This window comes from Bubalus bubalis, chromosome 9 (genome assembly GCF_019923935.1).
Source record: "Bubalus bubalis isolate 160015118507 breed Murrah chromosome 9, NDDB_SH_1, whole genome shotgun sequence".
Classification (NCBI taxonomy): domain Eukaryota; kingdom Metazoa; phylum Chordata; class Mammalia; order Artiodactyla; family Bovidae; genus Bubalus; species Bubalus bubalis.
Window position 1 is genome coordinate 33,713,119 of NC_059165.1, and position 144,179 is coordinate 33,857,297.

Genomic DNA, 144,179 nt, shown 5'->3' on the forward strand with positions numbered 1-144,179 from the left:
ATTATGAAAAATAACAATTACAAAGTGAGGGTTAGATTAAAAAAAAAAAGATATGTTCTGGTCAAATAGGTTTAGTATATGTTGTTTACCATTTTTCTGCTTGAGAGATTCACAGTACACATTTGCATGTTAAATGTTCTGAGAATTACACACAAAAAAAACAAAACCTAGTTTTCTTTATTACATATTAGCAAAACTGATTTGGATATGTATTTTATCTCTACATGTGTTTATTTTTTAGATAGCCACATTTATATACATGGAACATCATTTTGTGTTATGCTACTTTGGAAAAGATTATTCTACAAAAATTATCTGAATAAACAAAATCAGAAGCAGTTTACATCAATGTTATCATTTTTTATTACTATAATTATTACTATTATCATCCTTTAGATCTGGGACTTTTACTTAAATTGAAGGAGAAACCAGAATTGCGGAATCACTTTTTAAAAATCTCTCTCTCTAGGCCCATCCAATAAGTGTTGAGTCATATCTGAATGAGAAAAACCCAGGGAGATAAATCCTTTGGAAAAGCTCTACAGATGATTTGAATACTGATATAGTAACACTTCCTCCTCCAGTTTTGTCCTTCCCTTCAACCATTGATCTATGTAATTGTTCCAGTGCTCCGCTTCACTTTGGCTTCCCTGGTGCTTCAGACAGTAAAGTGTCTGCATGCAATTCAGGAGACCCGGGTTTGATCCCTGGGTTGGGAAGATCCCCTGGAGAAGGAAATGGCAACCCACTCCAGTACTCTTGCCTGGAAAATTCCATGGATGGAGGAGCCTGGTAGGCTATAGTCCATGGGGTCGCAAAGAGTCGGACACGACTAAGCACCTTCACTTCACTTTGCTTCACTTCACTTCATTTTGTAAAAGAACATATTAATTTTTCAAAACCAAATCTTACAAACATAAACTTTGAAATTATTCTTTAGCTTGAATTGTTCAGCACAGGAATTGTTCTTATTTCCAATTTTAGTATCATCATCTAAACTGCACAATTTTAGATAGCTATATTTATATATAAGTATTAATATATATGTTATCTAAGTTTACAGAAACATTGGTGCATTTGTTTTCAAGAGTTCTCAATGTTTCTTGAACCTCAAATATCTACTACACAGATTTTTCCCCTTCAAAAATATAAACAGTCATTTCCCATAAAGAACACAAATCCCACCAAGGGAGTGCATCAGATATTTCACTTCTGGGCAGACATTTCCCTTATATCTATACTGGGCCCATAGATTGTGCTGCAAACTTTTTTATAGCTAATTAAAAATTATTCAGACCTGTAGTATCCTGGTGGGCTACTATCCAGAAGGTCTGAAAACAGACTCTTAGATTTAATGACTAAGCAGTTAGCCTTAGCGACTAAACAGCAAACCACAACAAAAGTATTTCAGCTAGGTATTACAGCTTAACAAGACCCATGTGAATGTTTCCACTGGGAAAATATAAATAATCACCACATTTACACAATTATAGTTCTATTACTTACAGTAATATTCAAATATGCTGAAGCAGTAGATAGAATTCAGGTAGAATTAGATTTACCAGTGAGATATTTTTCACATTATTGAGTGGTATGATTCACTTACAGCTAAATGGATCTGGCATTGATCATCTTGGATTGATTGTCTGTTTTGACCACATTGGCCAAGCTGCTTGTCAGACATTTAACTTCAAGCTCCAGTTGGCTTCTACTATAAATACGTGCATGCGAGTTTCATTCATCTGGCTTTAGCAACAGTCCCACTTAATTTGCAAAGGATGTGTCCACTTTGTAAATTGATGTTTATTCATTTTATTTGACTTCAAATTGGCAAGATATTTCTAGCACCATTACATGGAATCCAAACTTACAAGGCTGATCAAATTTCAGATGCAGGTCACAATAAACCATAACCTTCCATTTATCCCTCAAAAATTCACTGAGGACAGAGTTCTTTTCTTGTACTCTGCCCAGTAGGCAGAAGCACAGAGGGGAAGACATTTCATAAGTGTTATGAAGACATGGCTACTCCCCTCAGAAGATTTAGTCTAGTGAATCTTCCCTTTACATTCAATTTGTGTGGCATTCAGTTCTGTTTATGAATTATAAATCAACATTATTTTATAGCCATTTTACTTTAAAAAGCCAACTATCACTAAATTTATAAGCAAAAGAAGCACAAAGATTCTGGTAAATTAGACTGTTGAGTAAACATGAAAACATTTTTATGAAAGAGAAGAATTGGTACAATGCTAAAATAAAACTATTTCTTTGTGGCTGGGGTGTGCATATGTAAAGAAGCCATATGCCTACTTTTTATACAGATTCATAAAACATCACCTTGTTTATAATTCCATTACTGACTTATACAACTAATGCTTGGAAGTATATCTCTGCTAGTACAATATACAATTAAAATAGTATCTATTGATTAGAAATATTTTGACACAGTAAATATGTTTTCAACACATTAGAAGGTAAAAAAAACCAAACAAACAAACAAAAAAAAAACTAAGAAGTCTACCATAACACCTATGGACCTAGATTTGAATATTAGCTTTCAATCTCTACCCAGGAAACCTTGATGTGAGCACCAGTGTTTAAAAACTGCCATGTGAGCAGATAGTTCTCTAAAGCAAACTGATCTTTCAGGAAATCCAAACTGGGTTTGTTTCTATTTCCACTGAGCATTTTTCTTTCCAGAGAGAAGAGTCATATCTGCGAGTAGATTGCTGAGAAGATCTGCATGCAGTCAGCATCACGTATCTCCAAAGTCAGTAGCTTGCTTGGGGCAGAGGTGAATTATCTGGTTTATGGGGGCTCAGATAGAGGTCACTGCTTGGATTGCAGTTCTGACTTGTCTGAGGCTTGTTTTGTGTAAATGTGGAAGTAGCAGCTTCTGAATTCCTGTAGTGAAGCAAACCTTATCTTCTGTTTGAAGCTGGATTTACTCCGAGTTTCCATGATGAGATCTTATAAACAGAACTCTCCTCTTAGCAGATATAAATATGAAGAGATGTATCTTTTGACCTTCTCTGTGGAATCCTTATAGGTTCCAAAATGTGACTATTAACATGTCAAAGAATATTTGGGGTAGAGAGTGGACATGCTCATTTCTAAAATGTATAAACTGAGGCTCAAATCAGTTATTTTTCATGGAAAAAAAAATAAAGCACTCAACAGCAGACAGCTTTTCTAAATAATTCAGAATTTCATTATTTGAGAAGAGGATTTACTCTTCTATATTTCTAAAACAACTAGGAAATGATTTTAGCAATGTTATTAAGGCAATAGCAAAATTGGGACTAAGGAAACATTGTATCATTTTATTGAGAATAAAATGTTGTGCCAACTTGATTGTTCATGGGCAGTGATGGGGGAAAAAAACAAAACACTTTAGTGTCCTTGCCAATTTCAAAATGCCTAGCCTTAGTAAAGAACTAGCCACATTTCAAATACCCCTGGAAAGGTCAACATCTTGAGGCAGGATAAGCACATACAACTGACTGTTTTTATGTCACTAAAGAGCATGTTTTAGAACATAATCCTCCAGGTTTCAAAGTTGGAAATTCATGAATGTAGAGTATATTGCCAAAAATACTCTTTCTAACAGAAGGTGCTTAATGAAACCATTGTGTTTCTAAGATACTGCTGCTGCTGCTGCTGCTGCTAAGTCGCTTCAGTCGTGTCCGACTCTGTGCGACCCCAGAGACGGCAGCCCACCAGGCTCCCCCATCTCTGGGATTCTCCAGGCAAGAACACTGGAGTGGGTTGCCATTTCCTTCTCCAGTGCATGAAAGTAAAAAGTGAAAGTGAAGTCACTCAGTTATGTCCAACTCTTAGTGACCCCATGGACTGCAGCCTACCAGGCTCCTCCGTCCATGGGATTTTCCAGGCAAGAGTACTGGAGTGGGGTTCCATTGCCTTCTCCTCTCAGATACTAAGAGGGTGATAAAAATATATTTTTTTTTTCATTAAGTTCAGTTCAGTTCAGTCTCTCAGTCGTGTCCTGACTCTCTGCGACCCCATGAATAGCAGCACGCCAGGCCTCCCTGTCCATCAGCATCTCCCAGAGTTCACTCAAACTCAGGTCCATCGAGTCAGTGATGCCATCCAGCCATCTCATCCTCTGTCGTCCCCTTTTCCTCCTGCCCCCAATCCCTCCCAGCATCAGAGTCTTTACCTAAAAGCAATTCCAAATATAGCAAATAGATCATTTACTGGCCTCAGGAGGGAGGCAGGGGAACTTAATTGTTTTACGTCTTAAATGGGGACACTGAGTCACTGATTATTTAATTTTCTCTTTAGAACCACCATTGTTACCCTGTTGGTATTAAGTGGATTTCCCTGGTGGCTCAGACGGTAAATCATCTGCCTACAACGTGGGAGACCTGGGTTCAATGCCCCAGTCGGGAAGATCCCCTGGCGAAGGAAATAGCAACCCACTCCAGTACTCTTGGGAGAAGGCAGTGGCACCCCTCACCCCACTCCAGTACTCTTGCCTGGAAAATCCCATGGACGGAGGAGCCTGGTAGGCTGCAGTCCATGGAATCCCAGGGACGGGGGAGCCTGGTGGGCTGCTGTCTATGGGGTCAGCAGAGTCGGACACGACTGAAGCGACTTAGCAGCAGCAGGAGTACTCTTGCCTGGAAAATCCCATGGACGGAGGAGCCTGGTAGGCTACAGTCCATGGGGTCGCAAAGAGTTGGACACGACTGATCAACTTCACTTTCACTTTCATTACGTGAGCTGTTTGCAATAATGGAAAATCCATTTATTACTGGAGAAGGTATTTAAAGACAATACAATTATTGTCAAACTGGTGTTGGCTTTACAGAACATGATTTCAACATGTCCTTTGTTGAGATTCTCTTTCTATGTAACTACTATGAAAATGATGGTAATAGACATAATAAGCTAATCATCATCAGATTTTTAGTCAGCAAGTGTGAACTCTTGGTAGATTTTAAGTAAGGAAAACTGGATTATATCACACAAATCTGAACATCAGGATATTTTAGCCATTAACCACATGTAAATATATGTTTTTAAGTTAGGGTGATTTTATCTCGATAACAAGGAGCTTTCACATAAACTTACTTTAGCTCTAGGTAAAGAATTTAGAATGTCCTTTCCTCTTTGGCCCTCTTAAAACATAGTTTATCTTTTTCCTACATTACCTGTCATTCGGAGAGGACAAAAAGTAAACATTGCTGGGAAGAATTCAAAGGTATGAGCTCTAGACTCCAGCTTTCTTGAGGGGCACTTAGGATAGCAGATAGGCTTGACCCACTTATTTATTAATTTTTTCATCAAATGATTATAGGCTGTCTACCGTGTTCCCGGGATTATTCTGAATGTTAATGATATTCTAGTGAATCAGACAGACAGGTTCCCTGCTCTAGTGGTACTTATATTCTTAAGGAGAAACAGCAAATATGCAATCAAACTCATAATTTTAGGCAGTACAAAAAGATAAAATAAGGTAGAGGATAGAGAATTAGACGAGTATGGTAAAGGAGATGGATATTTCAGATATAGCTTATACTGGTTCAAGAAAGTTTATTGTGAAACATTCAGGACTTTTGCAAGTAGGTTTTTAAGTCATCTGTAGCTTGAAATCAAGGAAATTGGCAATGGCTGTAATCAGAACTTCCACCCCTTCTCCGAGAGTCAATTTACCAGCATACTTTTGGAAATGATAGGCAAAGAAAGTGCTTTTCTAGAGATGACTTTTTAGCAGAGACTTGAATGTATTGAAGAAGTAAGTTATGAAAAGATGATGGGGAAGAACATTCCAGGTAGGCTGGAACTCTAAGTACAGAAGCCCTGAGATAGAAATAAATAGCTTAAAATATGGACATAGTGTGAAAAGCAAGGTAAAATGTATCCAGAGATCTAGGAGAAGTTATATAATGTAGGCCATGATAAGGAATCTATCTTTTAACTACAATAGAGATAGGTTTTGAGTAGGGAAGGAATATAATTTGCTTTCATTATTGTAAGGATCATTCTAGCTGTTCCATGGGGATAAAAAGATGTTAAGAGTTGAGATTGAAAATAGGAAGCTGAGTTTGGGTGTTATTGTGATTCTGCCTTGCAAGAGATAATGGTGGGCTCAACTAGCATCACTGCGGTTGTGGTGAGAATTAGTAATACTTAGCATATATTTTAAAGTAGAATTCGTAGAGCATAATGACAGTGTGAGGGTGAGAGAAATCAAAGATAATCTTTATTTTTGCCCAAAGCAAAAAGGCAAGTACTGATATCATTTTCTAAAATGAAAAGGTTGGGAGACAGGTTTGATAAGTTGGGGTCTAAGAATTAACATTCTATTTTGTATACAAAATTAGAATGTTAGGTTTATTAGGTTTAAAATAATATGAGTCTATGTACACCCCTCTAATAGAATTGTCCTATTGTTTATCATGATAGTGATCTGATGAATTGATTCAATTTATGGGAAAGCTTCCTGTCAATTGTATGGTTCTGTCTGTGGTCAACTTATACCCTGAAGCAAATATTGAAAATATTTGAAAATATTGAATTCTATAGTAATGGACGGAGAAGGCAATGGCACCCCACTCCAGTACTCTTGGCTGGAAAATCCCAGGGATGGGGGAGCCTGGTGGGCTGCCGTCTCTGGGGTCGCACAGAGTCAGACACGACTGAAGCAACTTAGCAGCAGCAGCAGCATAGTACTGGAAGTAATTTCTTCTTACAATTAACATACAATGGTCCAGTATCATTCCTTTTGATTTCCCAGTTTTAGAACTTCATAAATTATGTGGTATATTCTATATCAAATATTAATTTGGAAGTTCCATTGAATTGTAGGAAAAGATCACAAAATCAATTTTTTTAAATAATTAAGATATTTAAAGAGATTCATTTAGAAACTTATCTGATATAGATACATTTGTTTACAATTACTGAATATTTAAAAGTTAAAGTTTTATCTGTGTTCACAGGCAAAGATGAACTGTATGAAAAGTAACATAAAGACAGAAGTCTTTAGGACCAGATTACAGATAAAATCTATAAATCTCAAAAAGGCGAGATTTTCATATAAAATGTGTAAACTTGTTTAAATAGATATATAGTTTCTGTTTCCAACTTTTATCCTTCATAAATACTGCATTCATCCAATATTATCATAAAAAATTAAATGCCTGAAAATGAAGTCAGTAGTACTTACAACACTCAACTCTTATGAAGCTTAATTTCCATTTGTTATTATAGCCTTCATTATTCTCAATCATTAATTCTTTAAATGCATATCACATGCTATGTAGTATTAAAATACATTTCAACTCAGTTTTAGTATAATTGAATTAGTTGTTCTAAAATCTGCATTCTATGTATAGAATATGTATTTAATTTTCCTGTATTGATAACTTACTTTGTCAGCAAACATATTTTGTCAGTATTTTATACTTATTTTTGTTTCTGATTAAGAAATTGAAATGTTCCTACTAATCATTTTCAAAAAAAAGAAGTGAAAAGGAAATAACAGGTTGTCTTCTTTTGCTGGGTGGCAGATTTAAGAAAAGTGAATATAGATAGAAATGGTTATCTTCACTAAATATGGATCACCTTGGGAACAGAAGGGTCTGCTTCCTTCCATGTGAAGTTTGTCTCTGTCACTGGTTATCTACAGCTAATACTGATAAATAAATAAACTTCTCGAAACGCAAAATCACATATTTCCTTAAAGAAGCACTCTGATTGAAGAAGGAAGGTTAAAGTATGTGATGAAAATTCACTGTACAATGATGCAAAAGGAAAACTTCAAACCTCTTCCCAAGATTAAAAAAAAAAAAATCAAGTTCTAACAAGTAATTGAAAAAGATCCCAGTAAACAGAAGGCATCTTTCATTTTTATCTTCTTTGACTGTTATTGGCAGAAAGCTGATATGTGAGACTTTTATTGATTTAATATACACATCGAACATCTAACCTGTCTTCTATTTCACACCTCTTATATGAATATAATGTGGAAACTACAGTTTGAGCTACCAGGGGAATAAGAACACTGGAAAAGATCCTGTGTGGCCAGCACAGCTGTTGCAGTGGGATGAAGTTATACCTGCCATTATAGGAGACATATCAGGTAAATTAATTTCCATGGAATTGAAGCTCCCTTTCATGAACATTATCCTCAAAATTATGCTGGACTAGGGGTAGAAATTTACCTGTACTTATAATAACATGACTATAGGGCAAAATATGAGACCATGTTTAACCATGATTACAAGGCAATATTTGAAACAAAACATCTTACCATCAGTCACTCATTCTTTATCTGTAAAATGAGGGTAAGAGTACACACCTTATAGAATTTTCATGAAGATTAAAAAAGAAATTACATATAGAGTTCTAAATAATAATTTGCTATTTCTTGAAATAATAGGTCAAATTGTTGGGGGCCGGCGTGAGGCACTCCACCCATGGCAAAGGTCATGAGGAAGGAGGCTCAACATACGCAAAGGTGGGATCAAGCCTCAGGAGTCCCCCTGGAAATCCTCGAGCATCTACCCCCATAACCAGAGCCTGCCTACTTTACTACTTTGGGCTCTCATCTACACCTCTGACTTTATGGGGGGCTGTCCCCCACCACCTCTTTCAGAGAAGGAGTTAACTTAGAGCTCCAGTTAATAATAATTCCTGGGCGTGATAGGAGTGTTTCAACCTACAAACTCCTCTGAAGGTTCTCTAGCCTGCCTGACAGGCTTGTACGGCCACATGTGATTGCTCACAGCCTCCCAACTGTGAGAGGCACGAGATGCTTTAAACCTTCTAAAAACAGGTTCCTTAGAAAAGTTAGAAAACCATTAGTATAAGCATAGTGGGCTGATTAGAAATTGTATTGATGAAGGGTTTTTCCTTTGTTGAGCCAATGTTTGCTGCTAAGTCTCCATATCCCCTGCCCTTACACACATTAATGAATATATAGAAGAAATAAGTATTAACCTTTGGTATAAATCACATTAGACCTTAGGCTAAGTAAATTATTTCCTTAACTAAAACCCACCCTATAGGAATGTAACTTTATTTGGGTGGCGTCTGTTTTAAGAATAATCACCCTTGGAGAAATAAGTGTCCTGGTTGACTGACCGCTGTCACAAGGAGAGGGTCATAAATTGTCAGCAGGCCCCCTGGCCAGAAGATGATGTAACACCCCTAAGACCTCTGTATACATTTGTATGAAGCACCTGACTTTGATAAAAGTCAGGACTGCTGACCCCGCATGACTTTTGCATAACATCTCAGTGTATAAAAGTAGACCATGGAAAATAAAGAATTGGGATCAGTTCCTCAAAAGACTGGTCTCCCCATGTCGCGCTCTCTCTCACTCTGGCTGAGTCTCCATCTGGAGTGCGGAACCCGCCATGCTTACTAATTATGCCTGGGCTTCTAAGATCCGACCGGGGAGGCCTCAGTGTCTCCTCTCCTTCAGGAGAATGGAAGGACACCTGCGGCCTACGTAAGTGGTGCAAGCTTCTTGTCTTGAAGTTTTATTGGTCCCCCGCGTAAACCAAGCTACTCAGCCTCTTTTCTCACTGAATTTTCCTACTGAGCTATCCTCATTCTATTACTCTTTATATCTTTGATGAATAAATAATTAAATAGGTCGCCGACACCATCCCCGCTTCGAATACCCTGGATCAGCCGGGGCTGGACCCCGGCATCAAATGATGATTTTTCTACTTTGAGTATCAAGAGACAGGTGTATATCATGGGAGGAAAGATTATTTTGTTTGTTGAAGGAAAATATACTATAAAGGTAAGTATATTTATTTCATGTAATAGTTGAAAGTGAAAGTGGAAGTTGCTCACTTGTGTCCAACTCTTTGTTACCCCATGGACTACACAGTCCATGGAATTCTCCAGGCCAGAATACTGGAGTGGGTAACCTTTCCTTTTTCCAGGGTATCTTCCCAACCCAGGGATCGAATGTACCAGTTGCCGCTTTAAATGTTTTACAAATAACTCATAACAAACCTATGCATAAAGAAGTTTTTTTTTTTTTTTTTTTTTTTTTTAACATTGTATAGGACATAAAACTAAGGCACAGGGAATAACCTCTGTAAGAAGCAGAGCCAGCAGGCAAACCCAAGGTAGCTGGTGCCCAGAACACACTGAAACCACATACTCTGCTACTCGGTCTCTTTTAAGTGTTATAAAACTTCCACTTTAACCTGACAGACTTTGTCATTTGAGTATCATATGTCATGTATATATGTATGTATGCCTTTCTATAAAAGTATTGCATCATTCAAATTCTTTGAATAAGCCCACATTCAAAGCAAATGACTATAAAAGCATGATGATACTCGGTTCCTTTTGAGGAGAAAACAGATATCATCAGTTATGTCATTGTTCATAATTAGGCATATTTTTCCCTACTGCTGCTAAGTCACTTCAGTTGTGTCGGACTCTGTGTGTCCTCATAGACATCAGCCCACCAGGATCTCTTGCCCCTGGGATTCTCCAGGCAAGAACACTGGAGTGGGTTGCCATTTCCTTCTCCAATGCATGAAAGTGAAAAAGTGAAAGTGAAGTCACTCAGTCATGTCCGACTCTTAGCGACCCCATGGACTACACCCTACCAGGCTCCTCCATCCATGGGATTTTCCAGGCAAGAGTACTGGAGTGGGGTGCCATTGCCTTCTCCGATATTTTTCCCTAAGCAGAATTAAATTTGCATTTTAAAGACTCACCTTACCAAAAGTATATTTAAAATTAATCACTTCAAGCTAAACTTGGTTGGTAGTTTACTGTTCTAGGTGCTGTTTTGGTGATTATTTTTTAAATAACTTGTTTTATTTTAAATACATAAATAGAACCAACTTTTTTTGGTGATCAATATTAAACTTCCTGAATAGATTTAGGTTGATCCAGTATCTGAATTATTTTCTCTTACTCTGGTTTAACCTAGACTTTCTCTCTTTAAGTTTTTGGATTTAATGAGAATTTTAAAAAATTAAAAAAGAATATTTATGTCTCATTAAAAATCAGAAGAGGAAAAAATTTCAGCTTCTCTTTATCTTCCTATTTCCCTTCAGTCAGTCAGTTCAGTCGCTCAGTCGTGTCCAACTCTTTGCAACCTCATGGACTGCAGCATACCAGGCCTCCCTGTCCATCACCAACTCCTGGAGCTTACTCAAACTCAAGTTTATTGAGTTGGTGATGCCATCCAACCATCTCATCCTCTATCATCCTCTTCTCCTCCTGCCTTCAATCTTGCCCAGCATCAGGGACTTTACCAATGAGTCACTTCTTTGCATCAGGTGGCCAAAGTATTGGAGCTTCAGCTTCAGCATCAGTCCTTCCAGTGAATATTCAGGACTGATTTCCTTTAGGATGGACTGGTTGGATCTCCTTGTAGTCCAAGGGACTCTCAAGAGTCTCCTCCAACACCACAGTTCAAAAGTATCAGTTCTTTGGCGCTCAGCTTTCTTTTGAAAAAGGAAATGGCAACCCACTCCAGTATTCTTGCCTTGAGAATCCTGTGGACAGTGGAGCCTGGTGGGCTGTTGTCCATAGGGTCGCGCAGAGTCGGACACATATGAAGCAATTTGGTAGCAGCAGCAGCAGCAGCAGCTTTCTTTATAGTCCAACTCTCACATCCATACATGACTACTGGAAAAACCATAGCTTTGATTGGACGGAACTTTGTTGGCAAAATAATGTGTCTGCTTTTTAATATGCTGTCTAGGTTGGTCATAACTTTTCTTCTAAGGAGCAAGAGCTTTTTAATTTCGTGGCTGCAGTCACCATCTGCAGTGATTTTGGAGCTGCCCCCTCCCAAATAAAGTCTGTCACTGTTTCCATTGTTTCCTTGTCTATTTGCCCTGAGCTGATGGGAGAAGATGCTATGATCTCAGTTTTTGGAATGCTGAGTTTTAGGTAAACTTTTTCACTCTCCTCTGGCACTTTCATCAAGAGGCTCTTTAGTTCTCCTTCGCTTTCGGCCATAAGCATGGTGTCATCTGCATATCTTGAGGTTACTGATATTTCTCCCTGTAATCTTGATTCCATCTTATGCTTCAAGCAGCCCAGTGTTTCTCATGCTGTACTCTGCATTTAAGTTAAATAAGCAGGGCGACAATATATAGCCTTGGTATATTCCTTTCCCAATTTGGAACCAGTCTGTTGCTCCTTGTCCAGTTCTAACTGTTACTTCCTGACCTACATATAAATTTCTCAGGAGGCAGGTCAGGTGGTCTTGTATTCCCATCTCTAAGAATTTTCTAAAGTTTGTTGTGACCCACTGTTTAGTTCTGTCTACTTCCCTTCAGTTCAGCTCAGTTCAGTCGTTCAGTCGCGTCTGACTTTTTGCGACCCCATGAATCGCAGCCAGGCCTCCCTGTCCATCACCAACTCCTGGAGTTCACTCAGACTCACATCCATCGAGTCAGTGATGCCATCCAGCCATCTCATCCTCTGTTGTCCCCTTCTCCTCCTGCCCCCAATCCCTCCCAACATCAGAGTCTTTTCCAATGAGTCAACTCTTCGCATGAGGTGGCCAAAGTACTGGAGTTTCAGCTTTAGCATCATTCCTTCCAAAGAAATCACTTAAAAGATCTACTCCAATCATTTTACAAATTTAGAATTAAAATATTTGTAAGACAGAAGCAAAATATTAGCTGTCTGTTTTAAGTGCTTCCTTGGTACCAGATCCATAATCACATTTAAACCTTACACTGTTCTCTGTGCTTAGTATTATTGTTGTTGTTATTCAGTCACTCAGTCGTATCTCACTCTTTGTGACCCCATGGAGTGCAGGATGCTGGGCGTCCTAGTCCTTTACCATCTCCCAGAGTTTGCTCAAACTCAGTATCATTAGCCCTATTTTACTTTTTAGAAATCAGCACAACTAAGCCTCAGAAATACCTGTTAGCTTGCTCAAGTGCATACAGTTCCAGAGAAAGGATATAGATATATCTGTGTCTGTAAAACCTGATTGCTTGAAAAATCCAACCTACTGCCTGCCAAAGAGTTGGTTGACACCAACCTCCTACATTGTACTTATGAAGAGAAGTCCTCTTGAGATGTAAGCAAGGCTTCTGCTCTTTTAACTCTTGTTCCCTCATGAGTAAAAAGCCAAGATAGACTTGTGGGTATCTCTAAAACATTCAGGCTAAGAGAGTGCTATAGTCTCTTTAAGTTTGCCAATTATGATGAAAAATAGAAAGAAAAAAATAAGGAAAAATTTCAATTGTCAATCTCTCTCAGTTGCTCAGTTGTGTCCAACTCTTTGTGACCCCATGGACTGCAGCATGCCATGCTTCCCTTTCCATCACCAACTCCTGGAGATTGCTCAAACTCATGTCCATCAAGTCCGTGATGTCATTTGTCAATAAGTTGACTCAATAAAAGATGCACTCCTAAATCTAGTGCCTAATTTTATGTAAACCTATTTTCTTAATTTTATATTGTTTAGAGGTTTTACATATATATATATGTATGTATTATTTTAATGGTTTTGAGGTCATATATAGCAGTTAATTATTGCTTAAAACTAGTTTTATAAAGTTATCCACAGGAAAGCATGCATTCGTAAGCTCTCAATTGCATCATTTGAACTAAAATTTTTTTTCTTCTTATTAATATTAAAGTAGAAAAATGAAATGTCCCATTTGCCATATATTGTACTCAATATGGTTTGCAGAAAATAATTTTCCACACTCTGCCAAAGAAATCTACATCTGCACAAAGATCACAAACTTAGTCATAATTAACCTATGGAAAAGAAATTAAATAGACAAGTGATAGTGGTACTGAGGAGATTAAAAGAAACATCCTCTATTGTATTTCTCAGAGAATATTAGATTAAAATTCAAATTCTTTCTAGTGACAGATTGTTATAAGAATAAGAAATGGCACAAACAATCCATTTCAGGACAAAGATTTAACAAAAATAGGAAGGTTAATTATAATTGAATATTCCCTATGAATATCTCAGAAGATATGCCTCAGTCTATTTCTTATTGACAGGTGGTACTGTAAATTAAATGTGGTATTATGCATTCAAATTGGATTTCAACTACTCATCATCCATAGTGTAACATTAGAATTAGCCCTGATGATGACAGCCTAAAGATCATAATGAGAACAGGTGCCCTTTTCCATTCATATTGTGGTAGAGAAGGTCGGAGTTAGAGATTGGATTTATAATTTTGTTATAATCTTTGCTGCCTGAAAAATTAATTCTATGTATCAACTATCAAGAATATTAATACTGTGCTGAATAGTCTCTGAATTAATGACAAAGACCACTTGTCTTCTACAAGTATTGTGCCAAATCAAAAAAAAAAAATGGCATTCAAAATCCTGTCATTAATCACTGTTTATATAAACACGAGGATGTTTTTGTGTTCTTCAGAGCCTCCTGAAGAAAAAAAAAAAAAAAAAAAAACCAAAAACAGCAACACGGAGGCACTGTTAAACAAGATAATCCTTAAAAAAAAAAAAAAAAAAAAGAGTGGAAAGAGAGGAGGAGGAGGGAGAAGAAATGGATGAAGGGTTTGTGTCTCTGATAATAGTTATGAGTAACTTCAATCGTGTGGATCAGTGCTTCTCATTCAGAGATAATCTGCAGAAATCTGCTGTGGAATTCTATGAAGGTGTTTATATACGTGGACATGCAAATGCTCAAATCATTCCCTGTGTAATTCTGATGCATTGCTTGCCTCATGATCTTATGTATTATTTCTCAGAGCAAGAGTTGTGCATTACCTGCATTAGAAAAGGCACTGGGAGCAGTAAAAGGGGATGCTTGTTGAAAATTATGGTTCCTACTAATTCAGATTCTCTGGAAGTGAGGCCTGTGAGGTTTTATTTTTTAACACCATCTGCAGGTGAGCCTGATGATCCTCAATCATCTGTGGCATCTTGGCCACACACTCTGTGATGAGCTGCTCCCTGGCCTGATGCTTCTGCTCTTCGGCCAACTGCTATCCTTATGGAGTATAAGAATCTCTGGAGTGAGATTGGAGTATTAGTACTTGGCAGCTCAGTCATTATGGCAATCTCAAAACGCAAGTAAGAGAGATTAAAGTAGGGATGTCACATGATGAGTTACTCTGGTTGTTTTGTTTGTGAAATTAATATATTATTCCATTTGTTAAAGAATATCTTTATATGACAGGACCATAGCATTTTCAAGCCACAGTCTCATCAGATATTTCATATGTCTCTGGTTAGTCATTAAGACTAACAACCAAGATTGATTTCGTTTAAAATTATTGCTAGTTACCATGTATGAAGATTGAAGAAAAACAGTTGGCACATAATGCTAGATATCTGAACACAAATATAACACATAACAAGTGGTTTCAATAAAACAAATGTCCATTTTGTTTTAACTTGTCTCCAAACAATTGCCTAAAATTTAAACTGCAAGAAACAGTGATTATAATAGCATCTGGTAGATTTTCTATCTCAACAGAGTATTTTTTTAAATAACTGCATGTAATTATTCATGACATTTGGGATTATTGAACACAAATACAAGAAAGGGAATGAAATGTTAAGCCTTCCTGGGGATAAAAAATATTGTATATCTTTATTATAACTCCTAATTTAATTTAATATATTCTTAATGCCATCTGGTGAGATTATCTTAAAAGTTAACAAAAGAGATCAATCTGACACTTAACAAATAAATCTGAAAGAGTATAATACAGGGACATTGATATTATGCAGTCAACATAACTAGAATAATGCAAAAAATAATAAAAGAAGGAAACCATCTTAGCTCTAGTGCACATTCATTATCATTTGGGGATGAAGAAGAGTAATTCATTATTCTCTCACTCATGACATTAGGTATAATAATAATAATCATGTGTGTGTGTGTGTTAGTCACTCAGTTGTGTCTGATTCTTTGTGACCCCATGGACTGTAGCCCACCAGGCTCCTCTGACCATGGAATTCTCCAGTCAAGAACACTGGAGTGGGTAGCTATTTCCTTCTTCAGTGGATCTTCCCAATCAGAGATTGAACCCCATTCTCTTGTATTGCAGGCAGTTTCTTTACCTTCTGAGCCACCAGGGAAACCCCCAAAAATAATCATATATTGAAATAAAAATGATAAGTGTACCTGTTCCAAATGGTAGAAGGTAGGAATGTGTAGTCAGAAACACTACAAACCTGGAATCAAATACTCAAGATCTCCATCTCTTTATCAGTTGCAGAAGTGCGTAAGTTGTTTAACGTCTCTGGACTTTGGAGTCCTCGTTTGAAAGATCCATATAATGCATTTAGAAAAGTACTGGGCATATAGCACTGTCTATATCTTTATATACCATGTATAATGTCTTTAAGCATACAAACAACATGACTTAAAATTAGAAAATGCCTTCAGATTCCTTTTCTGTCATGGAGGTAAATCACTTAACTTTTCAGAAATGTGGTGCTTTTATTTGAAATATAAGGTATTATTTTACAAGTTTATTATTACCATTAATAATAATATTAATTATTATTAATTGATAAATAATTAAAAAGTTCCATAGACAGAGGAGCCTTGCAGGCTACAGTCCATCAAGTCACAAAGAGTCGGACATGACTGAGCGTGGACACAAAACTACCTTTGCTAAAGTCGCCAGCAAGTTCCTGATGACTATTAGGTGTCTGAGGAGTTTCTTCTTTGTCTCAATTTGCTATAGAATTCTAGCCATGACCAGAGGGCAAAGAATATAGATTTCAAAATCTGTAGGTAACTCTGAATTTGTTTTCATAATGAGTACAACTTGGTATGGGAAATAAAAAAGCCTCTTTTCTTAGCTCTGTAATCTGACATCTGAGATCAGCGTAGGAATTTAACCCATTTGTTTAGCTAATTCAGTCTATTTCTTTGAGTTTGTTTCAAAGGCCAGCCTAGTCTTTAAAAACTATAAGGTGCACATATTTGAATATGTCAAAAGAACTGATGTATTCTAGGATTCTGAGCAAAGAATCCTATCTGGAAAATAAGTTAGGCTGTTCTTCTGTTCTTGTGCACCTGAAGCTGTGAAGTGTTAGGAGATGTTAAAGTACACACTTAGCAACCTCAATTATTTATATTTTATACCATTCTAAACACTATTAATTTTTTAAATATTATGGAAAGTTCCACAAAATGCTGTTGAAGAAAAGTGTTTTCCTCATTCGATTGATACTATATCATGAATATATATTTTTTCAACATAAAGGTAACGCATGTGCATGCTAAATCTCTTTAGTCGTGTCTGACTCTTTTAGAGCCTATGTACTGGAGCTGCGAGGCTCCTCTGTCCAAGGGATTATCCAGGCAAAATTACTCAAGTGGGTTGCTGTGCCCTCCTCCAAATGATCTTCCTGACACAAGGGTCAAACTCAAATCTCTTTACATCTACTACAATGGAGGTGTGTTCTTTACCACTAGCACCACAATATAACATCAGGCAAATGAATTCAGACAATATGGTATTCTATGATTAAGAACAAGATGTCAGCATACAAATTCATCATTTAGGAAGCTTTATAAAGTAATAAATTCAGTTAAGAACAGAATAAATAAGATATAAACTTGTAAAACTGTGAAAGAAAATCAAGCCAGGTGAAAAGTATCTTTTAATTTTTTTCAAGAAAAATAAGGTTTTTGTTGAAATATTTCAAATTCATTGTTGTACATTGAATTGATTACATTCAAGAATTGTATTGACAGCCTATAACTTTTTCTTCAACATTAACTTATTTTCCATGCCTTATAACATGCAAATGCATGTATCAATTTGCAGAGAAAGAGTAAATGTAAGTTATTTTTGCTGTTTATTCATATGTTAGATTAACTTTATCAACCCATATATTAAAATGTAATCATTTCATTGTCAGGAGCCTAAAGCTAATGTTAATTACAGTTTGAAACTTCGATTATTAATGCATCTTTACCTACTGAAGTGTGAAATAAGCAATAGTAGTTGGAATTCACCAATTAAATTAGCTTCTGAGACAAGAATTCATAAGTAGGCATTTGTTCATAATGAACAAATGCTGCAGAATTTCATGTTCTAAGCTACGCTCATGAAATATTAGACCCAAGGAGTGAGAACAATTGTTCAAAACAAAACAAAAAAAACTGCAGTATATAAAATAAATACAATAGATGTGATAAGCATCCTATATTCTTTATCTTCACATTTCATATGTCACCAGAAAAAAGAATGCATAGGCTCAGTCCACAGAAGAATATAAAAGTTTTTTGTTTTATTTTAAATTAATAGGGAAAAGAGAGAGATCTATTTTGTTCACATAGTAATGCCTTAGTCCATTCAGGATATTATAACAATACCATAGACTAGATGGCTTATTAACAACAGAAACATCTTGCTCACAGTTCTGGAGCCTGGGAAATCCAAGATGAAGGAGCCAGGAGATTCAATATCTAGTAAGCCTCTCCTTTGGAGAGGGCAATGGCACCCCACTCCGGTACTCTTGCCTGGAAAATCCCATGGATGGAGGAGCCTGGTAGGCTGCAGTCCATGGGGTCTCGAAGAGTCGGAGATGACTGAGCGACTTCACTTTCACTTTTCACTTTCATGCATTGGAGAAGGAAATGGCAACCTTAGTGGTAGAGAATCCTCCTGCCAATGCATGAGAGGTGGATTCAATCCCTGGGTCTGGGATATGCCTGGAGAAGAAAATGGAAACCCACTCCACCACAATATTCTTGCCTGGGGAATCCCATGGACAGAGGAACCTTGAAGGCTACAGTCCATGGGGTCACAAAAGAGTCAGACATGACTTAGCAGACTAAACAACAACAACAGAGACCCAGAGGACTCCACTGACCCTTCTACTATGGAAAAACATAGTGAGAAATGGCCCTGTGAACCAGGAAGGAGAGGCTTGTGGTGGTTGTTGTTTAGACTGCTAAGTCATGTCTGACTCTTGCAACCCCAGGGACTGGAGACCACTAGGCTCTTCTCTCCATGGGATTTCCCAAACAAGAATACTGGAGTGGGTTGCCATTTCCTTCTCTGGGTGATCTTCCTGACCCAGGAATCGACCAGAGTCTCCTACATGGCAGGTGGATTCTTTACCACTGGGCAACCTGGGAAGTCTGGGTCTCTATTATAAGGTCACTGATCAGATGAGATGGTTGGATGGCATCACCGACTCAATGGACATGGGCTTGGGTGGACTCCGGGTGTTGGTGATGGACAGGGAGGCCTAGCAAACTGCGGTCCATAGGGTCGCGAAGAGTTGGACATGACTGAGCGACTGAACTGAACTGAACTGATCTCATTCATTAATCCCATTTCTGCACTTGCAGGAGTCACTGCCTCCTAGAAGAGCCAGAGCCTGAGCAGGCAGCACTGAGGCCTGCGGGACCCAGGGACGGGTAGGGGAGGGGGAAGCTGGCAAGCCACTGCTGAGGCTGCTGCGGCTGCAGGCCTCCCCTCCCCACCGCAGGCAAGCACCATGCAGGGTGGGGCTGGGGGCGGGCGAGGCCTAGCGACGTCAGCACTGGGGTCACCTCTTCAAGGGGCTGGATAGTAACAGGGGATGGTCACTTGGACATCTGTGAGTTGCGCCTGTGCTCGGCCGGCTGGGTGGGGGCGACCCGGACTGCAGAGCCCAACAGGGCATCTCCCCTGAGGGTGATAATGACCCAGATGGCGACCTTGACCTGGAGGAGTTTATCCTCTACTTGCAGGAACAGGAACGGCACCTTCTACTTCTGTTCTACAGTCTGGACCACAATCAGGATGGTCAGATCGACGTCTCTGAGATCCAGCAGAGTTTCCGAGCCCTGGGCATTTCCATCTAGCTGGAGCAGGCAGAGAAAATCCTGCATAGCATAGATGCATGATAGTACCATGACCACTGACTGGCAGGAGTGGTGTGACTGCATCTTGTTGCATTCGCTGGAGAACATGGAAGACTTGCTGTATTTCTGGAAGCATTTCATGGTACTGGGTATTGGCAAGTGCCTGACCATCCCAAATGAGTTCTCAGAGCTGGAGAAGCTGACTGGCATGTGGTGGAAGCAGCTGGTGGCAGGGGCGGTGGCGGTGGTGAGTGCCATGTTCAGGAGAGGTACAGCCCCTCTAGACTGCCTCAAGGTCTTCATGAAGATCCATGCCTCCAAGACCAAATGGCTGAACATCCTGGGGGGCCTCCAGAGGGAGCATGATCCAAGAGTGGGGCGTGTGTGCCCTGTGGCATAGCGATGGGATTAACGTGCTCAAGACTGCACCTGAGTCATTCATGGCCTATGAGCAGATCAAGCAGACCATTCAGGAGCAACAGAAGACACTTTACGTGCAGGAGCACTTTGTGGCTGGCTCTCTGGCCGGTGCCACATCCCAAACCATCATCTACCCTCATGGAAATGCTGAAGACTTGGCTGACCCTTCACTGGATGGGCCATTATAAGAGGCTGCTGGACTGTGTACAGCAGATCCTGGAGCCAGAAGGGCCCGGTGCCTTCCACTATGGCTACCTGCCCATTATTCTGGGCATCATCCCCTATGTGGGCATCGACCTGGCCATCTACGAGGAGGCCAGCCTTCGATACCTGGATCAGGAAGATCCCTTGGAGAAGAAAATGGCAACCTGTCGAGGTCCAGCCCCGGCTGATCAAGGGAGTTTGAAGGGGAGACGGTGTCAGCGATTAATTTAAATATTTATCAGAGATATAAAGAGTAATAGAATGAGGATAGCTCAGTAGGAAAATTCAGCAGAGAAAAGAGGCTGAGTAGCTTGGTTTACATGGAAAATCAATATAACCTGTGACATCAGGTTAGCTCTGACCACAGAGGCCGCAGGTGCCCTCTCAAATAGCAGAAGGTGCCTCACCTTAGGCACCTTCTCGAGTGGGTCTTAGAAGCCCAGGCGAATAAATGGTCGCAGAGGACCTCTGCACTCCAGATGGAGACTCAGCCAAAAATTGAGAAAAAGAATGACAGGGGAGACAAAGCTTCGGTGAGCAAGGCCCGTAGCTTTATTTTCAACAGGGGCTTTTATACCATAAGTTGTACATAGAGGATAATAGGGGGTGTGAAATCATGCAAAGTCAGCAGTCTTTGATCTTTATCGAAACCAGGGTTTCTTTCCTGCAAATGTATCATATACAAATGGTTTAGGTGATTTATATCATCTTCTGGCCAGAAGGCCTATTAACATTTTATGACTCTGACAAAGGTTTGTCAACCGTAAGACTTATTTTCTCTAAGAGTAATTATTTTAAGGTTTGGCGCCATCCTCCAAAGGTGTTAGATAAAGTTGCATTTCTATAGAGCAGAGGTGTAGTGGGTTTACAACAAAGGAAAGAATTTATTACCCTAAGGGTCTAAAGTTGCTAACACCAAGGCCACTACTTATTTTTTATGCATATCAACTATATTAATTAATACACATTTAAGGATACAAAACAGGGGATGTGGAAACTTGGCAGCAAGCATTGGCTCATCAATGAAATCTTTAACTAGTTTTACTCTGACAGTTTTTAACTCTCTGAGAGGCTCTAAGCTATTTGAATATCTTAAGCTTCTCCTGCCTCTCAAGGCTGGGAGACTGTAAACAATCGTATGCATAGCTGTAAGAGTCCAGGTAAACTTGTCAGGCGAGTTAGAGAGCTATCTGAGGGGTTTACATTTAAACACTCTTAATGCCCAAAAACTTATTAACTGGAGCTGTAAGTTAACTCTTTATCAGAGAGAGTGAGATGGTAGTGGGGGACAGCCCCCAGTAAAGTCAGAGGTGAGAACACAAAGCAGTAAAGTAGGCAGACTCTGGTTTTGGGGGGTAGATGTTCAAAAATATCTAGGGGGACTCCTGAGGCTCGATCCCACCTTTGTGTATGTTGAGCCTCCTTCCTCATAACCTTTGCCATGGGAGGAGCTCCTCACGCTGGCTCCCGACAGCAACCCACTCCAGTATTCTCGCCTGGAGAATTCCATGGACAGAGGAGCCTGTCAAGCTACAGTCCATGGGGTTGCAAAGAGTTGGCACACTACTGAGCGACTGACACACGCACACTATTCTTTCATGAGGACTCTGTCCTCCTGATCTAATAACTTCCCAAAGCTTCCACTTGTATTACCTTCATATTAAGGATTAGGATTTAAAATACAAATTTTGGCCAGAAAGATTCAGCTTATAGTATACAATATACTCAGTATCATCTTATACTTTGGTAATAACTTATTGTCTCAATTTTTTAAAAATTTAAATATATATTAATGTAAGAATTGCATCATTCATCTGACTCTTTATATAATTTTTCAGATAAAGCCTTGCTTCCTACTTGCTCAGTCAGTTCAGTTGCTCAGTCTTGTCTGACTCTTTGCCATCCCACGGACTGCAGCATGTCAGGCTTCCCTGTCTGTCACCAACTCCCTGAGCTTTCTCAAACTCGTGTCCATTCAGTTGGTGATGCCATCCAACCATCTCATCCTCTGTCATCCCCTTCTCTTCTTGCCTTCAATCTTTCCCAGCATCAGGGTCTTTTCCAATGAGTCCGTCCTTTGCATCAGGTGGACAAAGTATTGGAGTTTCAGCTTCAGCATCAGTCCTTCCAATGAATATTCAGGACTATTTTCTTTAGGATTGACTGGTTTGATCTCCTTGCAGTCCAAGGGACTGTCAAGAGTCTTCTCCAACACCACAGTTAAAAAGCATCAATTCTTCGGTGCTCAGCTTTTTTATGGTCCATCTCTCACATCCATACATGACTACTGGAAAAACCATAGCTTTGACTAGATGGACCTGTGTTGGCAAAGTAATATCTCTGCTTTTTAATATGCTGTCTAGGTTGGTCATAGCTTTTCTTCCAAGCTAATTGGTTATTTATGCTTCTCTGGTGCCACATGCATAACAAATAGTTTAATTCTTATGAAGGATGATTCTAATATTTATTACAAGTTTATTACTATACATTATAGCACAATAATCCTTAGAGTGCTCTTTTTACATATGTATAGTTTGTATAATTATTTTATAGGTAAGGAACCAGGACCACAGAAAGATTAAGTAACTGATCAAAGATGCCATGATTTGGAAGGACCACTCCAAACTCTATAAAATGTTTTCTAAGATTTTGTTCCTAACGAAATTTTAAACACAGAACATTATAGAGATTGATGGACTCCTATGTACAACTACCAAGATTTCACACTTTCATAATTTTCTAATGCTTTTTAATGAATGAGAGTATTACAAATGAAGTTAAAGTCCTCTTTGAACTACTCCATAATCGTATTACCCTAGGATTAACTTCTATGAATATTTTGTTGTTTATAATCCTGATGCCATAATTTTATAATTTATCAAGGAATGCTTATATATTTTTCCATTTTAAAACTTGATGTAAATATTATCATGCTCTACTACAGTAGCATTGGAAAACTTTCTTTGTCATTTCATTTTTTTTCTGTATTTAGATATATTTAATACATATTTTTAGCTTATTTTCTCTGCATTCTCAGTTAATATATCATGGACTATAGTTGAGCAGCTCTTACTAGAAAGCTTATATGTATGTACTTATGCATATTTTTTACTTGATTTCTGAAGTTATATTTTATCAGAGATTCTTGTCCCTCAGTTCTGGAAAATTCTCTGCTCTAAGATTTATGTTTATGTATGTATGCATTTTATCTACATATATCTATTCCAATTACTTTGAGTTTCTTTGAAATACCTTACAGTTCATAGTTTGGACTTTTTATACCTTTGCACCTTTCTTCTATTCTGTTTGCAATTTAAGAATAAAAAATATGCCAAAGAGTAAAATCTGTAATTTTACCATATATATCTCTTAACTTCTACTTCTGTCTTGGCCCAAAACAGATGCTGAGAGGGTCAGGATACTCTCGCTGTATTTTTAGTATTTTGGTGAGTTACTAGAAATTCATTTAAAGAAGAAATAAATGTTGAAAAACCTTTCCAAATCAATCATGTATTCTGACATAATTTCAGATATAGTCATACACACACATTGATACATATATATGTGTGTGTGTGTAAATATATGTATATATATATGTCATTTCTGTATGTTTAGACTATTGAGGTATATTAAAATTATACAAAAATTATGAGATATGCATGTAAGAATATATAAACATATATTTATATATTTGGAGAGAAAGAGAAAATGGTATATAGCTACACATCATACATATATATGACAGTGGAAATAAAAATTAACTACTTGATTTCTACAGAATTTTTCTCAATAACAGAAGTACCATTGTTCAAGAATACATCTTTAATAAGTATACTTATTATAAGGATATGGCATTATGGATATATTAGTCTGAATAGCTATAAAAGACAAACAGACTAATAAACTATTTTTTGTGAAAATGAAACTTTGGGACTTGACAGTGAAGTATATTCTGTTAAAAATATTGATAAGTATATATCAGTAGATAGCAAGTAATAGAAAAAAATGGCTGACAATAATTTCAGTGATAAAAGGACTAATACCATTATGTTGTATCTATATGTTCCTTATTACTGGCATTTTTTTTTCCAGTCTCATTTTATCCAATTGAGGTGGGGCATGTAAGATGAGTAGATGTCAATCTAGATTGCACAAATTATTTCAAGGTTTCCAATCTTTAAATATACACTGGTGATTTTAAAAAATCAGTTCAGTTAATTTGCTCAGTTGTGTTTGACTCTTTGCAACCCCATGGACTGCAGCACACCAGGCTTCCTGGTATATCACCAACTTGCTCATACTCATGTCCATCGAGTTGGTTATACCATCCAATCATCTCATCCTCTGTTGTCTCCTTCTCCTCCTGCCTTCAGTCTTTCCCAGCATCAGGGTCTTTTCTAATGACTCAGTTCTTTACATGGGGTGGCCAAAGTATTGTAGTTTCAGCTTCAACATTAGTCCTTCCAATGAAAATTCAGAACTGATTTCCTTTGTTGGTTTGAACTCCTTGCAGTTCAAGGGACTCTCAAGATTCTTCTCCAACACCACAGTTCAAAAGCATCAATTATTTGGTACTCAGCTTTCTTTATGGTCCAACTCTCACATACGTACTGACTACTGGAAAAACTGTAGCTTTGACTAGATGGACCTTTGTTGCCAAAGGAATGTCTCCGCTTTTTTTTTTTTTTTAATTGGAGGCTAATTACTTTAAAAATTGTGGTGGTTTTTGCCATACATTCACATGAATCAGCCATGTGTGTATATGTGTTCCCCGTCCTTAACACCACTTTCACCTCTCTCCCCATCCCATCCCTCAGGGTCATCCCAGTGCACCGGCCCTGAGCACCCTGTCTCATGCATGGAACCTGGACTGGAGATCTATTTCACATATGATAATATACATGTTTCAATGCTATTCTTTCAAATCATCCCACCCTCACCTTCTCCCACAGAGTCCAAAGTATGTTCTTTACATCTGTGTTTCTTTTGCTGTTCCACATATAGGGTCATTGTTACCATCTTTCTAAATTCCATATATATGTGTTAATATACTGTATTGGTGTTTTCCTTTCTGACTTACTTCACTCTGTATAATAGGCTCCAGTATCATCCACCTCATTAGAACTGATTCAAATGCATTCTTAATATGCTGTCTAGGTTGGTCATAGCTTTCCTTCCAAGGAGCAAGCATCTTTTAATTTCACAACTGCAGTCACCATCTACAGTGATTTTAGACCCCAAGAAAATAAAGTCTTTCACTGTTTCCATTGTTTCCCCATCTATTTGCCATGAAGTAATGGAACTGGACGCCATGATCTTCGTTGTTTGAATGATGAGCTTTAAGTCAGCTTTTTCACTCTCCTATTTTACTCTCATCAAGAGGCTTTTTAGTTCCTCTTCACTTTCTGCCAGAAGAGTGGTGTCATCTGCGTATCTGAAGTTATTGACATTTCTCCCAGCAATCTTGATTCCAGCTTGTGCTTCATCCAGCCTGGAATTTTGCAAATGTACAGTGCATATAAGTTCAATAAGCAGGGTGACAACATACAGCCTTGACATACTCTTTTCTCAATTTGGAACCAGTCCATTATTCCATGTCCAGATCAGTTGCTTCTTGACCTGCATACAGATTTCACAGGAGGCAGATAAGGTGGTCTCTTATTCCCATCTCTTTCAGAGTTTTCCATAGTTTGTTGTGATTCACACAGTCAAAGAATAATTAAATCAATTTGAAAAGGCATGCATTAAAAAGAACCAAATCCTGTCTATATAATGGTATATTATTTGGCAATAAAAAGAAATGAAGTATTGAAACATGTTATACAATTGAATAATCTTAAAACTTTATCCTACAAGAAAAAAGCCAGTCACAAAAAACCATAGCTTGTATTATTTCATTATGTGAAGTTTCCAGACTAGTATCATCTATAGAGACAGATAGTAGAAGAGCTGTGGCCTAGGACTTGGGCTGCTGGAGGCAAATGGAACATGAATTAATGGGTATTAGGGGATTAGTTTTGAGGGTGATAAAAATGTTCTAAATTTTGTTGTGGTTAAAGTTAAACAAGTCTGTGAATGTACTAAAAATAATTTATTTTTACAATTTAAATGGGTGAATTGTATGGTATGTGAATTATATTTCACTAAACTGACACAAAGAACTGACTCATTGGAAAAGACCCTGATGCTGGGGAAGATTGAAGTCCGGAGGAGAAGGGGATGACAGAGAATGAGATGGTTGGATGGCATCACCGACTCTACAGATATGAGTTTCAGCAAGCTCAGGGGGTTGGTGATGGACAGGGAAGCCTGGTGTGCTTCAGTTCATGGGGTCACAAAGAGTCAGACACAACTGAGCAACTGAACTGAACTGAAAGCTGGCCAAGGAAAAAAAAAAAAACTTTTGTGTTTAACATATACAAAATATGAAATATTATAGCATGAAAGAAAAGTGTGCTAAGAACTTAAGGAAGTGATTAAATTAAATCACAGTGTGACTTCCACAAGAGTTTCAAAGTCACTGCATTGAAAGTCACGATAGAAGTTCACCCACTCCACTAAGAGATGGAAATAATGACAATAGGACAATAATTATATAGGGATCCAGGATTCCTCATTTTACTAAAGACAAGTGTATCCTGAAGAACCACATTAAAAGAATGAAAATAGATTGTTTATGGTTTACCTCCTATATACCCTTAGAACTCCTATATGCCCTTAGATTAGATCTGGTACAGAGTGCCTGAAGAACTATGGACTGAGGTTCATAACATTGTACAGGAGGTGGTGACCAAAACCATCCCTAAGAAAAAGAAATGCAAGAAGGCAACGTGGTTGTTTGAGAAGGCCTTGCAAATAGCTGAGGAAAGAAGAAAAGTGAAGGCAAGGGAGAAAAGGAAAGATATACTCAACTGAATGCAGAGTTCCAGAGAAGAGCAAAGAGAGGTAAAAAGACATTCTTAACTAAACAATGCAAAGAAATAGAGGAAGACAATAGAATGGGAAAGATTAAAGATCTTTTCAAGAAAACTGGAAATAACAAGAGGAAATGTTATGCAAGGATAAGTAGGATAACAGACAGAAAGAGTAAAGACCTAAAAGAAGAATAGATTAAGAAGAGGCAGCAAAAAATACACAGAAGAACTATACAAAAAATATCTTAATGACCCAGATAACCACAATGGTGTTGTCATTTATCTTGAGCTGGACATCCTAGAGTATGAAGTCAAGAGAGTCTTAGGAAGCATTACTGTGAACAAAACCAGAGGAGGTGTAGGAATTCTAGCTGAGCCATTTAAAATCCTAAAAGATGATGATGCCAATAAATCAGCAAAATGCAGCAGTGGCCACAGGACTGGAAATGGTCAGTTTTCATTTCAATCCCAAAGGGCAATATCAAAGAATGTTCAAACTACCATACATTTGGACTCATTTCACATGCTAGGAAGATTATGTTCAAAATCCTTCAAGCTAGACCTTCAGTACTACATAAACTGAGAATTTTCAGATGTACAATCTGGCTTTAGAAAAGGCAGAGGAACCAGAGATCAAACTGCCAACATTTGTAAGGTCATGGAGAAAACAAAAGGGAGTTCCAGAAAACATCTACTTCTGCTTCATTGACTACACTAAAGCCTTTGACTGTGTGGATCACAACAAACTGGAAAATTCTTAAATACATGGGACTTCCAGACCACCTTACCTGTCTCCTGAGAAACCTATAGGCAGGTCAAGAAGCAATAGTTAGAACCAGATATGGAACAACAGATGATTCAAAATTGGGAAAGGAGTATGACAAGGTTGTATATTATCACCCTGCTTATTTAAGTAGTATGTAGAGTACATCATAAGAAGTGCCAGGCTGAATCAATCATAAACTGGCATTAAGACTGCTGGCAGAAATATCAAAAATATCAGATATACAGATGACAGGACTCCAATGGCAGAAATTGAAAAGGAACTAAAGATCCTATTGAAGTGTGAAAGAGGAGAGTGAAAAAGCTGGCTTAAAACTCAACATTCAGAAAACTAAGATCATGGCATCTGATTCCATCTCTTCATGGCAAATAGAAGGGGAAATGTGGAAGCAGTGACAGATTTTAGTTTCTTGGACCTCTAAAATCACTGCAGATGGTGACTGCAGCCATGAAAATAAAAGACACTTGCTTCTTGGAAGGAAAGCTATGACAAACCTAGACATCACTTTGCTGACAAATGTCCTTATAGTCATAGCTGTGGTTTGTTCAGTAGTCATATACAGATGTGAGAGTTGGACCATAAAGAAGACTGAGTGCTGAAGAACTGATGCTTTTGAGCTAGAGAAGACTGAAAGTCCCTTGGACAGTAAGGAGATCAAATCAATCAATCATTAAGGAAATCAACACTTAATGTTCACTGGAAGAACCAATGCTGAAGTTGAAGTTTCAATACTTTGGCCACCTGATGCAAAGAGCCAACTCATTTCAAAAGGCTATGATGGTGGGAAAGATTGAAGGCAAAAGGAGAACAGGGCAGCAGAGGATGAGATGGTTAGATACCATCACCAACTCAAAGGACATGAGTTTGAGTAAACTCCAGGAGACAATGGAGGACAGAGGAACCTGGCATGCTGCAGTCCTTGGAGTCACAAGGGGTCAGACATGACTTAGTGACTGAACAACAATGCCCTTAGAAAGTGAGACAAGGGAAAAAGAGAAAGGTGTGAGAATCAATCTTAAAACAGTTCTAATTCTTCATTAAAAATTGATAGGACCAGTAGCCACTTGTTTGATTTGTTTTAAGTGAAACACTTTTGACAGAGCAACAATATCTAATGGCTTCAGTACTGCAATATTTTAAGAACTGCAATATTTACAATAACTCCTATTTGATGTTAATAAAATCTGTTATTGATATGGGAAGAAGAAGAAAAAAATAAATTCTTGACACAGAATAGTGGCCAAGTATGGATTTTATGTTTCTGCAAAACAAGAGTGCTGGAATTTAGTCCAAAGCCCTTGGGCTATCTTGGCAATGAGTTCACCTTCTGGAACAGAGAATTCCTCAGATTGCCTAATAAATGGGGCTCTCACTGACCATGAGATAGTTTACTCTGCCAGAAGCAAAATGTTGCAGAACTACTGCCACCTCTGCATTCCTTAAAAAAAAAAAAAAGAAATGAAAACAAAACAAAACAAAAAATTAGGAATCCTACTTAGCTTAGAGTTAAGCCAGGGTGAGATTTCCACTATGGTCTCATGGTAGACAATCTGAAGACCAAGCAGTTTTGGTAATTGTTTACTATTACCAACAATTTTTTCTAGAAAGCAAACCATGTTTTATTTATCTTTAAGCACCCTATATAGTGACACTTTGTGTCTGCATACCCTCCTTTTTCTTGATGAGAGAATGTTAATTTTCCAAGTATCTGCCCTCAAGTGGTCACCACAGATATAATCACCTTCCATGTCTTGAAATCTAAATTATTTAATTTAACCCATTTCCCTAAGTGTTTGATTTAAGCAAGGACAATAAGCATTTCTTAACTATAACAAATAAAAGGTGTTTGCTGGGACTCTTTTGAAAAACATTTTATCACTTTAAAGTTAAAATTTTATATATGGGAGAAACTATATATATATATAGCATGATTAAATTTGAAAGTCAGATAAATAAAAAAATATAGTGCAACTATATATAAAATATTGCATGAGGCATATATAAATTTTTAAAAAATTGTTTCTCTGAAATTTAAATTGAACAGGATGTCCTATATTATAACTCTCAACCCTAAATGTTTTGTTTTTTTCTTTTATTTCCTATAACGGTGTAACAGTGCCTGGTTTCAGAAAAATTGTATTCACTTTTGTTTAAAGATTAATTTAATTCTTAATTCTGAATCTGAAACTTTCAGACTTGAGTTAGAACAGATAAAATGCAGCAGAGAGTTCTTCATATAGGGGAGCAAAATTTGTCACCCCAAAACGTGTCTTTGGCATGAGTATTATTTCAAGCTGAAAACAATCAAGCCCCAAAATACTTAGGAAGAAACTTCGACTTTCACCATAACTTCCCCAAGAATGTAGATAGAAAATCTATTCTATGAAAGGAGCTATTACCATCAGATCAGATCAGATCAGTTGCTCAGTCATGTCCAACTCTTTGCGACCCCATGAATCGCAGCACGCCAGGCCTCCCTGTCCATCACCAGTTCCCGGAGTTCACTGAGGCTCACTCACGTCCATCGAGTCAGTGATGCCAGCCAGCCATCTCATCCTCTGTTGTCCCCTTCTCCTCTTGCCCCCAATCCCTCCCAGCATCAGAGTCTTTTCCAATGAGTCAACCCTTCACATGAGGTGGCCAAAGTACTGGAGTTTCAGCTTTAGCATCATTCCTTCCAAAGAAATCCCAGGGCTGATCTCCTTCAGAATGGACTGGTTGGATCTCCTTTCAGTCCAAGGGACTCTCAAGAGTCTTCTCCAACACCACAGTTCAAAAGCATCAATTCTTTGGTGCTCAGCCTTCTTCACAGTCCAACTCGCACATCCATACATGACCACAGGAAAAACCATAGCCTTGACTAGACGGACCTTTGTTGGCAAAGTAATGTCTCTGCTTTTGAATATGCTATCTAGATTGGTCATAACCTTCCTTCCAAGGAGTAAGCGTCTTTTAATTTCATGGGTAACTATAATATAAACCAGCATGTAGACTAGACAAGCCTAGCAAAGTCTGTGTTAAAACTTCTTTCTTTGTCTCATTACTTCTGTATGACCCAACAACCATTTATTTATGCCAATTACCTTCCTCCCATTGGAGGTCCCAAACCACTACTCCCAACGTTCTTTTCATCTTTAGCTGAAGATGGCATTTAAGGTGATGGTTTCAGCCATTTTGCTGAGTTATAAGTTTTCCTGTGTGTTTTCCATATATACATATTATTACACTTTTTTTGATTTTTTTCCTGTTAATCTGTCTCATACCAATTTAATTTTTAGACTAGTCAGAAGAAACTAAAAGATTAGAGGAAAAATTCTTCCTCCCTGACACTGGGAAGGGGTAAACTCTTAAAAAGAGGTACATAAATAGTATGCTTATTTCTCTTTGTATCTGTGGCCTTGGGGCAATATAAAATAAAAAATGAAATCTTCAGATTGTTTTGTTGTTGTTACATAAAACCCTACATGCTGTGGAAGTCAAGCAATATTCCAGTTTAATATGGTAGCCAGGTCCATGAGGATCCGAAAATTAGTCAACTTCTTTGTGCTCACTTTCCTCATCTATAAAATGAAACATTGATGATATCAGCATTATAGACTGTTATGAGATTAATTAAGATAAAAATTATAACAGGCTTAAGACAGTTATTGAAACATAAGAAGCTCACAGCTGTTGCATTGATACTCTTTTGTAGCTGTTTTAATTAGTATTATTACTATATTATGTCTGTATCAAGTTTGTTGGTATAATAGCTGTGACTGAGACTAAAATCTAAAAGCTTGGATTTTTTTTTTTTTAACAAAAGTGTTGAGTTCTGTGAAAACAAGAAAAAGTGATTATGCAGATATTTGACTCTACAAAGTTATAGCTCCTTAAAGAGCTTTCTAACAATACAGAAATTTTGAAAAATGTCTAGCCTTTACAAATTTATTGCTAATTCTCCTTTTTGTTAGTCTTCCATGTGAACAAAAATATCACAATTGCAAAAAGTAACTCCAAAAATTTCAGGGTTCCAAAAAATACCAAGGAGAGACAAGAAAGCCTTCCTAAGTAATTAATGCAAAGAAATAGAGGAAAACAATAGAATGGGAAAGATTAGAAATCTCTTCAAGAAAATTAGAGACACCCAAGGGAACATTTCATGCAAAGATGGGCACAATAAGGACAGAAACAGTATGGACTTAACAGAAGCAGAATATATTAGAAAGAAGTGGCAAGAATGCACAGAAGAACTATGCAAAAAAGATCTTAATGATGCAGATAACAATGATGGTGTGATCATTCACCTAGAGCCAGACATCCTGGAGTAAAAATCAGTGGGCCTTAGGAAGCATCACTACTGAACAAAGCCAGTGGAGGTGATGGAATTCCAACTAAGCTATTTGAAATTCTAAAAGATGATGCTGTTAAAGTACTGCACTCAATATGTCAGCTAATTTGGAAAACTCACAGGACTGGAAAAGGTTAGTTTTGATTCCAATCCCAAAGAAAAGCAATGCCAGAATATGCTCAAACTACCACACAAAGGCACGCATCTCACACACTAGCAAAGTAATGCTCAAAATTCTCCAAACTATGCTTTAATGGTACATGAACCGAGAACTTTGAGTTGATATTCAATTCAACTTGTGCAGTTGTTCAAGTTGAATTTAGAAAAGGAAGAGGAGCCAGAGGTCTAATTGCCAACATCTCTTGAGTCATAGAAAAAGCAAGATAATTCCAGAAAAAGATCTACTTCTGCTTCATTGACTACCCTAAAAGTTTTGACTGTGTGCATCACAACAAACTGTGGAAAATACTTAAAGAGATGGGAATACCAGGTCACCTTACCTGCTTCCTGAGAAATCTGTGTGCAGGTCAAGAAGCAACAGTTAGAACTGGACATGGAACAACAAAGGAGTACGTCAAGGCTGCATATTTTCACCCTGCTTATTTAACTTCTTCTAGGCACAGTACATCATGTGAAATGCCAGACTGGAAGAAGTACAAGCTGGAATCAAGATTGCCAGAGAAATATCAGTAATCTCAGATACACAGATGACACCACCCTTATGGCAGAAAGCAGGTAGTAACTAAAGAGCCTCTTGATGAAAGTGAAAGAGAAGAGTGAAAAAGCTGGCTTAAAACTCAACATTCAGAAAACTAAGACCATGGCATCTGATTCCATCACTTCATGGCAAATAGATGGGGAAACAATGGAAACCATGACAGACTTTATTTTCTTGGGCTCCAAAATTACTGCAGATGGTGACTGCGGCCATGAAATTAAAAGACACTGTTCCTTAGAGGAAAACCTACACAGCATATTAAAAAGCAGAGACATTCCTTTGCCAACAAATGTCTGTCTAGTCAAATCTATGGTTTTACCAGTGGTAATGCATGGATGTGAGAGTTGAACCATAAAGAAAGCTGAGAGCCACAGGATTGATGCTTTTGAACCATGGTGTTACAGAAGACTCTTGAGGGTCCCTTGGACTGCAAGGATGTCAAACAAGTAAAGGAAATCAGTTCTGAGTTTTCATTGGAAGAACTGATGCTGAAGGTGAAGCTCCAATACTTTGGCCACCTGATGCAAAGAACTGAGTCATTAGGAAAGACCCCAATGCTGGGAAAACTTGAAGGCAGGAGCAGAAGGGGATGGCAGAGGATGAGATGGTTGGATGTCATCACCGACTTGATGGACATGAGTTTGAGCAAGCTCTGGGACTTGGTGATGGACAGGGTAGCCTGGTGTGCTGCAGTCCATGGGGTGACAGAGTTGGACACAACTGACCAACTGAACTGATCTGAACTGAGTCAATATCGTGCTGCTTTCTGCCATACATCAACATGAATCAGTCATAGGTATATGCATGTTCCCTCTCTCTTTAATCTCCCTCCTACCATCACCCCATCCTAAACCCTTCTAGCTTTCACAGAGCACCAGGTTTGTGCTCCCTGTATCATATTTTTTTAAAGTAGGTTAAGCTGTAATTTGCCAATTCGTAGTAGCTTTAATCTAACACTTTTCCCCTGAATGTTAAAAAACTGTATTTATCAAGCTGTTGCTGTATTTAGTGACAAATTCTATGAAATTCTGTACCTCACAAGCATACATGTACATGCACAGAAAATTACTGCCTTGCCTCATTTTCACACCCACCCAAAATTGGAAGAAATATCTACTAATGATTCTCTCTCTTTTTTTGAATCCATTTGAAACAAACAAACAAAAACTCACAAGGAGAGCACTTTTAAACTATTCTAGTTTCCTGAGGGTCCTAAATTTAATTTTTCATACAACTTATATTTATTAAGCAATCTTAAGAGTCATATTTGAAGTTTTTCATATCTCTTACTGTAAGCAACAGTAAGGTAAAAACAAGTTAACTTCCTGGCATAACAGTAAGGTAAAAACAGTTTAACTTCCCGGCATAACTTACTAGCAATGGAAGAGTTTCTTACAAATTTACTGATAAATCTAAAAAAAGATGGGGTATATTTTAGAAAATGGTTGATGAAAATCACTGAGCGTCTACATAAGTATTTATCTTTCCCTTTCCTTGAATCAGAGACATCCATATAATTTACATGCTTTTTCCTACCTTTGATAACAGATAATAAATGTTAAGTGGGACCTTAGCATATATTAAGCACTTGGATCCTGTTCAGACAGCTTCCTCACTCTTCCTGAGCATCTTTGTAAACTAGGGAAACAGGATACATCACAGATCAATTCAATCAATCAACTTTAATCATAACAGAAGAATTAAGCTGCTTTTCAGGCATGATGCAATAGAGAAAATTGCTTGGAGCTTTTTTTTAAGCCACCAGAGATCCCACAAGGGCTGTCATTTTGCTTCTGCATCTGCTCTCTATTCCAAAAGTCTGCATTTTCTTGAGAAATATACAAGAAAGGCTGAAGCAGTTGGAATCTGGGGGCATAATGAATGCACTTTATGTCATTTTAAACACACACAGGATCACTGACAAGAAATAAAAACAGAAAGTCAAAATCTTTGCTGAAAGAGAGAGAGAGACCCAGAAGGACTTTTCCGTCCATTATTTGTTGCTTTGGGTTATGTCAGTTTATTTTATGGCTGCACTAATTTAAAATGCATTTTCCTCCCCTGTGAGATGCACTCTTTCAACTTTCCTGGAGGCAAGCTTGAGGGTTTGATTGATGGTCAGATGTGTGCACACACACATATATGTGTGTGTGCACACATCTGACCATAAAACATACAGTAATTCAGCATTTACTTTTGGAAGGCATGTTCTCTCTGTTTTGTTCCTTACTCATGGGATCAGACCTTTCTTGCTATATAAAACTACTAAATGATTTTTCTGGAACACACACACACACACGTACACACACACGTTCACACACGGAAGGAACATCCAAACAACCTTCAGCAATAGAGTTTTATTTTTTTTTCTTAAAGGAAATACTTCAAATAATTATTAATGGACCTAAGAAAATAAAAATATTTGCTTTTTTAAACACTTGGATAGGAATGCTGCTGCTGCTGCTGAGTCACTTCAGTCGTGTCTGACTCTGTGTGACCCCACAAACGGCAGCCCACCAGGCTCCCCTGTCCCTGGGATTCTCCAGGCAAGAACACTGGAGTGGGTTGCCATTTCCTTCTTCAATGCATGAAAGTGAAAAGTGAAAGTGAAGTTGCTCAGTCATGTCCGACTCTTAGTGACCCCATGGACTGCAGCCTACCAGGCTCCTCCATCCATGGGATTTTTCCAGGCAAGAGTACTGGAGTGGGGTGCCATTGCCTTCTCCTGGATAGGAATATTTCAAGTCAAAAAACAACTGCAAAATAAACTACCCTTTAAACAAATAAAACAAAATGCTATAAAGTTTTTTCACCTCTTATTAATTCTAATAACCTATTTAACGAACATAAGAGCATTTTCAATTTAAATAATATAAAAGCAAAATAAACTGCTATGTTACCCTCACATTACATAGTCAAAAATATGAAAAAAGCAACTAGAATTTCATTTAAAGCAATAATTTTCCCTCTAATTATAAATTATTTTCAGCTAAAATATCTGACCTGACAATAAAATAGAATAATTCAAAAATACTTTCTACTTTTTAAAAATATAAAATACAAAATATAAAAGTCAGGGTACTAGCTAATATGCTAATGGTAGAGAATTTCTGACAAATCAACTTAGCAAAATGCAAATAATTCACTTAACACCAAGGAATTCAACCAGGAACAAGGATGAATTATGAGTTTAAAAAAAAAAAAAAACAACAACAGAAAAATCAACTTTGCCAATTACTTTTAAGATAAAAATTCATTGTTAAAATTTTTGACAATTCCCACATGTCTTTGTATTTTTCTACTCCAAGGTTAGAGGCAAAAAATACTCCCTCTTGCTGACAGGCGTTGCTGCCTAATCAACATTTACTGTACTTCTAATTACAGCACAATTTTCTAGAGTAAGCGTCTCTTACTTTTCTCTACAGCCCATTGTGGACCAGCAGGAATTGGTGCCACTTCCAGTTTCATAGCCTGACACCACTGATATTTTGGAATGAATGATTCTTTATTTTGAGGTATGGATCTGTTTTGTGTGTTGTAGGATATTTTGCAGCATCTCTGAAATCTATTAACCAGAAATCAGTGGCAACATTTCCCCTATTTTAACAACTAGAATTATCCCTGATGTTATTGTTGTGAAGTCGCTAAGTCCTGTTTGACTTTTTTGCAACCCCATGTTCTGTAGCCCAGCAGGCTCCTCTGTCCATAGCATTCTCCAGGTAAGAATACTGGAGTGGGTTGCTATGCCCTTCTCCAGGGGATCATTCCAAACCAGGGACTGAACCTATGTTTCCTACATTGGCTGGTAGATTCTTTAACACTGAACCACCAGGGAAGCCCTATATATGTCCCTGCTGCTGCTGATGCTAAGTCACTTCAGTCAAGTCCGACTCTGTGTGACCCCATGGACTGCAGCCTACCAGGCTCCTCCATCCATGGGATTTTCCAGGCAAGAATACTGGAGTGGGGTACCATTGCCTTCTCCGATATATGTCCCTGCTAACTGCTGCTGCTAAGTCGCTTCAGTCGTGTTCGACTCTGTGCGACCCCACAGATGGCAGCCCACCAGGCTTCCCTGTCCCTGGGATTCTCCTGGCAAGAACACTGGAGTGGGTTGCCATTTCCTTCTCCAAAGCATGAAAGTGAAAAGTGAAAGTGAAGTCGCTCAGTCATGTCCAACTCCTAGCAACCCCATGGACTGCAGCCTACCAGGCTCCTCTGTCCATGGGATTTTCCAGGCAAGAGTACTGGAGTGGAGTGCCATTGCCTTCTCTGGATATATGTCCCTAGATATTGTCAAAACTATACTTTCCACCACTCCACACTTAGAACCAACTCACAGTGTCATGGTTTTGCATGTGGGCTTATTTGGGACAAATCAGGACTTCCAAGAAAGGGAAGTCTATTTTATCACTTCCTATATCAGGGCTTCCAAGAAAGCAGTGTATTTTAGTCTACCAGATTCAAGCTTTGAGTTGGTTGTTGACAAACTTGAAGGAAGTCTCAGTCCTAGAATGCAACCAAAATGGTCAGCAAAACAAAACAAAGTAAAAAAAAAAAAACAAAAAACAAAAAAACACTGAATAGTGGAAAAGCCTGGATCTCTGAAGACATTTGAAGATCTGGGTATAGCCAGCATTAGCCAATGAACCAAAAACCCTTCTTTTTGTTTTTTTGCTTAGGCCATGTTTGAGGCAGTTTCTGACTTGATTAATGGACCTAGTGTGAAAATAAATTACTTCATTCAGAAAGCTTTTCAATTTTCCAACAATAAATGGAATATACACTTTGAATACCTCAAATGTGTAGTTTTATGTGTATACTATACACAGGAGAAGGGCTTCCCAGATGGCGCTAGTGGTAAAGAATCCACCTGCAAGGCAGGCGATGCAAGAGATGCAGCTTCCATCCCTGAGTTGGGAAGATCCCCTGGAGAAGGAAATGGCAACCCACTCCAGTATCCATGCCTGGGAAATCCCATGGACAGAGAAGCCTGGTGAGGTACAGCCCATGGGATCGCAAAGAATCACATACAACTGAGTACACACACACCATACACATGAAAACATATACCTTATTTTATGATGTTTACATCTGATGACTGAAGTCGAATAATATGAAGTTCTCAACTTTTTCTCTGGCAGTCATTGCAAAGTACGTCTATTTCCAATAAATATGCTGCTATACGTATGCTGGTTACATAAAAGGGTAATGGATATATAATGGTCTGAAGATCATCATGCCCTTATGCATGACATTTTTTTCCTGTGTAGAGTCTGGTCAACTTCAGTCAACATTTCAGAACTTCAAATTGGCCTTTTGAAAAGATATGCAAATAAGATTTTCTGCACAATTACTGAATCAAAATCACAGTTAACCAATATTTCAGTCCTGTCATTAAATAGGTTTACACAATTAAAATAAGAATCAGAGAGGAAGGATGGAAGACAATTCATGTGGGATCCCTGCAATCATTCTTCACCTGTTAATAATTAAATGAAATGGCACAAATCCTGCTGAAGTCTCATAAGTGATAATGAAAATAGAAATTATTTTATAGGATTTGCTCAATTTGATGCTCTTTCATCTTATTCGAGGTAAGAAAGATTCAAGACTTATGACATCTAAATAGAAAATACATGTTTCCATAGAGTATGAATCTACTCTTTCTGACCAATAGTTTTGCCCCCACCCCCATAGCTAGAAGAGTCTTTATAACCTCAAAAAATTACTTGGCAGAAAAGAATTAAAATAATAAATTATGTCAAAATACATGCTTTAGTTATTCAATATTAAATGCAATAAAAGACAAACAAAATTTTTAAGGCAAATTGACAAAGGAAAACAGGTGCCCAGAACACAGAGGAATATTCTCAAATAGTTATTATTTTCCAGTTGATTATTTGAATCACATCAATAATATTATATGTGGCACAGGTGGTCCCTGATTTGTTAATCTGTTGTACCTAATAAAATAATTTAGCGAGAAGACAAAATGTTCTCTATCAATATTGTTTTTGCTATTAAAATCAATGTGTATATATTTCCTGTTAGTTGGAGGACTAGCACACTAAGTGATAGTTTTCTTGTTTCTTAATGTTGAGAATCTAGGTATTTTCTTCTTAAAAACACAAAGAAGAAAAGATTCCATTAATGTTTTTCTATCAGAACTGCTTGTTATCATGCTTTACCTAGCCTACCTTATTTAATGTAGCCATCAATTCCAAAAAAGAAAAGCATAATAATGTGGTTTTCCTCTAGGTTCTTAGAGAATTATTACCTTTAAAGTAAAATGCTTGCTATTAGGTGTGAAGGCTGTTTTAATCACTGGAGCCTTTACATATTATACAAATATGCAAGACCTTTTCACTTTTTCTTCCTCCATATTGCTGAAAAACTTCAAGAGACTGTTACCCTTACAATTTCATGAGGGAGAAAATACCAAGCGAATTTTTTGAGCTCATTTGAAGTCTGAGAAGGCTATTGTACCCATTTTTAAAACCTGATCAAAATTCAGTCTGCTGTTTGTTACTAAATTATGTATCTCTGAAGCATAAATGTGTTGGCTTTAGAAAGTTACAAATTAGTGTATTTCCATATGACTTGGGAAAATGTAATTTTAACCAATTTTGTTTGGGGTGAAAAAATATTGTTTGCATTATTTTATAACACAGGGGAGCTGTCAGCCCACATGGTCATCCAATTTCTGTGGCAGAGAGAGCTCCCTTGCATCTCAAATGGTTAGCAATAAAGCTTACACTTTTCACATTAATGCTACCGATAACCTATAAAAATGCTTGCTTTATACACTTTATTTTGCAAAAGAAAATGTGGCAAGTCTAACAGAAGAATTTGGTATCTCCTTGAGTAGATATTCCATTTCTCACTCCATTATCTTTAATTCAAAAGTGTGAAACAGTATTTGAAATTGTCCTGAAGCTTATTATTTTTAATCCTTTTCAGATATGCTGATTTTATTGTATTCTAGGGGAGTTTAGTTGCACTAGCTTCTCCTTCTGCCATCTCCAGTGTTACTGGACTGTCATTCTTTGTTCTGTTAGTCAGTAGAAGCAGATGTTACTATTTCTAAAAATGTCAATTTGAAGACTAAATCATCAGTCCTACATAATATTGATAAAAATTCATTAAATATAACTTTTCACTATGACTATTAGAAAAGATAAATGAGATGTACTAAGAAAACAAAAAAGAGTAGGAAATGTACTGAAAGGACAAAAAATCCATGGGAAAATTAAAATAGAGGGAAAAATATGCAGGAAGGTAAGGAAACAGGTAAAGAATGAATATAAATAGCAAAAGTAAATACATGCATCATGAATCCTATGACATCAGTTAGTGAGTAGAACTTGAAAGGCATTTTTTAATATATATGTACACACATGTGTGTATATATTTGTATATATGTGTGTACACATGTACATATATACATGTGCATATACATATATACAACTATATATATATATATATGTACACACACACATATATAGTTATTATTTAGTCACTAAATTGTGTCTGACTCTTTGCAACCCCCATGGGCTGTAGCCTGCCAGGCCCCTCTGTCCATGGGATTCTCCAAGCAAGAATACTGGACTGGGTTGTCATTTCCTTCTCCAGGGAATCTTTCCAACCCAAGGATCAAACCCATGTCTCCTGCATTGGCAGGTAGATTCTTTACCACTGAGCCACGTGAAAAGTCTACATACACATTATGTCTTTGTTCAAGTTCAATGAGTTGAAAATTATGAATTCAATTCCAAGTTAAAGACATTAAAGCCTGGTAATATCTGTATGATGACAAAAGATAAAATAATATTTACCTATGGCTTTTGCTTTCAGTAAGGGATACTCTTATCTACCAGGGGACATTTTTGGTTTTCACAACTAAAATGTGTGTGTGTGTGTGTGTGGGTGGAGTGATGCTACTGATTCAGTGGGTAGAGGTCAGGGATGCTACTAATCAGCTACAATGCATAGAACAGTCTGCATGACAAAGAATTATCTGACTCCGTCATCGAGTCAGTAATGCCATCCAGCCATCTCATCCTCTGTCGTCCCCTTCTCCTCCTGCCCCCAATTCCTCCCAGCATCAGAGTCTTTTGCAATGAGTCAGCTCTTCACATGAGGTGGCCAAAGTACTGGAGTTTCAGCTTTAGCATCATTCCTTCCAAAGAAATCCCAGGGCTGATCTCCTTCAGAAAGAACTGGTTGGATCTCCTTGCAGTCCAAGGGACTCTCAAGAGTCTTCTCCAACACCACAGTTCAAAAGCATCAATTCTTTGGCGCTCAGCCTTCTTCACAGTCCAACTCTCACATCCATACATGACCACTGGAAAAACCATCGCCTTGACTAGACGGACCTTTGTTGGCAAAGTAATGTCTCTGCTTTTGAATATGCTATCTAGGTTGGTCATAACTTTCCTCACAAGAAGTAAGCGTCTTTTAATTTCATGGCTGCAGTCACCATCTGCAGTGATTTTGGAGCCCAGAAAAATAAAGTCTGACACTATTTCCACTGTTTCCCCATCTATTTCCCGTGAAGTGATGGGACTGGATGCCATGATCTTCATTTTCTGAATGTTGAGCTTTAAGCCAACTTTTTCACTCTCCACTTTCACTTTCATCAAGAGGCTTTTTAGTTCCTCTTCACTTTCTGCCATAAGGGTGGTGTCATCTGCATATCTGAGGTTATTGATATTTCTCCCGGCAATCTTGATTCCAGCTTGTGCTTCTTCCAGTCCAGCATTTCTCATGATGTACTCTGCATATAAGTTAAATAAGCAGAGTGAAAATATACAGCCTTGACGTACTCCTTTTCCTATTTGGAACCAGTCTGTTGTTCCATGTCCAGTTCTAACTGTTGCTTCCTGACCTGCATACAAATTTCTCAAGAGGCCGATCAGGTGGTCTGGTATTCCCATCTCTTTCAGAATTTTCCACAGTTTATTGTGATCCACACAGTCAAAGGCTTTGGCATAGTCAATAAAGCAGAACTCTGGGAGTTGGTGATGGACAGGAAGGCCTGGTGTGCTGCAATTCATGGGGTCGCCAAGAGTCAGACACGACTGAGTGACTGAATGTCAATAGTGCTGAGGCAGAGAAACTCTGACCTATGAAATCAATACATTCTTTAAGAATGGTAAAGTGAATTAATTTTCTGGTTGATGTTTGATTTCAAAGCACTTTATCTTGCCCAAATGCCCATTTGAATCTCAAGTCAGGGAAAAAACATACAAACAAACCACCCATGGCCTTTGCACTGACTGATGCAAATCACAGTTTAACATGAATTATTGTGAGGGTTCATAGCTCAGTTGGTAAAGAATCTGCCTGCAATGCAGGAGACCCAGTTGGATTCCTGGGTTGGGAAAATCCACTGTAGAAGGGATAGGCTACCCATTCCTTTATTCTTAGGGTTACCTTGTGGCTCAGCTGGTAAAGAATCCGCCTGCAATGTAGGAGACCTGGGTTTGATCCCTGGGTTGGGAAGATCCCCTGGAGAAGGGAAAGGCTACCCATTCCAGTATTCTGGCCTGGAGAATTCCATGGACTGTATAGTCCAAGGGGTCGCAAAGAGTCGGACACAACTGAGCGACTTTCACTTCTACTCAAAAGCAATCACTGATCATTGGTTAGTAGAGACACAATCAGAGTTCTGTGTGCCTCTAACCTCAAATTCAAGTTAATTTGATCAACTGCATCCCAGAGATGATAAAGTATGTATCTTTTTAAGTGTAAAGACTGCAAAGGACAAGTGGCATTTCCAAAGGTCCCTGATCTAGATGTTCCAATATGATCAATAAAATATTTAACATCATTTTAAATGTAACATGAAGATTATAATTTCTATAGAATGTGGAGATTAGAGTTTTTCAGTCAAAATATTATATAATTGTTAAGCATCTTATAACTAGTAATCCAAAATATATATGTATTTTCACAAGGACTTGGAAGAGAAAAAAAATCTAGAAGAAAATAAAAGGGGATGAATCAATAGAGGTACTTTTTGGACACAAGGATATAATTTTCCATGGTTTAAAAATTTTTGAAGATAATACAAAAACTTTTAAAACCTATGTTTGTTCTTTACTTTGTTAAAGGTTTCCATACAATTGCAGCATGTACAAAGAATGGGAGACAGAAATCTTGGTCCATAATGACAGGGCATATTTGGCTATTTTTGTTAGCCCTAACTTAGCCTTCCTAGAAATGAGTTGCTACAATAAAATAATTTAAAGCTGTATTCAAAATCTCTTCTAGACCCACATCTTTTTTAAAAGGCTCAGAAAATATAACTTCAAATTACTATCTTCAAAACATTTAAATTTGTTACCAAATGTATGATATTCAAACATATAATTCTTAGCTTGTCTCTGATTTTGCTGCCGTGTAAGCAAGTCCATGACAGTTTTGACGAATTTAAGCTTTCACCTGGCATTCTGCAAAATAACTTTTAAGGATCACAGGACGTATGCAGGTTTTGTTATGAATAGTGCCAATGCCGTGTTATTTTGTGCTGATGGTCCACACACAGTGGCTGCTTTGAGTCAAGCCTGTAGCTCACTTGGGTATCATCTCCATGGTAACTTGTTTACAAGGGCTGAAATACAAGCTGAAAATTCAAGGTTAGCTTTTTCTTTGTTGCTGTTTTGATGTTTTTGGCAGTCGAAATAATGTGGGTATAAGACTTGATTTAAACAGCTTCATGGCAGGCTGAGTCAAAACAAAACTCCATACAAAACGTGCTTTCTTCATCTCCATTAAAAAGGAGAGAATTTATAATGATTAATCAAAACCATCAGCTCTATCTCCCTTTCATATTCCAAAACATCAGTCCTCCTGACACATTTTGGAATCCCATCTTGGGAAACAGGTTTAAGGCTTCATAGTTTTTGAAGCAATAATTTTGTGTGTGTGCATATGTTCTGTCTTAGATGAAGAATTTAGTTTATTTTAAAACATCAGTATGTTGGGGAAGGGGTGGGGTATGAAGAGTTTTAGAACCTATGCTAAAGCATTTCACCCTCCAAGTGGATCAGCTCTTCAAATTATAAAAATTGACTGCATTTTCAATATTATGAAAAACAGTTACTATGCACAATTACTCTTTCCAAGAAATAATTATAAAATGACTCTAAATGTAACATTAGTTTAATGGAATGCTTATTGTGATTATGGAAAACTTAAATTGCTTAAAAAGAACTGCTATTTTTTGAAGGCAAGTTATAACCCAGAGTGATCTTAAATCTATACAGTATTTGTGGCTTTGAATGAATTTTCACTAAATAGTAGCACAGAAAAATACTGCTATATATCTTATCTTCTCTTTATAATGCTTTATGAATTTCATAAGCATTTAAAGAATTCAATATAAACCCCCTAAAACAAACCAAGATCCCTACTACTTTTCTTTCATTAAAATCTCCATCATGTACAATATAACTGATATGGAAATACAATAATATGCCAATTAGCATAAAGGTGTTGTTTAAGAAAAAAGCAAAGACAACTATAAAACAGTTAAATTTGGAGTTAGCGTTATTTTAGTTTATGAAACTGATAACACTCCTTTGGACCCAGATCCTCCTCTTCCCTGCTCCTATCCATACTCTTGACATATATAGATATAGATGTATAAAGAAACATTATCTACTATAATCATTCATTCAACTCCTTGGTCTCACTAATCATGTCATCACAGTATCTGATATAGGATGACAGACAATACTATTTATTGAATAAATATCTGATTTTGTCATCAGTCAGTCAGTTCAATCGCTCAGTCATGTCTGACTCTTTGTGACCCCATGGACTGTAGCATGCCCGGCTTCCCTGTCAATCACCAAATTCTGGAGCTTGCTCAAACTCATGTCCATTGAGTCAGTGATGCCATTCAACCATCTCATCCTCTGTCATCCCCTTCTCCTCTCGCCTTCAATCTCTCCCAGCATCAAGGTCTTTTCTAATGAGTCAGTTCTTTGCATCAGGTGGTCAAAGTAAAGGAGTTTCAGCTTCAACATCAGTCCTTCCAATGAATATTCAGGACTGATTTTCTTTAGGGTTGACTGGTTTGATCTCCTTGCAGTCCAAGGGACTCTCAAGAGTCTTCTCTAACACCATAGTTCAAAAGCATCAATTCTTTGGCTCTTAGCTTTCTTTATAGTCCAACTCTCACATTCGTACATGACTACTGTAAAAACCATAGCTCTGATGGACCTCTTTACTTTACTCAGCAAAGTAAGGTTTCTGCTTTTTAATATGCTTTCTAGGTCAGTCATAGCTTTTCTTCTAAGGAGCAAGTGTCTTTTGTCATAGTCAGTATGATTTCTAAGGCTTTGTTAGTAATGTTGACTTTTCTACCATAATATCCCCATTGATTTTGTTTTTGTTTTCCCAATGTAGATTTGTATAACATTCGATTTTTCTTTAATATTACATGGGAGAAAGAACAGATAGTTATTTGCCCAGCACACTCTAAAGCATGTTTTAGATTCAGATCTTCCTACACCTAAACACTTCCCTCACATGAGAACACTTTTTATTTTCCACACAAACTGCACTTAAACGTCTCTGTGACTTTTCCCCTAAATAGAGCCAAGGAAATGGGTTTCACTCTAACAGTGATTCCTCTGCATTTCATTTGGATGTAGCTTTGTTCATTGTTTGGGACTGACATCCACACACTGCTATATTTAAAATAGATTATCAACAAGGACTTACTCTGGGCTTCCCTGGTGGCTCAGCTGGTAAAGAATCCACCTACAACGTGGGAGACCTGTGTTTGATTCCTGGGTTGGGAAGATCCCCTGGAGAAGGGAACAGCTACCCACTCCGGTATTCTGGCCTAGAGAATCCATGGACTTACTGTATAGCACAGGGAACTTGGCTCAATAACTATTTCCTAAAAACCTACTGGAAAAAGAATTTGGAAAAGAAGAGATATATGGACATGCTTTTAAAAATGTCTGTAGTAAAGATAGTCAGTAGGAATGCTAGTGAATGTTGATGTCATAGTACCCGGAGGGATTTAGTTTAACTTAAAATATTCAGTTCACTTGATTAAATTTTACCTTGATTAAACTATTTTTTTTTTCAGTTCTGTTCTTAATGATGTTGAGGAAAAAAAATTTTTTTCTACCGCATTCTTTCTTTTGTACAACTTAATATTAGGACAGTTTTCCCATGCACTATCCATTCTTTTTATTTTCTTACAATTCAACCATTAAACATACAAATATTACTATTAGAAAACATTGTAAATAATGTGTTTAGTTACCAAATAACTTATTTAAGGTATCTTTTAAGCAAGACTGAAGTAAGCTAAAGATGTGCATGTCTGTGTGTGTACTCTTTGCAACCCCATGGACCATATAGCCCATCAGGCTCCTCTGTCCATGGAATTCTACAGGTAAGAATACTGGAGTGGGTAACCATTCCCTTCTCCAGGGGATATTGCTGACCCAGGGATTCAACCCAGGTCTCCCACATTGCAGGCAGATTCTTTATCATCTGAGTCACCAGGGAAGTTAAATGAAAAAAGAAAGGGAGGGGTGGTTATACATTCACTTCTCACATGGCTACAACCAGAGACCTATAAATTCCTAAAGAGTAGCATATAGGTGATTTTGACCCATAGATTATGGGTTTAGTTTTGACATAAACAGCAAAGGGAGATATTTTGACTTTTTTTTTCCTTCATCAACTCCTCAGGCAGATGATATTGTAAAATCAGTGAGCATCACTGATGGGAGCATCAGTGTTTAATAATTCTTTATTTAGGGTTTCCTAGCTGCCTATGGCACCCCACTCCAGTACTCTTGCCTGGAAAATCCCATGGATGGAGGAGCCTGGTAGGCTGCAGTCCATGGGGTCGCTAAGAGTCGGATACGACTGAGCGACTTCACTTTCACTTTCCACTTTCATGCATTGGAGAAGGAAATGGCAACCCACTCCAGTGTTCTTGCCTGGAGAATCCCAGGAATGGGAGCCTGGTGGGCTGCTGTCTATGGGGTCGCACAGAACCGGACACGACTGACGCGACTCAGCAGCAGCAGCTGCCTACAAGGTTCTAAGATTTGATAGAATAAACATAAGAATTCTCTTTTCGTTTTGTTAGAATCAATAAATAAATTTTGATAAGAAATGAAGATTCAAATGTAACTTTGTAGCCTCAGAATATAATATTAAGTTGGTTAGACAGATCTCTTATGACACTTAAGTGACAGAAATTACTTTTAAAAAGGCAGTCTCTGAAGAGAAGGATTATGGTAATTCAGTAAATCGAATCCACACTAATGATCAGATCAGATCAGATCAGATCAGTCGCTCAGTCGTGTCCGACTATTTGCGACTCCATGAATCGCAGCACGCCAGGCCTCCCTGTCCATCACCAACTCCCGGAGTTCACTGAGACTCATGTCCATTGAGTCAGTGATGCCATCCAGCCATCTCGTCCTCTGTCGTCCCCTTCTCCTCCTGCCCCCAATCCCTCCCAGCATCAGAGTCTTTTCCAATGAATCATATGCTTTAAGACAGATAACTAGCAACTGATAATTTAAAAAATCCCTTTAGCTGGCCCTCCAAAGTGAGTGGTAAGATATACTACATAATACAACATAGTGATAAAGAATCAATACAAAATAGTATACAAAATATGGACTAAATTGTATGATGTACTAAAAGCACAGCAGGCTTTCAAAGTAGAGAATCATTAATAAAGGGCCAGTCAAAAAATCTTTCCTGGAAAATAGAACTTCTAATTTTAACTTGAATTTTCAAGTTCTGAATGGGTAAAATTTTATATTCATGTAAAGATAAAAATGAGTACAGAGTTCATGGAGATGGAAGAGTAATTTTTTGTGGAAGAGAAAAGAAAATATTCTGATGAGGGCAGAAATGTCTGTTAGGAAGACGTAGCTAAAATAGTTCAGAACTATGTGGGCTCAGATAGTTCTAATCATATAAAACTAGACAGATAATTTTAGACTTAAATCAGAAAGTAATTCATATTTTTGGAAGGATTACATTTGTAGAAATTTTTTAGAAGAAAAGAACATTGAAAGAATATTTGCATGGCATATTGAAATAAATTAGTTAAGTCAAGAAGTATATTTTAAAAGACTACTGAAGGGATACTGTTTTGTGTAGTCTGATATCAATAAAAATAAAACAACCAGAAGTTGTTGTCCTACTAATTACAAAGCTGTGTGTTGTCACCCTGCTTATTTAACTTATACGCAGAGTACATCATGAGAAATGTTGGCCTGGATGAATCACAAGCTGGAAGCAAGATAGCTGGGAGAAATATCAACAACTTCAGATATGCTGATGATATGACCCTAATGGCAGAAAGTGAAGAGGAACTAAAGAGACTCTTGATGAGATGAAAGCAGAGAATGAAAAAACTGACTTGAATCTCAACATTCAAGAAGCTAAGATTACAGCATACAGTCCTACGACTTCATTGCAAACAGAAGGGGAAATGTGGAAGCAGTGACAGATTTTACTTTCTTGGGCTCCAAAATCACTATGGATGGTGACTGCAGCCATGAAATTAAAGGATGTTTGCTCCTTGGAGGAAAGCAATGACAAACCTAGACAAGTGTATTAAAAATCAGAGACATTGCTTTGCTGACAAAGTCCATATAGTCGAAGCTATGTTTTTTCCAGTAGTCACGTATGGATGTGAGAATTGGACCATAAAGAAGACTGAGTGCCAGAGAATTGATGTTTTTGGATTGTGGTGCTGGAGAAGACTCTTTAGCAATCCTTGGACTGCAAGGAGATCAAACCAACCAATCCTAAAGGAAATCAACCCTGAATATTCATTGAAAAGACTGTTGCTGAAGCTCCACTTCTTTGGCCCACCTGATGCGAAGAGCCAACTCATCAAAAAAGACCCTGATTCTGGGAAAGATTGAAGGTAAAGAATGAGGGGGTGGCAGAGGATAAAATGGTTAGTTAACATCACTGACTCAATGGACATGAATTTGAGCAGGCTCCAGGAGATAGTGGAGGACAGGGCAGTCTTACATGTTTCACTCTATAGAGTCACAAAGAGTCTGACAAGACTTAGTAGCTTAACAACAACAACAACTAATTATATGCAGTGAATAAGAGGAATTTGTCAACATTTCAAATTACAAGCTTAACAACAAAGAGAATGTGGGAAATAGAATATTTAATATATGTAAAAGTAGTCTTGAACATCTTGTTACTCCTGTGAGACAATCTGTTTTATATGTTCATTCCCTAGTTTTATAGCAAACTCTTGCTTTTAGATCATGTTTCAAAGACCAATGAAGTACTCTTAATTTCACTTAAGTTACACCAATACTCCTGAATTCCTTTAAAGTCTATCTATTATGTGCTATTTATTGATTTTCTTTGCTCAAGAAATCATACTTTAAATATACAAATATAGTTTCAGGATAAATTAATTTACATAATTATTTTTGTGACATTAGTATAGGTTAAATTCTCAACGCTAGACACAATGGTTTACATGCTGATTTAATAAACTAAAGGAGTGAAGGTATAAGAAAGATATTTATCAACCTAATTTTCTGTCCTACCACTAACATGCTTTAAGAAGAAATGCAAAGTGCTTCAATAAATCACAGATTCTTTACTAGCATTAGGAACATTTCTAACATTTGACTCCCCCCAAATAAGTTGTCTAGTTATTTTAGACTCTCTTTTCATGATGCCAGCTGCCAAGTCGCTTCAGTCATGTCCGACTCTGTGCGACCCCATGGACTGCAGCCTACTAGGCTTCTCTGTCCATGGGATTCTCCAGGCAAGAACACTGGAGTGGGTTGCCATTTCCTTTTCATGATAATACTTAAATAATACACACATTTGAGTTCTAAGAAATGCTGCCCGCACATCAAGGCATGAATTCACAGGGCATTAAAATATTTTACTCTGTAGGCAGATGTTTTGATTAGGAAAACACAGAAGTCTATATAAATTCTCCAGCATATGATTTACATCGTTTTAAAATACTTTAAGAATTTATTAGCTCTACAAAAAATTCAATGAGTTAGAAATGAAAAGAAAAATGCCTCAGCTTTGCAATCCAATGCAGATTCTACAAATCACTGAATGTGCAGTTCATAGAGAATACAATACAGAATATTTCTGCCCTTGAAGACAGGGCAGAACTGCAGGCCAGCACAGACAATAAGGAAATCAAACTAAGTGCTTTGTATGATTGTAACCATCTTTAAATGCACTTGAATAAAGATAAAGTTTAAAATTTTATACTTGCAATACGACAGAGGCTAATTCTCTGCAAATCAGTAATAAGGAAACTGATATAAGGAAATACATATTCTGGCATAAGTTAGTATAGTGCAAGAAGAGAAACTACAAACCAGGCAATGAAAAGAGAAACCCATATTCAATATTTCAAAAATTATTGTTTTAGGAAAATTAGGTAAAGAATCTGCCTGCAATGCAGGAGACCTGGGTTCAATTCCTGGGTTGGGAAGATCCCCTGGAGGAAGAAATGGCAACCCACTCCAGTATTCTTGCCTGGCGAATCCCCACTGACAAAGGAGCATGGCAGGCTACAGTCCATGGGGTCACAAGAGTCGGACACGACTTAGTGACTAAACCACCACCAAACTAGGAAGACTTCCCTAGTGGTCCAGAGGTTAAGAATTCACCTGCCAGTGCAGGTGACATGGGTTCCATCTCTGGTCCAGAAAGATCCCATGTGCCTCAGGGCAACTAAGCCTGTGTTCCAGAGCTCCTAAAGGGGAAGTGAAGTCACTCAGTCACCCATGCTCTGCAACAAAGAAGCCATGGCAGTGAGAAGACTACGCCCCACAACTAAAGAGTAGACCTCAGTCACCAAACTAGAGGAAGTCTGTGCACAGCCATGAAGAGCCAGTGCAGCCAAAAGAAGTTAGTAAATAAATACGTTCTACAAATGAGTAGTCTTATAGGAATCTAAAAGAGGCTCCAGTGAATCCCAGTGGTTATTACTGCTAGGTAACTGTATGTTAGGTTTAAATTAACTCTACTACTAATGACAAAGAGTTCTTTCATAATGTGGATTTCATAGTGTGGATTTGGACACCACTTTTAAAAAACAGCATATATATATATGTGTGTGTGTGTGTGTGTGTTTGTGTGTGTGTGTGTGTGTGTGTGTGTGTATAAAACCTGTGAAAGTGAAAGTGAAGTCGCTCAGTCGTGTCTGACTCTTTGCAACCCCGTGGACTGTAGGCCACCAGGCTCCTGCGTCCATGGGATTTCCCAGGCAAGAATACTGGAGTGGGTTGCCATTTCCTTCTCCAGGTGATCTTCCCAACCCAGGGATCGAAACTGGGTCTCTCTGTACATAGTCAGTATTTCAAATTCTGATTCTGGAATAGCAAACAGGGTAAGCACAACCTGGAATGTTTCTTAATGTTTTATAATACTAGCAGAAAACATTTTCTTTTATTTTTTTTCTTTTTTTCACCATAATGCATTCAAGGAAGATTTCTTGAGACCTTTAATATGGATTTTTCCCCTGAAATTAATTAATAACAGTTATCAAAAATAGGTTCATGCCCTGAGTGAACAGAAACAATTAGCTAGTTTAGGATAATTAATTCCTACAACTTGTATAGTTTTCAGGGACTGCTTATATATGCCAATATTCCTTTGGCTGTCTGCCAAATAATCAGCACTGGTGTGTTTTTTTTTTTTTTTCTTTTTTTTAAGGTTAGCCATATCATCATTGCTAAGAATACTCTAAGCACTGAGTTGTATATTGGATAGTATATGCTCTCCATATTACTTTCAAGTCAAACATTTTAGTTTTGTCCACAATTTTAGAAAATGTTTGCCTGTTAGTTTTCTTTCTGATGAATTACTTTAGGCTGCCTTTTAAAATTCATTATAAATCACCAGTGTTTGGTGGTGAAATTTTAAAAACTCATTACTTAGTCCTATTATAAAATTTCTTTTATATTGCAACACACTTAGCAATATGTACAACTGACAAGTAATGGAAACCTAGAAGAGGCATGCTAAGTGTGCAGTACATATGAAAAAGAGAACACTGAGATTAAAGAAGAGATTAAAGGCTGAAGGAAGAGGGAAGAAATGGAAAAAAAAAAAAAAGAAGTCTAGTATAAAAGAAAACTGCTGTCAATTGGCTGAGTTCTACCAGACCACTTTCTCTAATACATTTGTCACTTTCACTGAACTTCTTTAAGATGCATATCTTACAGATGCCATTTGACCTGTGAGACACAAAATTTTGATAGTTTTCTCTTAACTATTTGAATTGAATTTCTTATATGATTGAAATTGGTTTCATGGGAAGAACGAAAGGCAACAGTGATTCTATGATCAAACAATGTATAATTTTGGTAGAGTAAAATCAGGGTAAAGGCACAAGAGGGGGAAGGTGAGCTGCCAGGAGCCACCATGGGAGATCCCACCCATGACAAGTTCATGTGGAAGAGCCATGACGACCAAGGCGGATCATGGCTCAAGAGATTCCCTGGATCTACTCGAGCGTCTACCCCAAAACCAAAATCTGTCTGTCTTACTATTTTGTGCCTTTCACCAACTCTTTTGACATTAACAGGGGGCTATACCTGACCACCTTTCTCTGGAAAAAATCAACTTAGGGCTTTAGTTAATAAGTCTCATGGCCATGATAGTAGTGTTTTAATTCAAACCCCTCTGATGGCTTTCTAGCTTGCCTGACAAGTTTATCCAGACTCTTGCAATTAACACACATGATTGCTCGTCATGGCTCTTCCACATGACCTTGTCATGGGTGGGATCTCCCATGGTGGCTCCCAGCAGTGAGCATTTTAGCACATTCATATTTCTTTAAATTTCAAGATAAGACCAAATTTTGGTCAATTCAAGTAAGTAAAGTGAAAGTCGCTCAGTCGTGTCTGACTTTTTGTGACCCCATGGACTATATAGTCCATAGAATTCTCTAGGCCAGAATACTGAAGTGGGTAGCCTTTCCCTTCTCCAAGGAATCTTCCCAACCCAGGGATCAAACCCAGGTCTCCCGCATTGCAGGCAGATTCTTTACCAGCTGAGCCACAAGAAGCCTAAGAATACTGGAGTGGGTGGCCTATCCTTTCTGCAGCAGTTCTTTCCAACCCAGGAATCAAACTGCGGTCTCCTGCATTGCAGGTGGATTCTTTACCAACTGACCTATCAGGGAAGCCTGATATTTGTGAATTGAATATAAAATAACTTATTAATATTTTGAATATTTCATAAGTTATGAAAATAACTTATGAAACAAAAAACTTATGAGAGGGCCTCAACAGTAGATTTGACCACAAAGAAGACTCAGTAAGTCTGAAGATGCCTCAACAAAGGTCTTCCAATCTGAAATACAAAAAGGAAAGTACATAAAATGAATAGATCCTCAGAGATCTGTGGGGCACAATCAAACAAAAGGACATGTGTATAATAATAGTAAAAAATGAGAAGGAAAAGAGAAAGGAGAAGAAAAATTGTTCAAAGAAGTAATTGGTAAAAAGTTTCTAAGTTAAGTGAAATCATTACACATCTAAGAACCTTAACAAACTCCAAAAAGATAAGTTAAAGAGATTTCCATCTAGTCACCTCAAAGCCAAGAGATATCAAGGGAACATTTCATGCAAAGATGGGCTCGATAAAGGACAGAAATGGTATGGGCCTAACAGAAGCAGAAGATATTAAGAAGAGATGGCAAGAATACACAGAAGAACTGTACAAAAAAGATCTTCACAACCAAGGTAATCACAATGGTGTGATCACTGACCTAGAGCCAGACATCCTGGAATGTGAAGTCAAGTGGGCTTTAGAAAGCATCACTATGAACAAAGCAAGTGGAGGTGATGGAATTCCAGTTGAGCTATTTCAAATCCTGAAAGATGATGCTGTGAAAGTGCTGCACTCAGTATGCCAGCAAATTTGGAAACTCAGCAGTGGCCACAGGACTGGAAAAGGTCAGTTTTCATTCCAATCCCAAAGAAAGGTAATGCCAAAGAATGCTCAAACTACCACACAATTGCACTCATCTCACATGCTAGTAAAGTAATGCTCAAAATTCTCCAAGCCAGGCTACAGCAATATGTGAACTGTGAACTTCCTGATGTTCAAGCTGGTTTTAGAAAAGGCAGAGGAAAACAGAGATCAAATTGCCAACATCCGCTGGATCATGGAAAAAGCAAGAGAGTTCCAGAAAAACATCTACTTCTGCTTTATTGACTATGCCAAAGTCTTTGACTGTGTGGATCACAATAAACTGGAAAATTCTGAAAGTGATGGGAATACCAGACCACCTGACCTGCCTCTTGAGAAACCTTATGCAGGTCAGGAAGCAACAGTTAGAACTGGACATGAAACAAAACACTGGTTCCAAATAGGAAAGGAATACAACAAGGCTGTATATTGTCACTCTGCTTATTATAACTCATATGCAGAGTACATCATGAGAAAAGCTGGGCTGGAAGAAGCACAAGCTGGAATCAAGATTGCCGGGAGAAATATCAATAATCTCAGATATGCAGATGACACCACCCTTATGGCAGAAAGTGAAGAGGAACTAAAAAGCCTTTTGATGAAAGTGAAAGAAGAGAGTGAAAAAGTTGGCTTAAAGCTCAACATTCAGAAAACGAAGATCATGGCATCTGGTCCCATAACTTCATGGGAAATAGATGGGGAAACAGTGTCAGACTTTATTTTGGTTATTTTGGGGGGCTCCAAAATCACTGCAGATGGTGACTGCAGCCATGAAATTAAAAGACTCTTACTGCTTGGAAGTTATGACCAACTAGATAGCATATTCAAAAGCAGAGACATTACTTTGCGAACAAAGGTCCATCTAGTCAAGGCTATGGTTTTTCCAGTGGTCATGTATGGATGTGAGAGTTGGACCATGAAGAAAGCTAAGCACCGAAGAATTGATGCTTTTGAACTGTGGTGTTGGAGAAGACTCTTGAGAGTCCCTTGGACTGCAAGGAGATCCAACCAGTCCATTCTTAAAGAGATCAGTCTTGGGTGTTCATTGGAAGGACTGATGCTAAATCTGAAACTCCAATACTTTGGCCACCTCATGCGAAGAGTTTTCTTATTGGAAAAGATTCTGATGCTGGGAGGGATTGGGGGCAGGAGGAGAAGGGGACTACAGAGGATGAGATGGCTGGATGGCAAGACCGACTTGATGTAAATGAGTTTGAGTGAACTCCGGGAGTTGGTGATGGACGGGAGGCCTGGCATGATGCAATTAATGGGATTGCAAAGAGTCGGACATGACTGAGTGCCTGAACTGAACTTCAAAGCTGAATAGGTGAAAGATAAAGAAAAAATAAAAATAGGAAAACACCAAGGGAAAATGAGTCATTATGCACAAGAGAAACCCTTTAAGAGTAACAAGAGTAACAAATGATTTCTTATAAACAATAGAAGCCAAGAGGCTGTGGTCAGGATAACATTTGAAATGATGACAGAGAAACAAACCAAAACAAACAAACAAACAAACAAAAATCCGTCAATCAATAATCCTGCTAACTATCTTTCAAAAATGAAGGCAAAGTAATGATACAATCAGATCAAATATGTTGCTGGCATACCTACCTTTAAGAAAGATTCAGTCTAGACAGCAGTGACATCAGATGACAATTGAAATCCACATGATGAAACAAAAAGTACCAGTGAATGTAATTATAAAAGGGATTATAAAATCTATTACAATTATATATTTTGTCCTCCATTTTCTCTTAAGGAGTTTTAACTATAAAAATCTATAAAATTTTATCACTGAAAAAGCTATATTATTAAATTTAATAGATGTAATTTCTATGACATTAATGCCACAAAGAAAGGAGGGAAGAATGGAGTTATATTTGAGCAAGAATATGACACCAAGGAGTAATTCAAATATATAGAAGAAAAATGCCTATTCAAATATTTTGTTCATTTTTTTAAAATGGTCTTCTCCTAATTCATTCACTTACTTGCCCTACTCATATTGGCTAGTCGTTCCTGCACAAGTCAAGCTCAATTTTCCCTTATGACATTTACTTTCTGATCTGTCTCTGCTTGAGGCACTAGATTTTCAGATCTTCAGAGCATTAGGATTTGTCATGTCTAATTTTATTCATGATTCTACAGAAAAGTCACATGATAGAAGTCCCCTTTACCAGTCTAAGACATCATTAAAACTTCTGTCATCATTTCTCTCCCAGTTAGACACATATTGTATAAATGCTCAGACATAGACAAAAAATTAATCACAAACACCCATAAATAATCATAATATCTATCAAGAAAGACATTAAAAACCTGATACAGAGCTATTCTTTCTAATAGTAATCATTTGACTTTATGTTGATTCATTTATTAATAAAAAATTAAAATTCTATCCATAATTTCTTTACTTCAATATTTGCTTATTATTTCTCCTGAACAATATAGGTACCCTATTTTTTAGTCACTACTATGTGCTTATTTTTCTCTTCCCAGTGCAATCTGTACTCAGTGAACAGATGGTATATTTAGTGTGTATCAGGCATTTGAACTGATGATAACTCATTATCTGACAAGTACCAGTCAAAAGGCTTGAGTTTCTTAGGAATTTCCAAAAGATCCATCATAGAACTGAAAAGGCCTACTCCAGTGGATTACATAAAGTCCTGAGCCCCATTTCGAGGTATGCACGGCAGCTTTGTGCTGCTAGATACAATTCTATCTTAAAATCTTTTCAGAACCAAAGGTTTTTGTTTCATTAGTTGTACTAACTCTGAAAGAAGATAACACACAAGTGTATGTGGTCTAGGCTTTAATATCTTTTACAGTCCAGTATGTGAAATTAAAAGATGCTTACTCCTTGGAAGGAAAGTTATGACCAACCTAGATAGCATATTCAAAAGCAGACACATTACTTTGCCAACAAAGGTCCGTCTAGTCAAGGCTATGGTTTTTCCTGTGGTCATGTATAGATGTGAGAGTTGGACTGTGAAGAAGGCTGAGCACCGAAGAATTGATGCTTTTGAACTGTGGTGTTGTAGAAGACTCTTGAGAGTCCCTTGGACTGCAAGGAGATCCAACCAGTCCATTCTGAAGGAGATCAGCCCTGGGATTTCTTTGGAAAGAATGATGCTAAAGCTGAAACTCCAGTACTTTGGCCACCTCATGCAAAGAGTTGACTCATTGGAAAAGACTCTGATGCTGGGAGGGATTGGGGGCAGGAGGAGAAGGGGACGACAGAGGATGAGATGGCTGGATGGCATCACTGACTTGTTGGACATGAGTCTGAGTGAACTCTGGGAGTTGGTGATGGACAGGGAGGCCTGGCATGCTGCGATTCATGGGGTCGCAAAGAGTCAGACAGGTCTGAGTGACTCAATTGACTGAACTGAACTGAATGTGAAATTAAGAAACAAACAACAAATACCAACAACAGTCTAACTTAAGCTTGTATCTTAATGTCATCAGATAATTTGGTCATACTGAATGGCATTTAATAGAACCTCTGCATTAAGCTCTGGTCAAAGAATGTGGAAAGTGATCATTCATACACAATCCCAATGTTTAAAGAAATTGAAAGAACAAAATACACTTAACCTTAAACCATACTTAATTAAACTTAATTTTCTTTTGGCTGTAGAAAAGACTCTTGAGAATTTCACAGGGCTTTGGGCTTATTACAGACATCAATTATCATTGCACTGATAAGTATAAAGGAGCCAGCTAATAGGGAATTATTGGAGAAGGAAATGGCAACCCACTCCAATATTCTTGCCTGGAGAATCCCATGGACAGAGAAGCCTGGTGAACTACAGTCCATGGGGTCACAAAAGGGTTGAACACTACTTGGTGACTAAACAATAGGGAATTATGGTTAATAGGAAGCCCAGAAAGAGTATTTTATTAGATCTTTAATGTTGAACAGTTTTGAAAAAGAAAATTCCAAAAGTTAATTATACAAAGTGTGGAGAAATAGAGGAGGAAAAGAGTGTAAAACTACAGTTACTACCTTGGTTTAAATGCAACAGAAAGATAAAACAAACAAGCAAACAAAAGAAATAAAGCCTGTTTGCCTTTCTATTTGATGAATGCTTTTAAATTGGGAGTTATTTTGCCTCCCAGGGGATCTTTTAAGATGTTTGAAGACACTTTGTTGTGACAAATTGAAGGTGCTATAGGACAGCCTCTCATGGCAAAGAATTATATGGACCAAATGTTAACCCTTATAAAGTTGAGAAAGTTCTGTTAGGAAATTCCATTTTTTTTAAGAATAAATTAATTGTGTATATTATATTTTGTCTCTCTGCAAATTGCAGAAAAGAATTAGAGCAAATGTGGAAAATTCTAGAACTTTGCTGGAAAGATAATCAAGTAGGACTGGCAAACATTCAAAACTTAGATCCAAGTACAACTTTCTGAAGGTTAAATCCCTTTTAACTTCATCCAAATCAAGATGGGATGTGCGTCTTGAGAGATTAGAAATTCTGGTCATCTTTTGACATGTTTCCCTATCTGTTAGAGAGTATATAGCAAATGCTGGTCAGGAATGTATCCCTGTCAATTTTCCCTTTTCTTCTACCTCAGCTCATTTTCTCTAGCTTGATAGAAATAAAGTAGACACAGACAGATTGTGTGTGTAGAAGGGAAAAAGAGCTGGAAAGAAACTGAAAAGCTAATCCACTATGATGCCAGTCTACACCTAAGATAGTATGCCAGAACACTAAGGAGCCATTGGTTAGAAATGCTGACAGTGTTGTCTCCTATCACAGTCTTTGAAACAGTACCTTTCAATAGTTATGCTCTCAAATTATGAAGGCAACTGTGAACTTTATCCCAACATTTTTTTTTTTGAAACTTCTAGCTAAAATAGATTTTTTTTTATGTCAAAATTAGTGTTTTCCAAAATATTTGGAGATTGTCTATCTTTCATTCTAATAGTGTCTGGCATATCAGGATTTTATAATATTCTAAAAAATAAGTATTTGTTCTTGGGAATTTCACAGTTGAAATAACTTAGAGCCAACACCGTGTCATGAAATATTATGCTTTTGAATCACTATATTAACATATTGTCATATCTGAGAATGTAATAACTGTTTTAAAAATAATTTTCATTTAAATTCTGTAGAGTATTATTATCCACATAATGAATAGTATCATTACTCTTTATCTTTAGCATTTTTCTTGTTAAGAGTTATGTGGTATAGAGGAAAGATGATCCCATTTGCTTCAGAAAAAATAAGGCTGCTCTTGACTACCTGGAGCCTCTTCAGCAACTAGAGGACGCTATGGTTCCCCTCCATAATATAGCTTTGTTCCAGGCACAGGTAGAACTAGCTTGGGTGCTCTTGGCCAATAATATTGTGAAATTTCTGGCCATTTCCCCCTGGTCCAGAGAATCCCAGAGGTAATTTGCCCCACCTCTATACTCATGGACAACTCACCTCCACTCAGATTGTCCTCAGAAGAGCCTGACCAAGCATGTTGAGTTGGCTTTCATCACACAAGCAGATGGAGTATGGCCTATATCTGGCCTTGCTATTCTTGTCACTCCTTTCCAATCTCACTATTTATGCTTAGACAATAACCAGGGTTTGATTGCAGAAAACAAAACCAACAATAACAACAAAAATAAATTTAAAAAGTCACTTTCATTCAAATTATTTTGACATACATGAGTGGTTAAACTCTTCTCAGATCCACTTTCTTGGGTTATAAAGTGAAGATAATAACAATAGCTACTCTAACAAGCTCAAAGTTATTCTCAGGTTCAAAAGAGATATCATTTATTATCTTCAAATTCTAGCATCTCCTTCTCCATTCTCACTTTGTCTCACTTGATGACTTATATATTTGTCTACTTTACACCTTCAATTGGATGGTAACAGATATTCCAAACTCAACATGTTCAAAATTGAACTGAACTTTCCTCCAAATTTATTCTACCCACAGCCTTTCCAATCTCACTTGATCACAACAACTCTCATTTTCTCAGGCTAAAATATTGGAGGTATAATTCATTTCATTCTTATTCAATCCCAATTTAATCTCTCAGGAAATGTTGCTTGTTTTACTTTCAAAATATATTTATAATTTACCTCTATAATTGTATGTGTTGAATTGTGTCCCATCAAAAAGATGTGTTGAAGTCTTAACCCCCAGTGCCTCAGAATATGTCCTTATTTGGAAACACAGCCTTTATAAAGGTAATAAGTTTAAAGTGAGGTCAATAGAATGGACCCTAAACAATATGATTGGTGTCTTTACAAAAAGAAACTAGGAGACAGACACATACAGAGAAGATAATCATGTGAAGATGGAAGATTGGACAGACACACACTTACACGCCAAGGAACACTAAGAGTTGAGGGCAATCCACCCAAATCCGGGAAAGGCAAAGGAATGATCTTCCTGTTCAGGTTTCATAGGGACCATTGCCCTACCAACACTTTGATCTCATACTTTGGGACTGCAGAATTGTGAGACAATGTATTTCTTTTGTTATAAGGCTCCTAGTTTGTAATACTTTATTATGGCAGCTTCAGAAACTAATATAATATCTATTATAACCTCTCATTTGGATAATTTCCCTAACCTCCTAAAACATCTCTGCTTTCATTCTGGAACCACTACAGAATGATCTTTTGAAATATATATATAGTATTTTGTTCTATTCAAAACCCTGAAGCAAGCATTGTTATAATGCCCTGAAGGCTAAAATGTTATGTTCTCCCACTACCTTTTGACCTTACAGTTGTGTTCTTTCTCACTCCTCTGCTCCAGTCACACCATCCTCTACACTCCATTTAGTGTAACCAACTGTTCTAGTTTGCCTGGAGCTGAACATACAGGACATTCAATACTAATCAAGATAATGCCAGTAAAACTGGGAAAGTTGCTCACTTTATTGCTATTTACTTAATAGACTAGACACGTTTCTTAGTAAGATCTTTGATCTAGAATTTGCTCTGGGTAGAGCAAGAGTTATTACCTCCCTCAACTACTTAAAGACTGTTCAAATCTTACTTTCTTCATGAAGTCTACAATGTTTAGCCTAATTAAATTGTGACCCTCCCTCCTATCCTTCCAAACCTCCTATCTTGTTCTGTTTTATCAATCATACCAATCAACTTCCAATATATTACATATAATCTATCATATATAAATTACTTATTATTAGTACTAATTTATTATAGATAATAAATCCATACACTAAACTCTGAATTTATAGGGATAAAGTATTTTACAGCAGGGATTGTGTGTTAGTCACTCAGTCGTGACTGACTCTTTGTGACCCCTTGGACTGTAGCCCACCAGGCTCCTCTGTCCATGTGATTCTCCAGACAAGAATACTGGAGTGGATTGCCATACCCTTCTCCAGAGGATCTTCCCTACCCAGCAATCAAATCCTGGTCTCCTGCATTGAAGGCAAATTCTTTACCGTTTGAGCCACAGGGAAGTCCTGCAGGGATTATGTTCTATTTATATTCCTTCCCTTTTCTTTTATATTAAAAAATTATCAATATAGGTGCATTTTTGCTCTTATGAGGGGTATAATACTATATTTTCTTACATTTTTATGCACTCTATATCATAATTCACTCTCTTTGTTTTCCATATAAGATCACACTCACGTTTGCCTAGCATCCTCATATAGCTGTTTAAGATCTCTACATACATCATTCATTCACTGTATCTTTTACTTGGGCTATCCTAGGTTTAGCACTGGGGTTTAAAGGATGAATATGACATAACCCTTGCTCTCATGAGTAGGTGTACTTACAAACAAACAGAAGTTTAATGTTAAAATTTTAAGGACTATTTGAATTTTAAAAAACATAGTTGTAAGAAAAATGTCTCAATCCAAAGAAAGGTATTTCTATTAAAGATCTGTAGATTAGTAAGCTATTTTAGAGATTTCTAAAATGAATAGTATGCCAAATATGCTAATAATACTTAGGATAATAATAATAATACTGAGAATAATACTAAGGATTAATACTTAATAAATATATTATTAGCTAATAATATATTTAGGATATAGTATGGGTTAGGAAACCCATACTCTAGAACCCAAGTTCTAGAGTCAAGACTGCATTTTTTTAAGACATATTTCCTTTATTTAGTAGCTTGTGAATTCAGATGGGCCAAATTCTTTAAGCTCTTGTTTTCTTATCTGTGAAATGTAGCAAACAACTGTATAATACTTTCTGCCTCATAGTACATTGCACAGTGTCAAACACATAGTAATTTGCTCAGTAAATGCCACAATTCATTATATTATATAAATATGCTGATTTTATTTTAATATTTAGGTTAATATTATATTAAATATTTTATAATATTTAAAATTTTATGTTTTAAATTATATGTTTTAGATGTACAGCTTTCAATGTGTACATACACTACAATGTGATCACCACAAGTCTAGTTACCATCCATCACCATGCAAGTTACCTCTTTCACCCATTTCACCCACCCTGCCAATATCCTTACCCTCTGGTAACTTGTAAAATCTTCTGAATGTCTTTGAATGAGAGTTGACCATAATGAAGATTGAGTGCCGAACAATTGATGCTTTTGAACTGTGGTGTTGGAGAAGACTCTTGAGAGTCCCTTGGACTTCAAGGAGATCAAACCAGTCAATCCTAAAGGAAATCAATCCTGAATATTCATTGGAAGCACTGATATTGAAACTGAAGCTCCAATACTTTGGCCACCTGATGTGAAGAGCCAACTCAGAAAACACCCTGATGCTGGGAATGATTGACTGAAGGCAGGGGGAGAAAGGGGTGACAGGGTGAGATGGTTGGATGGCATCACTGACTCAATCGACATGAGTTTGAGCAAGCTCTGTGAGTTGGTGAAAAGCCTGGCGAGCTTCATTCCATGGGGTCACAAAGAGTTGGACACAACTTAGAGACTGAACAACACCAACAATGCCACAAGTGGTTTCTTTAGGAAGCCTTTTGAAGAGGTAAAGTTGTTATAGATCTCTGTTTTGAATATACTAGTTTCTTTTAAATTTCTGGTGAGCATCGCCTGAGTATGTGTCAGAATATGTTCCATGTGTAAAACCTCATACAGGTCTGTTCAACTTGTCCCTCTTCCAAAAGTCATTATATATTCCTACATCTCACAGTTGACACACAGTTCTTAGCATATGAACACATTCATGTAACTCCTGCATAAACTCATTCAGATCTATCATTTATTTGAACATTGTGGGAAATTGCCCATCTTCCTAACAAAGTTTTATGAAATTTAGAGAGCATTTTTTTAACCCATTCAATTTCTATTCCAAAATTATTTCATACTTAATCTAGAGGAAATTCTTTTGAAACAGTTCATTATTATTTCCAGGCTATGTTTTGACTTTTTTGATATTATATGATTTGTATGCTACAAATATAAGGGTAAAATGATAGTTCCAAGTTTTCTTATTTTTTTGGTAATTTTTACTTTCAATTTACTCTGTTTTGATAACTAGAAATTAATAAAAATATTAGTCATTAAAGGAAAGTCCTTAAGTTACATTTAAATATGTGATTGTGTATATCCCAAGACAAAGACATTGATTCAACAATTTTATGCATTGATTTTTCCACTGAGTAAATTCATAATTTATATAAAGCCATCTTCCCTAAAATACAAGTATTATAACATGCTTAAAAGTCTACAGACTTTGAGGACATAGTTTATAGCATAAAATAATAATAAATATATCTCCATCTAAATTTATCCTATATATCTTCAGGAAGATTAAACTGCACCAAGTTGTACCTGTAATGTATCCATCCCAGTGAGTATTTGTGGGGTTAAATACTTCCTGGTAAGAGCAAGCCATGTGAAACAAGGCTACTATCTCTTTTGGCACTGGTTCTGCATACATCTTAGAATTTAAAAGGAGAATTATCTTGTTCATTATGCAGATTTTGATCACAGCATTTTTAAAGCAGATTGAAACAATAATAAATTTAGGAAAATCATTCCCCAATTTCATTCAATCATTCAGTTCATACTTACCTACTAAATTGTTGCCCTTGCAGAGTTTATAATACAGTGAGAGAGGCAGGTAAAATAATGATATCAATCAAATTAAATAGTAGTAAGTACTAAAGGGAAAAAAATTGTCACGGCAGATTATGATAGAAAGTGCCAAAATTATAGGGCTTGAAGTTTTGCTACATATGTAGCTCTTCATGGAATATCATTTTAATATGATGGCAACTGAAATGAATAGGAACACTTAGAGAGTCAGACATGGTAAAACATGTAGAAAGTACTAGTAGAGTACAAATATCAGAAGCAGGGAACATCCTGGGTTTATTTTTTATTTTTTTAACTGATAAAATTTTTTAGTTCACTTTTGAATGTGGGTTTATTTTTTGAAAATGAGAAAACTAGTGGCTAAGGCATAATGTGGAAGTGGAAAGGTATGAGGAGATACTGGAGAATAAGGGATAGATAATAAAAAGACCATGTAGATTTCTTAGCTCCACCGGCAATAACATCGCTTACTGCACCAATGGTATACTGTTCTCGCCTGAGTAGTACAGTGGATCTGAAAAGAATAGGTCAGCACAGACTTAACTTGAGTACAGAGGTTTAGACAATTCTTTGTCCTAGTAAATAATTTATCCAATTGGAATTTTGAAAATAACTACAATCTTCTATAACACATCTTTCGGTTAGGTGAGTGTATTGGAATATTTACTCCGTGGACTCTGAACTTTGTGGACTAGTACTTCCTCCCAAAAAAAGTCTTGTCCCACTAAAACTTCTGAATGTAACCTTATATGAAAATAGAGACTTTATTGAAACAGTTAGTTAAGACGGTGACATATGACTTAGAGTGGACCCTAAATCCTATGTCTGGTGCCCATCTAAGAACAGAGGATATACAGGATCATACACAGTATGATCAGTATGATCAGTCGTGTCCAACTCTGTGCGACCCTATAGACGGCAGCCCACCAGGCTCCCCTATCCCTGGGATTCTCCAGGCAAGAACACTGGAGTCGGCTGCCATTTCCTTCTCCAATGCATGAAAGTGAAAAGTGAAAGTGAAGTCGCTCAGTCATGTCCGACTCTTAGCGACCCCATGGATTGCAGCCTACCAGGCTCCTCCGTCCATGGGATTTTCCAAGCAAGAGTACTGGAGTGGGGTGCCATTGCCTTCTCTGATACACAGGGAAGAATACCATGTAAAGATGATGTCAGAGACTGTAGTGATGCAGCTACTAGCCAAGGAATGGCAAGGTAGCCACAAGAAACTAGGAAGAGGCAAGGGAATAATTTTTCTGTAGATCCTTCAAAGGATGCATCGCTCTGCTGACATCTTCATTTCATACATCTACCTTCTAGAACTACAAGAAAAAAAAAATTCTGCTGTTTTCAGTCACCAAGTTTGTGGCAACTTGTAACAAAAGCCCTAGGAGACTAATAAAGACTATACAACCAAGATTCTAGATACAACAAGTATCACCAGGGTTCTCGCTCTTCCCGTTGGACTCAGACAATGGGAGACACCAGCATGACATCAGAGGATGCACAGTAAGAACTCAGGGTATATTACCCTTGCTTTCTTCTTTCTTCAGCTTTACAGTCTGGCAATAACTTCATCAGTCTACAACCACAGCTCCTATCTGTCTTCCATATTTCAGCCCTCACTGGCGCCTATGACACTGTATCCCCTTTCCTTACCCCTTCATCCTGGGGTGATGACAGCTTCCCTTTGTTGTTTATCACTAGATTCCTAATTATGCCATTTCCTCCTCGTCTTTCTCTTCTGTATTGCTATCTGAAATTTTGTTCATTTTTTATGTGTTCACTTACTGTTTTCCTAATAAGAACATTTTCTATTAGACCTGAATCTCGTCTGTTCATTGCTCTATTTCCAGTAATGGCACAGTACCTGGCTCAGAAAAGGAGCTCAGGGTACTTCTTGAATGAAGAAAGATGACTGAACGGAAAAGAAATCCAAAATGTCACAAACCATCTTCAAAAGTAAATTGATCAAAATTTATCTCCACTTTATTAGATACTATATATATATATATATATATATATATGTATGCATGGATGTGTGTGTGTATATATATATATGCATATGCATATGCATATGCATATATGCATATGTATATACCTATATAATACACATACATGTAATAGTTAGCTTGATGCCTTGATTAATTGACTAAAAAAATTAGGTAATTTTACCACACAGTAAAATTTCCCACACAGTAAAAGCTGTGACATAAAACCTAATCTACCAGATCTGATTCAATATTCTTTCTGGTGACAGCAGCATGTCTAGACTGCATGGGTCAATATCTATGAATGTTCTCAAGTAACTATACTTAGTAAGTGCCCTAATTTATACTCAGATTTACAGATCCTGGGTATATTATTTAGACTGCAATGAATTTCTTATTGGTAGAATCTTGATTACAATGTCCATATAATAAATGTCCCAGTGCAGCTTATTTCATTATTGCTAACAAAACTGCACAATTAAAGCATGGTGAATGTTGAAATTTCCACAACTGTTTCCTTTTAAATAGCACCACAACAAAATAGCTCAGATAATAAAAGAAAATTTATGTAAAGTAATACATGGACCATTTGGTTATATTTGACTTCTTAATATATTCAAAGGCATCTATTGCCTCAGGGAGAGAGTATATTTTTATAGTGAAAAATAATAACCTAGAGAAGAGCAAACAATAGGGGAAATTCCATTTATGGCTGAGGATAATAATAAGATGATATCTCAACTACCTAAAATAGAGATAATTTAAGGAAAGAAAAGAAACATAATTGGTGGAGAATAAATAGCAGTACACATCCAAGGGATAGCAATGTGATACACATATTTGAAAGGAATACTAGTAGATTTAGAACAAGAGATGCAAGGAAGTCATAATAACAGAGATGCTGCTCTTTGAAGGGTGTTATGAGATCAAGGACAACATGAGTCACTTTTTCTTAAAAGGTTTAAACAGAAAAGGAAAAATAATAATTTAAAGTATAAAAGAGACATCTAAAATATGTTAAATATGAAATGAGGTATGCATATTTAAGAAGAGTAACACCATCAGTCCTCAGGTTGATATTCATATTTTTAAGGGTTGCCAGAAAAACCACACATGGAAAAATGAAGATAATATCTATAATGTATATCAAAAGGCATACAGTAGAGGTTTACTTAGATGCTTGGGTTTAAGGAGTATAATGACATGGATAAAAGGAAGGGTATAATAAAATGCATAAATGAAATGGCATAATGAGATGCATTATCGGACAAATGCAACGATATGCAAAGGAGAAAGCTGTAATATTATACACATTTTTAAGGAGTGTAATGAGATGCATAAATAGTAAGGTGTAATGAGATGTGCATGTTTAAGTAATGTAATGAGAAATATAGGTTATAATAACATACATGAAAGTAATTTAGTAACGAGATATACAAGGGAAAGGCTTTAATGAATTCCACAAACGGAGAATATGTAAAGATGCTTAAAGGAGATGTAATGAGATGTACATATTTGAAAGTTATAATGAGACACTTTAATGGAAGTGTGTAATGAAATGTATATGTTTGAAAGGTGTAATGAGACACATTAAAAGGGAAGAATGTAAAGCAATTCTCTCCTCCTATGGAGAATAATACTTCCTGAAATCTTTGAAGAGTCATAGTCCTAAAGAATTTCTGTATTTTAACTTCAGCATAAATTAAGACACCGAGAACAGCTTCAACTATTACCACATCAAATAGTTTTTCCCCTGGGTTCACGTTATTTTTGGCTATATAGTTTAAAACACTGCCCCATGCTTGGGGCCACATTCCAAGGACAATTTAGAAATGATGCCCATTATTAGACAAGCACACAAGAAGAGGGAAAGAATAAGAAATTAATAGCTACTGAGTCTATTTGACACTGGAGTTTTGCTAGGAATATTTGTGTAATTCAGTGTTGCAATAACCTTATAAGGCAGACATTTTTATCACCGTGACAACTTAAAAAAGTGAGCTCAGAGGTTAAGTTGGTTGCTCAAGGTCATATGGGTGATTAGTGTTGGAGCCAGAACTTGAACATAGGTCTACCTGGTTCTAAAGTACTCCATTATTTCTATCTCCATTTGTATTTTGGTATTTTTCTTTATTCTCTCGCTCTCTCTCTGTTTTTTTTTTTCTTTTATTTTTTTGTTTGGTTTTATTCTGCTGGGTAATTATTGCTAATTATGGTGGAAATCTCCAAAAAGGCTTTATTAACACCTCCAGTCATGAATGCCACATGTTTATACAGCTAACAGTTTTGCCAAGAGAGTAAGGGATAACAGAGTAACCACCTTGTTACTCGAGGCATCTGAAAAATTATTAACTTTTTTATTTTCTGAACAGTGTTTTTCCATATTTTGCTTCATATATATGAAAACTATTTGAACCTTGAAGAAAGGAACAGTTTTTTTTGTTGTTGTTGTTTGTCTGTTTTTTTCTTTTAGTATATATTAGACCAATAATTTTGCAAGGTAATTTTGGAACATATTTCAGCTAGACTGTGATTTTCCTAGAGGATGATTATGAAGTAGAGCAGATGAGACCCGGTTCACTGCCATTTAAAAATCCACGTGAACTTACTCAAGTTTCATAGTGTCTCTTGAAATTTAGTTTTATTATCTATAAATTGGGAATAATAGAATTTGTCTTATCAAATTGTATTATAGGGAAATAAAATATATGTTAAATGTCTAGAACATTCATGGGTATAATAAGTGATAAATTAGTGTCAATTCCTTCTTACCAACTTTTAATTAAGTTTCAAAAAGTAATTATACGGAAATAATCCTGAACTTTAGATGTCTTTGCATTTAGTTGGTAGTTTATGTCCACAGACTAACTTATCAGGGGTAGAGGGGGAACCTAAAAAATGCTATACAACAATGCTGTCTATGATGGTTGTGGACAATCATTCATTTTTTGATTAATTGCTTATAGACTGAAAATATATTAATTGGAAGAGAAAATGATTTTTCATAAAATATGAGTATAACAATTATTTCCCCTTTTATTGACATAATTCAAATTAAACTAAGGACATGGTAAATTTGTAACCCTTTACCCTCACAGTAATAACTTTTCATGACCTTAGTCAATCAGCCTAATATAGCAATTATCATCTTGACCACAGTCCCATTGGAGTCCATGATTATTTTAGGATAACTACTTATTGTTCAATTAAGATTCTATGAATGGAGGTCAAACATTGGTCACGTCATTAAAATTTTGAAGTTTTATCAGGAGTATTTTTCTATACAACTGAGGATCACATTTATAATTAATTATGAAAAGACATTCAACATACAATAATAAAAAAGCCTGACTAGCTAGTTCAGATCTAAGGACTAGTTCATATCTAAGTGTATACTTTAGATTGACATACATTCTATTTAAGCACACCAAACAGTAAGAGTTGTTTTAGATGGGCCAGCAAAAAGATGAACAGAATGATTTCAAAAATTTCACATGGGCAGCTTTTACTTAGTTTGAAAAACTGACAAAACTATCCCCTGTTCACCTTCCAGAATTGCACCAAGTGACTCAAAAAGGCAGAAGACAGTTTTTGTTTTAGTTTTTACCAGTGTATGACCATTTGAAGGTTACTTCCTTTCCTCAGAAAAGGAAGAGGACATCAGCGTTTAAGAGGATATGTTCTGAAGTTAAGTTGCTTTGGTTCAAATTTCCTCCATAATATTTTCTAGATGTACAACTCTGGAAAAATTTCTTATTCAATTTGAATCTGTCTTCCTATTGCCTATGGCAACTCACTCCAGTATTCTTGCCTAGAAAATCCCATTGACAGAGTAGACACATTTCTGAGATCCAAGGGCACAGTGTCTGGCTAAATCAGATCAAGGCTAAATCAGAAACACAGAGACTGACCCTAACCCTACAACCAGGCTAATAAAAAATGAATAAGAAGTTAATAGTGAAATGTTGCCGGGAGAGTTGCAAGAACATGGTTAAGTACAAACATAAGACCTAAAACAGAGTGAGGCAGAGATTGAGAAAAGCTTTCTAATAAACTAGCCTCCACCACAGCATCAGTTCAGTTCAGTTCAGTCATGCAGTCGTGTCCAACTCTTTGTGACCCCATGAATTGCAGCATGCCAGGCTTCCCTGTCCATCACCAACTCCCGGAGATCACCCAAACTCAATTCCATCAAGTCGGTAATGCCACCCAGCCATCTCAACCTCTGTTGTCCCCTTCTCCTCCTGCCCCCAATCCCTCCCAGCATCAGGGTCTTTTCCAATGAGTCAGCTCTTCACATGAGGTGGCCAAAGTATTGGAGTTTCAGCTTTAGCATCAGTCCTTCCAATGAACACCCAGGGCTGATCTCCTTCAGAATGGACTGGTTGGATCTCCTTGCAGTCCAAGGGACTCTCAAGAGTCTTCTCCAACACCACAGTTCAAAAGCATCAATTCTTCAGCGCTCAACTTTCTTCACAGTCCAACTCTCACATCCATACATGACCACAGGAAAAACCATAGCCTTGACTAGACGAACCTTTGTTGGCAAAGTAATGTCTCTGCTTTTGAACATGCTATCTAGGTTGATCATAACTTTCCTTCCAAGGAGTAAGCGTCTTTTAATTTCATGGCTGCAGTCACCATCTGCAGTGATTTTGGAGCCCCCAAAAATAAAGTCTGACACTGTTTCCACTGTTTCCCCATCTATTTCTCATGAAGTGATGGGACCAGAGGCCATGATCTTAGTTTTCTGAATGTTGAGCTTTAAGCCAACTTTTTCACTCCCCTCTTTCACTTTGATCAAGAGACTTTTGAGTTCCTCTTCACTTTCTGCCATAAGGATGGTGTCATCTGCATATCTGAGGTTATTGATATTTCTCCCAGCAGTCTTGATTCCGGCTTGTGCTTCCTGCAGTCCAGCGTTTCTCATGATGTACTCTGCATGTAAGTTAAATAAGCAGGGTGACAATATACAGCCTTGACATACTCCTTTTCCTATTTGGAACCAGTCTGTTGTTCCATGTCTAGTTCTAACTGTTGCTTCCTGACCTGTATAGAGGTTTCTCAAGAGTCAGGTCAGGTGGTCTGGTATTCCCATCTTTTTCAGAATTTTCCACAGTTTATTGTGATCCATACAGTCAAAGGCTTTGGCATAGTCAATAAAGCAGAAATAGATGTTTCTCTGGAACTCTCTTGCTTTCTCAATGATCCAGTGGATGTTGGCAATTGGATCTCTGGTTCCTCTGCCTTTTCTAAAACCAGCTTGAACGTCCACCACAGCATAAGATACCACTAAAGGAATTTGAAACCTGTGATATAATGTAAATAATCTTAGTAAAAAAACAACCCATTGTCTAGAGATAGAGTAATTAGCAGAACCTCAGCCAGACATGTTACAAATATTGGAACTATCTCACAGGACACATAAATAACTAAGATTAACAAATTAAGGGCTTCCCTGGTGGTTCAGACGGTAAAGAATCCACCTGCAATGCGGGAGACCTGGGTTTGATTTCTGAGTTGGAAGGATCTCCTGGTGAAGGGAACATCTACCCACTTGAGTATTCTTGCCTGGAGAACCCCATGGACAGAGGAGCCTGGTGAGTTCTAGTCTGCAGGGTCGCAGAGAGTCGGACACAACTAAGCGACTTTCACTTTCACTTTCTTTTTTTTCTTTCAATGGAAAAGATGGACAAGACACAAAATTAAATGAATGACTTCAGCAAAGTAATATCAGCCAATTTCAGTAAATTTAGAAGTTATGAATCAAATGGTAAAGCTAACAACAAAAATCATAGTAACAAAGATAAAGAATACCATACAACTCATTAGTAGACTCAAGATAGTCAAGGAAAAAAACATCAATGAACTTGATGATATGTCAGTGAAAATTACCCAATGAAAACTGAAACATGAGAGTAAAGTATTAAAAGAGGAAGAATTTTTAGAACATCTAAGAGGTGTGAAAAAATAGTAAAGAGTTTAACACATTCTTAACAGGAATCTCAGAAGAAAAGAGAGAGAATGAGGCAGAAAAAATACTTGAAGAAATAATGTCCAATAGTTCTCCAAATAAATGACAAAAATTAAACTACAGAAGAGCTCAAAAAACACCAAAGAGATCATTGGTGGTTTTCATTTGTTTTGTTAGCCTACGAATATCAAATTGTAAATGCTGAAAAAGAAAAAGAAAATTTAGTAGTCAAGTGGGGGAATAGATCTATACATATAAAGAGAATTATAGCAGAGTTCACATCAGAAACTAGGGAAGAAAGAGGAACATGGACAGTTATCTTTAAAATATTTAAAGGGGAAACAAACAAAAAACTCTATCAAGCTAGAATTACATACCCCCCAAATATTCAAAAATGTGGAAGAAAATGGATCAATTATTTGAAAGATACGAACTATAAAAACTAACAAAAAAGGAAGGTGATAATTTGAATATTGCTTTATCCACTATAAAATTTAATGAGTAATTAACAACACTTGCAGAGAAGGCAATGGTACCCCACTCCAGTACTCTTGCCTGTAAAATCCCATGGGCAGAGGAGCCTGGAAGGCTGCAGTCCATGGTGTCGCTGAGGGTCGGACATGACTGAGCGACTTCACTTTCACTTTTCACTTTCATGCATTGGAGAAGGAAATGGCAACCCACTCCAGTGTTCTCGCCTGGAGAATCCCAGGGATGGGGGAGCCTGGTGGGCTGCCGTCTATGGGGTCACACAGTGTCGGACACAACTGAAGTGACTTAGAAGCAGCAGCAGCAACAACACCTGGGGAGGGCGAAGGCAGTAGACCCAGATAGTACTACTATCAGGTCTGATGGTTCACTGGGAGGAAATCACGTCTCAGTATACATTTGTACTCATGGCTATGATTTATTACACTTAAAGGATACTAAGCACAATCATCAAAGGGACAAGTTTCATGATGTGAAGTCCAGTGGAAACCAGGTACAATCTTTCAAAGATCCTCTCCCAGTAGAGTTACAGCAAACATTTTCAATTTAAGGTAGTGATGAGTTGTGATAACTTGTATAAAATGTTATCCACCAAGGCAGCTCATTAGAGACTCAGTGCTTAGATCATGTAGGCACCTGTGACAAGCATATACCAAAATTTCACACACCCAGAAGTAAATTAGGTGTTTAGCAGAAACCAGACTGTATAAACTATTTAGGTGCAGTGAGCCACTCTTCTCAGTAGGATGGGTGGCAAACTCCCAAGATATACCAGATTAGTTCAACATTTTAAAATCAAAGTTATGCATCATATCAACAGACTAAAGAAGAAAAATCATATGAACAGAATGACACAAAAATTTAATACTTATTCATGATAAAAATCTTTCAGAAAAATATGAATAGAGGGAAACTTCCTCAATTAAATAGGAAACAGTCACAAAGCCTACAGCTATCATTGTATCCAGTGGTGTGATACTGGATGCTTTCACTCTTGAGAATGTGAACAAAGCAGAATATTCTTTCATGCCACTCTTATTCCAAGTTGTACTGGAAGTCCTAGCTATTTCAATGATATAAGAAAAAGAAACAAAGTGTATACATAGGAAAGAAATAAACTGTCTTTATTCAGAGAAGTTAAAATTGTGTGTTTATAAAGACCATTTTAAAAAATCTATAAAAACACCTGGAATAAAGGAGTATAGTAAAGTCACAGGAAACAAGTTTAATATATAAAAGTAAACTTTCCCTATATACAAGTAATGAACAACTAGAATTTAGACTTATAAAAATTCTAGTCAAAATAGTACCCCTAAAAGGAAATACTTGGGTATTAATCTATCAAAATATGGGTAGGATTTGTTTACAAAGCATATATATGTACACAAAATACTAATGAAAAAAAATCTATGTAATAAATAATGGAGAACTAATCCATGTCCAAGGAATGAAGATTAAATGTTATTAAAATGCTAGTTATTTCTTACTTAATCTATAAGGCCAATGTAATTGCTGTTAAACTCTCAGTAAGCTATTTTTTACATATCTACAAACTGATTCTACAGTATATATGGGAAGGCAAAACAATACAATAGAGAATAAGAAAAAGAAAGTTCAAGGCATCACACTACTCAAGTTCAAGATTTATATAAAGTTACCATAACCAATGCAGCATGATATTGACAAAAGAATAGACACATAAATGAAATGGGAACCCTCATACATTGTTGGTGAGAATGTGAGTTGGTGCAAGAGACACAGGTTCAATCCCTGTGTTGTGAATATCCCCTGGAGAAAAGAATGGCAACCTGCTCCAATACTCTTGCCTGGAAAATCCCATGGAAAGAGGAGCCTAGTGGACTAGTCTATGGGGTCACAAAACAGTTGGACACAACTTACCAACTGAGCACACAAGTGTGTGTGTATATATATATATGTGTGTGTGTGTGTGTGTGTGTGTATGTATGTATGTGTGTATATATATATATATATATATATATATATATATAATGACTTAGCAACTGAGCATGAGGCGAGAAATATATGAAAAAAGCCTCAAGTACCTTGTAGTCCTAAAATAAAGTGCTTAAAATCTACAAAAATGAGGATACATTAAAGGGACACAGGAGCCAACTGAACAAGTTCTCAAAGGCAATGCTGGAAAATTTGAACAAAATAAAGTATTATTCAGTTCAGTCGCTCAGTCATGTCAAACTCTTTGCAACCCCATGGACAGCAGCACACCAGGCTTCCCTGTCCATCACCAACTCCTGGAGCCTACTCAAGCTCATGTCCATCACATCAATGATGCCATCCAACTATCTCATCCTCTGCCATCCCTTTCTCCTCGTGCTTTCAATATTTCCCAGCACCAGGGTCTTTTCCAATGAGTTGGTTCTTCACATAAGGTGGCCAAAGTATTGGAGTTTCAGTTTCAGCATCAGCACTTCCTAAGAATACTCAGGACTAATTTCCTTTAGGATGGACTGGTTGGATCTTCTTGCAGTCCAAAGGACTCTCAAAAGTCTTCTCCAATACCACAGTTCAAAAGCATCAATTCTTCGGATCTCAGCTTTCTTTATAGTCCAACTCTCACATGCATAGATGACTACTGGAAGAACCATAGCTTTGACTAGATGGACTTTTGTTGCTAAAATAACTTCTCTGCTTTATAACATACTATCTAGGTTGGTCATGGCTTTTCTTTCAAGGAGCAAGTGTCTTTTAATTTCATGGCTGCAGTTACCATCTACAGTGATTTTGGAGCCCCCAAAAATAAGGTTTGTCATTGTTTCCACTGTTTCCCCATCTAGTTGACATGAAGTGATGGGACCAGTTTCCCTAATGGTTCAGCAGTAAAGAATCTGCCTGCAATGCAGGAGACATGACCCCTGGGTCTAGAAGATCCCCTGGAGAAGGGAATGGTAACCCACTCTATTATTCTTGTCTGGGAAATCCCATGGACAGAGGACCCTGACAGGCTACTGTTCAAGGGGTGGCAGAGTTATACGCGACTGAGCACACACACACACACAAAGTAATATCAGGTTTTATCTTAAGCATAAATTAAATATTCCTGAATCCATTTGCTATAAATACTTTTGGAATAAATGTACAAATGTGGGAGAATAGACAAATATCATATGCAGAATTACAAATACATATGTATATTATTTCCCCTCAAGGAGGAGTGGCATAATATTCAATACTGAAGTAATGGCTGCACAAAGACAGTAGCCTCTGCAAAATACAGAAAAGGAACAAAAAAGATAAACTTTACAGTTGAGAAACCTGACAAATGCTTTCTCAGTCTGTTGACCAAGGTTAACATCAACAGTAAGAATCTATGGTGATAGTACCTACTTTTGATATAATGCGATGAGAATGGCAATTTACCTTTGTGGCCTTACTCTCAAAAACCAATAATCTCAGCCTGATAATGAGAAAAACATAAGAGAGATCCCAACTAATGACATTCTATAAGTTATATGGCTAGTATTCTTCAAAACTGTCAAAGCCGTGAAAAATAAGAAAAGTCTGAGAAACTGTCATAGCTAAGAGAGAGCTAAGGAAACATGACAATTAAATGTAATGGGGTGATCATAAAACAGAAAAAAAGAAATTTGGTAAAAACTAAGGAAATTTGCCTGAAATGTTCCCTTGGTATCTCTAATTTTCTTGAAGAGATCTCTAGTCTTTCCCATTCTGTTGTTTCCTCTATTTCTTTGCATTGATCGCTGAGGAAGGCTTTCTTATCTCTTCTTGCTATTCTTTGGTATTCTGCATACAGATGCTTATATCTTTCCTTTTCTCCTTTGGTTTTCGCTTCTCTTCTTTTCACAGCTATTTGCAAGGCCTCCCCAGACAACCATTTTGCTTTTTGGCATTTCTTTTCCACGGGGATGGTCTTGATCCCTGTCTCCTGTACAATGTCACAAACCTCAGTCCATAGTTCATCAGGCACTATATCTATCAGATCTAGGCCCTTAAATCTATTTCTCACTTCCACTGTATAATCATAAGGGATTTGATTTAGGTCATACCTGAATGGTCTATGGAAATGGTATGGACCTAACAGAAGCAGAAGATATTAAGTAGAGGTGGCAAGGATACACAGAAGAACTGGACAAAAAAGATCTTCACGACCAAGATAATCACGATAGTATGATCACCCACCTAGAGCCAGACATCCTGGAATGTGAAGTCAAGTGGGACTTAAAAAGCATCACTACAAACAAAGCTAGTGGAGGTGATGGAATTCCAGTTGAGCTATTTCAAATCCTAAAAGATGATGCTGTGAAAGTACTGCACTCCATATGCCAGCAAATTTGGAAAACTCAGCAGTGGCCACAGGACTGGAAAAGGTCAGTTTTCATTCCAATCCCAAATGCCAAAGAATGCTCAAACTACTGCACAATTGCACTCATCTCACACTCTAGTAAAGTAATGCTCAAAATCCTCCAAGCCAGGCTTCAGCAATACATGAACCATGAACTTCCTGATGTTCAAGCTGGATTTAGAAAAGGCAGAAGAACCAGAGATCAAATTGACGATCATGGAAAAAGCAAGAGAGTTCCAGAGAAACATCTATTTCTGCTTTATTGACTATGCCAAAGCCTTTGACTGTGTGGATCACAATAAACTGTGTTAAATTCTGAAAGAGATGGGAATACCAGACCACCTAATCTGCCTCTTGAGAAATCTGTATGCAGGTCAGGAAGCAACAGTGAGAACTGGACATAGAACAACAGACTGGTTCCAAATAGGAAAAGGAGTACGTCAAGGCTGTATATTGTCACCCTGCTTATTTAACTTATATGCAGAGTACATCATGAGAAACGCTGGGCTGGAAGAAGCACAAGCTGGAATCAAGATTGCCGGGAGAAATATCAGTAACCTCAGATATGCAGATGACACTACCCTTATGGCAGAAAGTGAAGAGGAACTCAAAAGCCTCTTGATGAAAGTGAAAGAGGGGAGTGAAAAAGTTGGCTTAAAGCTCAACATTCAGAAAACAAAGATCATAGCCTCTGGTCCCATCACTTCATGGGAAATAGATGGGGAAACAGTGGAAACAGTGTCAGACTTTATTTTGGGGAGCTCCAAAATCACTGCAGATGGTGACTGCAGCCATGAAATTAAAAGACGCTTACTCTTTGGAAGAAAAGTTATAATCAACCTAGATAGCATATTGAAAAGCAGAGACATTACTTTGCCAACAAAAGTTCATCTAGTCAAGGCTATGGTTTTTTCGGTGGTCATATATAGTTACGAGTGTTGGACTGCGAAGAAAGCTGAGCTCCAAAGAATTGATGCTTTTGAACTGTGGTGTTGGAGAAGACTCTTAAGAGTCCCTTGGACTGCAAGGAGATCCAACCAGTCCATTCTAAAGGAGATCAGCCCTGGGTGTTCTTTGGAGGGAATGATGCTAAAGCTGAAACTCCAGTACTTTGGCCACCTTATGTGAAGAATTGACTCATTGGTAAAGACTCTGATGCTGGGAGGGATTGGGGGCAGGAGGAAAAGGGGACGGCAGAGGATGAGATGGCTGGATGGCATCACCGACTCGATGGTCATGAGTGAGTGAACTTCGGGAGATGGTGATGGACAGGGAGGCCTGGCATGCTGCAGTTCATGGGGTCGCAAAGAGCCAGACACGACTGAGCAACTGAACTGAACTGAACTGAAGGATATGTGACACAGCTGAATACAATGTGGAATTATAGAAGCGAAAATAGACATTAGTGGGAAAAACTGTAATAATCTGAATAATGTCTGTAGATTAGTCCATACTGAGTATCAGTATTAACTTTTAGTTCTGATGAGTACCCCAGAGTTATGTAAGACACTGACATTAAGATAAGCTGAGTGATGTGTGTACTACAAATGAACTTTTCTTTAAGTATAGAATTATTTCAAAATGGAAAGTTAAAAAAACACAAACAGAACCTTTAAATTTAAAAAAAGTTATTGTGTTAATCATTACTTATGAATATTTATCTACTAAATATAATCACTTAAAGAACAGTACAAAGAACAAAGGAAATAGTTTTTGCATTTACATGAAATGATCACTCGAATGGAAACTTTATTTTCAGAAAACAAGATGCATACCAGTATGAGGTATTTTGTTCAAATCTAATGTATTTTTAAACATTTTACTTTATAGACAATAGTTAAAAAATAAAATTTTTTCAGGGATTTTAATTAAAGATAATGACAATTCCCATTAACTAAAGTGATGAAGGGAAGATGAATGAAGGACAACAGCAGGATGCAACAAATATAATATGGTTGTTTCACATAGTATTATGGAAATGGAGAGATGAAAGGTCACAGAAGCTGTCATTCCCTGATAATTTATTCATTCTATCTAACTGTTAAGAGTGTATTTTCACATGTCTGACTCCATTCCTCCTTTTACCAGTTAAGGATTTTTGAGTAAGTCACTTTGTTTGCTTACATTTTCCCAACTTTAAAAACTTGAGACTGACGAAATTCAATGTGACAATTTCTGTAAGCACTGAACAAAATTCTAGACCCAAATTAACTGCCCCTTCATTAGGGCAACCATTTTTGCTGCAATTGTAAGAAACTCACTCAAATATAATTAAGCAAAATGAATTGATCTATTCAAATAGGTTAAAAATCCAGAGAATATAGTTAGGCAGTCAAGCTCTTGAGAGTCAGGCCTGAATCTAGATCTAAAACTATCATTAAGGTATCTCTAGCTGTCTGTCTCTGTCTCCAAGTTCTCTTTCCCTCTGTGTTGGCTTTGTTAAAGAAGCTTTCTTCCCATGGTGGGAGAACTGATCACCAGCATATTGTCATTATTTTGCTTTTATTACTAGAAATTTCCAGATGGTAGGTAATATTTTTTTGACGCTTCCCCAAAAGAACCAGGGCTTCCCTGGTGGCTAGGCTGGTAAAGATTTTGCCCACAATGTGGGAGACCTGGGTTCGATCCCTGGGTTGGGAAGATCCCCTAGAGAAGGGAATGGCTACCCACTCCAGTATTCTGTACTGGAGAATTCAACGGACTGTATAGTCCATGGGGTGGCAAAGAGCAACTTTCATTTTCACTTTTCTGAAAGAAAAGAGGAATTCTGGCTTGTTGGGAGATGTGTCCTGAACTGATATCTGTAGCCAGGGATTTAGAATGATAATATTCAACAAGGTCTGAGTTATGTTTCTGTTGCTGGGACAGGACCTGTGATCCCACCTAGCCAACTTACAATAACAGAGAAAGATTGTCAGAAAGAGTTGTAGTGTCTTAAGGGAAAGAAAACTGAGTAAAACCTGCAATATATGCATTATGGTTATTATTATTAGTCTTTTCCATCATGAGTATGGTTATCATAATCTTTATTTACCCTTGGAATCCACACCCTTAGTTATAGGTTGATTTCTATTTTTGCTCAATTTTTTAATTGCTACAGACTTCTTTTACTTAGATCTCTTATTTGTGTCTTACCTAAGTATCATAAAATGAGAGGCAAATGCATACAAAATAGAAATGAAGAGAATTTGTCCTATAATTTAAACATGCAAATAAAATAAGGCATTTTTGAACATTTAAATACATCTGCATACACAATAGACAGTATAACTTATGGAGAATATAAACTCTCAAAAACCTATATCTCACACCTTAAGAAAAATGATGTGCAAGTTCTTTCTTAAAGAATTAGAGCTAAAATATATGCACACTGTTTTTCAAAGTTCATTTTCCATGTGAATGATTTTCTTTTCTAAGCATAGTAATTAGTTGCAAATATTTCTCCTTAGAGTGTAAAATATCAAACAAGTAAACAACCTACCCAGACCTCCTGTTTTATGATAAAGAATATTGTGCTAAACTGCAAAGGGTAGGGAGTCAAATAAACATTATTAATGCTTATTCAGCCTACTCATATTCTGGCTGCCTCTATTTCTTTTGTTCTATAAAAGTCATATTTCTGTGAATTTAAGTATACTTTATACAATTACTTCTGCAGAGGAATACTCTAGTTTTACATTTTACCTAAAACAGAAACAGTAGAAAATGAAATTTGGTGCCTGTGCTGTTGAAGTCCTATTTTTATTAGAGGAAAGATGCATTATAATAGTTAAGCACAGTTAAATTACATTGATCCGAATTTTATCAGAAAGAAAATGCTAAAAACATTTCAGAAAATAATTTGTGAATTAATTTTGGAATATAGAATTCCTCAATCTAAAATAATTGTAGCTTATATACCCCAAATAAGAAATATGATTATTTCTGCTTGAAATATCATTTTCATTGTATTCAAGCAATAATAAATTGTTTTAATCTTTAAAAATTAATGTCATACATACAACAGCTCTTTTTAAATTTGTCCTGCAATTTTTTTTTTTAATTCCCTAAAGACTTGCTTCAATGTTTAAGATATTATTTCAGGGGTATAGAGTCATTTCAAGACCTGGGCCAGTTTTGGCAGGCATTTTGACAATGATAATTGCTCAGTTTTCTTTCAACGGTCACTATTGTCCAGATATTCTTCACGTTTTGTATATGTGAAATGGTTGCTAAAATGTTTGTCTCTTCATTCAGTTCATCTGGGGTCCTAACACCTTCAGTCCCTTCCACTTTCTATATATAATGCACTATGCTTGAGCTCCGAAAAGGGAACACGGGTAATGTGAGTTTAGGGGACAGTGCAAGTAAATAGTTATAAAGCAACAGGACTGCTCAGAGGGGAAGGAAGACTTTGTGGATCCTGTGAATTTTGGTTAGAGTCTGGAGAGACTAGAGCCTAGCTAATATGTGATATGGGGTTCCAGCATTCCTTTCTCCCTTTCTTTTCTTTCCTCTTACTTTGGTGATTTTCCACTGTTGTGCCATTTGATATCTTTAAGGCTGTAATTGAATGGAGTACACCTACTGACATTGTCAGAGGGTAGTATTCATTGTCAAACAATGATTTCTATCAGTGATGGTCTCTTGGGCAATTTCCCATCAAAACACTTAATCACCACTTAACACATTCCTATGATATTAGTCTTGGAGAAGGCAATGGCACCCCACTCCAGTACTCTTGCCTGGAAAATCCCATGGACGGAGGAGCCTGCTAGGCTGCGGTCCATGGGGCCGCTGAGAGTCGGACACGACTGAGCGACTTCACTTTCACTTTTCACTTTCATGCATTGGAGAAGGAAATGGCAACCCACTCCAGTGTTCTCGCCTGGAGAATCCCAGGGACGGCGGAGCCTGGTGGGCTGCCGTCTCTGGGGTCGCACAGAGTCGGACACGACTGAAGTGACTTAGCATAGCCTAGCATAGCATGATATTAGTCTTAAGCATAACTTTCAAACTGTGGCTTTGTGAAATGGGGAGACATTAACAGACTTGTGAGGTTTTATGTTTGTTTCTTTTCTCTTTATCCTGCTTGACATTGACATCTTTCACTTAAACTAATTACTATAGGCTAGAGATGGAGTTGAGTTGAAGTAGAGCACAAAAGGATTATACTCAGGGTTAGCTGAGGAGAAGAATACAAATCCCAGACAGGTTTGAGAATTTGAGCATGGATGAGTCATGCTTCATCTTTTGGGGGCACACAACCCACAGAGCCCCCCATGCATTCAGGATATGAGAAAAAAGGACATGGCAGCAATCTAAATTTCCATCAACAGAGGAATGAATAAAAAAGATGTGGTACATATATGCAGTAGAATATTATTCAGTCATTAAAAAGAACAAAATGATGCCATTTGAAGCAACATGGAAGGACCTAGAAATTGTCACATGAAGTAAAATGAGTTAGACACAGAAAGATAAATATATGATACCACTTATACTGTATGTAGAATCTTTATCAAAAAACAGGGTACAAATGAACCTATTTATGAAACTGAAGTAGAGTCATGGATGTAAAAAAACAAATTGATGATTACTAAGGGATTGGAGGGGGGGATAAATTGGGATATTGGGACTGACATACACATTACTATAGATAAAATAGACAGCTAATAAGAACCTGCTATAAAGCACAGGGAACTGTACTTAATACTGTGATGACTTACATGGGAAAAGAATAAAAAAAGTGGATATATGTATATGTATAACTGATTAACTTTGCTGTATAAGTGAAACAAACACAACATTCTAACTCAACTATACTCCAAAAAAAAAAAAAAAAAAAAGAAATGCCCTCTTAAGAAACCAAGAGGGTCTCTGTCTTTTATAAACTACATGTAATCCAGTATGTTGCAGTGAGCAGCATTTTTTTTCCCTGTATAGTTTTGAACAGCATGGAATATTGCATTAGCCCCAATAGATCTTAGGTTGGGGCAAGAAAGATGGATCCCCCAATGCTAGAGTGGACATAGAGCTAGTGAGCGAGTGGGAATGTAGACTTCTTGGCAGCAGATATCAACCTTTCATAATCAGACAAGAGAAAGACCCAGTGGGTGAGTTACATCAGGAGGGACGAAAAATTGGTGCTGGGACTTTCAGGCCATAGCATTATGTAGGTCATGGAAACAACACCACCTCACCCATCTTGGACTGAAATGCCATCTCATGAAAGAGAAGATGAAAAGAGAAAAAATAAAAGCAGGATATGATGGAGTTTAAACCTAAAACAACTGAGAAAAAAAATAGACTACATTAAATTTTCTGAAATCACACAGAGTGATTAATTTGAATTGTAAGGAAAAAAAAAAAAAAAGAAAATGACATTTCTCTTGCACCTGAATTTGTTTCCTGAAAATATCACACTTGCTAAAGGAGTTTATCAACTTTCATGCAATTGATCTATGGCCCAAGTTGATTCTTTTTATGGAGTGATTGAATATTCATGAAACTGTAGCTATACTTTAATTATGATTTGCTATCAGTATTTAAAATCCTGACAAGACAGGCACCCACATATTCCCAAGGGAATAGAAGCTGTGTTCCCATTTGAAAACATTAGCTGGTCTTAATAAGCTAAACCTTAAGAAATGCCTGCTTAACTCAAGGAGAAAGTCCCAGGAAAGCTAATGCCCAAGCATAGTGTTGGTAAAAACTCTTCTGAGGATTTAAGTGACCTATAATTTCACAATGATATACATTTTTCTAAAAGAAAATACTCTTATTCTAAATATTCAACTTTATCCAGAGTAGGTAGATGCCATTTGATTAAAAGAAAAAGTCTATAACTGAAAATTTGTTGAGAAGTCATTACTTCCAGCTATAATATTTTATAACTGTACACTTTTTTTAATCCTGGGGCAAATTTTTACTATAATTTCTAGAAGTGAAATATCATTTATAAATATACCAAAATATTAAACAATATTTTAGGTAAACTGCTGTATACCTTCTAAAATGAAATGCAGGTCAGGGGTGGGAGTTAAAGGGGCATTGATTAAAAACATTCGCTTTGTATGAATGATGGCGGAAGATGTCAAAGCTTAGTTCTACTAAAACATTCAGTGCCAAATTATACACTGTATTAAACAACATAAGAAGCATTAAAAATTAATAACAACTCAGCATTAAGTCCTGTTTATACTGTCAATAAAGATGATAATTGGGAAGGTTTAAAATAAAATTTGCAATAAAGGAAACAATTAATTACTTAAAGTGCTTTTATAATATTGTGATTTTGCTTAAATTTTTATTTTAAATTATGTTAATTACTATTTGCCAAGGAAATGAGACAAGGAGAAAGTGCAAGTGGAATGTAGTTACATGTGAGTTGTCAAGTGGGGATGTCACAGATACAGACTAGTACGGCTCTTCATTTTTACACTTCATCTTCCCTGGTAGCTCAGCTGATAAAGAATCTACCTGCAATGGAGGAGATCCCAGGTCTATTCCTGGGTCGGGAAGATCCCCTGGAGAAGGGATAGGCTATTCTCTCCATTATTCTTGGGATTCCCTGGTGACCCAGATGGTAAAGAATCTTCCTGTAACGCAGGAGACCTGGGTTCAATCCCTGGGTTGGGAACACCCACTCCAGTATTCTGGCCTGGAGAATTCCATGGACAGAGGAGCCTGGCAGGCTACAGTCAATGGGATTGACTGTAGAGAGCGACTTTTACTTAGGACTAGAGATGTCAGCCCATTTAAAATTCTGGAGGACAGCATATCATAGGTACTTGGATGTGTATGTGTGTGTGTGTGTGTGTGTGTGTGTGTGTGTGTTAGTCGCTCAGTTGTGTCTGACTCTTTGCGGCCCCATAAACTGTAGTCCACCAGGCTCCTTTGTCTATGGAATTCTCCAGGCAAGAATACTGGAGTGGGTTGCTATTTCCTTCTCCAAAAAAAAAAAAGTTGGGATGTGGCACTGTCAATTTAAAGAATACTCCAGTTTAAATAGTTACAGCATTGGGAATAATAATACCACATTTTCCTCTCAGTGAGAGATGAAATTACCCAGGAATGACTGTTTGACAGCCTATAATATGAGAAGATAGTTTCCAGACTTGAAAAGACGATACCTGAATACCATGAAGAATCTCCATGTGGACTGACTAGAGAATAGGTAAATTTCCTTTCCACTCCTGGTGTCTTAACAAAGACCTAGCTAGGAAGGTCTGAATTACCTCCATAGAACAGGCTGATGCCAGCTACTGGGTTCCAGAAGTTGTCTCTTTTCTAACCAACAGATTTCAATTGTCCCCAATCTATAAATAGGTAAAGCATAACATGGGCAAGGCCCCTCTCTACTGGCAGAGGGGCCAACTATGCCGAGATTAAACTAAATAAATAGTGTTAACATGATATGCACACTCTTATTTCTCTCTTTGTAGATTTATCCCAATAAATCTTGCCTGACTTTTGCAGTGTGTATCTGTGACTCCTTCACATGACAGTATGCTCATCAATGTGATTAGTTAATGGCTTTGCTATCTCTACCATTGTCAAATTATTGTTCAGTTTAAATTATGTTGCTTAAGTTCATAAATGGATTTATAGGTTAATAACGGGTTTCTACTGACTTCTCTTAATAGAGATAACCAATAGATGCAATGTTTAGATTATAAACTGCACAGGGCAAAGAAAAAGAAATTCAATATATAAATGTTTCAGATAGCTAAAGAACAACGTTCAACTAAAAGACAAATGAGCTAAAATAAATAAACTAAGAGATTTAAACATGTATGAGGTAGGATTTTAAAACTGTGTGTGTTAGTAAAGAAAAAAATACACATTTTATTGCAGATTAAGGTACTGTCATTTAACTTTCAAATTCTTAAAGACAATTAGTCATTTTATTTTAAATTTTCCATAATTAAAAATAAGTGGTTTCAATAATTTCTTATTAAAAAACCTACTAAATAAATATTTTCAAATACTGAGGTTAATAGAAGAGGGTAGACTTCTTTCTCCTAAATGTAATTTAACTCAGTAACCTGCTTTGTTCCCCTATTTTTTACACTTTACACCTAATCGATGACATTTTCCAATTGCAATTTGTAAGGTAAAATGAAGTAAATTGTAGGGCAAATATCTCAATAAAAGTGAATCTTGATACACAGTGGATCTTGGCATTTTATTTTAAAATTGCAGTCTCCAACTAAATTCAATCAAAAACACACTGAAAATTCACCTACAGATATCCTACAGTAGCTCAATCATCACAGCTTTTCTCTAATAATCCTTCTCACATCTGTTTTCACCAGTTGAGTCGATTTCTTACCAAGATTCAATTCTGTGTTTCCTAAAAGTTATCTATGCAGCTTTACTGGTTATTATAATTACATATTTCAATTGATGAATATTTAAAACAACAAAACATTAATATGAAAATTAAATTGTTGTATTATGAAAACAAGTTGACACTTTGGAAAAGATAAATGTAAGTTGATTTTTAAAAGTGCTAAAGAATTATGTGTGGGTGAGAAAACTGTGCAAGTTCAGTAAGAACATCTTAAACATATGGAAGAATGGTGCCCTCAGAATTCAAAGTAACTTTAAGTTCTCACATTTACACATACACAAGCATGCATACAAATGAACACAAAGGAATACATCAACATACCACTGAGTAGATTAGCTACCTATTCTCTAATATAAAGAACAATACTTTTATTTTTTAAATTAAAAAAAAACCTTAAAGAATAGTTGATTTACAGTATACTGTTAATTTCTGCTGTACAGCAAAGTAACTCAGTTACACATATACATATATAAATATATATGTTTATATATATATTCTTCTACATATTCTTTCCATTCTAGTTTATCACAGGATTTTGAATATAGTTCCCTGTTCTCTAGAATAGAACCATTTGTTTATCCATCCTATACCTACTAGTTTTCATGCTAATCCAAAGGTTCCAGTCCTTCTTTTTCTCACTTTCCCTCCACAATGGCAATCACAAGTGTGTTCTCTGTATGAATCTGTTTCATGGATAAATTTATTTGTGTCATATTTTATATTCCACATAAAAGTAAAATTATATGGCTTTTGTCTTTCTGACTTTGCTTAGTATGATCATCTCTAGATCCATCCATGTTGCTGTAAATGGCATAATTTTATTCTTTTGATGGCTGAATAATATTCCTCTGTGTGTGTGTGTGTGTGTGTGTGTGTGTGTGTACCACATCCTTTTTATACTTTCTTCTGTCAGTGAAGATTTATGTGGTTTCTATGTCTAGGCTATCGTAAACGTCACTGCTATAAACATAGGGATGCAAGTATCTTTTCATATTTAGTTTTGCCTGAGTATATGCCCAGGAGTGGGATTTCTAGGTTATACAATAACTCTTTTTATTTTTTTGAGGAACTTCCATACTGTTTTCCATAAGGCCTGCACCACTTTATACTTCCACTAACAGTGTAAGAGGATCCCCTTTTCTCAATACCCTCTTCAACATTTATTATTTGTATACTTTTTAATGATAGTTATTCTATTGGTGTGAGGTGTACCTCATTGTAGTTTTGATTTGCATTTCTCTTATAATTAGCAATTATGAGCATCTTTTCATATGCCTATCAGCCATATGTGTGTCTTCTTTGGAGAAATGTCGAAATAGGCCTTCTGCCCATTTAAAAACAATTTTTTTAAAAAAATTATTGAGTTGTATAAGCTGTTTGCATATTTTGGAAATTAAACCCTTGTCAGTTGTATCATTTGCAAATATTTTCTCCCAGTCTGTAGGCTTTTTCATTTTGTTTATGGTTTCTTTTGCCGTGCAGAAGCTCATAAGTTTGATTAGGTCTTATTTATTTATTTTTTATTTTACTGCTATTGACTCAGGAAGCCTGACCTAAGAAATATAAATATGATTTATGTCAAAGAAAGTTTTGCCTATGATCTCTTCTAGGATTTTTATGTCATGTCTTATATTTAAGTCTTTAAGCCATTTTGAGTTTATTCTTTTGTATAGTGTGAGGAAGTGTTCTAATGTCACAGATTTAATGAGGCTGTCCAACTTTTCCTAATACAACTTGCTAAAGAGTCTGTCTTTTCCTCACTGTATGCTTTACCTCCTTTGTGAAAGAGTAATTGTCCATAGGTATGTGGGTTTATTTCCGGGTTCTCTATCCTGCTCCATTGATCCATATGTCTGTTTCTGTGTCAATACCATGCTGGTTTGATTACTATAGCTTTGTAGTATTGTCTAAAATCAGAGAGGGTTATGATTCCTGCTTTGTTATTTTTCTGTAGAATTACTTTTGTGGCAATTCTGCCTTTATATTGATTATATAAATTTTAGAATTATTTATTCTAGTTCCGTGAAAAATGTCATGGGTAATCTGATAGAGATCTTATTAAATCTGTAGATTGTTTTGGATGGTATATCCATTTTAACAATATTAATTCTAATCCAGTAGCATGGAAATCTTTCCATTTATTTGAATCATCTTCAATCCTTTTTATTACTGTTTTTTAGTTCTCAGCACATACGTCTTTTTGTTTTGTTTTTATATTTCTTTGTTTCTGTTGTTTTGTTTGTTTTTTTAAAAGGACTTTATTTTTTGAGTGGGTTTTGGTTCATAGCAAAATTGAGGGGGTCAAAGAGAGAGTTCTCATATAATCCAAACATGTGCTCCTATTTATCAGCATTATTTTAACTATTCTAGGTTCTTTGCATTTACATATTAATTTTAGCATCTACACATCAATTTTTTAAATGGGATTTTGACCAAAATTTACATTGAGTCTGTAGAGTAATTTTAGAAGTTACCACTTAATAAATCGAATCTTCCAATCCATGAGCATAGAATATCTCTTGATTCATATATTATTTTTCCCTCTACAGTGTTTTTAAGATTTTTTTCTTTACTTTTAACTTGTATTTTTTTGTTGTTTTTGTTAAATTATTTTTTAGACACTTTTCTGCCTATATTCTTGGCTCTATCTCTGTGACATGCCAAACATACATATCTTAGACTGCTTGATATTGTCCTACAGGTTACTGAGTCTCTTTATTTTTAAATCATTTTTTGTGTGTTGTTTATGTTTCTATTTGTCTTTAGCTCAGTTTTCATATCAGTAAACTCATTTTCTCATTTTTATTTGTTCCTCCTTATAGTTTTTATTCCTTGTTACAGTAATCTGCATTTCTGTAGAAATATAGGTTGGTTTTGTTTTTTTTTTAACTCCTTCAGTATTCTCACTATCTCCTTTTTGAATTCAGTGTCTGTTAGACTAAAGATATCTTTCTTATTGTTCTTTCAGGAATATTCTCTTGATCTTTTAATTGGGAGTGTTTCTTCTGCTTCTTCATTTTACCTTTATTTATTTATTTATTTTTCTCTATGAGTTTAAGAGAAACAATTATGACCATGGTCTCAGAGGGCTATCTTTCTGTGAGAGTGCCCCTGTGTAGCCTGTCTGGGTTTAATATTTTTTGGTGTGAGGGTTGCCTTTAATGTGGTTGCTGGCAGTCTCTTCCAGGAGTATACACTGGCTGTTCATTCCCTTAATAAGAGGTGTGACTGGTGGTGACCAAAGCCTGCATTGGATAATGAGAGGGGCCTCCACACTCCAGATCCTTCAAGTTGTCTCCACACAGCCAATAGCAGACCTCTCCCTGGATCTGTTTTCTAAGCCAGCCTGTTCATAGCAGAGGAAGCATGTCTTAGGTTGGGGTCTCTCTGTTTTGCCTATCAAAAAGGTGGTTGTGCTCTCCTCTGAGAAGCTCCTTTCTGACTTGTCTGATCTCTCCCACCAGTCAGAGGATCTTCCCAGGGTGTGAGAAACTCCTGCTTTTTAGCTCCCTCCCGGGGTACAGGTCCCATCCACATCTTCTTTTTCTTCTTCTTTCTTTTTTTTAAAATAAGGTATCCTACTGGTTACATGGAGATCTTTCTTGTCCTTTCAGATGCCTGCAGTATTCTGCTGGTGTCAGAAGGTGTTCTGTAGGACTTGTTCCATTTGTAGGCATATTTCTGATAGATTTGTGGAAGGAGATGAGTTCCACATTGTTTACCATCTTGCCATCTTGAATTTATATACCTATAATGCTTTTTTTTTAATTTTAAAATGTGGATTAAATCCATTGTATGTGTATTTTCTATAAAAAGATCAGTATTTGCATAGCATAATTGAAAAAATTATACAATATTCTTGTTTATTCTTGTATTCTTAGAATACAAGATGTATTCTAAAAATCACTTGTATATCTTGGTATATGTGAATGAGTGAGTGAGATAATCCTCAGTCATGTCCAACTCTTTGCCACCCCATGGGCTGTAGCCTGCCAGGTTCCTCTGTCCATGGAATTCTCTAGGTAAGAATACTGTAATGGTTAGCCATTCCCTTCTCCAAGGGATCTTTCTGACTTAAAGATCAAACTCAGGTCTCCTGCACTTCAGGCAGATTCTTGACCATCTGAGCCACCAGGGAAGCCTGTATTTGAATGTATTAATGCATTTATATACAATACTTGAAGAATTGACTTGAAATGATTACCATAATAAATATGTCAAATATATTCACATTAAAAAAACAAAGATAAAATATATTCAGGAAAGCATAAGGCTGAGTATAGAAGTACACATGCCACCAATACTTTTCAGTTAATAAAATTGGGTCATTTGTTTGATTTTAAGTTTCTTTGCAAGTAGATCAAATAGGATATCAACATAAATTACTGTTTTTACAGGCTCAAAAGGACTTAGCTATGGAAAAGAACTGAAAGGTCAATGAGTGTCCTGTGATTACAATCAGTAGCATATGAAAATCACACCGATGGTCTATATCATTGTCACATAATTATTATACTTTTTTCTTGCTGATAAAGGCACTTCTCCATCTTGTTCAGACATTTTAGAAATAGAACGTTTACACTAAAATACTGCACCAGAGCTTATACAGTCATACATGAAAATGATATTATGTGCATGCATGGAGAAGGAAATGACAACCCACTCCAGTATTCTTGCCTGGAGAATCCCAGAGACCGGGGAGCCTGGTGCGCTGCCATCTATGGGGTCGCACAGAGTCGGACACGACTGAAGAGACTTAGCCCCAGCAGCAGCAGCATGCATATGAAGCAGTACACAAACATGCACAGTACACAGAACTAACAGAAGTAAAGTAATTAAAGTTTACAGTTAAGCCTTTTGTTTAAGCTTTAAACTACTCCAGTTATGTAAAACATGGTTCAACAATGGATTCAGCTACATATTAATTTAAAAACGTATGAGTAAAAGGATAAATTCCTTTTAGAGCTATTCTAACTTTCACAACTTGCAAGTTTTCAAAATTCTGTTCGGAACTGAAGTCTTATAATATGAAGTAACATGAAGTGACAACCTCCAAAAGTGTGTATTATGTTTCTCAAAATTAAACATTTGCTAAACTAATGCTCATTACAGCATGACAACTGAGAAATAAAAGACACATGCAACTTAAAACAGAAAACATCTGTTCTGTCTATACTTCATGTGGAGATCATTACTGAAAATATAGGTCAATTAATTTCTTTGTTAGCTTTCACTTCACAGGGATCACTTAGAATGCTGGATTCTACTGAAGATATTCATTAGTGAAAACAAGAAAACTAATTTTTGAATAATTCTCTGTTAGTTAAAAAATAATGACAAAAAGGAACTTCACTGTGTTCCATTTAGCTTCTCTTCCCTACTTGATATCACTGTGATCATATCAAAGCATCAGAAACTCATCCTTTAAGCTATCCAATCTCCAGCTCACCTATGTCATCACATAGTATTTCCAGGAAAGGGTGTTTCCTTTCCTTTCATAATTTCCACAATCCCAATTCATATCAGGAAAAGTGAAACTACCAACTGCTCTCATTTTAGATTACTAGCTTACTACATAGAAAACATCTTTAATTACTCATACTTACCAGTAAAACACTTGTGAAGACAGTCCTATATATATATATATATATATATATATATATATATATATAAAATAGACTACATATGGAGATCAAATAGGAAAGCAACAGTATATTATATATGTATATAATATATACATATATATAATATTTATTTATAACGTGTCTTGAACTACTGTATTAATAAATTTTTCACATGATGAAACATAATTTAAGTATGAGATAAAAATAAAATAGTATTTTAATATTTATTTTAATTTTTAATATTTTAATTGCCTGCTAAGCATGATTACCAATTATACCACTAATAATAGTGGGTATTTTTATATACACCAAATTGTCCTCCTAATAATTTTATTTTGGCCACCTTTTACAAAGTTAAGGTCATAATTATTTGACCTCATTATGTTGGTGACCAACACTTATAATTAAATCTGAGGCATAACTGCCATTTTTTGTTGATTGCTGTGTCTGCAACATTAAAATGTTCTTCAGCTACCTTTTAAAATATTCATTCATTTTTCAAAGTTAAGCTTAGTTAAAACTGGATGATATAATCCATGAATCCACTAACCAGGTAGACATAAACATCAATAAGTAACAGTGAACTGAAAGCTAGAAGGAATGAGGGGGACACTGCCATCACTGCTGCTTGGAAATCATACTCCCCTGAGAATGCTTTACTAATCGAGTATGACACAGGACCACGTGACACACACACTAAATCCCAGTGCCTGATCAACCCATATAGTAAGTAATATATCAAACCTCATATAACCAAGCTCACTATTTTAACACTGCAGATTAAAAGCAAACAGAAGAAGTGCTAGTGTATATTTTTGATATCCCAATGGGTTGTGATTGCCAAGTCCTGGTTATACATATAACACTTCAGAGATTGTAATTCAATAGCACAGGTCTGATCATATACCTATACTTCCTAAAAATGTGAGTGGCTGTCTATTGCTTAGCCAAATTATTTTTACACTCAAAACAGTTCACATTATAATTCCATTCTATATTTCCTAATTATTATACATGCACCATTTGTTCTAATCACTTAGAAATACTAATATTTTTTTAAAATACATACCATACCCTCCCATCAATGGGTTTCTGTTCAAGATACACCTTGCGTCTAAAATATTACTCCGATTTCTATTTCCACCTAACAAAACACTTTCCATTCTTCAACAATCACTTCAAATGTTATCTCAATGGAGCTTTTTTAGATTTGATAGATAAATTAATATCTAGCCTTCATTTAATTTTAGTTATATTTTTCTCATACTAACCATACACTGATTCAAAGAGGATGTGGATTAACACACAGTATAATTGCTCTGTCAGGCTTAGGTGTGATGGAGTTGGCAGGTGAAATGAATTGGGGATCTTTTCTTGTCCATTATTGGAGCAAGTGAGGAAATTGAAGATCAATATCAAGAGCCTCAGGTTCAAAATTTCTGAAATGATACATCTTCAAAATACATATGTTCAGTGAAACGACTAAAGTACTCTGCAGATAAAATTAAATAATCATACTTTCTCCTTTGAATTAATTTTTTTTCTTAACTTTAAGCATCCCCCTACAGATATTTCTTAAGCCTTTGATATCTGAACATTTACATGTACTACAGTATATAATTTCTCTCTTTTTTTTCAGTTATTTGTGATTGAATATACTGGTATATACTGCATTTTTCAAAGCGCAAAATTATTTCCAGTAGCAAAAAACTGTGGAAGCCCATATTCCACATTAGTCATTGGCAACATTTATCCATAAAGTGATAGGTAGTAAATGTTTCAGGCTTTGTGAATAACAGGGCAGTTATAACTATTCAGCTCCAATTAAGCAAGCCACATAAACAAATGAGCCTGACTGCATTTCAAGATATATATCTTCCTTTACAGACATTGAAGTTTTAATATACTTTTTATATGTAAAGAAATATGCTTTTTTTAAAATCTTTTTTCCAACCACTTAAAGAGGGTAAAAGGTATTCTTAACTCAAGGGCTATACACAAATAGACAGTGGGATAAATTTTAACCATGGTCCACAATTTGTCAGTCTCTGTTCTAGCTCATAGATTTCCAAATTACCTGTGCCAGATGCTAACTTTGGGACAAATCAAAAGTAAAGAGGATGAGACTCCATATCAGAGTGTTATCACCTTATACTTTTGTAGGGAAGCAAGCTTTGCCATCCCAAAATGTGGGTTTTGGCACAAGGATTATTTTAAATGAACAGAAGACTCAGGGAGTTTTTCTTGTTTCCTCCCACTTAGCTGCCTAAGGAATTTAGAGAGAGGGCCTGGCCCAGAAAGAGCACTATCACCAGAGAGATACCCACAAAGATTTTGGGCTAGGTGTGGTGGGGAACACTTGTCAGGGCCTAGAGATCAGAGTCCCACTCTGTATCACACTGCCTCTGTTAGGCCCAGCAAACATTTGTTTACCAAACATTTGCTTTTCCACCTCCACAGCAACTGCCTTCCTCCCCTTTGAAATCCCAACCCTTAACTTCCACCTCAACATCCTCTTTTGTCTTTAGCTGAAGATAGAATTTAAGGTGAGAGTTCCAGCAATTCTGAAAAGTTACTAAGTTTTCCTGGGTCTCTTCCAAGTATAAACTTGTTAAACTATTGTTTGATTTTCTCCTGTTACTTTTTCTCTTATCAATTAAATTCTTAAACCATTCAGAATAATCCAGAAAGACAGAGGGAAGTTTTTGCCCTCTCTCTCTCTCTCTCTCTCTCTCTCTATATATATATATATATATATATATATATATATAGGTTTTTTTTTTCTTTTGGGCACCAAAGTTGTGAAAGAAGAAAAAGAACTGAGCTAGGGACCTGAATAAGGTGAACTCAAAAACACAAATAAGAAACTAACTTTAAGATAAGCTTAATTAATCCTAATATCTGATTTTTTAAGTAGATAAATTAGGGATCCCCAGAGAAAGAGAACCAAGAATGGCTTTCTTGATATTAGAGAAACCATTTTGGCATAAGTCATTTTGTGTTCTATGTCTGGCCATAATGCTTAACCTTGAACAGGACTCAGTAATCAGTGATTATAAGAAAAGTAAGGGAATGCAGTAACAAAGGAAAAACAGTCAAGAAACAATAGTTCAGCAATAAAAGAGTCTTACTTCCTCCCCAAGGAATATATCTAACAATCTATTACAGTCCTTGAGCTCTGCAGGACTGAGGGCCCTACCCAGGTAGAAGACGGGATGCTGCTGCTGCTCCTATGACTTCAGTCAACTAAATCTTGGACTCAGTCAATCTTTGCCCCAAGTCAATGGTGAATTCTCCTCTGCTCAATCCCCTCATGAATATGCATATACCCTTAGCTTAAAATTTCCTCAATTATGTTGTTCAAGGAGATACTGCTTTGAGAAAGATTCCCAGGGTTCTCTTTACTTCTTGCAAGTAGCAACAAATCCTTCTTTCTCCCAGCTATGGCTTGGTTGTATCCTGAGTAATTCTAATTAAAAGATTGTGGGTTAAAGTCCCAATCAGAGGAATATAGTTTCAAGTCCATTACAGTATTTTAAAGATAATGATATTAATTTTGATAAGTTGATTTTTTTTAAGTGATTGAATACATTGTTAGACAATACAAAGAAGGCTTGTGTTTTAGGACTCAGTGTGATGATAAATAAAACCAAACTGCTAAAGAAATCTATTACCACAGTAACCAAATTGTAAACTTGAATTAGAATGAAAGATGGAATTTTCTTATTTTTGGTTCATACGAATCAAAATACTAAATGACAATGAATCTTAATTTCAAAAGCTCACTTTTAATGTGTTTCAGGAAATTGTAGAAGAGAAGAATTTGCTACCATAAAATAATCCTCTTCCGTATAAGGTTTATTTTAGGCTGATTATTTTTAAGAAACTGTAGCCATAGGAGACCCTGGAGAAGGAAATGGCAACCCACTCCATTATTCTTCCCTGGAGAATCCCATGGACAGAGGAACCTGGCAGGCTACAGTCCATGGAATAGCAAGAGTCGGGCAAGTCTTAGTGACTAAACCACCACCAGCAGCCATAAGAGAAGCTCTGAACGCAAGTCAAATATACCCTTTGTAAAAGATTTACATTTGAAAGGGAAATCTTTTGCAAGTGTGTCTCCCCAGTTGTACCAGCAAGACAGAGATGACTCTTATCAGTGGAGAAGGTGCTTGCTGCTGCTGCTGCTAAGTCGCTTCAGTCGTGTCCGACTCTGTGAGACCCCATAGACGGCAGCCCACCAGGCTCCCCCGTTCCTGGGATTCATTCCAGGCAAGAATACTGGAGTGGGTTGCCATTTCCATCTCCAATGGAGAAGGTGCTTAGTCCCTGCCATGTCACCCTTTGTGACTCTGTGAACTGCAGCCTGACAAGCTTCCCTGTCCTACACTATCTCCCAGAGCTTGCTCAAACTCATGTCCACTGAGTTGATGATGCCATCCAACCATCTCATCCTCCAATACCCACTTCTCCTTCTGCCCTCAATCTTTCCCAGCATCAATGAAGAAGGCATGGACTTAAAATCTGCATAACAACTTTTTACTGTGCTTTTCTGGGTAACCTCTTATAGCAGATTTTCCAATTTTCAACATCTTTGTGTCTTTACCTGGAAAAGAGATTTAAGGTACATGCTCTGGCCAGTTTAGAGTGTTAGTTTTCCTGTTTCTCCCACGTGTACATGCCCTTTAACTGTGGTTTGTTTTTCTCATGTTAAACTGTTATTTGTGAATTTAATCCTTTGGCAATCAAAAGAACACAGAAGGAGAGAAGGGAAAGAAATTTTTCCTCTCCAACAAAGTATTCTCAAAGCTGATATATAAGAAGAGTCATAGTTTGAATTTATGGCAGTAATTTGAATATTCTTTCTATTTTCCAAATACTAACTGTGGTCAGGCTATTAAACTGGTGAAATGTAAGAGATTACCTTGTCCATTGTAATATGGCTGAAGATATCTTGGCTAAAGAATTATGAAGTGACACATATAATCTCTTTTCTATCTCTGACTAAATAGAGGGGAAACACAAAATAAATCTGGCAGGTGAAAAAAAAAAAGGGGAAGGAAAAGAAAAGAGACAAATAAATGTGAAAAAAAATGAATGTTTGCTCTAATATATTTTAAATACTTAAAAGCACTTTTTGAATAAGCAAACATTAAGCTCTGAATTCTTAAATAAAATTTACTCTCTTGAAAATACAAGGCATTTTTTAAAAAGTCAGTGAGGACATAGAACTGAGAACTTGTTGAAAGTGTTTCCAGATTTCTCTCAATGGACATTGTTTTGTCTCCCTGATTTAGGAAAATAATAGCTTGCTGTCATTTTCAGCTTTAGGTCATTTGACTTAAGGCTTAGATAAAGATACAAAATCAAGTCACTGAATCTGAGGTAAGATTGTACCCTTTGAGACAGAAAGGAAGAGGGTAGGGCACAACCATTAAAAATATGACACAATCATTAAGCAGAACAGGATACTACAAAACCAGTTAGAACCCACTAGGCCCAAGATGGTGGAAGATTGGACTTTCAGTAGACCTTCAGCCTCATCATATGCTCATTGTAATACATTAGCTAAATGAGTCATCATGAAGCTGTTTACCTCATATTGGGACTTGAACCTATGTGCTTAGGACTTAAACCCAGACAAAACCGAGTTTAGAACTCAAACCCAAGAGGCTAGGACTCGAACTTGGTCAAAACCCTGCTTGGGACTTCAACCCATGTAACTGGAACTCAAATCCAACTCATGATCTTCCAACTGAGATCACAGACCTGGTCTCAGAACCTGATATAAGTCAGGTTCTTGATGGCTCATCACAGAAAGAATTCAGTGAAAGACAAAAGGATAGGTAAGAAGTAGATTTATTCAGTGTGGGCCATAACAGATGGTGAATGTAGCCTCAAAATGTGGTTTGGTTAACTTTTATGCTTGTGTCCACGCATAGTTGCTTCACATATTGGACGACTCTGCAACCCAATGAACTGTAGCCCATGGATTCTGCAGGTAAGAATACTGGAGTGGGTTGCCATTTCCTCCTCCTGGAGATCTTTCAAACACAGGGATCAAACCCACGTCTCTTATGTCTCCTGCATTGGCAGGCAGGCTCTGAAGGGCTGGTTAATTTCATAAGCTGCTGAGGGAGGGAATTTTTTTTCCAACTATGTTGGGGAAGAGTGTGGAGATATTCAGGCATTTGGCCACCACCCACTTTTTGATCTTTAAAGGTCAACCCTGGAAGTGTAATGGCACCTCTAGGTGTGTCATTTAGCTTCCTGGTATGTTGTTGCTGTTGTTGTTTTGTAACTCACTCCTGTCCAACTCACTGTGCCTCTATGGACTACAGCACTCCAGGCTTCCCTGTACTTCACCATCTCCTGGAGTTTGTTCAAACTCTTGCCTATTGAGTCAATGACACCATCCAACCATTGCAACCTCTGTCATCCCCTTCTCCTCCTGCCTTCAATCATTCCCAACATCAGTGTCTTTAAAATGAGTCAGCTCTTTGCATCAGGTGGCCAGGATTTTGGAGCTTCAGCTTCAGCATCAGTCCTTCCAATGAATATTCAGGGTTGATTTACTTTAGGATTGACTGGGTTGATCTCCTTGAGTTCATGGGACTCTCAAAAGTCTTCAGCAACACAGTTCAAAAGCATCAGTTCTTTAGTGTTCAGCTTTCTTTACGGTCCAGCTCTCATATCCATGCATGATTACAGGAAAAACCATAGCTTTAACTATAGAGACCTTTGTCTGCTTTTTAATAAACTGTCTAGGTTTGTCATAGCTTTTCTTTCAAGGAGCAAAGGTCTTTTAATTTCATGGCTGCAGTCACCATCTGCAGTGATTTTGGAGCCGAAGAAAAGAAAGTATCTCACTATATCCATATTTCCCCATCTATTTGCTATGAAGTGATGGGACCAGATGCCATGAACTTCATTTTTTGAATGTTGAGTTTTTAGCCAGCTTTCTCACTCTCCTCTTTCACCTTCAAAGGCTCTTTAACTCCTCTTTGCTTTCTGACATTAGGGTGGTGTCATTTGAATATCTGAGGTTATTGATATTTCTTGCATCAATCTTGATTCCAGTTTGTGCTTCATCCAGCCGAGCATTTCACATGATGTACTCTGCATGTAAGTTAAATAAGCACAGTGACCAAATACAGCCTTGACGTATTTCTTTCCCAATTTGGAACCAGTCCATTGTTCCATGTACGGTTCTAACTCTTGCTTTTTGGCCTGCATAGGGTTTCATAGGAGGCAGGTAAAGAATTTCTTTAAGAATTTTTCCTAGTTTGTCGTGATCTACAGTCAAAAACTTTAGTGTAGTCAATGAAACAGAAGTAGATATTTTTCTGGAATTCGCTTGCTTTTTCTATGATCTAATGGATGCTTGCAGTTTGATCTCTGATTCCTCTGCCTTTTCTAAATCAAGCCTGTACATCTGGATGTTCTCAGTTCACACACTTGAAGAATTTTGAGCATTACTTTGCTAGCATGTGAAGTGAGTGCAATTGGATGGTAGTTTGACCATTCTTTGGCATTGTTCTTCTTTGGGATTGGAATGAAAACTGTCCTTTTCTAGTCCTGTGGCCACTGTCAAGTTTTTCAAATTTGATGCCATATTGAGTGCAGCACTTTTATAGCATCACCTTTTAGGATTTGAAATAGCTCAGCTGGAATTCCATCACCTCCACTAGCTTTGTTGGTAGTGATGCTTCCTAAGACCCACTTGACTTCACATTCCAGGATGTCTGGCTCTAGGTAAAGGATCACACCACCATAGTTATCCACGTCATTAAGTTTTGTTTTGTTTTGTTTTTTTTGTATAGTTCTTCTGTGTATTCTTGACACCTCATCTTAATATCTTCTGCTTCTGTTATGTCCATACCATTTCTGTCCTTTATTGCGCCCATCTTTGTATAAAATATTCCCTTGGTATCTCTAATTTTCTTGAAGAGATCTCTAGTCTTTGCCATTTATTGTTTTCCTCTATTTATTTGCACTGATCACTGAGGAAAGCTTTCTTATCTCTCCTTGCTATTCTTTGGAAATCTGCATTCACATAGGTCTATCTTTTCTTTTCTCCTTTGCCTTTTGTTTCTCTCCTTTTCTCAGCTATTTCTGTGGCCTCCAGACAAACATTTTGACTTTTTCCATTTCCTTTTCTTGGGGATGGTTTTGATCACTGCCTACTATACAATATTACAAATCCCCATCCATATTTTTTCAGTCACTCTGTCAACCAGATCTATTCTCTTGAATGTATCACTTCCACTGTATAATACTAAGGGATTTGATTTAGGTCAAAGCTAAATGGCCAAAACTTTCTTCAACTGAAATCTGAATTTTACAATAAGGAGTTCATGATCTGAGCCACAGTCAGCTCCTGGTCTTGTTTTTGCTGACAGTATAGAGCTTCTGTATCTTTGGATGCAAAGAATATAATCAATCTGATTTAAGCACTGACCATGTGGAGATGGTCATGTGTAGAGCCATCTCTTGTGTTGTTGGAAGAGGGTGGTTGCTATGACCAGTGCATTCTCTTGACAAAACTCTGTTAGTCTCTGCCCTGCTTCATTTAGTATTCCAAGGCTAAATTTGCAATAAGTGTATACTGAGGATTGAAGTCTAGGTCTCCAAGCTATCATGGACACAGTTGGCTCTAATCCTCAGGCTACGTCATTCTTTCAAAGGCTGTGTCCTGTCCCTTTCCCTCCAATTTAAATCACAGGTGATATAACAGTTCTTGTTGCTGTTGTTCAGTCACTAAGTCCTTTCCTACTCTTTGCAGTCCCATGTACTACAGCAAGCCAGGCTTCCCTGTCCTTCACCATCTCCCAGAGTTTGCTCAAACTTATGTTTATTGAGTCAGTGGTCCTATGCAACCATCTCATCCCCTGTTGCTCCCTTTTCCTCCTACTCTCAATCTTTCCCAGCATCAGGTTATTTTTTAATGGATTCAGCAATCTGCATCAAGTGGCCAAAGTAGTTGGAGCTTCAGTTTCAGCATCAGTCCTTCCAATGATATTCAGGATTGAGCTCCTTTAGTATTGACTATTTTGATCTCCCTGCTGTCTAAGGGACTCTCAAGAGTCTTCTCCATACCACACCTGAAGAGCATCAATTCCTCACAACTCAGCCTTCTTTATGGTCCAACTCTCACATCTGTCCATGACTATTGGAAAACCCGTAGGTTTAACTCTATGGATCTTTGTTGGCAAAGTAATTTTTCTGTTTTGTAATATACTGTCTAAGTTTGTCATAGGTTTTCTTCCAAGAAGTAAGTGTCTATTAATTTTGTGGCTGCAGTCACTACAGTGACTTTGAAGCCCAAGAAAATAAAGTCTACCACTGTTTCCACTTTTTCCCCATCTATTTGTCATAAGTGATAGAACCAGACACCATGATCTTAGTTTTTTGAATGTTGATTTTTAAGACAGCTTTTTCACTAACAACTGTTCCTTGGCCAACCATAAAAGGCCAAAATGTGGGTGATGTCCAAATTCTTAGAAATCCCCATCCCCTTCTACAAGAGAGTTAGAATATTTCTCCCACTCAGCCTATGAAATTATGCAGTCCATAAATATTAACCACCCCCACACCTCAGGCCTCTCTCACCTTCTCAGATGGCCCACACTCTGTCTGTGGCATGCATATCTCTTTTAATAACCCTGCTTGCAGTTTACTTTGACTTGCTCTTGAATTCTTTCCTGAGCTAAACCAAGAACCCTCATCCCAGGGACTCAGGTGAGACCTGGAACAAGACCATCCTTTCGCATCCAATTTTTTTCCCACTTTGATGTCATGATAATAATTACTACTTCTGCTATTGTGTTTACAATCACCTAATAGGGCACCAGTAAAAATAAAACCCCTGGAGATGGGAGTATTATTTCATATTTTCATTGAAATGACATGTGATATAAGAGAAAACGATTTTGTAGTACTCTAGAATCCTAGGTAGTGCTAGCGGTAAAGAACCTACCTGCCAATGCAGGAGACATCAAAGGCCTGGGTTCCTTCCCTGTACCGGGAAGTTCCCATGGAGGAGAGCATAGAAACCCACTCCAGTATTCTTGCTGGGAGAATCGCATGGACAGAGCAGGCTTGCAGACTCTAGTCGATAGGGTCACAAAGAGTTGGGCACTACTGAAGTGACTTAGCACAGAGTCTAATTTACTTTTTGAACAAGAGCCATGCCGAATAAGATTCCTTGACAAAAACAGATATTTCTTTCAGGGACACTCAAACAAGGTAATATGCTTAAAATTGGGGAAATATTTAAAGAAAGATGAATCTAAACTGACATTGAAATATTTCTGATGATGGCCAAAATACATGGAACACGTGGTTTCCAACTTATAAAGGATTTACTTGCATGTTACCCTACCTTCCTCTCCTTTGGATGCACAATTCCCATTCTACCACCTGTACTAGATATTATTTCTTAAAACACATATTTGAATTTCTTGATTTTATGAAACAAAAAATATGTATATTTAACAAGAATAGATTATCTCAAAACACTGTATAAATGAAAAGCTTGCTAAATATATTTTCTTTATTTTTTTCTATATTATCTAAGTATTAAATATGCATTTCTATTATTTTCTATTAATATTTTATTTAAATTTATTTATATTACATGTTATTTTTGGTTTCATTTTTAATCCCTTCTTTAAAAGAAGTTATATATCTGATAAAAACATAATAACTACAGAAGAATAAAAAAAAGGAAAAATTAATATTGCATGTGAAGAGGGGGCAGTGGCAAACCAAAGTATTAATATATCCACAGAAAAGATGCTAGCTTGCTAAAGGACTGTGAACATTTTCAAAGAACAGGAGGAAAAACTAAGGCCTAGAAGAGAAAAGGAAGAACTCGAATGTGCACAGCAACTATGTACAAGTAGAAAAAGGTTGTAGCAAGTTCTGAAAATTCCATTTCCCAAAATTATCAACTAAACTATTTTAGAAATATTAGTGATATTATAAGGGGGAAAAAATAACCTAGGTGTTACTGTGAATGGACAACCAAAAATGTTGAATACTAATTGCCCAGAGAGATTCTTTGACAAATGAGATATTATTTTGACTTTGGTTTGAAGAGCTGTTTTTACTTAGAATTTATAACAGTACAAATATAATCAGAAATAAAGAAGACTGAATGTGGATTATACAAATATATGAAAAAATTATTTGGCATGATTCCATGTCTCCTTTTGTACAATAAATGTTTGTAATTACAGGAATGAAATTACTATTACTTCAAAATATATCTCTCACATGAGTTGAGAGCTAATCTAAGAATTATTAAGTGTTGTGAGTACTTTGGAGTTGGCCAGCATACTTCACTAAGTTAGAGAGGAAAAAGAAATACAGATGTTTGATTTCTCTACAGAACACTATGTCTGACACAATTCTTCTCATAAAGGAAATGAACAAACTGAAAGAATTATTGAGACTCTTCCAACTACACAAGAATAACTATATCTGAAGAGACCCTTCTTCTTTATGGGTGAGGAATAAAATTGTGAGTTCCTAAGAATTTTTAATGATGTACAATTGGAAATAAATTATAGGACATTTGTTGAAGTTTCTTCTTAGGATAAGAAATAATAAATATGAAGACAAATTGAAGGCCTGCAATCACAATTTTGTTTTTCAAGCGACTCAAGGAGGCCCAAAGTAGGAAAACCTTGGAAAGTTTTCCTACAAAGTAGGAAAGTGGACAATGATAGAGCAAGAGCATAAAGTGAAAAGTATCAGAATTGCATACATTTATTTCCCAAGTTCACTAACTAAAATCTTATGAAATTTTAACTCGTTTTTTAAATGGCAGATTTTAGAATATCAGTTCTTAATATAAGTTAAATATTCACATAACATTCATTTAAAATTAATCTAAACATCTCCTTTAGTGCTTGCAAAAAATAAAACATTATAATCTACATTTTTTGAAATAAGTTCAAATGTGGAATCTATTTCAATATGCTATGATTTGAGTGTTTTCCAAAATAATCTGGGGTTAATAACATTGGTAATACTGACTTTATACTTAATGCGTTCTAAGGTCCAAATATCAACCTAACATAAATTGGGAATATAACTTCCTTATAACTTGGATATCATTAGAATTTTCTAGGATTTTTAGTACAATGTCTACATAAGTTTATTTAAAAAATAAGATACCTAGAGAAAAAGAAAAAAATAAATGAAAAAAATTCAAGAAGATAGAAGAGGAACATGATATAATATATATTTAAATAGGTTTAGAAGAGAGAAAAGTTTCTCTGCTAAAAGGAAGACACACAATTTCTCAACCACAGGAAAGAGATAACAAGTAAGAACATGCTTAATTACATTGGGAAAAAATTAAGAAATTTAGGCTATATTTATGTAGAGATTTCTATCTTAAGAGACTACAGGTATAGTCTACAGTATAGACAAAATCTCTTTGGAGCAAGAAATGTATAGATAGTCATCTCAAATAAGAAGTTAATGCTGTGTCTAAATAAATTCTTTTCTTTCTTTCTTTCTTTTTTTAAACTTTCCTTTCATATTTAGATGTTATAATATATATGAATCATGATAATTCACTAATTTCTGCTTTAGGAGTCTTAATTTTTACCTGTTTTGATTAATGCCTATTAGTTGTAGTTCATCCTTTGTAACATTAAAATACACATAAGGAGGACAGTGGTTCCTGAATATGGTATTGTAGAACACATTTTTATTCAAAAATCTATTTTATATGCAAAGAAAACTTCCATTACACTGACAAAAAATAACATGAATATACAAAATGATTTGCTTGGAATCAGGCAGTTAAATTACTGCCTACTATAATGTTGCTTGTGGAAGAAGATTGAGGATCTGTTCTGACACTGTGCCACAGCTAATTAAAAATGTCTTTTGAGAGACTTACTGAGTGGATTATTAATCTAATAAATAAATTTTAAGAGACATGTATATAATAATACTTGAAACACACAGCATTATTGAATACTTGGAAAACATGTCTTTGTCTTACATAAGCTGAAAGAAAAGCCAAAACCCAGGTAAATTAATATTTCTAAAAATACTTCCAAGTTTGGAAAATATAATTTTAAATTCTACCATTTAGTTTTAAGTTCTTGACAAAGATCACCAAAGTTAGTTTCTATATATCAGAAGAAAAAAATAATCAAGTAAGCAATCATTGCCCTAAGTGTTGCCTTTTTTCTTTTGTGTAATCTGTCCACACATCAAGACTCAATTTATTAGTCAATAACTACTCTCTGTTTTAAAATGGGATACCTCCTGCCATATCAATAAACAAGAATGTAAGAGCAATCAGTGATTTCAGGCCTTCAAATGTGAATAAGGTCTCCCAAAAGGGAACACAATGCCTGTGATCCAGCAGATTGCTGAGGAGTTAGGGGTGATGGGAGAAGTCAAAAACATGGGATGCTGGCTCCAGATAGCTGAGATGCATATAAAAGAAATGACTAATTTTCCCAGACTTTTGCATCTTCCCAAAACCTAAAAAAAAGAGTGCTAAGTTCTTTAATTTGATATCTGGTTTTCCTTACTTAACAATAATCTTTGAGAGGCAGATCGCCTGCCCCTTTTGTTGCAAACTTGTACATAATAGCCTGACTCCCTGTTCCACATCCTCAGAGCAGTTTCTCAGGCCTACCTGAAACAAAGTCTCCTGGGCTCAGAGTCCTAACATTCCCACCAAATAAAGTAACTCTCTACTTTCAGGTTGGGACTAATTTTTTCAGTCAACACTGGGAACTCTTCCTTTTTACTTTTTCATTTTTCAATAGCCGTACAGAAATAAATTGAAAGAATGAAACATTTGAAAAATATGTCAGGAGAGTTATTTGGAGACTGCTTTTGACAATATTAACATGTTTGTCCTCTTAAAAACAGAAACAAATGATTATGCAAAGCACATAGGAAAAACAAATATGAACATAGAGAACGTGACAAGCCTAGCAGGAAAATGAGATGTACCTGGAATGTTTTACTCCATTGCACTGGAGAAAAGTCACTAATCAATATGGGAATTAGTAACAATTTTCTTTTAGCTGATATATCACTGGAAATATTTGATTTTCATTTAACCTACTTAATTTGAACATTTTTATTTGAAAAGTTGAATGCATTCACAATGTGGAATAAAGTTCAAGAAAGAGTATCCAAATTTTCTGTCTTACTAAAATTATATTAGTATTGCATCTAAATAAATTTTAGCATGTTATAACCATAATTTTTAAATAAATTGTCTTTGGTAATAAATTGTCCTGTAAGTGGAAACTCTTTCAAATTTATTCTTTTCATTTTAATCAGCAATCTTCAATAAAGAGGATTAGAGTATTAAAATATTTCCACATTAAATGTTTTGTTATAATAAAAATAAAATTTGAAATAAATATTAGAGCTATATAAAATAATTTTATAATAGTTACTTGCAATTTTGGAAGTATTATAACTACATTGTTCCTTCAAATTCTGCTCTCCAATATCACACATTAATTTAATAAAACTAATACCAAACTGTGTTAGAAGATTCTCTTTGGAATGATGCCATTATGGGATTATTCATCTCATCTTTTTGATGGAAATAATCTCATATAGATATAAATTTTATTGAATAGGGCACCTGGCTGAACAAAATATAACTGCAATATCCTCTAGTCAGCCTTAGAATATATTGTCTGACAAGAACCAGAGAGTACAATTAGGACATTAAGAAAAATGATCAGAAAGCCAGGCTGACCATCACTGCTACCAGTTCATCTTCTGAGGACCTCTTGAACATTTCTCAGCCTGTGTCCCTATGGAGTGGATTTGAAGGATCTAAAACACAATACCTTTATACAGTGTGCAGCTGACTGCTTCAGAAACAAAGTAAACACAAAGTAACAAAAGCATAGTATCTATCTTTAAAAGGCAGTTCTCAGTAATGCTTCATGTTGGCAATTTTTTAGTTTTTACTTTAAAGTTAAGTATATAAAGACATAATTTTGTGTATAGTTGGTAGCTCAAAAGAACTTTCATTGTAATAGAGGATCCTTGGAGAATTTACAGGATCCTCTTCAGTCAATTGCAATTCTGATGTTCTACATGGTTACAACATTTTTTTTTTCATTAACGTCTAATTTACAAGCACAAACCATTCTAAATGTTTCAGAACAGATGTAGGAAATAATTATAATTTAGATTGAAATCTTCATCTTCTAGTCACATAGTTTTAACCCGTCTATCTTAAGAGAAAAAATAAATCTTACTGAAGAGAATTATAAAGAAGTAATAATAATAAAAAAAGAGGTGTCACAATTTTAGCTATCCAGTCCTACCAATTTACCTATTATTGCACAGATGTGCAATACTTGCTGTTTTGAGCTGTTGGTTTATAACAAGATGTGCAACACTGATAAGACAATCTGCACTTATTTAGATATGCTTTTGCATGGAACCTCTCATTATAGCCCTTGGACATTTAGTTGAATGCTTTGACAGTTCTTCAGATTTTGTTTTCAACTTTGTAAAGGGAGATTATTTGACATGATTGACTTGGAATTTAATATGCTACACATAAAAATAAATATATGGTGGTCCAATGTTTAAGAATATGTCTTCTAATGCAGGGGATATGGATTTGATTCCCAGTCAAGGAACTAAGATCCCACATGCTTTGGGACAACTAAGCCCATTCACCACAACTACTGAGCCTGTAGGCTCTAGAGCCCAAGCGATCTAGAGAAGCCTTGTGCCACAACTATGACCCGAAACAGTCACATAAATTGGTAAAAAAAATTTTTTCTTTAAATACAAATATATAAAAAAATTGCCATTACAAAAATACTAAAGCTTAATGTTTAATATCATTACTCAATTTTAAAAAATCCAGTCAACCTGGTCAAAAAACTAAGAGTCCCACCCCCTATACAGATTAATTTTTTTTAATTTAAATTTATTTATTTTAATTAGAGGCTAATTACTTTACAATATTGTATTGGTTTTGCCATACATCAACATGAATCCGCCACGGGTGTACATGTGTTCCCAGTCCTGAACCCCTCTCCCACCTCCCTCCATTCCTCAACATAATAAAAGCTATATATGACAAACCCACAGCAAACATTATCCTCAATGGTGAAAAATTGAAAGCATTTCCCCTAAAGTCAGGAACAAGACAAGGATGCCCACTTTCACCACTACTATTCAACATAGTTTTGGAAGTTTTGGCCACAGCAATCAGAGCAGAAAAAGAAATAAAAGGAATCCAAATTGGAAAAGAAGTAAAACTCTCACTGTTTGCAGATGACATGATCCTCTACATAGAAAACCCTAAAGACTCCACCAGAAAATTACTAGAGCTAATCAATGAATATAATAAAGTTGTAGGATATAAAATCAACACACAGAAATCCCTTGCATTCCTATACACTAATAATGAGAAAATAGAAAGAGAAATTAAGGAAACAATCCCATTCATCAGGTTAATTTCTTGAGTAAACAGAATGACAGTTTGTTCTGATCTTGAATAGAAGCAAGTCATATGATTTGGATGAGCTAAAGTAATCCTCATTCAACATCAAATTTCAGTTTGATGTAGTTAGCTTGCCTCAGAATTAGCTATTATGCTTCCATTGGCCCTTATTTATCGAAAATGGAAGGAAAATGGGGCATGTATGGCATAAAACATAAAAAACACATCTGTCTGAGACCATCTTCCTCCTTAGTTTCAACTTATCTGTATTAGAATTATGGTAACATATACTTACTCCATTTTTTACTCAGATTTCTCACTTACTATGTGCCCCAAATAGGCAATATAAGGGTGTTCAAACCCTTCTGTGCGTGCTAGTCTTTCTGTTATTATCTGTATGGACTTTTTAGGAATAGTCTCATGATATTAAGCAAGTATGTCATGTAATTCATACATTTTTCCATTAGCAAATCAACTTTTATTTTTCTGTTGTATTTGCATGTACTCAGTGTCTGAAGATGAAGCAGATGAAGGAAAAAATAATTTTTCATTTATTCAAAATTGTAGTAATTTGTAATTTAAGATGACATCAAAGAAAGGTTTGGAGAGGGGATATATCTAATTGTCTTTGAAAAGCTTGTCACAAGGTGAATGAGTTTTTTCCTTTATAATCTACATTTTGATAAGGTCAACTTTCTCATGAGAAGTCCTTCATTATGCTTTTTGCAGATAGCTCTGAACATAGGACAACACAAAAACCAAGTGTTCCTACCTTAAGGGAAATTTCTGCAGGTCTTATGCCCAGACTTCATATATCTGCAACATAAACAGAAACACATCTAATAGTTATTTGCAGTATGTAAAAAGCATTAAAAAGCAGTATTCTTCAAGTAAGCCAAAACTAAGACATTGTACCCTTTTCTCAGCAGAGATCTATTTTAGTGGAAAAAACAGAAGATATCATAGAGCCATTCCATTTGACTAAGACTAAAATTAATAATAAAGTGGAAATTTTTATGATAGTGGAAATTTCATGATATTCTGGAGCACTGAGTCTCTAAGTTTCAACTGATTCTCATATAGCAGTAAAATATAATGATTACATAGAACTTTGTAGTTTACATTTTATGATTTTTCATTAAAAACAAACAAACAAACAAACAAAAAAAGTGAAAGATTCAGGCACTTAGGAAAAAGTTTGACAAAAATGGATAGTAATCCCTGAGAGGAAACAAGTGTAGTAAGCCTAGGATTGCCTAGTTAGAGAAAGTTTCCAGGCTGGAGTATAGAGAAAGGAACCCTATCAGATCCTGGTGGTCTCCCTGAGTTCTGGAGACAGAGTTGGAAATTTGGACAAATCAAAGTGGTTAGAGTTTTCTGGGCAGAGTAGAAGAGAGAACTGCAGAGAGACAAAATTTCGGAGATGTTCAGAGAATGCCGTGAGTACTCAGTTGAGCAATGATTAGTGCATGTTGTGAAGATATTACTCATGGCCAGAAAAAGAAACATATGAAAATTAAGAGGGAGGAATTCCTGATTTTCATATAAAAATGAGAACAGTGACTGTTGCTGTCGGGTTGGAAAACCTCGCAATTCAAGGAACACTGATTAAAATATTAAAAAGGGAATCCTAGAAGAAATGTAACTCATCTCATCTAATGGAGCTGAAAAACAAGATCTGAAAAGATCAAGTTGTTTGCACCAACTTAACCACATCTTGAACAAAACTCAAGGATATTTATGGGGATTTAAACAGTCCATGGGATTACAAAGAGTCAGACATGACTGAGTGACTAACACACACACATATGGAAGTTAAAAATGTACAGCAATGAATAAGTTTATAAATATCCTACATGTATAAAAGATCAAAGCTGGTGACAAGTAATTTAACAATTAAGAAAAGGGAAAACAATATTCTCACTCTAGTTCTGCAGTTCATCAATATATAACTGATTTTGTGAAATATCAGCACATTGAGTAATCCATTCTTTTTATTTAGAGAGTTACACCGCTGTCCAAAAAAAAAAAAACCATATAATGATATTTCCTAGTTCTGGTAGTTCTTTCTCCTTAAATTTTATTTGCCTGGTTTAAATAAAGTGAACATGTCATCACAAATATGAGCACAATTTTATTTTTTAAACACAATTTTATTTTTTATATATTTAAGAATATATTATTTTTTAGGAAATATTAGAAACTTCTCTCCTTGCATAAAGGCGTGGAATAGTGTTGCTACTGAAAAAAAAAAAAAAAAGGAGTGAGGAAGAGTTGGCAAAAAAGAAAAGCAAAGAATAGTACTATGCATTGTAATTTAACATTTAAATCATTTTCTCAATCTTTTGAAACTATGATGCCAGTGTTTAGGTGACTCACCACAAATGACTTTAAGTGTTGGTTCTGTGATTAGTATTGTAGATTAACAATATTTACTGTCCTATGTAATTCAAGAAGGCTACTTGTTTATAATATGCTAAATAAAGTATCCCTATTGTACAATTCAGAATATTACCTATTTATAAAAATAAAATTCATGATTCAAAAAAGTAAATACAAAGGATATTAGAAGATATTTTTAATTAAAAGAAAAAAATCATGATATGCCAAAATGTATGGAATGCAGCCAAAGCATACCTTAAAAATATATTCACAGCATTTAATGCTAATAACACAAAATAGAAAGTTTCAAATCAATTATCTATACTTTCAATTTATAAAATTAGAAAAAAATAACACAGAAAACTAATACCAAATCAAATAGCCAAGAGGAAGCCATAATGTGAAGAAATTAATAAAACTAGAAAACCCATTGGAGAAGGCAATGGCCACCCACTCCAGTATTCTTGCCTGGAAAATCCCATGGATAGAGGAGCCTGGTAGGCTGCAGTCCATGGGGTCGCAGAGAGTCGGACACGACTGAGCGACTTCACTTTCACTTTTCACTTTCATGCATTGGAGAAGGCAATGGCAACCCACTCCAGTGTTCTTGCTTGGAGAATCCCAGGGACGGGGGAGCCTGGTGGGCTGCCGTCTATGGGGTCGCACAGAGTCGGACATGACTGAAGCAACTTAGCAGCAGCAGCAGCAGAAAAGCCATACAGGAAAGTCAATGAAACTAAAAGCAATTTTTTAACACTTTATTGTTTTACAGAAGTTTTATGTTTACAATAAAATTGACTGAAAGGTACAGTATTTCCCTGTACCCTGCCTCCACATATGGATGTGTGTGCATGCTAAATCACTTCAGTCATGTCTGAACATTTGCAACCTTATGGACTGTAGCCTGCCAAGGTCCTTTGTCCACAGCATTCTCCAGGCAAGAATATTGGAGTGCTGGAGTGGGTTGCCATGCCCTCCTCCAAGAGAACTTCTTGACCCAGGGATCAAACCCGTCTCCTGAATTGCTGATGGATTCTTTACTGCTGAGCCACCAGGGAAGCCCCCACATAACTACCCCCATTATTAATATCACTCACCAGAGTGGTACTTTTCTTTCCTTTATTTATTTTTTAACCAAAGCGGAATTACATCAATACAGTATCATCACCCACAATCTATAGTTTAGGATTCACTCTTGTATTGCACATTTCATAGATTTGGACAAATGTATAATGAAATATCAATATATCCATTGATAAAATATCATACAGTGTTTTCATTACCCTAAAATCTTCTGAGTTCTAACAAATTATCCCTTCCTCCAATCTTAAAAACCACTTATTTTTTATTGCCTCCATAGATTTTACTTTTCTAGAATGTCGTACAGTTGAACTCATACAGTATGTATCCTTTTCAAATAGCCTTTTCAGCCTTTTCACTGAGCAATATTCACTGAAGTTTCCTCCATGTCCTTCCTTAACTTGAGGGTTCAGGTTGTTTTAATGCTGAATAATATTCCACTGTCTGGATGTATCACAATTTATTTATTCATTCACCTACTGAAGGAAATCTTGGTTGCTTATGCATTTTGATAATCATGAGTAAAGCTGATATTAACATCTGTGTGCAGGTTTTTGCATGGGTTTATTTTTAATTCATATGAGCAGTCACCAAGAAGTATGACTGCTGGACCATATGGTTAGAGTACATTTAGTTTTGAAAGAAATCACCAAATTATCTTCCAAAGTGACTATACCATTGTGCATTTCCATCAGTGATGTATAAGGGGCAGTTGGATATCATAAAGAGAAAGGAAAAACAACACTTATTCTCTACTGGGTATGAAAATGAATTCTAGAATGATTAAACACTGAAATATGAATGATAAGATAATAAAGATTTCTAGATGATAATATAGAAGACTATCTTCATTTGTTAAGCAACATTCACATGGCCAATAACCATGCAAAAGGTAGTATAAGTTTGTTAACACTGGGAGCCATGTAAAGTGAAAACAAAATTACTAAAACACATGTAAACTTAATACTCTAACTCTCTAGAAAGACTGAAATGTAACAGACAATGATATCAGTATCTGAATGAAAAAAAATCCTTCATGCACTTATGAACAAGTGTAAAGTGGCACAGCCCCTTTGGAAACAGGTTGGTATCAATTATGTAGTTTAATGATTGACACAAAAAAAGAGCTAGAAATTTCACCCCCCTGAGCAGATATGCTTGCATGTGTATATCAAGAAATATATACAAAATTGTGTAAGAGCCCAAACCTGGAAATAACTCAAATGTCTATCAGTAAAACAATGTTAAAATAAAATTTTAAATTATTAAAAAATATTTTAAATTTTTAAATTATTTATAGGAATACCACATAGCAATGAAATTCAACAAATCACAACTATACAAATAAAACATGGCTGAATCTCACTGTCATAATTTTGAGCAAAATAAAGTATAAAGAGACTATAATCTCTATGCTTTCATTTACATAAAATATCAGAAAAGGAGAAACGATATGTGGATGCTAGTTCAGGTGGTTAAATATAAAGAAAAGCAAAGAAATAATTACCATAGCATCAAAAATGTCAGCTAAGGTTGGTTAAGAGAAAGCAAGCAACAGTCAAGAGAGGCTATAAAGGGAAATTTTTGGATGTTGACAATGCTTGTGTTTTTAAACCTAACTGGTGGTTACAAAGTGTCCACTTTGCTATGATATTGAGCTGCACATTTTAAAAATATGTGTCCCTTATAGTGTTTCAAAACAAAAAACTTAAAAATAAAGTTAACTGTGGATAATTAATTAATGGACAGATAAATGATGCTCCATCACCCTTTCAGATTTAAGATGTTTAAAAACAAACTCAGAATCTTTTTTCTCCAAATTGTTTCCCATGTTGGATTCCCAAATTCTGTCCAGGACATCAAACCTTGTTTTGACTTCTAATGTGAAATATATTCTCCTTATATTGTTGAAGCAGAAAGATTAGATACTTTGGAATGTGAAAACCAATGGTTTTAAATCACAACAAATTACCTTACTGACTCCCACCACTAGTTGCTGCATCTGATAAATGACCACGGAAACTATAATCTATCAATATTAGGATTAAACGAACTGACAAACAAAAATTTAGCCCATAGTACATATCTTTAAAATGTTGATTCCTATTTTCTCTGAATGCAAGCTGGATATATGATCAGAATTTTTTGAACATGTTTGTAATGTGTTTGAGGAAGAGAAAAGAGCTCTGACCACTGGGAACTAATATGGCCTTGAACTAGGCTGTTTTACTTGACATCACACAAGGCATTCAGGAACCATGATGAATCTAAAAGACCAAACAAATGCAAAACAAAACCAAAGTCCCACAATTATATCTCCTGCGCATGTGCATCCTCAGTCATATCCGATTCTTTGCAAGGCCACGGACTGTAGTCCCTCAGGTTCTCCCATCCATGGAATTATGTCAGAACTTGTACAAAAACTAGAATATTGTTCAAATAACAAAAATGACCCTAATATCCCCCTCTTCTTTCTAACATTAGTGATTGCTGATTCTATGCAAATTACTACTTTAGGATTAGTTCATATCTCTTGCTTTCTAAATAAAAATTATTAGGATAAACAATCATAGAATTCGATCTCCTTGAACCATTCCCCAAATCACCCAGCACAAGATCAAATCTTATAAAACCCTTCTAACATCCTGTTAATAGACAATTCACAGTCCAGTGTGTGCAACTCTTTGCAACAAGTCAATAACTGCAACACCGATGCAGATGTGCCCTTGGTCATCTTTGACTCTGGAGCACTAGCATATCTCACGCAGCCCCCTTTTTGGAATTCATTGTCCTCTACATGTAAGATCTGTTTCCCTTCTTGCACAAACTATTCTGGCAACCTAAGTTAGATTTCCTCTCCTCCCTTTCTCACCTCCTATCCATATTAGAGATTGCTGAATACTTATTAGTCTAAAAAATTCTCTTCCTAAAATATACTATTTCTTAGATATCCAATTTTACACTTCCATTTTAATACTTTAGTGAGTGAAAGACTGTCAGTAGCTATTCTCTCAAGAGACAAGATGCATCCTTTGTACTGATGAACCTATTGTAAACTGTGATATAGCTACGTGCTCCGAGATAAAGTGACAAATGCATACCTGTAAATGGAAAAGCAATTTTCTCTTATGCTTCATATAATAGTGTGTCAAAATTCTCTAATTCCTTTGTTTTGTCTTAAATAAAGAAAGGTTAGATTGTGAGTAAAATTCTGTTTTGATAGCTTGAATCTCTGGAATAACCCCCACAGGAATTAACAGGAAGCAAAGCTAGTCAAAGCAATGTTTAGAAAATAGAAGTTTGTACCTTGTCATTATATTTCACATTTTCAACTAGACCTGCAATGAGAACGGTAGCTTCCTTTTTTTATTATTCAAGAGATACTTTCCAGTTGTGCTTTTTAAAAAGTATTTTTAAAATTATATTTTACATAACATGACATGTAAATTGCACACTGTGGAAAGAATTGTCTGCCTTCCTGAATGAAACCATTTTAATCTCAAGAGTTTTATTATCTGTTAAAATCTATTTAAATATAGGCATTCAATTTTACATTACTTGACATTTATGGGGAAGCTATTTTACAGCAGCAGGTTTCTGAATAGACAAGATCACAACAAATATTCATGATTATATGACATGCCAGATTGAAAAATATGGGGAAAGAATGATCTAAATAATCTGGGCAGTTCATATACATGAATATATCTAATCAAACTGTGGATCAGAGGTCAAATAATACATTCTATGTGTTTGAAAACTAAAATTATGACATATAAAAACAGTCTACCTATATTCATTTACCATAATATTAATTGAAGCTGTATTGTTTTGAATATTAGTAAATATTTAATAATAAATCAAATAATAGAGACATGTAATTGTAATGTGGTATATTCACTTAGTGTTTAAATCTTTATTTTTTAAAAAAGAAAATAATAACAAATTTGCTAGTTGAACTATCTAGAAAGACAATAAATAATATTTTATTTATGAATCATGATCTATCCATGGGCCAGAAATTATCTTAGCTTTTCCTTCAATGATACAAAAATACCAATCATGAGCAGAGTTTTAGATATGGAAAGAGATGACATTATAGTTTTTTGTACCACTTGCTCAAATTGCCAGCTTGAATTACAGTTTAAGGAAATTGAGAGAATGAGTTTATACAGCCAGAGCTTTCTACAACTGGCCGCATGAGTCTAATGTATGACAATTCAAACTGGGATTTTTTTATGAACAAGAAAGGGAACAAATCACCACAAGATTTTAGATTATACAGAAGAATCTGCATGAAACATCTATCCATCAAATGGCCACTGAAAAATGAGGTAATTACCTAAAATAATTTGCATGTTAAGGGCTAATACAATATTATAAAGTAAAGTCCAGTTGTGAAAGCAATGCATAATTTCCTGATTAATGTCTCATGCACAATATTCCTCCATGCTCTGTCAGAGCCTAAATAACAATATGGCCAATCAATCAAAAAAAAAAAAAAAAGATAACTCAGACAAGAAATAAGTTCCGCTCTAATTAATCATGACTTGAATTCAGGGAATTTTAGAATTATGACAACTAATCACAGTATATTATCACAATATATTATATTTTAAGGCAATACATTTAGATTTTAATTGGTCTAATTATAGATTTTCAGTAATTTAAGATTAGTGTGTGAAGGAAAATTTTTTCTTGGTTTATAAATGTCATCTATTAAGTTATTGAAGGAAACTTCACATTAAAATACCAAGTCTGTAACTCCCAACTCTGCCAAAAGTTATGATGAGAGCGATATTTAGTTAGGAAAACTGAGAATGTCAGTGGTGTAATATGGCCAAATTTCCTTACACAAAGATTATGAAACAGTTCCCTTCTCAGTGCAAAGTGGAAGCATTTCTTCTAAAAGATTTAATCTCTTCTGTCGTTTGAGGGCAGGTGTCATGTTGAACAAAGGAGAAGCGGATGAGGCAAAGCCGCACTAATAGATCCAAGGACTGGAGTCACTTAAATTCAAAATGGATTTCCTTTCACTCTTCTACTGTTCTGTTCTAGTGTAAAAAGAGAAACTCTTTAAAATCTTAAGGTTATTTATGGAACTTATTATTGAGGTCCCCCCCCCTTTCTCTTTATTGGTAGGAAGGAGAAAGCAGAGGGAAGAGAAGCCAAAATGTTCTTCCTTGTTGTCGGGTGTGGGATCATGATGAAAGGCAGCCCTTGAAAATGTGTCATAATTATTTTAACCAGCCTGAACACTGACTATCTTTTTGCTTCTTGTCAAGAAGCATTAATATTTGGCAAGGGAAGAAAGCAAGTTTGGAGGTCAGACAGGTTGTTCTGTCTGGGCCCTGATACTCATTGATTGTGACCTTAGGTAAGTTACTTAACCTCTTTCAAGCCTGGTTTTTTAACCTGATAACTGAGGATAGTAACATAACATACCCTACTGGAGGTTTGTGACTGTTGACTAGAACCATGATGAATCACTAGTATCAGTTCAGTTCAGTTCAGTCACTCAGTCATGTCCGACTCTTTGCGACCCCATGAATTGCAGCACACCAGGCCTCCCTGTCCATCACCATCTCCCGGAGTTCACTCAGACTCATGTCCATTGAGTCGGTGATGCCATCCAGCCATCTCATCCTCTGTTGTCCTTTCTCCTCCTGCCCCCAATCCCTCCCAGCATCAGAGTCTTTTCCAATGAGTCAACTCTTCGCTTCAGGTGACCAAAGTACTGGAGTTTCAGCTTTAGCATCATTCCTTCCAAAGAAATCCCAGGGTTGATCTCCTTCAGAATGGACTGGTTGGATCTCCCTGCAGTCTAAGGGACTCTCAAGAGTCTTCTCCAACACCACAGTTCAAAAGCATCAAATCTTCGGTGCTCAGCTTTCTTCACAGTCCAACTCTCACATCCATACATGACCACTGGAAAAACCATAGCTTTGACTAGAATAGTAGTAGACTAATGACTAATACCAGTAACTCAACCCAGTGACTGGCTTGTGTAAGTGCCAAGTATACAATACAGATTTTCTTTTCTTTTTTTTGTAATCAGTGTTGTTATCAAATCATTTATTTAACCTCTTATACTTGTTTCCTCATTTCTGAAATGGCGATAACAGTATATATCTGATACGTTGTTTTCAGAATTACATGAGTGAATACACCTAAATTTCTTAAGTAAATAATCATTGCTAGACACTAGGCACATGTAGCCATCCAAGTTCAAATGAATTAAAAAAGAAAAATTTGAAATATCACATGACTCACATTTCAACTGTTCACTAGCAACATATGGCTAATTCCTCCTATATTAGATAATACAGATTAGAATATTTCATCATCTCAGAAAATTCTATTGAATAGCAATAATAGCTATATACTTAAAGAAAGATTTGTAGGGACAAATGACCATTCGTTCACAGTGTTATCCAGCGAGTGGGGTGGAAGGAAGGGGATGAAGAATCGACAGTTTATAGATGATTGATTTGTACTTTACATAACTTCATATTGTTTCATACATGGGCTTCCCTGGTGGTTCAGACAGCAAAGAATCTGCCTGCAATGCAGGAGATACAAGATTGATCCCTGGGTCAGAAAGATCCCCTGGAAAACAGAATGGCTATCCACTTCAGTATTCTTGCCTAGAGAATCTCATGGACAGAGGAGCCTGGTGGACTACAGTCCATGGGGTCACAAAGAGTTGGGTATGACTGAATGACTAACACTTAACACTTGTATTGTTTCAGGTTGTTTTAGATATGCTTATTTTACATTTAGGCATATATTATTTTAAAAATTAAAAGAATATGCAATACCAATTATTAACATTAATTTCATAATAGATTGAATTATAAAATTATTTTATAATTATTTTAATAACTATATTACAATTAATTTAATATATTAAATAAATATATTCATGAGTTGGTAATGGACAGGGAGGCCTGGCGTACTGCAGTTCATGGGGTCACAAAGAGTTGGACATAACTAAGTGACTGAACTAAACTGAACTGAACTGAAACTGTAATTTAATAAATTATAATTTTATTATTAACTAATAGAGTTAGTTAATAATGAAAGAATCATTCAAGGTACCAATTCAACAGCAATGTACCCTGTAGAATTCACTTGATGCAACAACTTAGTTTTCAAAAAATATGCTTTTGAGTAATATGCCAATGCAACAAAACTTTCCAGAGGTTTGGTAGTCTAAATTCGTGCAACTGTGGTAGCTAAGACTTTAAAAATTTTTTCAGCCATGAAATCGTCTCTTAAGTCACATATAAGTGCCATTCAATTCTCAGAACTTATATAAGAATATGTTTATTTAATATTTACTAACAAATAGTATCAATAATGAAGAGCAATTATATCATCATTTTTCAAGTGATCTAATTTCAACACTCTTGGCCATTTTTTTCCATTCTCATCGCTTTGGCCCTGGTTTCTTGGGATATTTTGATGCTAATGATTATTCTTTAATTTTGGAAATATAAATATGCCATTGTCTTGTCCTACAACTCTCTCCCTGCTTCTCTCCTTCCTCCTGTACTGCTCTTTCTCAGGTGAATCTGCGGCTTTCTATTCTTTCTCCGCTCCTTAAAAAGTGTTTGCCCCAAATTTTATCATTGACTTTTTACTTGTATCACTTCAAATGCTCTTCTGACTATTCTACTCTGTTTTCATATTTCATATATCACCTATATACTGATTATGTTAATTATGTACCCCCGATGAGAATTTTTCATTTAAATTCTAGACTTCTATTGTGTTATTTTTTGTGTGCTCCATGGTCTCAAACTCGGATTTTTGTAATATTGAGCTCATCCGTTTTTCTAGAGCTGTATTTACAAAACAAATTCACATGTACACACCAAATTTTCCTCATTTGTTTTCTTTTCACTAATAATAAAGACCTGATGATTTTCTAGCTATATCTACTTTACACCTTTCCATTAAGTCACTAAATCATGCTCATTCTGCTTCCTATTGTATGTAGTTTATACTCATCACTGTCTTCAGATGCTTAGTTCCCCTGCTTGCATTTAATTTCCCAGAAATTTTCATCTGAGCTACTACAATAACTAATTAACTCATATTACCTAGTATTAGTTTAACCCTCAAATGCTACCAATACAATTCTTTCTAAAACATCAACTTAAAAAAATTACTTGAAAATCCTTAATGATTTTCATCACTTTCAAGGACTTTCACAAACACTTTAGCATGCATGAGAGGTCCATTTTCATGGTACACATTTATCTCCTTAATTCAATTGCTATACCTACATTGTAATGTCCCTGATCCCTGGCTATGTCAAGCTACCTGCTCTTCCCAAAATGTGATATGTCTTCTCGTGCCTCCAATATTCACTGTATATGGTCTTTGCTCTACTTGTAATCTTGTCTTTTTTTTTAAACAAGCTTCCTTTTATTGAATTATGAAATACATAGAAGACACAGTACACATCACCTGTATGGAGCTTGCTAAATTATTCCTAATTTACATGGAAGTACAACTAGAACCCAGTTCAAGGAAGTAATTGACCATCCCCCCAGCCAGTCTTTTTTGCTTTCTTGAAAAACTCATAATATTTTAAGCCTCAGAAACATTATTTCATTTTTGGTACATTTTTTCATACTATTTTTCACCTCTTTCTCTGTAGAATTCGGGTTCTGACATCACGTAAAGCACCTATAATAGTGGATTATAAAGGTAAATCATTCACCTGTTTGGAGAGATAATGAGACCTCTAGAAGTTTCATTCTTAGCATAATACCTATAATGTCATGAGTAGCAGATTAATTACATTAACTATGGTTGTAAAATATTGTGAATAAAAATATCAAAGATAGCAAAAATCACTGAAAATTAAAAGGAGATATTCAGAACTATAATTAAAATAATTTGAAGTCTCATTACTCCCCCCTCGGTGAAATACTTTGTTCATTTGGCTTTGAATGTTCACTAATCTCATGGATTTTGCTCGTCTTATTGATTTTTCTTTCTCAATCTACTTTGTGGATTCCTCCTTATATTTGCACCTTCTGATATTGGAAAAGTGCAAAACTAAGATTTTGTTTTTGCATATTTTCTTTATTTGAACACTCCTAAAGACCTCATGTGATCCCCTCACTTTCAATATTTTTGCTATGCTGAAGACTATTAGTTTGTATACCAGTTACACACCAAAATTAAATTCAGCTGCCTACTCTTAATGTTATCCTGTCAAACTTCACATATTAGAAACCAAGATCCTCATCTTCCCCACTAAAATGTGCTGTACAATCTATAAAATTGTAGCTCTTCCCTTCCAATTGTTTAAGGCCTCAAACCTTCAGGTAACTCCTGATTCTTACAGGACATCTTGTTAAACACATACTCAGAAAATATCAGAATGTGACCCTGAGCCAGTACCTCCACTGATACAATACTGTTCAAATCATCATTCTCTCTCATCCTCATTTGTGTAGAAAAACCAGAAGTTATCTCCTGCTTCTGCTCCTATACCTCTGCCCCCATCATTCTGGTCCCTGTTGTTGTTTTTGTTCAGTTGCTCAGTCATGTCTGATTTTTTGTGACCCCATGGAATTCAGCACGCCAGGCTTCCCTGTCCTTCACTTTCCCAGAGATTGCTCAAATGCATGTCCGTTGAGTGAGTGATGCCATCCAACCATCTCATCTTCTGTCGTCCCCTTCTCTTCCTGCCTTCAATCTTTCCCAGCATCAGGGTCTTTTCTAATGAGTCAGCTCTTCGCATCAGGTGGCCAAAATATTGGAGCTTCAGCTTCAGCATCAGTCCTTCCAACAAATATTCAGGGATTGATTTCCTTTAGGATGGACTGGTTGGATCTCCTTACTGTTCAAGGGACGCTCAAGAGTCTTCTCCAACACCACATTTCAACGCATGAATTCTTCAGTGCTCAGCTTTCTTTATGGTCCAATACTCTGATCTATACATGATACTGGAAAAACCATAGCTTTGACTATACAGACCTTTTGTCAGCAAGGTAATCCTTCTCATCTTCTAGTCCCAGTACAGCAGCCAAAATAATTCTGATAAAATATAAATCAGATCATGCTTCTTTTTTGCTCATAACCTTCCAGTGGCTTTTTTATTCACTTATAATAGAAACCTACATCCTTGAGTTGGCTTGTAAGACCCTAATATATCTCAGTTACATATCTGACCCTATCTTCCACTTTTCTTCACCCATTCAGTTCTAGCTTTCTGGTCTCCTTGCTATTCTTTGAATAGACCAACATGAACCTAGATCCAGGCATCTCTGTTCTCTCTGTTTGAGAAACTTACCTCTCACACACCAACATGACTCAGTCTAAACTCAGTCTAAATCTCTCACCTCAAATAATGTGGTCATCACATTATTTATTTATTTATTTTTTCCGTTTTACTTTTTATTCTTTATTTTTAAAATATGGGTGAAAAAAAAAATACAAGTTAAAATTAGCCAGCTGGACTCAGTTTGCTGCTGAGCTGGACTCAGTTTAGATGATCTCAATTTATCAGTCAGGAAACAGTGGAACACATGCCTTCTTCTCTTCATTCAGCCTGATGAGATTATTGACCTTGGCCACACCAGTGTCATAGACCTTCTTCATAGGCTGTTTAATCTGGCGCTTGTTGACCTTGATATCCACAATGAACACAAGTGTGTTGTCCTCTATCTTCATGGCTGACTCAGTGGTCAGAGTTACCTTGATGATGGCATAGTGACCAGGCTTGTTTTTCCTAGCTCACCTGAGGGTATTTGGGGTACTTTCTGAGTTGCAGTGTTTTAGGCCATTGGAAGGTGGATGACATTCCTTTCTTCTCTTTTATTTATTTATTTATTTTTGTAATTTCTTTATTTTATTTTATTTTTAAACCTGAAACACTGTATTAGTTTTGCCAAACAGCAAAACGAATCCGCCACAGGTATACACGTGTTCCCCATCCTGAACCCTCCTCCCTCCTCCCTCCCCATACCATCCCTCTGGGTCGTCCCAGTGCACTAGCCCCAAGCATCCAGTGTCGTGCATTGAACCTGAACCGGCAACTCGTTTCATACATGATATTATACATGTTTCAATGCCATTCTCCCAAATCTTCCCACCCTCTCCCTCTCCAACAGAGTCCATAAGACTGTTCTATACATCAGTGTCTTTTTTGCTGTCTCGTACACAGGGTTATTGAAATTACCGTCACATTCCTTACCCCTCTTTAAACTTTTTTCTTCACAGTAATTATCATGTAATATATTGCACATTTAGTTAGTAATTTTTGTTTGCTTATTCTTTTCTCAATTCTTGTAGAAAGGTAAGTATACAGGAAAGGGATTTTTACTGGTATATACTTAGTGCCTAGAAGGGTGCCTGACACACAGTCATCAATAAATATTTACAAGATCAATGATTGTCTAAAACAAATAAGAAATTTGAGAGATAAAACTAATGAATAGATGAAGAATTGGAAAACCTATTAGGCTGAAACATAGCAAAAATAATTCATATCTAAAAAGGGATAAATACATTCCAAAGAGAAACAAAACAGGTAAAGAAACATTTCCCAATTAGGGGGTCCGATAAAACTTAACAGACTATTGAAGGATAACCATTCCTATTTTTAATAAAGTGAACAATATTGCTGAACAATAATTATTTTCCCTGATACTTTATCTCTCAGACTCCTCAAAATACTGAATAAAGTAGAAAAAGGCAGACAATATTTTCATAATTTATTTAACCATATAAACTATATCTGATCTTCTTATGAAACTATAGTTATAGAAAGACTTTTGGGAAATTCTGAAGAAAAAGGAATATTGTATGTGAGCTGTAATTCTGTCTCAGTATGGGAAGATAAAAAATACTGTGATAAATGAGCCTGGGAAACTAGAAAGCTTTTAAAATTTTCCTTAAAGTTGAATAATAATTTGTTTAGTCATGAAGAAGCAAGGTCTCTGTAGATAATTATTAGTAATATATTATAAGATGCAATCATATTACCTGAAAAATAAGACTTCTGAGGTTTAGAAAAAACATAGAGTGGAAGATTTTGTTTTGTTTTGTTTAAATCTAGGTGAATAATAGCATTTCTTAATTCTACAGATATGCAATTTATCTCATGAATTACACTTGTATATACTTCCACAAGTTTTTCATCCTAGAGATCATGAAAAGTTCTAGAAAAGATCAACCTACCAAAATTATTGAGAGACTGTAGCGTGACATAATAAAAGGAGCTAAAGATTTGGAATCAGAATACTTCCTGAAGTATTAGTATGGAGATGAGCAGTGAAGTATTATTATCTCCATATTCAACTCCATGGGGAAACAACCGAGATTTAAGAATTCAGTTTTGTAAGTCTACATCAGAAGTCAAAATCAAAGACACGATTAATGCATAACCCTCTGATATCTAAAGTTGGTTCATTATCATCTTTATTTGATTTATTTGTCTAATATCAGTTACAATTAGGACCATGCCGGGGATATAAGCTTACATTTAAATAAGGTTATAAAAAGACAAAAAATATGCTGATTGTATGAATTGCAAATTAGAATATTCCTATGTCAAAAAGATCACAGTTAAGATGATATTGCTTTTTTTGCACTCAAAGTTTAAATTTTTTTAAAATTTAATTTAATTTTATTTTTTGACTTTACAATATTGTATTGGTTTTCCCATATATCGAAATGAATCCGCCACAGGTATACATGTGTTCCCCATCCTGAACCCTCCTCCCTCCTCCCTCCCCATACCATCCCTCTGGGTCATCCCAGTGTACCAGCCCCAAGCATCCAGTATTGTGCATCGAACCTGGACTGGCGACTCATTTCATATATGATATTATACATGTTTCAATGCCATTCTCCCAAATCATCCCACCCTCTCCCTCTCCCACAGAGTCCAAAAGACTGTTCTATACATCAGTGTCTCTTTTGCTGTCTCGTACACAGGGTTATTGTTACCATCTTTCTAAATTCCATATATATGTGTTAGTATAATGTATTGGTGTTTTTTCTTTCTGGCTTACTTCACTCTGTATAATAGGCTCCAGTTTCATCCACCTCATTAGAACTGATTCAAATGTATTCTTTTTAATGGCTGAGTAATACTCCATTGTGTATATGTACCACAGCTTTCTTATCCATTCATCTGCTGATGGATATCTAGGTTGCTTCCATGTCCTGGCTATTATAAACAGTGCTGTGATGAACATTGGGGTACACGTGTCTCTTTCCCTTCTGGTTTCCTCAGTGTGTATGCCCAGCAGTGGGATTGCTGGATCATAAGGCAGTTCTATTTCCAGTTTTTTAAGGAATCTCCACACTATTCTCCATAGTGGCTGTACTAGTTTGCATTCCTACCAACAGTGTAAGAGGGTTCCCTTTTCTCCACACCCTCTCCAGCATTTATTGCTTGTAGACTTTTGGATCACAGTCATTCTGACTGGCGTGAAATGGTACCTCATAGTGGTTTTGATTTGCATTTCTCTGATAATGAGTGATGTTGAGCATATTTTCATGTGTTTGTTAGCCATTTGTATGTCTTCTTTGGAGAAATGTCTATTTAGTTCTTTGGCCCATTTTTTGATTGGATCATTTATTTTTCTGGAATTGAGCTGTAGGAGTTGCTTGTATATTTTTGAGATTAGTTGTTTGTCAGTTGCTTCATCCACACACATATGGACACCTTATTTTTGACAAAGGACGCAAGAATATACAATGGATTAAAGACAATCTAACAAGTGGTGCTGGGAAAACTGGCCAACCACTTGTAAAAGAATGAAACTAGAACACTTTCTAGCACCATACACAAAAATAAACTCAAAATGGATTAAAGATCTAAACGTAAGACCAGAAACTATAAAACTCCTAGAGGAGAACATAGGCAAAACACTCTCTGACATACATCACAGCAGGATCCTCTATGACCCACTTCCCAGAATACTGGAAATAAAGGCAAAAATAAACAGATGGGACCTAATTAAACTTAAAAACTTCTGCACAACAAAGGAAACTATAAGCAAGGCGAAAAGACAGCCTCAGAATGGGATAAAAGTTTAAATTTTAATAAAGATTAAATGGCATATCTTTTTAATTTAGAAAAATGATAAAGAAATTAAGTTTCTATTTATGCATGTATATCTGTCTAATTGTTCCTACTTTCCACATGATATACTAAATTTACTAATTGTTAAAATCCTGGTGTTTCTCTACTCTAAATGAAATATAAAGGACATAGAAATTAAGTGCTAACTTTTAATATCAATGAAACAATGTTATTGAAATATTACACTTTATTTCTCTCCTGTAATAGGCTTACAAATCTTTATATAATTGTTCAACAAAGAAATTTTAATTTTGTATTTTTTAAGCAATGACTGTGTAGATCACAATAAACTGTGGAAACTTCTAAAAGAGATGGGAATACCAGACCATCTGACCTGCCGCTTGAGAAGTCTGTATGCAGGTCAGGAAACAACAGTTAGAACTGGACATGGAACAACAGACTGGTTCCAAATAGGAAAAGGAATACATCAAGGCTGTATATTATCACCTTGCTTATTTAACTTATATGCAGAGTACATCATAAGAAATGCTGGGCTGGAGGAAGCATAAGCTGGAATCAAGTTTGCCAGGAGAAATAACAATAACCTCAAATATGCAGATGACGCCATCCTTATGGCAGAAAGTGAAGAAGAGCTCAAGAGCCTCTTGATGAAAGTGAAAGAGGAGAGTGAAAAAGTTGGCTTAAAGCTCAACATTCAGAAAACGAAGATCATGGTATCTGGTCCCATCACTGCATGGCAAATAGATGGGAAAACAGTGAAACAGTGACTGACTTTATTTTTTTGGGCTCCAAAGTCACTGCAGATGGTGACTGCATCCATGAAATTAAAAGATGCTTACTCCTTGGAAGGAAAGTTATGACCAACCTAGACAGCATATTAAAAAGCAGAGACATTACTTTGTCCACAAAGGTCTGTCTAGTCAAGGCTATGTTTTTTTCAGTAGTCATGTATGGATGTGAGAGTTGGACTATAAAGAAAGCTGAGTGCCGAAGAATTGATCCTTTTGAACTGTGGTATTGGAGAAGACTCTTGAGAGTCCCTTGCACTGCAGGAAGATCCAACCAGTCCATTCTGAAGGAGATCAGCCCTGAGTATTACATTGCAAGGACTGATACTGAAGCTGAAACTCCAATACTTTGGCCACCTGATGCGAAGAGCTGACTCATTTGAAAAGACCCTGATGCTGGGAAAGATTGAGGGTAGGACGAGAAGGGTATGACAGAGGATGAGATGGTTGGATGGCATCACCAACTCAATGAACATGATTTTGGGTAAACTCCGGGAGTTTGTGATGGACAGGGAGGCCTGGCATGCTGCCATTCGTAGGGTCACAGAGTTGGACACGACTGAGCAACTGAACTGAACTGAAATGATGGTCTTTATTACAAAAAGTCATGCATTCTAGAGTATGTGAAAAAGTAGAAAGTGAATGGGTACTTGTACTCCAGATGAGGACTTCCCTTGTGATTCAGATGGTAAAGAATCTACCTGCAGTGCTGGAGACCTGGGTTTGATCCCTGGATTTGGAAGAGTCCCTGAAGAAGGGAATGGCATCCCACTCCAGTATTCTTGCCTGGAGCATCCCATGGACAGAGGATCCTGGCTGGCTACAGTCCATGGGGTCACAGAATCAGACAAAACTGAGCAACTAACACACACACACACACACACACACACACACACACACACACACACACTCCAGGTGAATGAAATCAGTGCAAGTTTCTTAGCTTATTTTCTGGCTGGGGTCAGTGAAGGGAACTAACATTTATTTAAAATTCACTATATATGGAATCTGTACTAATAGTATGCTATGTAAGTGTTTAATTTTTAAAATAACCCATAAGGCAATACTATTATTACTATTTTGCTGATGAGAAAAAGGAGATTCTGAAACATAAGAAATTCAGGATGGGGAGGAAGATTGCAACTTGGTCTATTTGATATTAAAGGGATTCTTACATACCAAATTCAAGTACTGCTTAATGAAAGCACAATGGGGTTTCAAGCATATTGTCACATGCAAATATTTGCTAGGGTACAGAAAATTGCATAGAATTAGGCAAACTTAATATTACAAATCACCACAAGCACTTTCATACAGTAAAAATTGATATCTTCTTTAAATGTAATTTGATTAAAATGGAAATTTGCTGTATTATATTACCGATCTTGAAGATGGAAAGATGCAGTATGACATCTGCCACCACATAGTGATAGAATTTGAACATAAGCTTATAATTTCCTAATCCATTACTTTTTCCTATTTGAGTTAAAATAAGAAAAAGTTGTGAATGCTTCTGAACCATGCATTTCTGCTTCATTGACCTGGTTGTGTATGTTTTCAACATAATTGTATTATAAAATAATGCATTTTAAGGACAGATAAAGTTTACAAAATGAAACATACCCATTAGTATATCTAGGAAACTAAACAGTAATCACAAGCATTTTGATAATCTTGTAGTGACATTTGGGGGTGAATAATCTTTAACACTCAGAATCATAAAATTAGGAGTAATTGCAAACATGTCAGTCTACATATTTCAACTCATTCCACATCAGTGATTTGAATAACTTAGTAAACAGAAAGTTACATTTGAAACACTTCTTAACACACATAAAAAGCTTTTCAATCGTGTGTGTCTGCGTGTTGTGTGTGTGTGTGTCTTAGGTAACATTTTCAAAGCTGTTAAAATACTATCTTTTGATGTGTAAATTAATTTTAGTTAAGCTTTTATGAAATTGCCATTGTATATTTAGACTCACTTTCTAAAATTATTATTGTAAGATTTAGATCAATGTCTGAACACTAGAGTATATGCATACAAGAAAGGTATATACATTCACAAAGGAAATTTGCTCACTTTGTTGAAAAGGGACAAATCTAATTGTTTTGGATGTTCATTACTTCTCCACCTTTAATAACTTAGCAAGACACTGGTTCTGCAGGTCTGAGTTATTCTGGAGGCTCTTCCTTCCTAATAAGATCAGTTATACTAGAAAGCCTACACTGATGTATAGTCACATAGAGGTTCCTTGTCCCTCTTTTCCTGCAAATACATACAGGATAATAGAGTCAAGGTCACTTTCTATTGGACAGTTTGCCATGGTTCATCCAGTCTACCTATGCCCACTCTGTTAACACCTCTCTTACGGGATAATGTGAGCCTGGGGAATGGTGTATTTTCTGCTGCTTCTCTGCTTACAAAATTTTGTCAAATAACCCCGTTTTAACTTTATATGGAGTGATAGAAGTGGTGTGTGTGTGTATAGGAGCCTGTGTCTCCAACTGCACAACAGTGGTACAAAAAGGTACATAATGTTGTAATGTGAATTTAAAAACATAAATACATAGTTATTTGGGTTTACATTTGGTAGTTATAACTAGAGAACAAAATAGTTTTCACTATTGTCTTTCTACTGAGGAAGAATTCTCTATTAAATCAGGAATACACAACCAGTATCTTCTCTCATTTCTTCTAATGCCTGTTTCAAACATTCACTAGTATCCTTGGACTTCTTTCTCATCACCACTCTTCAATAAAGTAGAGAAAAATGCTTCCATTTATATAATTGAATTTGAGGTCTTGAAATACACAACCATCTGCCCAGTTAGTATTCTTGCCTGGAGAATCCCTTGGACAGAAGAGCCTGGCAGGCTATGGTCCATGTTGTCACAAAGAATCAGACATGACTGAAGTGACTGAACATGCATGCACTACCTGGTTATGGAAGCTGAGGAAGTATCTTTAGCTCCCCCTCTCAGACATTTCCTCTTCTCTAGCCCTGGAGAGTTACCTATTCATCTTCTATACTGTCCCTTTACCTGGGTATCTTTTCTATGTGCTACTTTCTTCAAACTCCATATTGAGTTGGACACAACTGAATGACTGAACAACAACAATAGAGATAAAGAAAAATCTTAGTATCATGGAATGGTGGCCAGTGTGGCTTCCCTGAGTAGTAATGTTTGATCAGAGTGCTGACCAATACAGAGGTAAATCAGGTTAAACTGGGGGAAAGGACACACCAGGCCACAATAAATCAGTGCAGAACCTTGAAAAGCCTAGAATATGTTTACCTAACTGGAGGAATAACAGAGATGTTGTGGTGGGAGTACTTAAGTCACAGAGACAGCAGTAGAAAAATGAAGCAAAGTGGTAGACCTGGGCCAGTACATAATAGTGCACTGAATCAAACATCTGGGCACAGGAGAGTAAATGTAGAAGTTCAAAGTTTAATTCAAATTCTATCTCCACATTACTTTTTTTAATTACACGGAGAGGACAGGCTTTTCACAATGTTTCCATGAAGTCACATACTGCCCAGACACACCTTGCATTCAAGTTAACTAATAATCAGTTATTTTAAGCCCCTGTTGAACATTAATACCTTTTATAAAGAAAAATTTTTATTTATTTTTAAAATAAACATTCCTAGCTCTTTCCCATGAAAAGTAGAAGCCCAGATATGTATAAATATACATAAATTTCTAATGATATGCAGTGTGATGAGCAACAGAAGTAGAAAATCACTGTTTTCTATTCACTTGGTCTAATTGACCATTGTTCATAGAAAACAGGAATTATCAGTAGGAAATAAGTTGTCATCAAGATGATTTCTTTCTCATTTTAGTTGTGTTTTTATCATGGAGATTACAATTTCAGAGTGTATTGATGTGACTTTCAATCACATTTTGCTGTCTGGATATTATTGAAGATTTCTACATTCTCTTTTCAAACTTGAATTGTTATCACTAATGAAAAGATTAGTTTGTGACCAATGAATACCATTTTAATGGTAAAATTTATGAAAGTTATTTTCCTAATACTACAGGGGTTACAAATTATCTAGTCATAACCTAATAGATATTACATTAGGGTTGGAATATTATTAAGTTTGTTCTTATTGATAATTCTATCACAAAAAATAATCTTTAAAAATATAGTTAATAAACCAGATTAATATCTATGCTATATGCTCAATAGTTGTAAAATATTACCGGAAATTAAAATGCACAAAGACTTATCTTATTGTTTAATATGAATAAAAATATAGAAAGAAAATGATACTCAGTAATCTTCCAGCTGAACCTAAGAATTCCAATACCAAAATTGCTTTAAAGAATAAATTCTGATAGAACAAAATATATACTACCACATTATGCATATGAGCCTTGTGTATATTGAAAGAAGGAATTACATTAAATGTGGTATTGTTGCACACACGAAAGAAAAATTCTTTTTGGGAAATAAGATGAGTCAATCAGAGTTCCTCAAAATCAAAATAAAATAAAATGTCCTTCTAAAACAAGTCTGCATCTGAATATCACACCATTCAACAAATATAGTTAGGTTTAGATATTATACATAAAATTTTCCTTAATTACCATAGCAGCTTTCTCTTTAAATATTTTTCAAAAAATATTATAATGTTTAGAAAAGCAATGATAAATTCATAAATGTGTTAAAGGTGACATATTTAATGTCTAAGCTCTAGACTAGTGATTCTTTTGAGAAAGAAAGAAAAAGGTTTCAATAAAAAGGGACTAAGTGTGATATATCATAACATAAATCTGTAATTGTTTTGATATTTTAATCTTCACATTTATGCTACTAAAATAAATTTTAAAATACTATATAACCTCTTTTTAAAGAATATAAGAGCAGGCATATGCTGTAAAAACTTATAAAACATTGCCTTAGAATTCCAAATGACATGTTATATGCTGATGTATGATATGGGGCTCAGTGCTAAAAGCAGGGCATGTGACATCTCTTCCTTCATTAGGGAGAGGAAGCCATATTAGAGACATTAAGGAGAAAGCTCGTATAATTTTTTAAACATCAACCCTCACTACAAATTTGACTGTGGTGGCATTTTAACATAAATGTGGGACAAATTGGGATTTTACTCTTATACCATTGCAAATCTCCTTTCTTGCAACACATTATTTTGAGGGAAAGATGGGGAAAGAAACTTTACTCATATGTATATACAAACCACTAGCCAAAACCACGCTAAGCATGTTGTATACAGCATTTTCTTTCATTTTCAGAGTACACTGCTTAGTGCATATTACTATTCAGCTGAAAAAATACTAGATGAGAAAACCAATACCACATAGATTGTTAGGGTCATTGCTGGGGTATTAATATCTTCAGCTTGACTTCATCACTCTACTTTTTACTCAGATACTGTGATGTCTATTCTGAATTTGTACCATCCTACCACAACCCACTCCAGTACTCTTGCCTGGAAAATCCCATGGACGGAGTAGCCTGGTAGGCTGCAGTCCATGGGGTCACTAAGAGTCGGACATGACTGAGCAACTTCACTTCCACTTTTCACTTTCACGCATTGGAGAAGGAAATGGCAACCCACTCCAGTGTTCTTGCCTGGAGAAACTCAGGGACGGAGGAGCCTGGTGGGCTGCTGTCTATGGGGTCGCACAGAGTCGGACACGACTGAAGTGACTTAGCAGTAGCAGTACCACAATTAGAAATTAGGTGAATAAATTTTAAGTACTATTTCTAAATGCGTCTCAATTCTATGCTATATTCCTTGAAAGATAAGAGGATCAGGAGACATGGTTCAAACATACTAAGATCTCCTGATTTTTAGCAACAGCAGCAGCCAAACTAGTTAAAACACAGATATGAATCCCCGTGGGCTTCTCTGATGTCTCAGTGGTAAAGAATCTGCGTGCCAATGGAGGAAACGTGGGTTGGTTCTCTGGAGTGGGAAGATCTCCTGGAGAAGGAAATGGCAACCCACTCCAGTATTCTTGCCTGGAAAATCCCATGGAGAGAGGATCCTGGCAGGCTATCATTATGGGGTTGCAAAAGAGTCGGACAAGATTTAGCAACTAAACAAACAAAAATGAATTCCCATGCTTCATGATATATTTATGTTTTCATCTTATCCCCATTACTTCACAGCAGAATGTAATTATCAAAGAAAATCAGTCTAGGAGATTTCAGTGATAAATGGCATCAATGACACTGTCTATGTCTGTGTGTGTGTGTGTGTATATATATGTAAAATCTGTCTTGGAAATTGCTTTTCTGGCTATGAATCAGTTCAGTTCAGTTCAGTTGCTCAGTCGTGTCTGACTCTTTGTGATCCCATGAATTGCAGCATGCCAGGCCTCCCTGTCCATCACCAACTCCCAGGGTCTACCCAAACCCATGTCCATCGAGTTGGTGATGCCATCCAGCCATCTCATCCTCTGTCATCCCCTTCTCCTCCTGCTCCCAGTCCTTCCCAGCATTAGGGTCTTTTCCAATGAGTCAACTCTTCGCATGAGGTGGTCAAATTATTGGAGTTTCAGCTTCAACATCAGTCCTTCCAATGAACACCCAGGGCTGATCTCCTTTAGGATGGACTGGTTGGATCTCCTTGCAGTCCAAGGGACTCACAAGAGTCTTCTCCAACACCACAGTTCAAAAGCATCAATTCTTCGGTGCTCAGCTTTCTTCACAGTCCAACTCTCACATCTATACATGATGACTACTGGAAAAACCATAGCCTTGACTAGATGGACCTTTGTTGGCAAAGTAATGTCTCTGCTTTTGAATATGCTATCTAGGTTGGTCATAACTTTCCTTCCAAGAAGTAAGTGTCTTTTAATTTCATGGCTACAATCACCATATGCAGTGATTTGAGAGCCCCCCCAAAATAAAGTCAGCCACTGTTTCCACTCTTTCTCCATCTATCTGCCATGAAGTGATGGGACCAGAGGTCATGATCTTAGTTTTCTGGCTATGAATAGTTCTTTACAAAACTGCTGTCTTTATGGAGCTGTCCAGGATAGAACACACATTTGGAAATGTCTACTGGATTGCTGATTGCATTGCTATAGGGAAAAGCACTCCTGTGTGGATTAGCCAATGGGTGGCAGGAAGAGGGTGAATCACATTTTATTTTTTTTTTTTTTTTTTTTTTTTAATTTTATTTTATTTTTAAACTTTACATAACTGTATTAGATTTGCCAAATATCAAAATGAATCCGCCACAGGTTTACATAAAGATAAGGTATGTTTGGAAACTTTCTTGTATTTGGCATATTCTCCTAATAGGATGCAACTGATGGGGAATATAATTATGATGAAAAGATGCTTTATGATAGCACAGGTACACTATGAGAGGTGGCTACTTCTTTTTTTATATGGCTTTCTCTAAGAGATCTCCAACTTGCCTCTGAATACATCCTTAAAATTACTATGCTATAACAGAGTAGGTAAAAGAGATTCAAAGTCTTGAGAAAAATGTTTTTAAACAGTAAATGATTTGAAACAGATTAGAAAATGATCTTCAATGCCATTCAACTATGAATTTGCAAAGGTCATAATAATTATGTTATTTCTGAAATGCAAATGAGCATTAACCTGAACATTAAAAATTACCATACTATCTATAACCAATGATAATCATACATGCATTTTCTTCTGGAATTCAATAAAGATATTCTAAAGCTCCAAATGTGATACAGATATGTGGTATGCCTTTTAGACTGTATTGAAAAGCCATAAAAGGAGCAAAAAAAAAAAAATATGGACTTATCAAAGGAGGATTAAACAAATTATTACATATTTGGTAGATTCTCAATCAATCAGCTCCAGCTTCTCCACCACATTTTCTGATAAATAATGTATCCCCTTCTGAAAGAGTCATATGCCAAATCTTAACTCATCCACCACAGTAGGCTTAGTTAGAAATACAACTGCAGAAATACAATTTCAAACTTAAGCAAAGGACATAATTTATATTTAGCCTTTCACATGTCACAGCATTTTAGTCTTGATAAAAATCACCTTGATTATATCTTGCATCTTAAGAACTTAAACTGCCTAGGCAAGTTTTTACTACATACATTTTATTTCTGAGTTCTCATTGGTATAATTAAACAGAATAGGTAATAGTCATTTGATGATACAGTTAACAATTGCTTATTTGACCTTGACATATTCTGGAGACCAAACTCTTTATGATCATTCCCAAATTAATGGAATATTAAATGTGAACAGACATGTGAGTTAGTCAATCTATTTTTCCATTGCAATGATGTGGATTTCAAAGATTGATTATTATTCATTCACAAAGTTGGATTCATGTGTGTGTGTGTGTCAATAGAAAAGTGTTTTTTAAACCATTAAAAAGCTGTATTTAATGCCACAAATCAGTATTATAAAGCTTTTTAAAAATTGAATTGCTACATAAAGCATAAAAATCAAGGCACTTCAGGGTAATGCATTATTAATATTTTTAAATATTTTATTTTGCATCAAATTTGAAATATGGACTTTGATTTACCTTACTATATTTGAAACCTTAAAGATGTATAAATATAGAAAGCTCTATGGCACCAGTAAAAAACAAATTACAATGTAACTTTAGATGTAAAACAACCTTGAAGATTCAGTAATTCATGTATTTTTTTTAACATTTTGCAAGTGAAAACTATATTTCATTCTAGATTGCACCAAAGCATAAACACACAAAGCATTGCCTTTATAGAAAAAGGAAATCTATCAATAAAATTTAAACTATCAAGTTAATCTTTAAACTCCTCCAGAGGAAATGAGATATGGAACTGCAAGTAATACCACAAGATTATTCATTCCTATGAATCGCTATTAAATTTTTATACCTCTGTAATTAGACAGCAAAGACCAATCATTTAAAACTTGGAAAGAAAATCATCTACAGGGTTTATATGAGTTTAAGTATTTTTGTTTTCAGTAATGATAGAATATATTCATAAAACATTAAGATGCATATAAACATAATCTAGTGGAATGACCAAAATGCAAGCAACAGTAGTTAAGAAAAATATAGCTGTGGAAAGACATTTTGTAAATAAATCTGATATCTAAATGGTGATGTGAGGATTTGATTCATTGAACAGTATTTGAATACTCAATGAATGGTGTCTTTCAAAATTAATACCACCTTCTTCAGTATGTATAAAAAGTAGTTTTCATTAGGGACATAGATTTCAATAGGAAAAAAAAAATTATGAGGGCAGTTCACAAGGAAAATCTGAAGTAAGACATGAAGGTCCTTTGTACTTTATCAATAACTTCTTCAGTATTGTGTGTTGTTTTTCTGAACTTTCCAGGTGGCACAGTGGTAAAGAATCTACCTGCCAATGCAGGAGATGCAAGAGATGTGGGCTTGATCCCTGGTCAGGAAGATCCCTTGGAGAAGGAAATGGCAACCCATTCCAGTACTCTTGCCTGGAAAATTCCATGGACAGAGGAGACTGGTGGGCTATAGTTTATGGGGTTGCAAAGAGTTAGATACTACTGAGTGACTGAGCATGCAAGCATGTTGTCCTTCTAGCTCCCTCTAGGCTTATATTACTTTCAGTTATTTGTCACTAATCCTTGCTAAAGCTGAAACTCCAATACTTTGGCCACCTCATGCAAAGAGTTGACTCACTGGAAAAGACCCCAATGCTGGGAGGGATTGGGGCAGGAAGAGGGCAGGACGACAGAGGATGAGATGGCTGGATGGCATCACCAACTCAATGGACATGAGTTTGAGTGAACTCTGGGAGTTGGTGATGGACAGGAAGACCTGGTGTGCTGCAATTCAAGGGGTCTCAAAGAGTCGGACATGACTGAGCAACTGTACTGAACTGAACTGAATCCTTTCAGTCAAGGACTTGGGGGTACTAAATTTCAGCAGTTTTCAAACTTCAGCATGCATAAAAACCACCCCAAAACTTGGTTAAGAATGCAGTTTAACAGATTAAAATTAATAGGGTTTGTGATTCAGTGTTGGGGGATAAGGGAGGGGACCCAAGTATCTGTATTTTCAATTATTCTGATGCAGGTAATCTGAGACCAAACTTTGAAAACCCTGCCATGGGGAATACTTGAATGAATAAAAACCTCCAGGACCAAAAATGAAGAATTATATATGTGGGCTTAATGTTGGATATCTTAGGGGTTTCTGAAATTTATAAATAATGTGATCTTGAAAATTCAATTTTCTTGGTTCTCAACTTTCTCATATAAAATTTTGGGTATACTACTAAATGAGGTCTTAGGATATTTTGAATTTTGGGGTTTCCTAAGAACAATAGTTTTCTCTAGCTATCAGGAAATAAAATTGTATGGAGGAAATGCTCAGTATTCTTCAAATCAAAGTAAGTTGATTTTTGCCTGTTTTACTTCTTGCTAATAGAAGGCAAGTTATGACCAACCTAGATAGCATATTGAAAAGCAAAGACATTGCTTTGCCAACAAAGGTCCATCTAGTCAAGGCTATGGTTTTTCCTGTGGTCATATATGGATGTGAGAGTTGGACTGTGAAGAAGACTGAGCGCCGAAGAATTGATGCTTTTGAACTGTGGTGTTGGAGAAGACTCTTGAGAGTCCCTTGGATGGCAAGGAGATCCAACCAGTCCATTCTGAAGGAGATCAGCCCTGGGATTTCTTGGAGGGAATGATGCTAAAGCTGAAACTCCAGTACTTTGGCCACCTCATGTGAAGAGTTGACTCATGGGAAAAGACTCTGATGCTGGGAGGGATTGGGGGCAGGAGGAGAAGGGGACGACAGAGGATGAGATGGCAGGATGGCATCACTGACTTGATGGACATGAGTCTGAGTGAACTCCGGGTGTTGGTGATGGACAGGGAGGCCTGGCGTGCTGTGATTCATGGAGTCGCAGAGTCAGACAAGACTGAGCGACTGAACTGAACTGAATAGTAGATGTCTCAGGAATATTGAATATACAGAATAATATATTGTCACATACATAGTTTTCTACACAAAGTACCAACCCTTTTTCAGATTTACCCTATCTTTCTATTGCAAACTGCTTCTCTGGATACCAAACATGGCTGCCATGGAGACTACTATTTTACAGTGTAATCTATCCCTGGGAGCATTTGATTGATTCCGGTGCCAATACTATATCCAAGGTATACCAAAGATTCTCTTCCCTCATTTTTGACCTGAGTCTCAGAACAAGTAGTCACTTTCTAAATACTTGACCTTGTAAAATAAAAATCCAGATGATACTGAAAGTAGTGTAATCTGAAGCAAGAGATTAGAAATAAAGCTCAGATAAGCAAAGCAAAGTTGAGAGTCCAAGAAATATTTTGACTATTGCTATCCTTAATCAACATTGCTATCCTTAATTTTCACAACAGATTCAAAGGTCTTGGTATATTTAACTTTAGAATAACCCAATTTAAATCTTGTTTCTATGCCAACCAAACAATAACCCTAATTAATAGAGTAGATTTTGCATGTGAATATTGAAATTTCATTTATGGCTTCCTAAACTATACAATGCAAAGGTAAGGGAAGGTTTGTTTGAACTTGATTGGATTGGAAATTAGTAAAATGTAATTTTCATAATCTTGTTCTATAGCTTCCCTACACGTATGTATTGGCCTTGGGAGTATAATAACCAGTGACTATAAAACAACTGGATTTTGAGGAAAACAGTCTCCTTACTCCAGCATTGCCTGAGGAATTCAAGAATCAAGAAATATTAAATATATAGGATTACTTAGAACAATAAATACAAATTTGCAGGTCTGAATTTAAAATATGAGTATTTTAATAAACTACTTATTTATTCTAACTAATATTTAGATAAGACTATAGGAAAGGGATTCAATATATAAACCTCTATTTTTTATTTTTGTAAAGCTAGGACATGTCATATTGACAAAATGTTTTAAATGTATATAACTCTCACCAATGATGACAAATGAATAATTTAACTTGTCTTTAAATTTTGCTAGCCTAAATATACTTGTAAGTGGTTCCTTTATCATAGATTTTACAACTTATTAAAAAGGTTATAACTCTCAGTGTTTGCTGCTGCTGCTAAGTCACTTCAGTCTAGTCCGACTCTTAGCGACCCCATGGACTGCAGCCTACCAGGCTCTTCCATCCATGGGATTTTCCAGGCAAGAGTACTGGAGTGGGGTGTCTCAATGTTTAGTGCTATTTTATTTTTCAGGAGTATATTATCTACAAATCATTTATATTATTTTTGCATTAAGAAAAAATGAGTTTTGATTATGTTAATACACACCTAGCCGCATTCTGCCACCTTTCCATATGTCTCTCTTAGAATCATAAAATGACATACTAAATTGAAATTCTGCTAAAATCTAAAATATACAATACACGAGAATAAAAATTTAGTACGTAGAGTTCATAAGAATCTGTAGAAAGGCTGATAGGGACAATGAACGTAAAAGACCACATGAGGATTATATTTTGCCAATTTCATTATGGAACCTGTTTGGAAGATATTAGTCATTCATTAACAAGAAAGGGGAAAATTACTACCTGTCCTATGAGAGAGACTTTATCCAGCAGAAAGACTTGTTTGGTACTCTCTCATCTCTATATATTATTTCTTTAATAGCATTTTGCTGATGCCTATTTGCTGCATACAATTTAGAGCTATCCCACATTTCTAGGAACAGAAACTGTACAGATTTATATACAAGGATATTACATCAAAATAAATGAAGAACGGGGAAATTGCCCTCAAGATGGTTAAACAAAAGCATTGCTGCCTTGCTCAACTTCTCGCAAAGAGTCAGACACAACTGATCTGCTTTCACTTTCACTTTTCTTTCAGTGAATGGAGAAGGAAATGGCAACCCATTCCAGTATTCTTGCCTGGAAAATCCCACAGACAGAGGGGCCTGGTGGGCTACAGTTCACTGGGTCACAGAGTTGAACACAACTGAGTGACTAAGTCAGTGAATGGGCTATTTGCTTCTTGAACAAGTAATTACCTTCAATTCCTCACACCAGTTGAGGCTCTGTAGTTCTAACTATAATCACCTGTGCCCATGCTGCCACAGGTGTTATGACTGGGCCAAGTCCAGAGAACTCAGTACAGGGTGATTTGTTACCCCCCAAAATGTAAACTAAAGACATGCTGTAGAGTAGATCTTTTTCTAAAAAATCTGACAAAAATTCATCTCATGCTTCCTGTCACTAAATATGGCTATTTTAAAAGTCACAGTGGTTAATTGTTGGCATATGTAGTGGGCCTCTATTTCTAATCATGTAAATGAAAAGCCCATGAGATATCAAACAGCTCTTAAACTTAATTTTTAATCGTACTGTGACCAGTAGACTGTAAATGCTTTTTTCTTAAACCTAGTGTTTTGTATTTGAGACATTTCTTTTTATCCACCATCAAATGTGTAGTTAATTCAATTCATATTTTCACCTCATACTTTCATAGAGCATCTTCTACATACAGAAAACGTTGTTAAGAGCCCTAAGGACTCAAACATGAATAAAATGTCTTTAGAGTTATATGTACTCTATCCATCTCTGCCAAATCCAGTTAACAGGTCTATGCCTGACTTTCACAATTTTGTCACTCCATTGAAAACACAACAAAATTTGTTTGGTATTTAATATGACTTTTCTTACATAAAAGAATACCACAAAAAGTGATCTTACAAAACTCATATTTAATACAGAGATATTCTTGAGGACGTTATGTATAATTTTTGCTCAGGATATTTTATTTTATCCAGAATTCAGTACAAGGATAATTCCTGTTTCCCCTTCTGAAATTTCTAGGAATTTTTTTTTTTTTACTTTACAATATTGTATTGGTTTTACCATACATCAACATGCATCTGCCACGGGTATACATGTGTTCCCCATCCTGAACCCCCCTCCCATCTCCCTCCCCATATCATCCCTCTGGGTCATCCCAGTGCACCAGCCCCAATCTTCCTGTATCCTGCATTGAACCTGGACTGGCGATTCATTTCTTATATATTATACATGTTTTAATGCCATTCTCCCAAATCATCCCCCCCCCCCACAGAGTCCAAAAGACTGTTCTATACATCTGTGTCTCTTTTGCTGTCTCGCATACAGGGTGGTTGTTACCATCTTTCTAAATTCCTAAGATTTTTTAAAAGTTTTTTTTTTTCTTTGTGTATATGTGTATGTTGTATGGCATTGATGGTAAATATTGTAGCTGGTTGTATTTGTCATTTTGATTTGTCAGTAGAAATGTTAAAGCTAACTCTATGATCAGATCCGGAGAAGGCAATGGCACCCCACTCCAGTACTCTTGCCTGGAGAATCACAGGGACGGGGAAGCCTGGTAGGCTGCCATCTATGGGGTCGTACAGAGTCGGACACTACTGAAGTGACTTATGATCAGATCAAGGTATTGGTCAGTATTCTTAATTTATTGCTTGTTTCATATTATCATTTTAAAGTTTTTGTATCTGATTTTATAACTTGATTGCAGGTAATTAGTTAAAGTAGGCTACACATATGTATATACATGTAAGCACATAAAAAGAGAAGGGTAAATGGAATAAGAAATAGAAGAGAAGCAAGAAAGCAGGTAAGAATGGAAAGAAAAAAATAGTTATGGCCGACATTAGACAGGTAGCCCCTGAGTTGACTCTCATCTCTAGATATGTTGTACTTGATCTTGCACAATATGCAAAATAACTAGAGTTTAAATTAATTGGTCAACATTTAAACAATATCACAAAAATCACATTTGATTTATCTTGAAAAACTGGAAGGCATAGAAAAACATTTATATTATTTCCTGGAAACTGTTAATAACTATTGACCTCTTTAGGCAGGTAGGCACTCTTCAGGTGCTAATACTTAATGTGATTATTTGTTTGTAATGCTAGCTTTGTCCTCTCCACATATTTATACTGCTTTGTCACCCTTTATACTCATTTTAGATTTTACCACTGAGGTATGATTCCTGTTTCTTTGGGAAACTCAATGATAAAGGGTATACAGGTACACACACAAATAAAGGCATATCCCATTTACTGTCTTTTAAAATGAAGTGGAAGAGAGTTCCATAAATATGAGTAATAAATAAATCAAAATATTGACAGCCCCTTTGGAGATGCATTCTCTACAAAGTGATTGAAAACTAAATTAACATAAAAGTATGGGATAATTGACTCTCCCTTACTCTATACAGATGTTGAAATGGTAGAGCAAGCAGATAGAGCAAGGTCCCATATCCATCTAAGGTTCACACATGTGATGCTGCATGTCATCCTGTTTGTTCACTCTTTGAGAAATTGTCAATATATTTGTTGAAAATCAAATAGAAATTATCATTAGCTTAGAAAGTTTGTTAATAGCAAAGCGACTCAAGAGCATAAACAATGCAGATTGTCAAGTGCCATTCAAACTGAGAAAAGCACAGTATTACACTATACTAAACAGCTATGAATAATTGGTGCTCTAAGGATGTATACCTGTAAATATGCCATTAAGCACACTGCTATAATAGATGCAGAAAGAATGGGGCATAATGGAGGACAAAAGAGAGAGATCAGGAAAGACTAATTCTAGCTGGGGGTTTTGTGGAGACCTTGGAAGAGGGTGGGTATGAACAGGGATTTAAGTAAACCAACATAGGCTAATGAAGAAAATGAAAAGATGTATAATCGCTCATCACTCAGGATAACATTTTTTCTTAATCCTAAATTAAACTTGCACAGAGATAAACATTTATGACAATTAGGGCTACAGCCTGAAGCATTTTGGCTCACAAACTAAGTGCAATGGTTAATGAGCAAAGATTTCTCTTCCTTTGCATGCATGAATACTAAGTGTAGAATTTATCATTCACTAAATCATACCCACTTTTTTCTTATGCGTTTCACCAGTGGTTACATCAATTGTCATTTAACTGCTCTAAATAATGTGTTCTCTTCCCTGTTGAATTAAGCTTTTCCTATCAAGACTAATGATTTTCTGATTTTCACATGCCAGTGATTTTTGGCAGTAACAAACGATGCCTCTCTTTTGAGTGTTGCAAGTAGCTTAAATTATATTTTACAAACCCATTTAAAGGATCATTAGTTAAGTTAATATCCTTGCTATTCAGGAGCAGAGAACAGTTTGTAAAGTATAGGCTAACAATACTACTATATTCTCTAGTATTTCAATAGCTAAAAAATAGCTTTTAATCTCTATAACTATAGGTAACTCTGGCCTAAATACATCATTATACCTACTTGTTGGTTGATACTCTAATTCTTGTGACTTCTGTAAAAGTTAATGGCACTTGAATAGACTGTAGAGAACAAGTACTCTTTACTACAAACAATAATAAAGTTGCTCTAAGTTGTTCAAGTTCTTAACCATAAAGTTACTATCCAGTTATTTACATAGTACATCTTGTTGTACTTCTCATTATGTTTTATTTCCGCAGACAATACTGCTTACAAAATTTTGATCTGGGGTAGAAGAAATTTTGAAAATGTTAATGAAAGCATCTTGTTTTAAAAATCTATTTATGAAGGTCTTATCCTCTTTAGTCTTGAGAAAATCCATCATGAATATCCATAATATAATATAAAATGGGAGGATTTTGTTTAACATGCCTGATGACTGACATATCAGTAAGGAGTTGGCTTTGTACTTCGAGTAGGAGCAAAAGGGCAACTAAATATCCTTTGTTGAGATAAGCTTAAATCTACATGGATCTGTCTTCCTCCTAATCATAACTCAAACATTAAACACAATATAGTGCCTGATTGTAGCCATGTGTTGAGAGTCTATCTAAATGACACTGTGCCACTAGAGGGGTGATACATTGATTTCTTCATATTGAGGAATGGCTGACACCCTCCATGTTCCATAGCAGTTTGTGCATCTTTATACAGATTATATTTTACTATGGGCAGTGGAAGGACAGTTCATGGGACACTGGAAATTCCAGCATTAACTCAACGGCCACTAACCCTGAGAATCTAATGCCAACACTGCACTCAAAAGATCAGGTAGATTCCAGTCATTGAAAGTTACCACTTAGATGGTTAGCACCTTGTTAAATATCTTTAGAATAACAATTAGTTACATTAATTACTGAGTATGGGTGAATCCTTTCAGATATCAGATAGGAAGTTTACATGCATGAAAGGAAGGAGGTATAAGCATTGAGTCCACTGAATATCATATAAACTTTACAGAGCCATCAGAAGCCATATCTTTTGCCCTCTTGACTTCAGTCCATTGGTACATGAGAAAAGAAAGCATCATGATTCACGGAGAGAAAGTTAAAGATTACTCTATTAATTGCTATATTTTTTCAAAAGGTTTAGAGTATATCTTCCAGTAAATTTTTGATGACATAGACCATTAAAAA

The 144,179-nt window shown here is 36.2% G+C and overlaps 1 pseudogene; it reads left to right on the forward strand.

Moving 5' to 3' along the window:
- The first annotated feature begins 14,971 nt into the window (after nucleotides 1-14,971).
- LOC102405667 lies at nucleotides 14,972-121,358 on the forward strand (annotated as a pseudogene).
- Nucleotides 121,359-144,179: the final 22,821 nt, after the last annotated feature.